The 123,377-nt window shown below is 35.8% G+C and overlaps 12 protein-coding genes, 1 long non-coding RNA gene, 1 other non-coding gene and 1 pseudogene across 16 annotated transcripts; 8 read left to right on the plus strand and 7 right to left on the minus strand.

Moving 5' to 3' along the window:
• The first annotated feature begins 523 nt into the window (after positions 1 to 523).
• Positions 524 to 23,783, plus strand: LOC111198317. The gene is made up of 9 exons (XM_048757958.1): positions 524 to 1,508; positions 1,737 to 1,959; positions 2,048 to 3,041; positions 3,138 to 3,396; positions 12,902 to 13,082; positions 14,339 to 14,506; positions 14,580 to 14,633; positions 15,874 to 16,020; positions 23,200 to 23,783. The coding sequence occupies exons 4-9, from the start codon at positions 3,356 to 3,358 to the stop codon at positions 23,635 to 23,637; spliced, it is 1,029 nt and encodes a 342-aa protein (XP_048613915.1). The 5' UTR covers positions 524 to 1,508; positions 1,737 to 1,959; positions 2,048 to 3,041; positions 3,138 to 3,355; the 3' UTR covers positions 23,638 to 23,783.
• A 3,981-nt stretch (positions 23,784 to 27,764) lies between these two features.
• On the plus strand, positions 27,765 to 29,418 carry LOC106381041. Its single transcript, XR_001276461.3, has 3 exons — positions 27,765 to 27,910; positions 27,984 to 28,037; positions 29,271 to 29,418. It is a non-coding gene; the product is annotated as an uncharacterized LOC106381041 (long non-coding RNA).
• A 6,951-nt stretch (positions 29,419 to 36,369) lies between these two features.
• On the minus strand, positions 36,370 to 37,921 carry LOC106350370 (two-component response regulator ARR4). The gene is made up of 5 exons (XM_013790268.3): positions 37,508 to 37,921; positions 37,360 to 37,436; positions 37,185 to 37,262; positions 37,018 to 37,088; positions 36,370 to 36,936 (listed from the first exon to the last, which is right to left on the minus strand). The coding sequence occupies exons 1-5, from the start codon at positions 37,680 to 37,682 to the stop codon at positions 36,576 to 36,578; spliced, it is 762 nt and encodes a 253-aa protein (XP_013645722.1). The 5' UTR covers positions 37,683 to 37,921; the 3' UTR covers positions 36,370 to 36,575.
• A 30,464-nt stretch (positions 37,922 to 68,385) lies between these two features.
• Positions 68,386 to 70,077, minus strand: LOC125587451 (annotated as a pseudogene).
• LOC106368313 lies at positions 70,021 to 78,237 on the plus strand. The gene is made up of 7 exons (XM_048756842.1): positions 70,021 to 70,083; positions 70,162 to 70,248; positions 70,979 to 71,161; positions 71,237 to 71,404; positions 71,500 to 71,553; positions 77,791 to 78,111; positions 78,232 to 78,237. The coding sequence occupies exons 1-7, from the start codon at positions 70,021 to 70,023 to the stop codon at positions 78,235 to 78,237; spliced, it is 882 nt and encodes a 293-aa protein (XP_048612799.1).
• A 1,331-nt stretch (positions 78,238 to 79,568) lies between these two features.
• LOC106350358 (iron-sulfur assembly protein IscA, chloroplastic) lies at positions 79,569 to 81,048 on the minus strand. Its single transcript, XM_013790255.3, has 3 exons — positions 80,753 to 81,048; positions 80,278 to 80,496; positions 79,569 to 79,818 (listed from the first exon to the last, which is right to left on the minus strand). Exons 1-3 carry the CDS (start codon positions 80,925 to 80,927, stop codon positions 79,676 to 79,678), a joined length of 537 nt encoding a protein of 178 aa, XP_013645709.1. The 5' UTR covers positions 80,928 to 81,048; the 3' UTR covers positions 79,569 to 79,675.
• Positions 81,049 to 81,060: 12 nt separating this feature from the next.
• LOC106357913 (NLR family CARD domain-containing protein 3) lies at positions 81,061 to 84,715 on the plus strand. Of its 2 annotated transcripts, none has more exons than XM_013797633.3 (18): positions 81,061 to 81,320; positions 81,399 to 81,651; positions 81,731 to 81,937; positions 82,019 to 82,077; positions 82,163 to 82,300; positions 82,408 to 82,482; positions 82,580 to 82,663; positions 82,783 to 82,844; positions 82,943 to 83,012; positions 83,103 to 83,178; positions 83,250 to 83,380; positions 83,446 to 83,505; positions 83,591 to 83,665; positions 83,760 to 83,864; positions 83,947 to 84,042; positions 84,138 to 84,218; positions 84,286 to 84,387; positions 84,461 to 84,715. In XM_013797633.3, the coding sequence occupies exons 1-18, from the start codon at positions 81,270 to 81,272 to the stop codon at positions 84,527 to 84,529; spliced, it is 1,794 nt and encodes a 597-aa protein (XP_013653087.2). In that variant the 5' UTR covers positions 81,061 to 81,269; the 3' UTR covers positions 84,530 to 84,715. The 2 variants fall into 2 exon arrangements, with proteins under 2 accessions (XP_013653087.2, XP_048613916.1); XM_048757959.1 differs by having other exon boundaries at positions 81,071 to 81,320; positions 81,724 to 81,937.
• A 191-nt stretch (positions 84,716 to 84,906) lies between these two features.
• Positions 84,907 to 86,699, plus strand: BNACNNG28080D (protein PLASTID REDOX INSENSITIVE 2, chloroplastic). The gene is made up of 3 exons (XM_013790248.3): positions 84,907 to 85,580; positions 85,675 to 85,770; positions 86,255 to 86,699. The coding sequence occupies exons 1-3, from the start codon at positions 85,320 to 85,322 to the stop codon at positions 86,441 to 86,443; spliced, it is 546 nt and encodes a 181-aa protein (XP_013645702.1). The 5' UTR covers positions 84,907 to 85,319; the 3' UTR covers positions 86,444 to 86,699.
• Positions 84,926 to 85,141, plus strand: LOC125588230. Its single transcript, XR_007324619.1, has one exon. It is a non-coding gene; the product is annotated as a small nucleolar RNA U3 (small nucleolar RNA).
• Positions 86,700 to 88,693: 1,994 nt separating the features above from the next.
• LOC106350340 (U-box domain-containing protein 18) lies at positions 88,694 to 91,090 on the plus strand. The gene has a single exon (XM_013790241.3). It carries the CDS (start codon positions 88,760 to 88,762, stop codon positions 90,848 to 90,850), a length of 2,091 nt encoding a protein of 696 aa, XP_013645695.2. The 5' UTR covers positions 88,694 to 88,759; the 3' UTR covers positions 90,851 to 91,090.
• An 8,034-nt stretch (positions 91,091 to 99,124) lies between these two features.
• Positions 99,125 to 102,350, plus strand: LOC106350332 (ubiquitin-like-specific protease 1C). The gene is made up of 14 exons (XM_013790235.3): positions 99,125 to 99,542; positions 99,663 to 99,705; positions 99,782 to 99,867; positions 99,952 to 100,247; positions 100,326 to 100,374; positions 100,461 to 100,546; positions 100,635 to 100,664; positions 100,742 to 100,837; positions 100,948 to 101,050; positions 101,238 to 101,335; positions 101,505 to 101,627; positions 101,719 to 101,833; positions 101,928 to 102,035; positions 102,123 to 102,350. Exons 1-14 carry the CDS (start codon positions 99,210 to 99,212, stop codon positions 102,222 to 102,224), a joined length of 1,668 nt encoding a protein of 555 aa, XP_013645689.2. The 5' UTR covers positions 99,125 to 99,209; the 3' UTR covers positions 102,225 to 102,350.
• Positions 102,351 to 110,507: 8,157 nt separating this feature from the next.
• Positions 110,508 to 113,063, minus strand: LOC106357918 (4-substituted benzoates-glutamate ligase GH3.12). The gene is given in 4 exon segments (XM_013797638.3): positions 110,508 to 111,346; positions 111,457 to 112,220; positions 112,313 to 112,414; positions 112,513 to 113,063. Coding segments are annotated over 4 exon segments (1,737 nt in total). The 5' UTR covers positions 112,797 to 113,063; the 3' UTR covers positions 110,508 to 110,759.
• A 13-nt stretch (positions 113,064 to 113,076) lies between these two features.
• Positions 113,077 to 115,537, minus strand: LOC125575706 (pre-mRNA-processing factor 17-like). Of its 2 annotated transcripts, XM_048757961.1 has the most exons (2): positions 113,782 to 115,533; positions 113,077 to 113,398 (listed from the first exon to the last, which is right to left on the minus strand). In XM_048757961.1, the coding sequence occupies exons 1-2, from the start codon at positions 115,479 to 115,481 to the stop codon at positions 113,392 to 113,394; spliced, it is 1,707 nt and encodes a 568-aa protein (XP_048613918.1). In that variant the 5' UTR covers positions 115,482 to 115,533; the 3' UTR covers positions 113,077 to 113,391. The 2 variants fall into 2 exon arrangements, with proteins under 2 accessions (XP_048613918.1, XP_048613919.1); XM_048757962.1 differs by lacking the exon at positions 113,077 to 113,398 and having other exon boundaries at positions 113,778 to 115,537.
• A 731-nt stretch (positions 115,538 to 116,268) lies between these two features.
• Positions 116,269 to 117,087, minus strand: LOC125586930. Its single transcript, XM_048756843.1, has one exon. It carries the CDS (start codon positions 117,085 to 117,087, stop codon positions 116,269 to 116,271), a length of 819 nt encoding a protein of 272 aa, XP_048612800.1.
• A 2,838-nt stretch (positions 117,088 to 119,925) lies between these two features.
• On the minus strand, positions 119,926 to 120,657 carry LOC125586931 (proline-rich receptor-like protein kinase PERK14). The gene has a single exon (XM_048756844.1). It carries the CDS (start codon positions 120,655 to 120,657, stop codon positions 119,926 to 119,928), a length of 732 nt encoding a protein of 243 aa, XP_048612801.1.
• Between the last annotated feature and the right edge of the window lie 2,720 nt (positions 120,658 to 123,377).

Here is a 123,377-nt window from a genome sequence, read left to right on the forward strand (position 1 = left end):
CACTAATACCCATCGGATAAATTGCCTAGAACCGAAACCGAACCGAACCGGTCCATTTCGGGTCGGTTCCGGTTCGGGTATTCGGTTATGGATAAAAATCCCAGGCCTAGTTTTATCTCTTTGTGTTGATCACCTTATAGTTGATCGAAGTTATGTAATATCTTTTTTATTCGTAAGTAATATAATTGTTTAACATGTACTTTAATTAATGAGATCATTACATAGTTAGAGACTTTAGAGCCTACCCTCTTTTCGATATTTCTTGTATGTGAAGTACGCTTGCAGAGCTTTTTGGATTTTTTTTTGCATTCTCTTCGCAATTCTCATTTTCAGCATAGTGGACTGTGGACCCTGCATGCTTAACTTTATCTCCGCTCGGTTGTCATTGCTCATTTCCGTTCATCCTCTCTGCTCTATTTCGATATAAACTTCGTATTTAGTTGTAGGAAAAGGTTTAATTAACAGTTTACATTTATGTAACTATCTTTACCAAAAAAAAAAAAAAAAAACTATCTTTACCATATTTAATCGAAAACATTAGTTTGAGAAACACACCTTCACAAATATCAAAAGAACGGAAAAGAAGAAATAATTGATATGTGGCCTACTCGAACAAGTGACCACTAAATAACTATCGTCGCTTAATTTTTTTTTTCTTTCCAATAGTTATAATAGTTTTTATTGATTTAACTAGAATGTTTGCGTAAAACAAATAAAAGAACAATTTAGTGGTATAACTAGAAAGGTAAGGACCACATCCACCACGTCTTGTTTCCAAGCTAAAGTTAAATATATATAGTATTACTTAACGATTACAAGTTCATGTATGAGTTGTTAAATATAGTATCCAAATAAAGAAAACTACTATTACGATATGACTATTTTGTTTAGGAAGGAGGATATTCGAAAGCATGCGAAACTAATATCTAATCACTAAATGAATTTAACATTGTATATTTTAAACAATAAAATATATAAAGTCTAATTAAAGTATTGATTAAATCATGAAAATGGGTTTCATAATTATATGATTTGCTAATCAGAATCGAAATGGTGCATCAATAGGTTTTTTTTGTATTTATGTTTTATCTTCAAATTACACTTGTCAAAACCTGTTAAACAAAGATTCAAAAAAAAAAAGACCTGCTAACAAGTAATGAATCCAACAAAAAGACACAAATGTTAAGAGAGAGGGAGAGAGAGAGTGGAGGACCGCAGGGTGGTGGTTGCCACTTTGGTCAAAGGTTTCTATGTTGGGAATTTCCAAAAACGGATAAGAAAATATTATATCATCCGACGACAGTCGCAAGTGATACTCGATGCCAGGTAAAATCTTTGTTCGTATATATGGAGAACTTCTACTTTGCAGTTTCCTTGTGAGCTTTCTTCCTGAGAAAAATTAAAAATATCTTTTTCTTTTCGTTGTGTAATCTTCATCGCATTTTGTCAAGATCGGTGGTGAAGTCTAACACATGTGCATTATGGTGTTACAAGAACAACATTAACAGGTCTATATATATGCTTGTGGTTCAGAAAACAAAATCTTGCAAAGTAAACGTTTTTTTTTTTTAATCGGAACGTGCTTCCTTGTGATTTTATTTTGGTCTTTCCATGACAAGAATGATGGATGCTTACTTTGTGAACTATGTTGTGGAACTCTTTTTTTTTATCAAGAGTATATGGAACAAAGTAACTTGGTCGTGGAAAGTAAATAATGAAATTGGTTTTGTGTGTAGACGTTAGAAGCAGTTGAAGAAGATGAAGAAGATGAAAGAGAGAGGACAATCAGATCCCCAAAAACTTGGCGATTTCAAAGCTCTCACCTCATGGCCATCTAACCCATGGCAGTTCCAAGGCACCAATACTATCATCGTCGCAGCGTTCACAATGGCAACCGCACTTTTACTACTCTCTCTCTGTGGAGGAGTTTCAGCCGCCACTCCAGTCTTGACCGTTCATGTAAGACTTAAAATGACTAACTTTAACTAGAACTTCAAACTTGATCTAGAGTAACTTTACATTTTTATTTGTTTTCTTGAAATAATAGAGTTCGGACGGAGATGTTATTGACTGTGTTAAGAAAATGGATCAACCATCCCTAACGAACCCCCTCCTGAAAAATCACTCCTTCCAGGTTTGTTGTGTGTGTGTTTTTTTTTTAAATGTTTACTTTCAATTTTGTCTACCTCTTGTTCTAGCTCTACGAGCTGCCTCTGAGGCGCTCAGATTCCTGCGTATTAGATTAGACTAGATCTTCCTTGGGTTGTAAGCTTGTGTATATAAGTGAGGAGCAGCCCTAAAAGCCTGAGCAAAACCTTAACTTAAACTGAAGTTTATTGTAAGCCCATTTTCTGGCCCAAATCATGAGTTAACTGAATTCCTTATCTCTCACAGTCACCACCTTCATCAATACTCCCATGTCTCTTCTTGAACTGGAGCACGAGATGCTCACATCTTGTGTCAAGTTCAACTCGTCACTAGTCTATTCTTTCTTTATAGTTTATTTCAGTCAACACCATCAGATTGTTAGTAATTGATTATCACATCAATACTTTATGATTCCAATGCTAGCCTTTTTAATTATACTCATGTGCACTGAGCCTTGAACCAATCAACTGCAGAAAAAAAAAAATAGAAGCACATATGTTTCAAACTTGAACGAATCTCATAGCCAGTCAGCCTATTGTCTAAACAGATAACACAAAATTGTACCGCCGCCTATCTTTATATATAAAGAAGATTATTTCCATTCTTCTGACAAATGGCACAGGAAAATTTTGACACCTGTCCCAAAAAAAAACTTCCACAATTTTCTTCTAACATCCTCAATTGTAATTGTCGTAGTCATTACAAAAAATAACATTCACAATGTAAAGAGAGCACAAACAATTAATCTTTATATTCACATATATCAATCAACAAACCTAGAAAGACGTTAAGGGACACAATTGGTTTATCAAACATCCCGGGTATGGAGAGGTTTATGTGGATCTCAGGCATGCTTTTTCTTTGTCTCTCCGATTACGGTTGTATTCGATCAGGTAGAAGATAGAGATTCTAACTCCTGGGTAATTACTTTGATTGTGATCGCGGATTCTCTCATCTCACTATTTTTCTTCTTTTGCTTCCCCGATTAGGTCAAGATTCGGCCTCCAGAATCACGGCTTGGCTGAGTAACACTTGAAGACACTTGAAATTTAGGGTATCATGGCTTATCAGCCTCCACCATATCTTCCCCTGCCTCCACGCCTTTGAACCCTATCTCCAGACCACATCTGTGTGATGTTGGGCTTTTGTTATTCCTCAAAGCCCAATTTAATTGAGCTTTTGTTATTTCTCCAAGCCCAATTTAATTATGTGTCCCTCTTCTTCCTCTCCAAGTCTCTGTTGCCAACGGTTAGTAACGCTTCTTCATTCACCATTCAAAACCTGCTGTAATGATCGCAATTACCACCATTAAAACACTCTCTTCACTCCTCCGCATTTATGTCATTATACATATTTCTATGGTAACATATTAAACTTAGGCTATATATAATGCATGATGTAGGATATGTTAATCTTCGCTCACAACAATTTCTTCAAAACCTCGATTATAACCAACGACGATTAGTAATAAAGTTACTTTCTTCGGTAGAGTTAGTGGGATTAAATTATAAACATATCTATTGTGATATTATAACCAATAATTTACTACGCTTTAACGAAAACTAATAAAAAATACACCATATTATTATATCATATTACTTTATTAAAATCATTGTTAAGGATGTTTGCATATGATTTAGCATTTAACTTATTTTAAAAGATAATATTAGTTAGATATGATTTTTTTCATTTATTTTAAACTAATTTAGTGAATTCATAATTGTAACAGTTATTGATAGTGTATTATTCCACCTTTAATAAAAATAGAACTAAAATGACAAAATGACACACTTAAAAATAAAATTAAAACATTTAAAACAAAAATAATTATCAACAATTTCGCGCGTAGCGAGGACACCCCCTAGTTACTAATAGAACCCACTAGTGCCGTCCCAAACAACTAGGTGGCTTAAAGCATTTGAAAAAAAAATGTGGCCTTCATAGAAATTTTGTCTTTTTTTTTGTTTGTTTATCAAATAAGTTAAATTTCCTTTAATGTCATTTAAATAGCTATAACATTAGAAAATGGAAACTCGTAAAAAGGAACAAGGATCATGCAGTTTTGGTATTAATATCAACTCAAAGGCTTGTATACAAAATTTAAGACGTGGCCTAAATTTTTTAAAAAAATTATGTGCCGTAAAGGTTGTGCTTTAGCTGCCTCATGGGAGGAACGGGTCTGCCACCACCACTTGTTCAACTTACTGAAACCGTCTTTAACTTATCTGTGATCCTGATTGTCACATCCCGGTTCTCCCAAACCGGAATGGTTTTGTTTTTCTTGATTATTAACTTGATTTAGACCAAAGTCCATTAGCTTTTATCCTTCTTTTCTGGCCCGTGTAGTAAACCCTAAGGTTTCCTCTTCTTTTCCTATAAAAAGGAGCCTCCTCCTTCTCTTCTCTCCCATTAGAAATCAGAGCGAAGCCTTGCAGAGTTCCAGAGAGATCTGAAAACCCTAACCGTCAAGGTTTCTCTTTTCTTCTCTCTCGTTCTCTCTCGCCTGCGTCTCTCTCTCTCTCTCTCTCTCTCTCTCTCTCTCTCTCTCTCTCTCCTTGGTGTTCGCCGTTTGCTGAAGGTTGGAGCCAAGCCGTTGAAGATCCCCGATGAACCGATCCAATTTTATGTCCAGATCTCTCCTTGTCTTCTTTCTAGATCTGGTCGATGGTGAGGTAAGGAACCCTAGTTCTCGTTTCCTCCATCTCTTTGTTCTCTTTTATCTTGGATCTCTCATCACGGATTCTTTGGTGGTAGCACCAATCCTTTTTGTTGTAGATCTGGTTCGTGGAAAACCATAAGCTTCAGATCTGGTTCAACTCTCTTTTCCATTCTCAGATCTAAGGCCAAGGTGAGGGCTTGTTGCAATCTCTATATCCTTTTATCATTATCTCATCAGGGTAGAAGTGTCTAGGTTGATCATTCATCCCTACTTGTTACTTTCTATAGATCTATTAATATAAATAAATATTCATATGATATATATATATATATATATCTTGATGCTTGATGTGTGAAAGACATAGATCTATTGCTAAGGTTGTTAAAATATGGTTGGATGATGTTTGAGGATTGAATGTGATGATTGTATTGATTGGGGTTATTGTATATGAGGTTGATATTTATATATTTGGGAGATGTATTGAGTTAGGGAAAGGCTTAAGGCCTATCACTACAAGAAAACATATTTTTTACTAGGGCAGTATTCGTTGTAAATTCGTCGTAAACGGGGTGTTAGGACGAATTAACGTCGAAAGACGTTTCGTTGTTAAACGTCCGTCGTAACGGAGGTTTCGTCGTAAACGACTCGTTACATTTACGACGAAATATATTCCTCGTAAAGCGCAGGGAAAGGATTCGTCGTAAACGCCACGTAAGACTTCGTCGTAAAGCCCACGTAATTGTTTCGATGTAAAGCACACGTAAATACTTTCGTTGTAAATCACTCGTAAACATTTCGATGTAAAATCCTCGTAAATATTTCGATGTTAATCACTCGTAAACATTCGATGTAAACTCCATGTAATGTTTACGAGGAGTTTACATCGTTTCTTATTATATTATTATTAATTAGTATATAATAGATTTTAATTTATATTTAATATTCAGAATTTAAAATAATTTAAATTTTTTTAAAAAATATGAAATTGGAAAACATATTTTTAAAAAGTCATACAATAATATTTAAATTCATAATGCAAACAGAAAAAAAAAACTACATATTGTCGAAGTAGTTGGTGGGGTTGCTCGGCTGTTGACGGGTTGGATCGGACTCTTGGGGATCTCGTTTTGGCATTCCAAGAGCGGCTCATCTCTCACTCAACATTCTCTGCATAACCGGGTTTTCCACGGCCATCACGTCTAGCAAATCCTCAAGAGAGTCTAAACGAACCTGCTGGCTATCCATTTGAGCCTTCTGGCTATCCATTTGAGCCTTCATCTGAGCAGTCTCTTCATCCCGTCTCGAAGTGTATGACGAAGTTGCCCTTGCAACTTCGTTAACAGAGCCTATACCGACTATCCGTCCCTTCTTTTTAGGAGCCACCTATAAAATCAAAACATATATTAATATAGTTAATTATGTTAAAATATTTAAAATAATGTAAACTAAAATTTTAAGTTACCTCTTCGAAGATTCTGTCGACCTCTTGGGTGGACAATGTGACTGGTAATCCATCGGGAGACTCCTGGGTTAGTTGCGTCTCCCGTTCTTCAATCCGACCAGCCACTGTTCGGAAGAGTTTCTCAGATGCAGGATCCACAAAAACTCTGTCGAATGTGGCGTGAGTCATCTTGAATAGGTCAGACAGAGAAGGTAAGACTTCCGTCTTCTCGAACTACAAAAAAAATTAAATTAAATATTATAAATTATATTAATTGAATATTTTAAAATATATATTTAAAACAAAACTTACAGCTTCTAGACGGACTCCTGCATGAGGTTTTTGTCCGGTTCTGTGAAGCATGGGCAAATGACCATCTTTATCCTTCGTCCTTCGAGAAGCCGAGCACGAATTGGCCTTTCTGATGGAAGAGGGGTGCTCCCAATAGGCGATGAGGCCATCCCACACATCCGTCGTGAGCTCAGTGGGCTTTCCCTCATACCCGTAGATCTCCCACTTGTCCTTCCAATCAGAGACTGTGTTGCAGAGGTGTATCTTTGCCTTTGCAACGAATTCCGCCTTCACCCTCTCGGTGATTCCCAAAGACCAATGCCACTTTTGCTGAAACATAAAAATTTTGAAAAAATTACAATTAATAATAAATATTAAAAAAATATATATATATATATATATATAAAAGTGAAAATTTAATTAAATTTAAAAATCTTACCGCAAAACATTTAAACCACGTGATCTTAACGTGATTTGGTGTCTTGCTCCAGTTCGGGTATGCCCCATCGTAGTAACCTTTAATCGTCGCCGAAACGCTCCGGCTAACACGGTTGTTAGCCCCAAACCTGAAAAAAAAATAATTTAACCGTTACAAAATAAAAATTAATTAAATTTTAAAGTAATAAAAATTAATAACTTACCAATAAGTTCCTCGGGGTCTATCGGGGTCTAGAACATCCAAACCCTCCCGTCCAGGCTGGGCAAGAAAATCCTCCACCGTATATCTCGCGAAGGGAGCATATGAAGGCACACGCAAATCCGGATGAACTGCACCTTCTGGGACAGGCTCAGGTGCAGCCGCTGGAGGAGGAGGTGGAGGCATCTGCGGTGGAAGAGGAGGACTCGAAAAAACTCTCTGAGAAGTCTGAGAGTCTAGAACTGCATCGGATGACGATGGACCGGAAGAAGATGTACCGGAGCCATCGCCAAACAACTGGGCATAAGTAGGTGCTGCTGGTTTCCGTCTAGGAGCCATCTAAAAAAAATTTAAATAAATTTAATCAATTATGACGACATAATTAAAAAATTATTCCGTTACCTAACTAATCACCTAAACTATAGGATTCCGTCATCTAACTAATCACCTAAACTAATTATCTAAATAATCACCTAAACTAATTACCTAACTAATTAATAACCTAAACTAACTTAAAAAAAAAAAAAAAGGAGGCAAGAGAATGTACCTTAGGGAGATGAGAGGAGTTTAAGAGGAATGGACGAGGCAGCCTCGTCTCGGCGTCCCAATATATAAAAAATGTTTCGTCGTAAACGTGACGTAACATTACGACGAAGTTACTAGGCCCGCGTTTTTTCATTTACGACGAAGTTACCAGGCCCGCGTTTTTCGATTTACGACGAAATTACGTCGAAACATCGGTTTACGACGAATTTACAAGGCCCACGTTTACGACGAAGTTACCAGGCCCGCGTTATTCCATTTACGACAAAATTACTTGGAAACATCGGTTTACGACGATTTTACAACGCTTAACCCTAAACACCGAGAATGAAATCCCTAAACCCCAAAGTCACATATCATCTAACATCATATCTCTTCTTCTCTACTACTTTGTGCTCTTTCTCCAACTTAAACTCTAAAACCCTAAAACTCCAAATAATTTTTTTAAAATTAACACAAATACATATTATATAAAACAACATTTGTTACACATACATTAGGATGGTAAAAAAACAATATTTCTTTAAACATACGTTACAATAGAGAAATACAACATCAGAGACATATATTACATCACTCTAAATCGTTTTCGTTCTCATCAATATTACATCACTCTAAATCGTTTTCGTTCTCATCACTATCATTACAATCATCATCGTCGCTTCTCTCGAACTCGTCTTCACGTGCTTCATCTGTCGCATCTTCGGGAATATCTTCATATTGAAAGTTTTGCGGGTCGATCAAAAGGATTTCATCAGTTGGCTGTTCTGGTACCTCAACTTCATTGATAGCGTCTTCTTCTTGCAAGAGCGGTTCTTCTCCAGCGACAATGCGTCCACGAGTTGTAATTTTGATAGCAGCTAATCAGTTTATCCCGGAAGTTCGAAACCGAGGATAAGGAAGGAAGCTTACTTGCTCGGCTTGTGAAGCTAAGATGAAAGGCTCAAATTTGTTGTATCTTCTCCCAAAATTGACATCCACAACACCAAATTTGTTATACCGAATCCCTCGGTTCACAACAGGATCGAACCATTCACATTTGAAGAGGACGCATTTTAGCTTCAATAACCCCGGAAATTCCACTTCAATAATCTCCTGCAAGATCCCGTAAAAGTCCGTTTCACCTTTCACACATATTCCGTTGTTACTCGTTGCCCGATGTCTCCCATACTCGTATGTGTGAAAGGTAAATCCTCGTGTGAAATACATAGGTGATGTGGTGACCTTTGCAACTGGACCTTGAACCAATTCGTGAAACCATACGGGATAATAAGGATCGTCATAATCAACCTGCCAAAAGCAGTTATTCTTAATTAATATTGAAGTATCAAAACACTTACTTAATTAATCAATGTATGAGATATATTACGTACCTGTGATTTTAACCACTTGGCAAAGTGCTTATCTTTACGTGTGTCCACATCAGTTGCAGATATTCCTGGTATTGCTTCTTCAACTTGAGATACAAACATGCTGCAAATTAAACAAATAATCAAGTCATACATAATTAACTGCAATTCATATAATTAACATTCACAAAAATATTTACCTTTCAAAGTAACGGGTCACAGCATCCTCGCAGTTGAGCAGAATATAAGTTTGGGCACTATGTTTATCCTCTTCACATGACCACCATACTTCTTTCGTTTTACCACCAAACCGTGCAATTTCGCAGAAAATGTCAGGAACACCATCAATTGGATATGATGTCGGTACTCCACCATCATCATATCTTCTAGGAACTCTTTTCCTCGTACGAACAGTTGGAGCAAAATAGTATGATGTGAAGTTAGATGTTTCGGCTGTCAAACTTCCCGCAACTATTGAACCTTCCACCTTTGCAAGATTTCTTGCTTTCCCCTTCAAATGTTTCATCTGTCGCTCATACGGATACATTCATCCGTTGTGAACAGGTCCACGAAGCAATGCTTCATACGGTAGGTGGACAACTAGATGCTCCATGACGTCAAAAAATGAAGGAGGAAATATCTTCTCCAGGTTGCACAATATGATCGGAATGTTATGATGAAGTTGTTCGATGACTTCTTCCTTGAACGTACGTGTGCTGAGATCTCTGAAAAAAGCGCCGATGGCTGTATATTGCAAAAGTAATCAAATTAATAACATTTCATAACATATGTATATATATTAACGTTTTATAATAACCTGCAAGTGCTTCATAGACATTTGCTGGAAGGAGCTCGGCAAAAGCAAATGGAAGTAGTCGTTGCATAAACACATGACAATCATGACTCTTCATTCCGGAGAACTTTTGACCTCGTTCAACACATCTTGACCACATCCTTTGGTACGGTACCCTATTCCTCCCACGGCCTTGCGGTTTGAATCGTGGTTTTTTGCAGAATCGACACTCTTCTAACTTGTCATCTTCTTTCCAGTAGATCATGCAGTTGTCGATGCAAACATCAATCATCTCCGAAGGCAACCCAAGACTATAAACCAATTTCTGAATCTCATAATAAGATTCAGCAGACACGTTGTCTTCTGGCAAATACTCTTTAAACAACTCCGCCCATGCATCCATGCAATTCTCAGGTAAATTATGATCCGTTTTAATATTCATCATCCTAGCTGCTAGAGACAATTTAGAGAGACCTTCTCTACAACCAGTGTAGATTGGTTGATTTGCAGCATCTAGCATTTCATAAAACCTTTTTGCATCCAAATTAGGTTCTTCTACATTTCCAGTTCCATCAGCTATTGTTGTAGTTGTTTCTAAAAATGCATCACTAATCATATCTTGAACCCTATCATGATCTACTATCTGCTCATGATCTTGATGATAATTATATTCATTATGCAAATGATTCGGTTCTTCACTATGATGACCATCCTCAAAATTATTATTACTACTACTAGCTTCATTTCCCCCATAACCCTCTCCATGTTGATACCAAATGTAGTACTGTGGTGTAAATCCTCTGTTTACTAAATGCTTCCATACAGTTTCACTACGTGCAAATTTTGAATTCTTGCATTTCCGACAGGGGCAGAACATCTTACCGTTTTCCTGTGTGATCGGTGTACAGCCCGCATGGTGCATGAATGTCTCTAGCCCGCTCAGAAATGCGTTCGTCACCCTCCCGTCGGAATCTTTGTGCAAATACATCCAACTCCGTAACTCGTAAATACTACCTCCACCGGCCATTTTTTTCTTAGATTTTTTTTTGAAATTTTTTTTTTTCTGATTTTTTTTTTCTGATTTTTTTTTCTCCCGTTTGTGTGTTGTGAGGAAGAGAGTTGTGGGAAATGACATATATATAGAGAAATTTTCGAGTTGGGTAGTTGAAATATAACAACGATTTTACAAGGAATATTTTACATGGATTTTACATGGTTTTAACATATTATTTACAACGACTTTACGACGAAATTAGGTAAGTTAAAGCACATTGAATACACGTTTTCACCTAAATATAACGGTAACATGCTTCGTTGTAATGTCGATGTAATGATTACGACGTATTTCTCATTCCACGTACATTCGTCGTAAACTTACATGGAGTTTACGACGAAATCAGTTCATCGTAAATTTACATGGCGTTTACGACGAAAGTTAGATTCTTCGTAATTTCGTTGTAAAGACCATGTAAATTTACGACGAAATATTTTCGTCGTAAATGTTCGTTGTTATGGGCACGTTTTCTTGTAGTGTATGTGTGCCGCTGTAACGTGGTGGAATGACATGTATGTATGTCTCGGGCGTTACATCGTTTCTTGTTGGGTCATGTGGCAATCGTTTGAGTTGGCATGATCCATCGCCGGAGCGGGCATGCGGCGTGCCTGTAAATGAAGTAACGTAGAAGCGTTATGTCGTGGAGACAACGTGGAACGTATGAACATGGTGGCGGATCAAGCGTGAACCGGTGTCGGTAACTTGATTGCGTGAAGGCGTGAGACAGCGTGATGTCGTGGAGACAACGCAACATGAAAGTTCTCGCGCGACAACATGAGGAACGCAGGTACCGATTTAGGTGGCGTTGTCTCATTGTTGGCACCGCCGGGGTTTATCCTCGTTTCTTGTTGATTGCTTTTGCCTTACTGGATGTTTAAGTTACATACTTATGCTATGTTGTGTGATGATTATTGGTGATTATTTTGGGGCTCCTAGAGCTTTCCTCACTGAGCTTTTGTCGAAATGCTCACCCCTCCTTCTTCCCTTTTCATTTCAGGTTCGGCTCATATTGGTGGGTTTTTGTCAAAGACGTCCTGGAATCCTAAAGACACATTGTTTCGGCCTTGTGGCTGGAGACAAGTGTCATGATATCGCCGACCATTTCAGCTATGCTGGGTCGGGGTGTCACACTGATCCATCCCTTTTGTATCAGATATGCTTCTAACTCCTTTTTATACGGCTGTTACGCCAAACAGAAAATGTCATCAACCTGTTAGACAAGGCTTTCAACACAAACCCTGAATCCAAAAAAAATCGAACATTACAAATTTTCCACTAGCAGATTTGAATGAAACCCACTGCTCGTGAACTTTAAACCAGCTCATACCATATGACCCCATGATACGCTTGTGAATCCTTGATATATATATTTTTATTTCTCAGCTGTGAACCTGCACCACCACAAAATGTAGTTCTGTCCTAGAACTTAGCCGATTTTGGCTCTTGCATCACGTTGTTCTCTGATTTAAACAAATCACTGCGCCTGTTCTTAATATAAGCATCCCTGCAGTACACCTCTCATATATTTGTCTCTTCACTTGCCTTGCCTACAAGTGACATTCTCTAAGACTCCTCTTACGAATCTACTTATGATGCACCTTGTCCTGTTAAGTTAACCGTTAATTGTCTCTTTTGTTTTCTTAACACACTGAAACGACAATCTCAACTTATCAGTGAATCATAACACTCTCTTTTAGCTCTCGCTATTAACTGACCAGATTGCTAACCAAATTAACTGAAACAGTCAAGACATCTTCTAAATAAAAAACACACCCACCTGGAACTAAATCATATACTGAGCATCACTTATTATGTAATCTCAGTAGCTCCACCTGAAACAAACAACCAATTAGAAGTTTCATGTCTCTGCAATCTTACTTCCGCGACAATCTTGCACTGTTTCCTTAATCTATATGGTTCCATATACGATCAACATCTTTTCATGTCTAACTCCCTTTTTGTTTTCTGTAAACATGATAACCCCAGCGGCATGATGAAAGCAGAAGAAGAAGGAGGGTTTGGCTGGCAAGTGTGGCACCGCAATGGAACAGCGTGCCCTCATGGGAGCTTTCCTATACGATGCGTTGAAGCTGAGGCTGAACTTTCAGAGGGGAAATACGGTTCCCTGATTTCTGACGCCGCAGACCGAGCCACCAAGGGGCATCAGGCAAGTCTCTTTCATTCGCTTATAGAATAGCGTGATTAGTTTAACATATACTGTAAAACTTCTATAAATTAATAATGTTGAGACTTTGAAATTTTATTAATTTATAGAGATATTAATTTACAAAATTTTCCTTATTTAGATTTCTTGTTTAAAGATATATTTATTATAAGATAAAAATATATATTTGATTTTAGTGTATAGACAATAATTGTTATTTTTTGAAATTTGACATTTATCTTAATTTTATTATATCTATCTATACTATTATTTCAACTAAACTAACTTGGACTCATTAACAAGACCGATGAAAGATGTGTACTAGTTGAATAGGTGCTAGGGTGATAAACTTAATAGTTTATTTGATATTGAATATATTACACACATTTAGAAGAATTCTTATTTTACCCGCACAGTGTGCGGATTTTATAAATTCATAATGATTTTTATAAATTAATTTGTGATAAAAAATCGATAGAAAACTTATGATTGGTTGATAATGCAAGAATAACATTATATTTTATTATCATCTAACACATAACACATTCATTTCATAATTATAACATAGAAGTAAAAATTAAAAAGAGAAATTACAATATATGAGTTGTTAATTTTTTTTTTTTAAATAGTAAGTTTAAAAGATTCTATTATATAGGTTGGATCAAGTAAAATATTTATAATTTTATCATAATCCCTATGTCTACTTATTTTATAAAGTCCAAATAATTGTATAAATTTAAATTGATGATTTATTAATCAAAATCATAAAATATGATAAATAAGAAAAATTCCTAAAATCATGGGGAACATGACAAGTAAGAAAATTCACTTATCAAATAATAGTATAGATTGTATATAATATAAATTGTGGTTTTAGATATAATATTACTAAATCTCATCAAAAATATTTTAAGTGTTAAGAAAATATAAAGATAATTTATTTGTGAATATAAAACATATAATATAATAATAGTTTCTACTTACATAAAATATGTATACCTATAAATTATAAATTTATAATTTTAATGCGACCATATATTTACATAGAATTTTCTAAAAAAATATTATTTTATTATTTTATCGATTTGTGTCAAATTTTGAACCGGTCCAAGTTAGGACTGGTGAAATTTATTAATTTAAAGAAATTATTAATTTAAAGAATATTAATTTATATAGGTTCTACTGTATTTGATTTCGTATATATTTGTGCACTATATGTTCGAACCGTTAATAACTGAGTGTGTACTTGTGAAAAATAGTATGATGTAGGGTACGTGAAAGATCTACCCATCTATGGAGCGAAAGCCACACTAAACGTCTGGAACCCAGTCGTTGAGTCAGGGGACGACTTCAGTTTGGCGCAGATCTGGGTCACGTCTGGAAGTTACGAAAACCAAGACCTCAACACGCTTGAGACGGGTTGGCAGGTACAAGTTATCGAATTATACAATATCGTTATGTATGCCAATGTCTAACCATAAAATTGATTGTGATACTCAGGTTTACCCGAACAAATATGGCGATCACCAACCTAGACTGTTCACATATTGGACCGTAAGTTTTCTTCATTTTTTTTTGCTTTCTAATGTCAACAAATACACTTAGTAAAACTATTTTATTATTATTAGGAACTACACAGTTCTATTAGGTCTCTATCCCTATACATTATTTACCAAGTGATTTTGACACATGTCATTACCACATTAATTTTGAAAACAAAATGATGACATGATATACTAACAAAGATGACATGACTGTCTTAGACTAATTATGACACAGACATTAACATTTAATTTTGTTTTATAATTTTGGTAAGTTTTTAGAAAAAAAGAAACAACTTATAAATCATCATTAATATAACAATAAATAGTAAAGTTAGAAATATAGTAATATATAATAATTTTAGAAAATAGTATTTAATTTTATTTAAATAATTTTTAAATTTTTATTACTAAAATAAATCTTTAAAAATTTAGCATTTTCAAAAAAAAATTAATTTTCTAATCATATTATGATTATTTATTTTTAGTATCTACAAATTTTGGAAATATTATTTAATTTTATGTTTTGTTAATTATACATAACAAAACTTTCTCTTAATTTTATAGAATTTAATTTAATATATATTAACCAAAATAAATAAATATAAATATTTCCAAGATATATATATATATATATATATATATATATATATATATTATAAAATATAAATGTAAATAAAAATATGTATTTTATCTTAGTTACATAGAATTAAAATATTGTACGCAAATAATAAAACCAAAAAATTAACAAAAATTTATTTATGAATATAATTTAAAAACTTTATTTCAGCAGTTGATGTAGGAAAACACCTAGTAATACTATAAATTTCGAGAAGAAACATATATATAACAATCAGCATTGTTAAAAAAAAAAAAACAATCCGCACATAAATCTGAATGATCTGACGTGTAGCGTGCCTTTATCTTTGGTCATACCCCATAAGTATGGTTTAAAATGTTCATTAATTCAGTTTCAAAAGAACGAAAAAGGTTAACAAAGTTATTGGGCTTTTAGCCGAAAGAGAAAAATGTAATTGGGCTTCTAGAACAAACTTTGATAATCATAGGAACCATGTGAAACTTGAGTGTGTCATAGATAAAGAATCAGGGGGTAATAAGAACAAAACACACATGTATAAAACCTGATACTGACAACAAAAACCAATAGTTTGAATACTGAGATGCATAGTCTGTGTAAATTTGAAACGAACAACTAATACAGTTTTATTTGGTTGAATCTTTGTAAATTTCAGAGCGATGACTATCTTAGCAGCGGGTGTTACAACCACTATGGTAGAGGGTTTGTACATGTCAACAGACATGTCGCCCTAGGAGGAGCAATCGCCGGGACTTCGACTATTGGGGGAGACCAATTCGATATAACCTTGCAGATTTGGAAGGTCAGTTACTATTTTTTTTTTTTGAATTAAATGTTAATTTTTATTCAAAAGAAAAATACCTTGCTACATCAAGTGTGGCCTATTTTAGAGTTTCTTCTAACTTCTCCAAACTTTAACTAACTTATAAAAGATGAAAACTCAAAACTCTATCTTGTGCTAAACCATAAGACCATTCCTCCTTCATACTCTTTATCTCCTTTCTGTCTAATAATAGTGAATCTGTTCCTCATCTCTTTGTCAATTCTCTTGATTGGAAGCATGCTTGGTGCTGGATCTTCTCCATGTCTTCTTCTATTTCTTTTTCTCCATACGGCGTGGACTGCTGATTGAAACACATGTCTTGTTATGAAGAGGCTAAGCTTGTTCCAGATTGAAGCATTTGATAAGAGCCTGGAATATTCTCCCACACAAAAAATAAAATTTTCCTTGTCTCCAATGGTTCTTGGTAAAACCCACAAGAAACATCAGCATTTTGATTCGAACTTCTTACCCTCTCTCCAGTAGACAGCCTCCCATGAATTGCAGTCCAAAGTATAAAAGAGTACCTTAGAGTTGCATATTTAAACCACACAGCTTGATGCCAATCACACAATGGATGCTTCTCCCTTATTGTGAGCCATGTTTCTCTAGTAGAGAATACCTTCTTATACTTCCCCTTCTCATTTTTCCACATTGATATATCATCTGTCTTATACTTCTCAATTTCTATCTCCACTCTATTCAGAATCTGAGTTCTATGTTGCCTCTTTCTGTGATTCCAACAAGCCGCGACATTTGAATTAACATGGATACCCAGATCATATTGGCCTCTACCACTGAGAACATCCTGTAGACAACCTAAGGGAGGCCACCGTTCGTACCATCCTTTACCTCCACTCTGTAAAATAACTTTGCTGTGTCTCGACATTTTAAGAGTAACTATTGACCAAAAAGAAAATGAGTTTCTCCCACGTAATCTTTTCTTTAAAGAGGTGGAATTCTTTATACTCGGGGCTAGCATTCAGTGGCATCTTAGCCCATCAAATTCCCTTTCCCTCCTCTGTAACGCCTCTCCTCCATGTCGTTGACCTTCTCTATTGTGAACTTGATGCCCATTTAATTCTCATTTCCCCCCTTCTCCTTTCAACTCCCTCATATTTGATCCGAGGACCATCACTTGGCTCTACTTCACAGCCTACAACAAATGGTCTTACTATCTCTTGCTCTTTTGATTTGAAGAACGTCTGGTGGCGCGCCTCCTTGGAGTTTGGGAGGCACCTAACGTGAAGAAAATGAGGGAAGGTGATATGTGTTGACTTTGCCGTCCCTCCCCTTTCTTTTGCCATCTCTAATGAACTTCAACACCTTAGATTAAAATCCTTAACCCTAGTGTTCAATGGGTATGAGAGAGATCTTTGAGTTTGGCTGCTGGATATGCTTTTGATTTCGATTGGAATCCGAACATCTGGACGATCCTCCGCACCTCTTTTAGAAAAGAGAACATGATGAAGTAATGCTCTCTTTTGTGAGAATGAACTTCATTTGGATGTGGCGAGGTTAGCTCGTGCAAATAAAAGATGTGGAGTTTCAGGAAATATGCGGTCAAATTTTTGCGGAAAACCGAATTTATGGGAGCGGGAAAGAAGCACACACACAAAATTGTTAACGGAGTTCGGCCAATGTTGCCTACGTCTCCGGACCTGCTACAGATCTTTTATTATCAACCCGGGAAATTTTACAAACTCTCAACTCACACCCGATCCCAAATACACTCAAGAAATTATTCGTAATTTCTTAAAGAGAAAGATTTTCTCACAAGAAATATATTTTTTTTTCTCTCTTGCACTCTCTCTTCTTCTCTTCTCTTGTTCTTTCTTACTTTGTTTTTCTTGTTTGGGATGAATTTCCCCTTCTCCTTCATGCATGTATTTATAGGAGGAGGATTTGTGAGTTGGTGGTGAGTTGGTGTAACAACCAAACTTACCAACCAAAAACCAAAAAAACGTGTTCTTTTTTTATCAACAATCTCCCACTTGAAGACTGATTTGAATCTGTCTTCACACTTTGATCGATGTAGCAGGTCTTCTCGGCTTGTTACTCTGACAAGCCAACTGAGGTTACACACAACCTCAGCTTATCATACGGCACGACCTTCGTTAGCATGTCTGCCGGATTCTTGCTTCCTGGGATCTTCTCAAGCACCAACATTTCATCTTCCAACGCTGATCTGATGAAATGATATCGACGATGTATGTGCTTCGTCCGAGCATGGTAAACTGGATTGTTTGCCAAGTCGATGGCACTCTTACTATCACAGTACAACACACTTTTCTCTTGGCCATGGCCTAGCTCCTCTAGAAAAGACTGTAGCCATATCATCTCTTTTGTTGCCTCCGTTACCGCAACATACTCAGCTTCACAGCTTGATAGAGATACAATTTTCTGCAACTTTGAAACCCAACAAATTGCAGTACCGCCAAAGGTGTAGACATACCCGGTTGTGCTCTTCGTGCTGTCAATGTCACCTCCATTGTCAGCATCAACATATCCCTGCAATCCCGTCTTAGACTTCGTGAAACGTAGCGATAAACTTGGATTTCCTTTTAGATATCTGAAAATCCACTTAACGGCTTCCCAATGTTCCTTCCCTGGATTGCTCATAAATCTGCTAACGACTCCCACTGCATGTGCAATGTCTGGCCTTGTACATATCATCGCGTACATCAGGCTTCCTATAGCAGAAGCATGTGGAACTTTATCCATACATGCCATCTCATCTTCCGTCTTTGGAGACTGTTCTCTGGATAACCGAAAGTGACTTGCCAGGGGAGTACTAACTGGCTTCGCGTCATCCATGTTAAACCTCTTGAGGACTTTCTTCACATACTCCTCTTGTGATAGCTTAAGACCTTCCTTGCTCCTACTGATTCTCATCCCTAGAATCTGTCTTGCTTCACCAAGGTCTTTCATCGCAAACTCTTCTGAGAGTTTCGTCTTCAAGCTATTGATCTCGTGCAAGTCTGCTCCTACTATCAGCATGTCATCGACATATAGGAGCAATATCAAGTAGGACTCTTCAAGCGTCTTGAAGTAACAACAGTGGTCAGCTTCACACCTCAAGAAACCAACGCCTTTAATAAAGTTGTCGAACCGTTTATACCACTGTCTTGGAGCTTGTTTTAAGCCGTACAAACTCCTTTTCAGCTTGCAAACAAGGCTTTCCTTCCCTTTGATCTCAAAGCCTTCGGGTTGCTTCATATAAATTTCCTCATCCAAATCACTGTGAATAAATGCCGTCTTCACATCCATCTGTTGAAGATGCAGATCTTCTTGTGCTACCAGCCCAAGAACCGTTCTAATGGTCACCATCTTGACTACAGGAGAGAAGATTTCGGTGTAGTCAACGCCTTCTTTTTGTTGGAATCCCTTCACAACAAGCCTCGCTTTATAGCGCTTATTCCCATCAGGTTCTTCTTTTATTCGGTAGACCCACTTGTTATGCAATGCCTTTTTCTCCTTAGGCAAATCTGCTAACTCCCACGTGTGATTGGATAACAACGAGTCCATCTCGTCGTTCATTGCAAGCTCCCACTTGATCGACTCATCAACTTGCATAGCTTCCTCATAACATTCAGGCTCGCCTCTGTCTGTGAGCAGAATGTAGTTGAGCGATGGAGAGAATCTTACTGGCTTTCTGATGATTCTGCTTGATCGTCGTAACTCCGTGACTGGTGTATATGGGACCACTTCAGAATCATCACTTTCTTCAGCCTCACCACTCTCGTCTTGAGAGATTTCTTCTTCTGCTGTTGCGGTATCCTGTGGCAACTCCGGTGTCAGGATATCTTCTAAGTCAACAGCTCCAGGCTCTTTCTTCTCCGAGCCTTCTCTTAGCTTATCCTTGTACAACGCTTCTTCGTTGAACACAACATTCTTGCTGCGGATGATCTTCCGATTTTCATCATCCCAAAACCGGTAACCAAACTCCGCGTTACCATAACCGATGAAGTAACACTTCTTAGACTTCGAGTCAAGTTTACTTCTTGCAGCATCATCAATATGAACATAAGCTAAGCATCCGAACACCTTTAGATATGAAAGATTTACTTTCTTTCCGCTCCAAACTTCTTCAGGGATCTTAAATCCCAACGGTACAGACGGTCATCTGTTTATTAAGAAGGCTGCGGTATTGATTGCATCTGCCCAAAACGTCTTTGGCAATCCACAGTGCAATCTCATGCTCCTTGCACGCTCATTCAAGGTTCGGTTCATCCTTTCCGCTATTCCATTCTGTTGAGGCGTTCCAGGAATAGTCTTTTCCATCTTGATCCCATTATCAGCGCAATATCTCTTGAACTCGTCGCTGATGTACTCTCCACCATTATCAGACCTTAAACACTTCAACTTGAGATTCGTCTCAATCTCAACCATGGCTTTCCATATTTTGAAAACCGAAAACACTTCATGTTTGTTCTTCATGAAGTAAACCCACACTTTTCTTGTGGAGTCATCGATAAAGGTCACATAGTAGTACGAACCTCCCAGCGATGCAACAGGAGTGGGTCCCCACACGTCAGTGTGCACCAGCTCTAACTTCTCAGATTTTGGCTCTCTTCCTCCTTTAGAGAAACTAACTCGTTTCTGTTTTCCAAGGATGCAGCTTTCACACATCTGATGATCCACCGTCTTCAGATCCGGAAGAGCGCCATTTTCCATCATGAGTTTCATCCCTTTCTCACTCATGTGTCCCAACCTACAATGCCATAACTTGGTCTGTTTGGCATTCTCGACAACAGCAACAGTGTCTTGATAACTCGTCGTCATATAAAGAGTGCCTCTTTTATGACCTCAAGCCACCACCATGGAACCTTTCTTGACTCTCCAGGCTCCACCACCAAAATTAACATCGTGCCCCGTATCATCAAGTTGACCTACTGAGATCAGATTTCGCATCAACTTTGGCACATGTCTGACCTTCGTAATCTTTCACACACGTCCGTCTGACATCTTTAGGTTGATATCTCCAATACCAACTATGTCCAAAGGTAATCCATCAGCAAGATATACCTTTCCGTAATTTCCCGCAACATAATTTTCCATGATGTTATGGTGCGGTGTGGTGTGGAACGACGCTCCTGAGTCAAGCACCCATGAATCGACTGGGCTATCGACATAGGAGATTGACGCTTTGGTGGTATTTGCAGTTGCATCACGAGCTTCAATTTTCCTCGGGGAATCAACAGACACTACCAATGCATCATCGATTTCACGTGTCACTGCATTGGCTCCGCCTCTAGTGTTGTCTTCCTTCTTCGGTGGTGCTCGACAATTCTTCTTAATGTGACCTGTCTTTCCACAATTCCAGCACTCTGCAGGCTGTCTGAATTTGGACTGGCCCCATCCTTTCCTTGACTTTGATCTGCCATTACTCCGGTTATTTCTATCTGGGTTTCTCCCTCTGTTTTCCACGTTGAAAGTAGAGCTCGTTGATGCCTCCCCAGAGTCTATCCTTCGAACTTCCTCACCAAGGATACGATCTCTAACATCATTGAATTTGAGCTTTTGAGTACCCACAGAATTACTAACCGCTGCCCTCATCGGCTCCCAACTATTTGGCAGAGATGCCAACAAAATCAGTGCTCGCACTTCATCATCAAACTCGATTTCAACCGATGACAGTTGGTTGACAATCGTGTTGAACTCGTTCACATGTGCGGCAACCAGGCCACCTTCTTCCATCTTCAAATGAAAGAGTTTCTTCATGAGAAATACCTTATTGTTTGCCGAAGGTTTCTCATACATATCAGAGAGAACTTTCATGAGCCCTTCCGTGGTCTTCTCCTTCGCAACGTTGTGAGCAACGTTTTTAGACAGTGTTAACCTTATAACACTCAGAACTTGTCTGTCAAGGAGCTCCCACTCATCCTGATCCATCTTCTCAGGCTTCTTGCTCAGCGGTTGATGAAGCTTCTTTCCGTACAGATAATCTTCAATTTGCATTCTCCAAAATGCATAATTTGTACCGTCAAATTTCCCGATACTGTGCGCCAAACCGTCTTCGCCTCCCATCGTTTCTGGAACCACCGTGTATTAGAACACCTTCGTCGACAAACCGATGTTACCGACAAAATTCACTATTCACGAAGTACTGTTCACGTGAATAGTAACCCCGCAAAAAATTTGACCGATCACCGTAACTCAGGCTCTGATACCAGTTGTCAGGAAATACGCGGTCAAATTTTTGCGGAAAACCGAATTTATGGGAGCGGGAAAGAAGCACACACACAAAATTGTTAACGGAGTTCGGCCAATGTTGCCTACGTCTCCGGACCTGCTACAGATATTTTATTATCAACCCGGGAAATTTTACAAACTCTCAACTCACACCCGATCCCAAATACACTCAAGAAATTATTTGTAATTTCTTAAAGAGAAAGATTTTCTCGCAAGAAAGATATATATTTTTTTCTCTCTTGCACTCTCTCTTCTTCTCTTCTCTTGTTCTCTCTTACTTTGTTTTTCTTGTTTGGGATGAATTTCCCCTTCTCCTTCATGCATGTATTTATAGGAGGGGGATTTGTGAGTTGGTGGTGAGTTGGTGTAACAACCAAACTTACCAACCAAAAACCAAAAAAACGTGTTCTTTTTGGATCAACATGGAGCTCCTGAAACTGAACTTCATGTGTTGTTATATCAAATGTCCCAGGTATTGGATTCAATACCTGCAACAACAGACAATCCATCTTCACCTTCCGTCACTTCATTTCCTCCAACATGTTATTTTACGTTCTCTCTTTCATCCCTGGATCATATGGACGACGACTATAAACAAAACTTCTGTGGAAGAGGAGGTGATCCTAAAAGCTTCCTCCTTGGAAGCTCTAATTCTTTGCATGATGAACCCCCAATTGTTGATGAAATCTCCGGCCTTAATTATAGAGCTCCTATTCTATACTCGGTTTAGGTTTAATCTTGTTTCGTGGATGCTGCCTCTTGTTGCAAGCTGCACTTAGTGTGGCAGTCACGTCTGGATTTCGAACATTGACAGTGTTCTCCCACTCCAAGACCCTTGTTATGCTGCTTGGCATCTATAATAAAGAATGCTTTAAAGTTTGATTGTTATTATTGCTGCTCTCGTATATTTCATTGCATTTGATTTGGTTTGATGTTTGCTAACAATTAAAGACCCAAAATTTTCAGGATCCACTTTCAGGCCATTGGTGGTTGGGTATGGGCCTGAATGTTGTCCCGATCGGTTACTGGCCCGTCGAGCTATTCACTACACTCTCTGATCATGCCTCCGAAGTACAGTGGGGTGGGGAAGTTGTTTACCTGAACATCTCTGGAATGAGCAATACAACCCAAATGGGTTCCGGGGAATTTCCAGGCAAAGGATTCAGGAAAGCAGCATATTTCTGCAACCTGCAGATTGCTGAGAAGAACCGGTCCTTTCTGCCGCCTCAAGACTTTCACATAGGAGCTACTCAGCCTGACTCATACAGTGTTGCGAAGACACATAGTAGAGACTGCGGAGATCATTTCTACTACGGAGGGCGAGGGCCACTACGATCATCGTCCTATCAGAGTGATCCTTTAGCTTTTGTGTTTTTGTTTTTAGCAGTTTATTTTGTTGTTTAGTTATCGCCTGTAGCGCAAGTCATATAACATATGTGTTTCCTACTTTAATCGTTTGCGTGTGTATTGTAAAAGATTCAGATGAGAAAAACTTATATTTTCGTTGATTAATTTAATATATGCATTATAATAAAGTATTTTGCAGTCAATATTAATCATAGTAACCTAGAGAAGTATAAATGAAGCTCTTAAATCATTGCACAAGAAAAAAACGAAGCTCTTAAATCATTTTGTTATATTAGGTAGATTATATTAGGTAGATGATGGCTACAAGGTACCACAACAACATCTTAAGGGAGTATTAGGAGTAGGAACTATACAAGTTCCGGTTTCGAACCCTTTAGTAGTACAGTCAAAAAAGCACATATGAGGTAAGTAGCTGTCCGAGCATAAAGTCTTAGCGCAGTAAGTATACTTGATTTTATTCTCGTGCTCCACACCCACACAAACCCACACAAAACATATACGATATTTGTTAATTCTTCGATTACTGTCTTTAAACCATCATGTCGAACTAAGCAAAATAACTGCGGTAAAATTTCAACATACCTGAAACCAAAATGTTGGTGTTAAACATTGTAGCTGCTAATATCACAACAATAGAAAAAATCACCAAATTTTGTGTCTTCGCCATAATTTTTCTTCTGTATAAAATATCTAGCAAGAGAAATATCCTTATTTTTTCATGTCTTGTAGAAAAGCTCTATTTATATAAGTTTTAGTCTTGGAAAATCACAAATTTCCATTTCTATTTGATTTGATTTTAATTGATCTTCTATATCGATACATGCAAATTTGGGATATTCATTTATATATTTGACCAATTAAGTTATTTGGTAAATTTGGTCAAAGAAAATATGTTGTTCAGATCTTAATTTAATCACATGCAGTGACCTAAAAAAGTCATATGAGCTGTCAAAGAATATCAGTTTTTGTTTTGTTGAAAAAATGTCAATGTTATTACCATAATATCATGTAAGCCTTACGTCCTTGTGGTCCGGTGGTAAAGGAACCTCGGCTGAGGTGCCCGCCATCACGACTTCGAGCCCCGGCTACAGCGGATTTAACATCCCTTCCGTTGGGGCGCTGGACCCCCTACGGGGGGATAGTTGGGAATGTGGCTGCCCAAATACCAGAGTTATAAAAAAAAAAAAAAATTGTAAGCCTTACCTATTAAAAAAGAAGTCATGATTTTTTTTATATGTGATTTTTTTTATTTGGACTATTTTTTAGAAAGTGTATAAAATTTTAATATCTTTCAATATCTTTACATTTTTATTTGAAATGCAGCTGAATATTCTTTAAAAAAATCTAAAAACAAATCTTTGAAAAATCTTTTTAGAAGATTTTTTAAAAAAATCCGAAAATGAAAATTTTTAATTCTAATTATGCTAAAATATGATTAGATATTAAAATTAATTTAACATTGATGTAAACAAAAAATAAAATTATATAAAAATTAATTATTCAATGATAATAACAATTTAAACTGATTAATTTTTGAAAATACATTTACAAAAAATTTGTTAGAAAAGAATCTTCATTTATCTTTCAAACATAAGATAAAATAGTATAATTAAATAATAAAGAATCATAAATAAAAAACAAAAAAAATTACTAAATGACAAATGAGATACAGTACTAAAATTATGCTTTATTTTATACTTCCAATATAAGCAAATAATACAATAAAAAATTAAAAACAGAGCCATTCTTAAATATATTTGAACAAATAGTTATTCTTAAATTTAACCAATTGAAAAATGAAAAAGAAAACATGCACGTTTGTGCGGGTTAAATTCTAGTGTCAATTATATGATTGATTCTTTGTAATTACTGCAGCTAAGAAACCCTACGCTCATTTGCGGGGGCGCGGATGTTTTATTTAACTTGTGTTCAATGTAAACTTTTAAACTACTGGTTTTATGAAAAAAATCTCATGTATATTTTTTTTGTTTTTGTAATTTATATATAGAGTAGAAAATAATATTTTATAATATAGATGTTTGATAATAATTTTTTTAATTGTACATAATATTATATTACAAATTTTAAAACTTGATCCAATTTGATGTAATATAGGAAAAAAGTATCTCCCTTTAATACAGACTATTTAGTTAATATTTATACAATATTAATAATGGTCAATACATGAATATTAATTTAAACAAATCATTGCGCCTGTTCTTAATATAAGCATCCCTGCAGTACACCTCTCATATATTTGTCTCTTCACTTGCCTTGCCTACGAGTGACATTCTCTAAGGTGAATCTACTTATGATGCACCTTGTCCTGTTAAGTTAATCGTTAATTGTCTCTTTTGTTTTCTTAACACACTGAAACGACAATCTCAGCTTATCAGTGAATCATAACACTCTCTTTTAGATCTCGCTATTAACTGACCAGATTGCTAACCAAATTAACTGAAACAGTCAAGACATCTTCTAAATAAAAAACACACCCACCTGGAACTAAATCATATACTGAGCATCACTTATTATGTAATCTCAGTAGCTCCACCTGAAACAAACAACCAATTAGAAGTTTCATGTCTCTGCAATCTTACTTCCGCGGCAATCTTGCACTGTTTCCTTAATCTATATGGTTCCATATACGATCAACATCTTTTCATGTCTAACTCCCTTTTTGTTTTCTGTAAACAGGATTACCCCAGCGGCATGATGAAAGCAGAAGAAGAAGGAGGGTTTGGCTGGCAAGTGTGGCACCGCAATGGAACAGCGTGCCCTCATGGGAGCTTTCCTATACGACGCGTTGAAGCTGAGGCTGAACTTTCAGAGGGGAAATACGGTCCCCTGATTTCTGACGCCGCAGACCGAGCCACCAAGGGGCATCAGGCAAGTCTCTTTCATTCGCTTATAGAATAGTGTGATTAGTTTAACATATACCGTAAAACTTCTATAAATTAATAATGTTGAGACTTTGAAATTTTATTAATTTATAGAGATATTAATTTACAAAAGTTTATTTATTTAGATTTCTTGTTTAAAGATATATTTATTATAAGATAAAAATATATATTTGATTTTAGTATATAGACAATAATTGTTATTTTTTGAAATTTGACATTTATCTTAATTTTATTATATCTATCTATACTATTATTTCAACTAAACTAACTTGGACTCATTAACAAGACTGATGAAAGATGTGTACTAGTTGAATAGGTGCTAGGGTGATAAACTTAATAGTTTATTTGATATTGAATATATTACACACATTTAAGAATTCTTATTTTAGCCGCACAGTGTGCGGATTTTATAAATTCATAATGATTTTTATAAATTAATTTGTGATAAAAAAATCGATAGAAAACTTATGATTGGTTGATAATGCAAGAATAACATTATATTTTATTATCATCTAACACATAACACATTCATTTCATAATTATAACATAGAAGTAAAAATTAAAAAGAGAAATTACAGTATATGAGTTGTTAATTTTTTTTAAAAAAATAGTAAGTTTAAAAGATTCTATTATATAGATTGGATCAAGTAAAATATTTATAATTTTATCATAATCCCTATGTCTGCTTATTTTATAAAGTCCAAATAATTGTATAAATTTAAATTGATGATTTATTAATCAAAATCATAAAATATGATAAATAAGAAAAATTCCTAAAATCATGGGAACATGACAAGTAAGAAAATTCACTTCTCAAATAATAGTATAGATTGTATAGAATATAAATTGTGGTTTTAGATATAATATTACTAAATCTCATCAAAAATATTTTAAGTGTTAAGAAAATATAAAGATAATTTATTTGTGAATATAAAACATATAATATAATAATAGGTTCTACTTATATAAAATATGTATACCTATAAATTATAAATTTATAATTTTAATGCGACCATATATTTACATAAAATTTTCTAAAAATATATTATTTTATTATTTTATCGATTTGTGTCAAATTTTGAACCAGTCCAAGTTAGGACTGGTGAAAATTATTAATTTAAAGAAATTATTAATTTAAAGAATATTAATTTATATAGGTTCTACTGTATTAGATTTCGTATATATTTGTGCACTATATGTTCGAACCGTTAATAACTGAGTGTGTACTTGTGAAAAATAGTATGATGTAGGGTACGTGAAAGATCTACCCATCTATGGAGCGAAAGCCACACTAAACGTCTGGAACCCAGTTTGAGTCAGGGGACGACTTCAGTTTGGCGCAGATCTGGGTCACGTCTGGAAGTTACGAAAACCAAGACCTCAACACGCTTGAGACGGGTTGGCAGGTACAAGTTATCGAATTATACAATATCGTTATGTATGCCAATGTCTAACCATAAAATTGATTGTGATACTCAGGTTTACCCGAACAAATATGGCGATCACCAACCTAGACTGTTCACATATTGGACCGTAAGTTTTCTTCTTTTTTTTTTTGCTTTCTAATGTCAACAAATACACTTAGCAGAACTATTTTATTATTATTAGGAACTACACAGTTCTATTAGGTCTCTATCCCTATACATTATTTACCAAGTGATTTTGACACATGTCATTACCATATTAATTTTGAAAACAAAATGATGACATGATATACTAACAAAGATGACATGACTGTCTTAGACTAATTATGACACAAACATTAACATTTAATTTTGTTTTATAATTTTGGTAAGTTTTTAGAAAAAAAGAAACAACTTATAAATCATCATTAATATAACAATAAATAGTAAAGTTAGAAATATAGTAATATATAATAATTTTAGAAAATAGTATTTAATTTTATTTAAATAATTTTTAAATTTTTATTACTAAAATAAATCTTTAAAAATTTAGCATTTTCAAAAAAAAATTAATTTTCTAATCATATTATGATTATTTATTTTTAGTATCTACAAATTTTGGAAATATTATTTAATTTTATGTTTTGTTAATTATACATAACAAAACTTTCTCTTAATTTTATAGAATTTAATTTAATATATATTAACCAAAATAAATAAATATAAATATTTCCAAGATATATATATATATATATATATATATATATTATAAAATATAAATGTAAATAAAAATATGTATTTTATCTTAGTTACATAGAATTAAAATATTGTACGCAAATAATAAAACCAAAAAATTAACAAAAATTTATTTATGAATATAATTTAAAAACTTTATTTCAGCAGTTGATGTAGGAAAACACCTAGTAATACTATAAATTTCGAGAAGAAACATATATATAACAATCCGCATTGTTAAAAAAAAAAAAACAATCCGCACATAAATCTGAATGATCTGACGTGTAGCGTGCCTTTATCTTTGGTCATACCCCATAAGTATGGTTTAAAATGTTCATTAATTCAGTTTCAAAAGAACGAAAAAGGTTAACAAAGTTATTGGGCTTTTAGCCGAAAGAGAAAAATGTAATTGGGCTTCTAGAACAAACTTTGATAATCATAGGAACCATGTGAAACTTGAGAGTGTCATAGATAAAGAATCAGGGGGTAATAAGAACAAAACACACATGTATAAAACCTGATACTGACAACAAAAACCAATAGTTTGAATACTGAGATGCATAGTCTGTGTAAATTTGAAACGAACAACTAATACAGTTTTATTTGGTTGAATCTTTGTAAATTTCAGAGCGATGACTATCTTAGCAGCGGGTGTTACAACCACTATGGTAGAGGGTTTGTACATGTCAACAGACATGTCGCCCTAGGAGGAGCAATCGCCGGGACTTCGACTATTGGGGGAGACCAATTCGATATAACCTTGCAGATTTGGAAGGTCAGTTACTATTTTTTTTTTTGAATTAAATGTTAATTTTTATTCAAAAGAAAAATACCTTGCTACATCAAGTGTGGCCTATTTTAGAGTTTCTTCTAACTTCTCCAAACTTTAACTAACTTATAAAAGATGAAAACTCAAAACTCTATCTTGTGCTAAACCATAAGACCATTCCTCCTTCATACTCTTTATCTCCTTTCTGTCTAATAATAGTGAATCTGTTCCTCATCTCTTTGTCAATTCTCTTGATTGGAAGCATGCTTGGTGCTGGATCTTCTCCATGTCTTCTTCTATTTCTTTTTCTCCATACGGCGTGGACTGCTGATTGAAACACATGTCTTGTTATGAAGAGGCTAAGCTTGTTCCAGATTGAAGCATTTGATAAGAGCCTGGAATATTCTCCCACACAAAAAATAAAATTTTCCTTGTCTCCAATGGTTCTTGGTAAAACCCACAAGAAACATCAGCATTTTGATTCGAACTTCTTACCCTCTCTCCAGTAGACAGCCTCCCATGAATTGCAGTCCAAAGTATAAAAGAGTACCTTAGAGTTGCATATTTAAACCACACAGCTTGATGCCAATCACACAATGGATGCTTCTCCCTTATTGTGAGCCATGTTTCTCTAGTAGAGAATACCTTCTTATACTTCCCCTTCTCATTTTTCCACATTGATATATCATCTGTCTTATACTTCTCAATTTCTATCTCCACTCTATTCAGAATCTGAGTTCTATGTTGCCTCTTTCTGTGATTCCAACAAGCCGCGACATTTGAATTAACATGGATACCCAGATCATATTGGCCTCTACCACTGAGAACATCCTGTAGACAACCTAAGGGAGGCCACCGTTCGTACCATCCTTTACCTCCACTCTGTAAAATAACTTTGCTGTGTCTCGACATTTTAAGAGTAACTATTGACCAAAAAGAAAATGAGTTTCTCCCACGTAATCTTTTCTTTAAAGAGGTGGAATTTTTCACATTCGTCCAACTTTATACTCGGGGCTAGCATTCAGTGGCATCTTAGCCCATCAAATGCCCTTTCCCTCCTCTGTAACGCCTCTCCTCCATGTCGTTGACCTTCTCTATTGTGAACTTGATGCCCATTTAATTCTCATTTCCCCCCTTCTCCTTTCAACTCCCTCATATTTGATCCGAGGACCATCACTTGGCTCTACTTCACAGCCTACAACAAATGGTCTTACTATCTCTTGCTCTTTTGATTTGAAGAACGTCTGGTGGCGCGCCTCCTTGGATTTTGGGAGGCACCTAACGTGAAGAAAATGAGGGAAGGTGATATGTGTTGACTTTGCCGTCCCTCCCCTTTCTTTTGCCATCTCTAATGAACGTAAATGTCGTATTGTATGATTCTAACTTTGTATGATTCTACTGCTTCTCCTTTCGTGTTTAGGTTTGTGTGTGTGCAGTATTTTCCAGAAACATATGAAACTCTAGGGGGAGTGTTTTCTTTGTCTATATTGAAGAGGGTTATGTGACTCTATTTAGAATGAGGAGCGGTTTTCACTTTACCAATTAGCACCTCGGATCCAAACCTTTGCAAGACGGTCTGTTCCTGCTGAGAGATATCAAATGTAATAAGTTTGTTCTGTGCGCAGATCTTGGAGACGTTCTTGCGGAGCGAGTATGGAGGACCTGGAACACTCTTGGTTGTACCGTTCATCGACATGGCTGATACTCTCAATGAAAGGGAACTGCCTGGAGGTCCACAAGCCGCACGTGCAGCTATCAAATGGGCTCAGGATCATGTAGACAAGGATTGAAAGGAATGGACCGGCACTGATTAGTAGCACCTGAACCTCAAATCATCAAAATATAGTTCAGTACTCATGTATCAGAAGATATATTGTCTTTGTAACTCTGAATTTTGCAGATTTTGGTATTTTGTTAGCTCTGTTCTTATATAATCCTTGGTCTCATCATTTGTTTCCCAAGGTGATCAGTATATGGTTAAGTAGATTCTTCCGGTGTACCAAATAAGAATTATAGATACCTAAGATCTGTTAGTTATATATAACTTATAATGATTCAAGATTAATATGCTCATGTTGTTAAGCAAAGCTAGTTATATTTGTTCCAAAAGCCAATTTGTGTCATACAAAACGGTGGAGACAGAACGATGGGACAGACAGCCAGGACGAATCGGCACGAAATAATTCTGTTCCCATGATACTTCCAAGTAGCTCAACACTAACGGTTGACTTTTCCTCTGAATAATTAGTTCGTGACTTCGTGTTATTATATAGTTTTCCTCTAGTGTTCAAAAAAAAAATAGTTTTCCTCTAAATGAATAGGAGTGGCAAATAGCATACAAAAACAAAACGAATCAATAGTTGATGAACGGTTGACTTTGACACTGATTTTTTAAAAAATGGGTCCAGAATGCAACCGGCCATTGTTCCCAAGTATGATAACAACTCACAATTGACAACCCATGACTGATAAATTAAAGACTACCTGAACATATCCATATTTAAAGCATCTTCACTCTCAGGTAATAAGATTCCAAAACTAAATACTATCCCCATCAATCATTAAATTAGAAAATGAAGGCGACGAAACTTCCCACATACAGGCAATCATTCGAATCTGTAACGGTTAATGCCATAACTAATGATTAGTGGTTATCTTTGCGTGGGAGGACTACGAACAATGCTGCCTTTTACAATTCAAGAAGGGCAGAAAACATACATCCAACTTGCACATATGCCTTGAGAATAAAGTAAAAAATGGAGATGGAGCAGAAAACTTATATATACTGTATAAAGATTGTCTTCATGTAAACGTTATATTTTTTCATATCAAATCCATACAAGTTATCAGATAAGATGGCATCGGTTACCGTAAACATAAGATTAATTAATCTTTAATACCGAATTATATAAAATAGGTTATGAAAATAATGTAGAATTGAACGAGGAAATATCCTAACTCCTCCTTACCCTTACACATGGGTCGTACCAATTGTCGGCAGCCTCCATGCACGTAACTTCATGATCACGTGGATCCTCATACACTTCACGACCACGTGTCAATCTCTCAGCTCACATAAACCGATCTACGAAGCAACCTGTTCCTCGTTTACGATGGATCTCACGTGGCAGACTGTCAATGGTCAGGGTTTCCAAGAAAAACACCCAATAATGAACGAGTTATTCTTGGGTTTACCCCCTAGGTTGAACCTCTAGGTTCACCAACCAATAGGATTGTGTTATTTCATATTTAATATCTTTTAAAAAAAGAGATAAAATATTGTCTAATTATATTATCTTTTAAAATTAATAGGTAAAAAGAAATAAAAAAATAGTAGTAATTACCAAAAAAACAAAATTTAACGTCGTCAGCAAAACATTAAATCTTAAATCCTAATCTCTAAACCCTAAATCTTAAACCCTAAACCCTTGGGTAAACCCTAAACTCTAGGATAAATCTTAAACTCTAAATCAAAATCACTAAACACTAAAACACTCAAGGGTTTAGGGTTTAGAGTTTTAGGGTTTAGGGTTTAGAGTTTTAGGTTTTAGTGTTTTTATTTAGATTTTACGATTTATCCAAGAGTTTAGGGTTTATCCAAAGGTTTAGAGTTTACCCAAGGGTTTAGGGTTTACCCAAGGGTTTAGGGTTTAGGATTTAGGGTTTAAGGATTAGGATTTAGGGTTTAGTGTTTTGCTGACGAAGTTAAAAAGATTTTTTTTAATTCTCTTTTCTGTAACTAGTTTTTTTTTCTTTTTTTTTAAAGTATAATATAAATCGACAATATTTTGTTTGTTTTTTTAAAAGATATCGAATTTGAAATAATGAAATCCTATTGGTCGGTTAACCTAGAGAACCCAAGAATAACTCATAATGAACAGCCACGCGTCGAAATAGTTGACACAAAAGCAAAAGTGAGTTGGCAAGACATTTGCTTACCAAAGAATGAAGGGGGCTTGGGAATCAGGTCTTTAAAGGAGATAAACAAAGTCCACTGCTTGAAGCTAATCTGGAGAATAGCATCTGCTAGATCCTGCTTGTGGGCCAAGTGGATACATTGTTATTTGATAAAGAAAGGGTGTTTCTGGTCGATCTCAGTTAACACAAATTTGGGGTCTTGGATGTGGAAGAAGATTCTACGAATGAGAGACGTAGCAAGGCAATTTCTGCGTGTAGATGTCAGAAATGGGAACCATACCTCCTTTTGGTATGAAGTCTGGTCGCAGATTGGTTGTCTAAAGGAAGCTGTAGGTGATAAAGGTAAAATAGCGCTTGGTATTGTGGAGAATGCTATGATGGCAGATGTCCTCTCAAATCACAGGAGGCGGAGACATAGAGTAAGCATTCGAAATGATATTGAGGAAGAGATAGATAAATTGCGCATTGGAGGGTTAAGGGACATGGATGATGTCCCGTTATGGAGAAGCGAAGAAGGAAAATTTGGGAACAAATTCTCCACTAAAAAGACATGGCTACAGCTGAGGACGAGGCACTCTATCTGTCCTTGGAGCAGAGGCATATGGTTTCCCGAGTCCACCCCGAAATACTCATTTATGATCTGGATTGCAATAAAGAATAGGTTGCAAACAGGAGATAAAATGCAAGCTTGGAATGCTACCATAAACGCAGAGTGTGTTCTATGTCATGAAGTGCAAGAGACTTGCCATCACCTCTTTTTCCAATGTACCTACTCATCTAAGGTTTGGAAATCATTGGTACAAGGGCTTCTCAAGGATGGCTTTACCAGAGACTGGAACACCATTATCACCATAATCTCTGGCTCGAGCTATCCTGCCACAGAATTGTTCCTTATCAGATACTCCCTGCAGGCTGCAGTTCACAGTATCTGAAGGGAAAGAAACTCGAGGAGACATGGTGAAGAACCAAAGGATGCCATTACGCTGAGCAAACTCGTTGATAAAACGATCCGGTTACATCTGCTTGCAGTCAAAGCAAGAGGCCACGCCTACTTGGAGAGAAGTCTGCGTACTTGGTTTGGCACGAGAGATGATCTAACACCCTCGTAATGGCTGTATAGAATTATTTTTATAGCCTTATGAGTACATAAATAAAAACAGAAGCACAAGATGTAACACAGTTTTTGCTTGAATATAATTTTACATTCATTCAAAAAAAAAAAAAAATAGTTGACACACTTGCCAACTGATTATATATTTTTCGCCTACTTTCTCGATCTAAAGTCGAAACAAACACAAACATACAAAAACAACAAAATTTGATCACAAGTCATCGAAACATGATCCACACTAAAACCGGGTCAAATCGCCGGATCCTGACCTTTCCGGCTGTGTAACCATGCAAATCAATCTCCGTAACCACGCTACTCGACTCACTGATTCAACTCGCCGGCGACATCCTCATGTTCAAGCAGAAACACTTCTCCACCAATAAACGAAGCTTCCAAAAAACCATCAGGCAGATCCAAAACCTAGCTTTCGTCTTGGAAGAGATCCGGATCCGAGTCGGGTCTCCAAGTCGCTACTTCCCCGGCGTCTCGAGCCTCTCGGAAATCCACGTCATCTTCCAGAAGCTCAAGTTCCTTCTAGAAGACTGCACGAGAGACGGAGCTAGACTATGTATGCTGATGAGCTCAGATCAAGTCTCGGATCATCTTCGGATCCTGACTCTATCTATCTCCACTAGCCTCAGCGCGTTTCCTGTCTCGTTCGTTGACTTACCGATCGAAGTCAACGAGGTGGTTGGCCTAGTGAAAGTATTTGTTATTATTGCATTTTTTTTTTTTTAAATTACACCAAACGTGAGGAGTATCCTTTAGGGATGATTTTGTTGTCGACAATAATTAAAGGGGTTTTGTTGGTATATATACATTGTATCTAGATTTTTCAATATTGAATTTCTCCTTCCGATGTTGTTGGTTGTCATTAACAGCACATGATGAGGTTATACTAATATAATCCTTTAATGTTAAGTAACTTTTGTATGTCGCATCCATGTGAAGATCATACTCGAATCAAATGGAGTTGTAAACGTACATTCTACAGTTTTAAAGAAACACTAAAAATGAGCGCCACAGACAACGGATCTGTAAAGAGTACTATATATGGGAGATGTATGCCCTCAAGAAAGGGAACAAGAGTTGCCCATTTCCAGCTTTACAAACTTTTTTCTTTTTTTTCTTGCTTTCTTTATACACATGTACACATGCATAATATCAATGATGCATCCAGTTCTTTGTATATTAGTAATATTTTTGTTTTTGAGTTTACATCGTGTGCTAAAATTTTCATCAAAAACTTGCTTATGCAAGTCTCACCTATATCTTTATCTTGTATCGGGTTCAGACGTTATCAGTTGTTTTGTAAAAAGCATTAGACCATCATTAACGCAGGGTTCTTAGTACAAGGTTCTTAGCAGAATATAAGAACCCGACTCTTAACTTTTAACTGAAAAAGTTAAGAGTCGGCTCTTAAATCTCTTATTTAAGAACCGACTCTTAGCATTTTCAGTTAAAAATTAAGAGTCGGGTTCTTATATTCCGCTAAGAGCCCCGTCCTAAGAACCCCCGTTAATGATGCTCTTAGCTCTTGGATTCTTGAATTTTTCAGATCTAGTTAAGTTATACGTCCGGCGTTTTACAAATGCTATAAGCGTTTTAACTTAATCAAAGATGTCAAACCAAAACAATCTTCAACAAATGTAGGCAAGTACTAAATATTTGACCAAATGATTCTAAAGGTCTCTCTCTATATTTTCTCTAAATCGTCTTTCTATGCAGAAATGATAAAGTAAGATCACACACCAATTAAAAACAAAGTGGTAGGCTCTAATGATTCATTTGTGCTACTAGTTGATGCTACTACTACGCTCCATTTGTAAATAACTTAAACCATTCGAATTCAAATCCACACAATGCATTAGTATATGAACTAATAAGTTTTCCATTATCCTTTAATTATAAAGCTCAAGTCAAAACTCAAAACCATAACTTATGTGCATAATAATAATTAAAATAATTATAGGAAATTCGGAAAGCTTTTAGAAACAGAAATACGTCCACGTGGAGCGAGATTAAAGGACATCTATAAAATTGACGGCGTCAAGTCAACGTGCAATTAAAAACACCGTCAAAGGGTAAAAAAAGTTAACGGAGATAGATATTACACGGACCCCCAGAAAAGGTCACTAATCTAATCCGGGACTCCTCATCTTCTGCCGTCGAACCGGCGACGGAGAAGACTCCGGCGACGATGTCAGCACATCGTCATCTTCGTCGTCTATCGGGGATGAGAGCTGCGAGGAAATGATCTCCACGGGAGATAACGGCGGGGAAGAAGAGTCCGAAGAATCAGGCGAGAGAGTCGACGGCGGCGGAGAAGAGTCCGGCGAATCAGGGGAGAGGGTCAACGGCGGCGAATCTTCTGGAAGCTTCCGTTTGTTTCCGTTGGAAAGTTTGACGTCTCTGGTTAAATAGTTTCTCAGGCGTTTCACGTCGGCGAGTTTCACCGGTTTCAGTAAGAAGTCCTCCGCACCTTCCTCAAGGCATCTGCCGGAATCAGTTTAATCAGTTAGCAGTTTACTCTAACTCGAAATCAACAAAGCCTGAGGATTGATAACGAAAACTCACCTGTCGATTCTGGTTATTACATTCTCCGACGACATTATTACAACCGGGACTTGCCCGAAACTGGACGATTTCTGTTTCAGATTTCCGGAAAATTCCACATTGTTCAGACAGGATTCAAAAAAATAAAAATAAATAATAATTATGTAAAACGGCGGTGAAATTCAGACCTTAATCTTCTTGAGGAGCTCGTAACCAGTCATTCCAGGCATGCAGTAATCGGTGATGATCAGATCAACTTTCAATCTCTGAGAATCGGTAAAGAAAATTAAAATCAATTATTTTTTGGTAAATCAAAACTCTTTAATCCTAAAAAAATACTACTCTTTTAATTCGAAGACTTACATCGAGTTCAGCAGAGGCGTTCTCGTTGTCTATCCCTAGAAACTCCAGAGCACGCCATCCGCTATCTACCGCCGTGACTGAAACAGAACCGCCGAATATATATGTTTTAGAATGCATTTTTAGTTATTATTTAATTAGGAAGACGAACCTTTGCAGGAGGTAATACGAAGCAATCTCTCGATGACAATCCGATCAACGAGGCTGTCGTCGACGGCTAGGACATGAACTTCATCTACATCCAAAGGTGGAGAATCCATTCCTCCGATGCCGACACTCATCATCTCCGACCTCCGTAGACATGAAACGCCACCGTCGCTGGCCATGGCCGAGAGTAGTAGTAGTAACTGAGAGGAGAGGATATTAAAGTTTAAGACGAGAGAGAGCTCACATCTGTTTTCGTTTCCTCTTCCCCTCTTCTTATGACAGTTTTTTATATTTCCGAGTTTTTTTCCTCTTTCCTCAAAAAATTAAAACCAATCTTTTTAGTGTCCTTTTGTTTAAAATTATAGTTTTTCTTCTACAGTGAGGAAAATCCAACAAAATAGAGTATTTGTTTATTTATTGTGTGCCGTGCTTGTAGGGTTGAAAAATTGAACTTTATTTTGAAGAAATAAATAATATTTAAAAAATGAGACTTCTGAAAATCCGGGTGGGGCCCCTATGCGAATATAAATCCGTACAAAGGACTTGGAAAATAATACCATAGGTTAGGTCTGAGACTTATTATCCGAAATCCGAATTCGATCCGAGATCCGCTCCGGATCCGTTCCAAAAATAGGATATCCGGGGTGCCAGGATCCGAATCCGGATAGTAAAATCTTGGATCCGTGCAAACCGAATCCGGATCCGGATATCTTAATTTTTAGATCCGGATATCCGGATCCGGATCCGTATTTTTAAAATACATTAAATTTTTAAATTTTATTAATATTTATATTTGATATATTAATATTTATACATGAATTAATCTTATAATATTATATTTCAGTTTTACAATATTATAAACATATATAAATATATTTATAAATATTTAATTTATGTATTATATTAAAAAATTAGTATTTTTTTGTTAAAAAAATTATTTTTAATTATTTTGACGGATCCAGATCCGGATCCGGATATCCGCGGATAATAGAATATCGAGACGGATATCCGAAACCCGGATATCCGGAAACCACGAATCCGGATCCGGATATTAAATCCACGGATCCGGATCCGGTTACCCTAAATTTCCCGGATATCCGGATCCGTCCCACCCCTACCATAGGTAGTGTGACCAATATAGTGGGAGTGAAAACCTCAAAGTGGACTTTTTACTGATCATTAACAGAAAAAAAAGCTAAAGATGTGAAGCTAGTTTGGTCGCCATTGCAGTTCTCAGTAGCGATTAAAGTAAACCGTTTCAGTAAGTGCGTATAATCTGGCTCGTTTAGGATCGGTCTTACTAGATATCTATATATATATAAATATTTTTGATTCTCTCCTATGCTGCCACCTAGGATGTCACGTCAGAAAGTCATGCGTTCTGGAGCTGACACGTGTTCAGATAAGTAAAACTATGCGTTTCATTTAATCGAGTTATGTTTCGTTTGTTCACATGTTAATGGGCTTCTAAACATTTAATGGGCCCAACAGAGAGAGCTTGTCTTTCCCGATGACGTGACCAAAAATTAAGGCTCGTGTCATCTTCGATCTACACCAGCTATGGAGGAGATATGATGAATTGAGTGAATCGAATCGACGGGTGTTCAAAAAAAAAGTGAATCAAATCGACGTGAAAAACCTCTGTGTCAAGCTTTAATTGCGTCTTTTCGTCTTCTGTTTTAATCTTCCAAAGCGTTACGTAACAACATTCATAAATGCTTCCATGATTTCTCATTCATTGTATCTCGCTTTATCCTTTTTTCCTAGCAATGAATCTCCACCTATAAAAAGGTAAAGCTTGATCTCTTGAAAATTATCTTCACAAATCGAATAGCATTCGATATTTTCTCATTATAATAGGTAACCCCTCTGTTCGACTTGTTGATCTGAATTATGGGTTGTTCTTCCACCTTAGAGGTGAAGTTGCTCAGTTTCTGGAAAATTGACATGCTTTTTATTGATTCTAAGATATTTTGTTTTTAAAGCATATCTTAGTATTGAAATAATTTGTCTTCACGAAGAAGGTTGTATAATCTCAAAAGAAAATTGAAAAATTGTATCCTAATGAGGGACTCTTTGATAACAACAAAGTGTCTTTACGAAGTCAAAAATAGAAGGACATACATATCCCTCAGTTATGTCATCGATATGGTAAATGTGCTGAAGGAACCATGACAGAGGAAGATGTTGTCTTGAGAGAAAGTTCAAACGAAAAATATGGCATGAAAAGGTATAAAAGTTTCCCGTTTCCTAAATCTGAGGAACATGTCCTCATGAACCAAAGTGGTCATCAGAAGAGTTAAAAGTTTTTTTTGGTTTCTTAATCTAAAATGTGTTATTTGTTTTGGTTTTTGGAACTGTAGAATGATATATCTTATGTGGAAGGGGAAAAATAAATACTATGGAACTAAAGTAACTATAAATGTGTGGGAGCCAAAGATACAGCAGCAGTACGAGTTCACCTTCTCGCAGATATGGCTTCTAAGTGACTTATTCAGAAAGTATCTTAACAGCATAGAAACTGGTTGGCAGGTACGCTCAGTTAACTTCTAGGGAGCGTGAATTTGATTTTCATTATCTTTTCTGTATAATGATTTGTGTGTTTTATTACAGATTAGCCGGATTTATATGGTGACAAACTGACAACAATACAAAAGTTCTTTACTTACTGGACTGTAAGTTTTTTAGAAAAAAAAATTATGTTAATGATTTTAAAAATTTGAAGCTTCTTAAAATAAATATAGTATTATTTGTATAAACTTTATATTTTTACTATGTCAAATTAAAACAGAAATAATAAGAATATTTCTATTATTACATTTTCTTAATTATTTTTGTTAATATTGTATTATTTAACGATAGAGAATAATGAAAGTTGTTGTTATTTTAATTCAAATCAAAAATATTTATTAACAATAACAATATGATCTCAGAATTATTTCCATTATTTTTTGTTTATAATATTATTTTCAATACATAATAATTTTAAATGAATTATGATTCAGCATCTGTTCTTCATGCATGTTTACTATGACTTCCGAGTATGTATATGAATTATGATTCAGCATCTGTTCTTCATGCATGTTTCAATGTAACTAAGACATCAGTTAACGAAATGTAGAATTTTACCCAAGATAATCTTTTATTGCAAGTTTGCAAGCGTTCTTCCTAGCAAGTTATGTTCTAGATATATGTATTTTTTTTAAAATGTAGATGAATAACACACACAAAATATTGTTGATCGGTCAGTTTCTACTTTACTATCACGAAAGTATAAAATGCAATCCATAGAATACTTGACAAACAAAAAGAGAATAAATATTCTAAATTCAGATTAAGATATACGTACAATGTCTTTTTCCAAACCGCCGATGGGTGCCATAGATCATAACGTAGCCGCAATAACATTATCCAAACCAGACGTTTAGTTGTTACTCTACAAAAAATTGATGATTTATTTTAACAAATACTATCAGTTTTTCCTAGTTTATTTGAATGAAAGAAGTGGTTTGACCAAAAAAAAACTCTCAATTTTTCGAACAATTGGAAGGTGGACAAATAATAATGCATTGACGTCCACATTAAAATTAGGATTCGTAGGTCCCAAGGAAATCTAAAGGGAGGGACCCATTAATATTTGTTCGAACATTTTTTTCAAAGTCATTTGACTTTTCCTCTTTTTTCTTCCAAACATAATTTGCTGTTTAACTCTTTGGACACCACAGCGTATCAAATCTTGGAGATTGCTTTTGCTTTGTCTTTCCCACTCAAAAACAATTAAATTATTCATAAATGTATTTCTTTTTGTTAGCTTCGCCTTCGCTTATTAAAAGGTTAGTTTAAATATTTTTTCTTTGTTAATAAACAACCACTCTTTTGTGGTAAACGAAGGGTTTGATACTCAATATTTCGTGTGTATTATTAATCATCAAAAAGGGGTTCCTTATATAAGGATTACAAGATAAAGATAAATAGAAAGAGTATTTATCCTAATCTTACATGAATTAGGAAATCTACTAAATACATAAAAAGAAAGATAACATCTAATAGAAAAAGGAAAAATGGTTTCCTTTTCTCTCTAAGCCGCATCTCTCTCTCCTGTAGTCGGCTCTTTCTCTCTCCTCTTGGACACGGCTGTGGTTGGGCCTAGTCGTGGCCTGATAGGCCATCTCTTCTTGTCTTGGTTAATGGCAATCCACATTGTTTATAACACTCCCCCTTGGATGCCATAACCATACAGGATTTGTAGTACGCTTAATGTTGCCTCATTAAAACCTTATCAGGAAAACCCAGTGGGACAAAACCATGATGAAGGAAAAAGAGTACAACACGAACTACTCCCCCTGATGTGAACCTCGGTGTAGGTTCTACATACTACGCATCTTGATGCGTGATCTATCCTGTCTGTGTAGGAAAGGAGTAATCGGCCAGTTTCATTACTGCACCGTAATTAAGACCACTTAGACCTCTTAGGTCGTTTCTCATGTCCTTTGACATTGAGTGTCCCGTTTAAAGCATGTGTGCTAAGCAATGTAAACCACATTGTCCTTGGGAATCACATGTTGGTCTTTGCAAAACGTGTTTGCATGTATTCATGATTCATACATGATCATCTACTTCTATACTCTTTACTTTTGGTTAACTATGATAACCATTCTGCCATGTTTCAATCTGGTCGATCAATGTCCAGTCCATAGACCACGTCCATACATGTCCACTTATTAATCTTATGAGTGTTCAATGATTATTGCTTTTGAGGTTTTATAATCTCTTATCATGGCTCTTCGGTCGAACACACTCTCATGTATCTCACATGTGGACATCAATTTCTTTGCTTTAAGTAATGTCTTATTCCTTGCGTTCATATCTTAATGACGCCTAATGACCTTACGTCATAGATCTCATAAGCTTTATGGGCTACAATACTTCTTTGGTATCCGACAGATTAGATGTCTCCTTTTAATCTTATGACAAAGCTTTATGGAGTTCATACAGCAGCAGACCATTCTGCTATGCTGGATCCTTAAGGGATCTAATGTCGGATTGCAACCTGATGGTTGATCTTTAGTTTCTATTAGCCCGTGACCAAGAAGAAGGTTCAGACGCCTTTTAGGTCTAAAAGCCGGACGTGTCTAGAAAATCTGGACGCTCTTTGCTGAAGGGCTGGACGCCCTTGGACGGACAGAGTCGGACGTCTCTAGTTTGAAGGACCGAACGCTCTCAGCCAATGTACTGGACGCCTACAAATATGTTTTGTATCATTCTTCTAACCTCTTTTAGGTTTAGTATAAGCACAAGGAATTTCTTTATAAATTCTCATATGTATATGGACTGTTATTGGATTGTCTTTTACACAACTCCAAGATCAATGATCATGTGTGATCAATTTTTTTTATATACTTTATGCAGCTGCTTTTGCTTCAGTCCATGAATCAGCTTAGGAACAAAGCTGTTCTCTTATCTTATCTTATCCAGTGATCCATATGCTGCTTACTACATTTAGTGTATCTATTTTCTTTCTTATGACCAGACTTGGTTTAATATCAAAAATCTGTAGCAGCAATCACCACATAGGAGTTCATCTCCTTATAATATGTTCCTTTGATCTCTGTGAGTACCTTGTGTAAACAAACTATGATCTAATGCTGTTAATATGAAGACATAGACACTCTAGGCCACGTGATCATGTGTCCTCTCTCACGGTTTCTTTATCTCACAAGATCTATCTATTTCACTGGTTTATCAGATGGCGTTTCTGTATATGTACATGGCCAATACGCTCATCTCTCTTTAGATACTTTGAACCTCCACGTTTATCTTTCTATTCTTTATAATCTTTATGATTCTATGATTGTATGATGAGTACTCATTCGTGGGTACATGATCCTCGCTTATGTTCAAGTGCTATTCTCTTATGTATCTTTATACAAATGTGTGTGTCGACACTTTCATGTGATTCCACTATGTTCCAGACATGATCTGATCACTTTGAGATTTCATTATCCAGGACCTTTGTTACCTAGCAGCTTGGCGTCCCAAGACTACTTGGTTTGGTACCTTAGATGTGTAGCTGGCCAGCCTTTATCTCTATGTCTGGTATGGTTTCTCTTATCATGACTTCGGATCTGTCTATGCACCTTTTCTTTCTATCCGAGTTTCTTTACTCTTATGGAACACTTGGTCTATCTTGCATAGACTCTATAGCAACTTGATTATGTCTCTTCTAGGACTTTAAATTTCGTTTGGTGCTAAGCTGGTTAGTCATTCTTTTTCGGGTCAGTGTCTGGCATTTCGATTAGCTTCTCAATTGGCTATCTTTATATTATCTTTCTTTGGACGTCTTATATCATAATGTATAGTCCGAGGATCTTGCCAAGACAATGATGGTTAAAACCATTCTTATCATTCCTTTACTCTTTCTTTATCCAGCTTATAATCTTTCTCCTTTAATGTTTGGATAGTCGGATCCATTTGATCATGCAATCCGTACTTGGCCACTATTTTAATCACCCATGTTTTGGCTCAAGCTTTCTTTGAATTCGGGGAGAAAGTAATACTCCTATCCAACATATATTCCCAATCCTCTTCTGAGGTTCCATCTTAGACGGCACATATATGTATGTGGTGGTTTTATCTCAGAATCTCTTAAGATGGTTTGTCTGGTTTTAATGACCCGTATTCATTCTTTAGATGAGAATATCTATGCTCACTTATATGGCTTGATGCTTATTATCATTCTGTACATGTATATTCATAATGTCCCCAACCATATAGGTAATGGCCGAACCTTTTATAGGTAATGGCCTTTCCGGCCGGTTATGGCCTTTGCGGCCAGACCGTTGTCTTTCATGGTCTCTTCGGCTTCTTTGTCCGAGTCATGGACTGTGTGCGGACAAGCCTGCACTATTCAGACAAGTCACGGCCAAGTCATGGCCAAGTCGTGGCTGGCTAAGCTGTTTATAGGTGATGGCCTTTTTGGTTTGGCCGTTTGTATCATGGCCTCTCTTTGGCTGGGTAATGGCCCTTTATGGTCTAGTAATGGCGGAGCCATATATCATGGTGTTTAGACCAAAGTACACGAACTTGTAGTATTGATCATGGGTTTATCCTCTCTCCCCCTCATGACCATACTATAAGGTTGTGGTGCTTTGGGATAATTAAGCCTAATGAGTTTCCCTATGTGTACATGTTTCACAACGTGAGATCTTTACGGGATAACTCTGTGCCTTTTCAATACTGATCTTTTGCATCAAGTTCTATACTAGGATGGCTAATCCTATCATGCCATGTAAAATTTCGTGTTGTTTCTCAATATGGTCACCACATCTCTTGCCTCTTATCATACTGATCCTTAGCATAGTATAAATCAGTAGAGATCATCGGTATAGTCTCGACCACTTTCTTTCAAAGGTCTTAGGCGTTTTTATTCTTAAAGATCTGAAGGAACTTTGTTACCTTTCTTGCCCATTGTTTCTTATTTGGAAACCATTCATTATAACTTCAATGGACCACATTTCTTTGGGTGTATATAATGCTTTATAGGCAAATGCCTTAGCCATAGTTTCCTACTAGGCTTTCTATACCATTCATGATTTCTTACTTGGTTTTATGCCCTTTAGGCAACTCTTTAAAACATTCATATGTTTAAGTAAGATCAGGCAAGATTTAATAAACTTAAAACCAATTCCATATAAATCGTGAATGATCCTTAGGTTAAAGTAAACACGAATGCAATCATAAAGCAATAAGACTAGTCGTATCGAAATTTGGTCCTTTTGAAAATCATATCAGAATAAGTGGCGAAGCCTTTTATTCTATATTGTTGTTACAGTATGACTTTCGACACATGGAATGTGGAATAGGATTTCTCTAGTAACTCTTCCTTGGTTACTACTTCACCACAAAGTCTCAGCATCGAGACTGTCTTAAACAAGACTGAGTTGTACTCATCCATGACTTTGTAATCCAAGAATCTTAGATTCTTCTAGTCATTTCTAGCCTTTGGAAGCAACACCGTTTTCTGGTGGTAATTTCTATGCTGTAAAGCATCCCAAAAGTCTAGTGGATTTTCTATAGTGATGTACTGATCTTTTAGACCTTCAATGAGATGATGGAATATAATGCTTATAGCCCTGTACCGATTCATTCTCATTGTTTTCCTTGGTGATTGTATCACCAAGTCCCTTTTCGATATCTGAGTCACATTGTCATTTAAAATTTAGGTTCACAATGTGATCATGTGGCCGCATGGTATTTATCAAGCTCGGCCACAAACAAGTCTTACGCATCTATGAAAACAATCGATCATGGTGCCAATTAGGTCACACGGCCATGTTAGTGTGATACAACAATCCTAGAGATTGGTTCATGATACAATCCGGTTTATATATCAATCCGGATATATGGCCATACGGTTTTGCCTTAGACTTTCACGATTATTATGTGATACAACGATCTTAAGGATCGGATCATGATGCAGTCTGGTTCATATGACTATCCGGATGCTAGGCAACACGGCCTCTTAGATGTACACTAAGCCACACGGCTTTTAATCAATCAAGGGCACAAGGCCGCAAGTGTGTACAATGTATTAGGCCATACTGCTATATACAATAGGGGATTATTAATCTAAATGTATTTAATCCTATTGCATAGTTGCATCTCTATTAGGTTTACTAATTTCAAGGTTTGGTAATATTTAACTAGATTTTAGTATCAAGTAATCTAGCAACCTAACTCTCATTTATGCAAGCAACCTTAATCAATTGGATTCTACTTTATAAAATATAGGGTTTTAATTTAAACTTTAGTAGAAATCGATTTAGCAAAATAAGATTAAGGTTTCAAGGCCTTTAGAATTTTAAAATCGAGATTAGGGTTTTAAAACATTCAAATGACCGATTAAGGGTTTCAAGGCCTTAGGATCTTTATCTTCGAAATTAGGGTTTCAGTTTAAACAAGATTCAGATTCAAGTTTTGAAACAATCCTAATCACAGCTCTAGGTGATCAATCAAAAACACTCAAGTTTCAAATCAAATTTAAAACCGATTTTCTAATTAGGGTTTTAGGGGATTTCGAAAAACTTTGATCTTTGATCAAGGGGATTTGATTTGAGATTCAAAATCATTAAGACTTTGATTTTAATTGATCAATGGATTAATCTCGAATTATGGTTTAGGGGATCGGACTTATTCGAGCTCCAATTTACTCTTTAGGGTTTGATCTATTTTCACTATGGCTTTCATCTTTAGAGTTCTGATTTTAGGGTTTCAATCTTTACAAAACAACCATGTTCAATTCATGTTCTCAGAATTAGGATTACCTTTGTTTTGCAGATTGTAGAAACCGGACCACCAAGATGAACCTCGAACGGACGCGAGCTGGCTGCTTCGGGATCGCGAGCTGAGAGGATGCGATCGGGTTAGGTTTGTTAGGTCGCGATCGCCTTGGTTGTCTCTCGCGAACGGGTTGAGGCTGATCGTCAGATCGAGCTGAGGCAGATACGGGAACGCGAGACGGGATTGAGTTCAAGGGTTCGTCTGAGCTGAGATCGGGATGAAGCTGAGACGGTAATGCTTGCTTGAACGGAATCAAGAACGAATTAGGGTTCTTCGGGATTAGGGTTCCAAAAGACCAAGGCGGCGCCGTCTATTGTTTCTGCGAGTGTGGGCGCATCTGAGATCGGATTGACGAACGGTTTTCGCTGATAGATTCATCTCGTCCAGAGCTGCAATTTGATATGTGGCTCGTCGTCTGGTTCCTCAGGGTTTGAGAGATAGATCGATTTTAAGTTGCGCCTGGATTAAGGTTTATGTGTGACGGATTTTAGGTTAGGTTTTGTCTCAAGGTTTTGGAGTCTATCGTGCTGATAACGTGTTGTAAACGAAGGGTTTGAGACTGAATATTTCGTGTGTATTATTAATCATCAAAAAGGAGTTCCTTATATAAGGATTACAAGATAGAGATAAATGGAAAGAGTACTTATCCTAATCCTACATGAAATAGGAAATCTACTAAATACATAAAAGGAAAGATAACATCTAATAGGAAAAAGGAAATATGGTTTCCTTTTCTCTCTAAGCCGCCTCTCTCTCTCCTGTAGTCGGCTCTTTCTTTCTCTTCTTGGACACGGCTGTGGTTGGGCCTGGTCGTGGCCTGATAGGCCATCTCTTCTTGTCTTGGTTAATGGCAATCCACATTGTTTATAACATCTTTAAGATAATGTAAAACCTTAATTGTTCAAAATTGAACCAAACTCAATAGCGTGACATCCTCCTAGTAGAGCCACCGCAACAACTGATACAACCAAGCAGAAAGAAAATGTCCAATAACGCGTGAAATCAGATTTTACAATCGATATGCCCATTATTTAATAAATAAAAACAATTGCGAAATCTAAAGATTGATTTGTGAATTGATTTTTCAAACGATATGGGCCAACGAATGATGGATCAAATCTTCATGATGTCAACTTAAAATCGAGGGTTGAACAAAAAATCCATAAGTTTGATCAACGTGTCGCATATAAAATCAAAGTTTTATCTTTGTTTCTAGGAACTTTGAAGATCAATAGAAAAAATGAAGATGGTGACATAAAATCACATCGTTTAGACCCGCAAGTCTATGCAGATATTTTTTTTTTAACTTTTATATTTTTCAAAATTTATTTTATAAATTGAATATAATATGTATTAAAAATTTACCAATATTAAATCATTGTTTAATATATACTTTTTAAACACACAATTTGATAAGAGAGATCGACAATAATTTTATTGTGTTTTCAACAGCAATAATATTAACCAATTATATATATATATATATATATATATATATTTGTCTTCTTATATTTTCTTTCCAATAGAATCAATAATGTAAATATGCGTAAAAATACATATTTATAAACATTTTTACATAATAATGTTTCAGTTGGTATGTTAATTAATTATTTACATGTGTTTTAAACATTTTTAGTTCTTAGGAATAAATAGTTAGGTATTTGATGTTTTTAAGACAAAATATTTCACATTAATTTAAAGCATATTTAATTTATAAAATATTCCACATTAATTTAAAATATTTTAGATTATATCATATTTGGTTAGTTAAGATTTTATATTATGATTTTGTAACAGAACATTTAATTTTCTACTATGAAGTAGTTTGTAAAAGGAACATTCATGTTTCAAATATTCTATTAACAATTTTAATTAAAAAAATTGACATTATTTTATATATGTGATAGTATATATATGAAAAGAAACTCGTTGTTATCAAGAATATAGATTGTATACCAAAGATTGATTTCTTTTTAGTTAATTAACTTAATTTGATAGCAATAAATTAGGGATACCGTAAATTTGGAATGTCTTTGATATTAAGAATATTTTGTGGAGTTGATTTTAAGCTTTAGACATTTTTTCAGTTCAAAATAGATTTATAAGATATATTTATTAATCCGTAAAATACAAATGAAACTTAAAAATATGATTATTAAATATATCAGTGGTATTGAAGTGTAAATAACTTACAAAACTATGGAGTATTTTTATTTTGTACTTTTTTAATAGATTAGATTATTAGTGTAATTTAACATTTCTGACTTTTTGGAACCCTAAAGAATGCTAAAATATATTCATTGCAGTATAACTAGCAATAAAAGTCACTAATCAGGTCAGCTATACAATATAGTAATATACAAACTAGTATTCAAATTTCAAAACAATGTAAATAAAAGCATGCTAAAAACACTTTACAAATTATATACAACCCAACATCTTGTGTTCCAGAAAACCTAGCATTTAAATTCCAAAACAAAGTAAATTAAATATTTTGGTTTAAACAAGTATATATGTTTCTTACAAAGAAGAATATATATTTTCTCAAGTTGATGGGATGGGCTAGGTCGATTTCGATTTGAATGATGTCGATATTTGTATTCAGACTATGATATGATATTGAGTTTAGTATATTTCCAAATAGTAAATAGTAAGTTGACGGATGTCTTTACAGTTTTTTTATCTCATAGGTGGAAATGAGATTTTCAAACACGACTCCTCAGAAGTTTATACTTATGTATGTTATATATATATATTGGTGACAACTCTTCTCTGTTTTGTTCTGGCCTCAATAACCTACCGGTGGATATGAAAGCATTTCCTCCCACGGTGAAGGGTTAAGATCGGTGCCCTGCAAAGCTATGAACCTGGATCCGCAGGATGAGTTGTCACACTTATAGTAGTAGTTTTACGGATACTTACTACAACTCAATTACTTGGACTCTAGACTTAACAACTCACGTGTCCATACCTCTACTTTAGGCACTAGCTTAAGTTTACAAGCAAAGATAAACAACTCTTTTAAACACTAGCAGTCTTACCCAATATTACCAACTCTTAACTATTGTCTCAAGATAAGTTCACACACACTCGATATCAAGTCGAGATCACACACACAATGTTAATAAGAACTCAACTCTTATTGCTTTAGAAAATAATCTCAAAACTAAAGTTCACAAGTTCCACACATTGGTATCTCTTTATATAACACTTTATTTATCCTAAACTCATTAGGAATCACACACTTAGATATTTCCTAATCCTTATAGATAATCATAACATAATAGGATTAGGTAACTTGCATCACAAGCTATTTCAGGCTTATCCAACATTCTTTTTTTTAAGCTTGAAATATCTTTTCTCCAAATCCTCCATTCCAATGAAGTCTCGTTGTTCCTTGTTCCAACATTCTCACACTTAGATATTCCAACGAATACAAAGCTATTTAATCATTAAACATGATCAACACTTATTGTATTCATCTTCACAGCTCAATACTCCGCAATCCCTCTTGATACTTCCAAACCTTAGTTTAACTAATGACTTCACCAAAACCACACCGTTTAATGATTTGATGAGTGTTTGAAGTTGGTAACACGATTCGGATACATAGAATTTTTGTCTCTAACCCAGAACTAAAACATATATCATCTCAATAACCCCAAACTGGTTTGGGCTAGGAACAAATGTCTTGTTTATCATTCTTTCATCAATCTCTATATCGTTCCATATACGATCAACATCTTTTCATTTTTAACTCCCTTTTTGTTGTCTTTACATGATTACCCTAGCGACATGATGAAAGCAGGAGAAGGAGGGTTTGGCTGGCAAGTCTGGCATGGCAATGGAACAGCGTGCCCTCATGGGAGCTGAAGCTGAACTTTCACAGGGGAAATAAGGTCCCCTGATTTCTGACGCCGCAGACAGAGCTACCAGAGGGCATCAGGCAAGTTTCTTTCATTCGGTTAGAATAGAGTGATTAGTTTAACATATATTAGGTTTGGTCTATCTGTGCACTATGTACATTCGAACAATTTATTATTCCCAACATGAATAACTGAGTGTACTTTGGTGAAAAACAGTATGCTATAGGGTACGTGGAAGATCTACCCATCTATGGAACAAAAGCCACGCTAAACGTCTGGAACCCAGTCGTGGAGTCAGGGGATGACTTCAGTTTGGCACAAGTATGGGTCACGCACTACAAGAAAACATCAAGGATTCTGAGGGAAAAAATCGTCGGAATTTCGTCGGAATATCGTTATTCCGACGCAATTCCGACGAAATACGTCGTCGGAAATAATTCCTCGGAATTTCTTTTTTCCTCTGAAATCCCTCGGAATTTTCCGACGGAATTCCGAGGAAATAAATTTCCGAGGAAATTCCGAGGATCCTTGTTTGTCGGAAAAGTCCTCGGAATATACCGAGGTAGAACTTCGTCGGGATAATTCCTCGGAAGTTCATCGATCGATGCGTGTTTGGACATATATACATCGATCGATAGGAGTATACCGACGGACTTTTTCCTCGGTTTATTCCGAGGAACTGTTCCCTCGGTATATTCCGAGGGATCCGTTCCTCGGAATTTTCCGAGGGAGTTGTCCCTCGGAAAATTCCGAGGGAAATGTCCCTCGCTATGTTTTTAAAAAAAAACGGATCGATCGATGCGTTTTTGTTCAAAAACGCATCGATCGATGTAGTGAAAAATATAATTAATTTCCTCGAAATGTAAAAAATATTAATTTTTTTGAAAAAATAAAATTTCTGAAATTTAAATTCGAAAATATGAAATTAAAAGTAAAATTGAAATCATACTAATTAATATTCAAAGTTTCACAAATAAAAATAAAACATTCCGAGATTGGGGAAAAAAAAACTACGGGTCTGGCACGTCCGGGAACACCTCGTTCGGGTACATCCTCTGCATCATCTCCATCATTTGCTGGTTCAGCCTCCTCTGTGCCTCATAGCCCGCCTGTTGAGCCGCCATCTGGGTCTCCAACAAAGATATTCGATCATCTTTGTCCTTCAACTGAGCCGTAAGTACTTCTGGATCAACAAAGGGCGGTGGTGCAGAAGAAGGAGGAACCGACCGGGTGCGACGACCCAAACCGAACAAACGTCCCTTCTTCTTTGGAACCGACTGAATAGAAAAAAGCCAAATTTAGAAATTTAAACCAAGAAATAAATGAATTGAACTTAAAAAAAAAAAACTTACGGATTCAACGATTTCGTTGATTCGAAACCGGGACAAGTTGGTCGAAGCCGTCGAAGCGTCATCCTCGGTTTGAAGCTGAGACACTTCGTCTACCACCTGAGTTTGGACCAGGTCGACCACGTCCCTCACAAGACCGTCATCAATCTGGCCGGTCTTCTTGTTGGTATACGCCCTCCTCATTAGGGCGAGATCATCGACCGGCTCGCCATCATTTTCTTCCGCCTTGAAAAAAAACATAAAATTAAAGAAACATTAGAAATTAGAAGAAATGCACAATAAATTTAAATTCTGAAACTCAAATAATTGAAGAAAAAGCGGTTGAACTTACCATGCGATCTCCGAGAGTGGCAATAGATTGAGCACCCAAGTTATGCTTGTAGATGCCCTTCCCTTTACGGTCGCTCCTGCGGTTGGTGGAGTTGGTGGAAGAAGTTTCTTTCGTCTCCTCCTTATCCCAATGCGCACACAACTCCTTCCAGACCGTATCGTTCATCGACTTTGGGACCTTTTAATTAAAAAAAAAAGAAAAAGTTTAATAAATTAAAAAATAGTTTAATAAATTAAAAAATTGTTTAATAAATTAAATCGAACCTTATTGATTTCCCACTTCTTCTTCCACTCGTGGATCTGCTTCCCATAGTTGTCCATTACTTTATGGACGAAGTGGTGATAGATAAAGAGCGTCTCATCGGAATTCCAGTTGAACTCTTGCTGAAAAAAAAACACAATTAGTAGAAAATTTATATTAAAGATTAAAAATATAAGTAAAAAATTAGAATACTTACCGCAAACTGACGAAACCACAGAACCTGCTTGTCGGTTGGGAAGTGAGTGAAAGTCGGATGTCCACTGTCGAGGGCCGAGTACATCATACGGTTGATCCATGCGCTGATCCCGTTCCCGGATCGGTTGAACCTTATTAAAAGAACAAACGGTTAATAATGAATCCAAATTTAAAGAAAAAAAAATGTTTAATTACCATGTTTGACCCCGTCCATGTGGATACGGAGTGAGATACGGAAGATGGTCACGACCGGGCTGTTGAACCAACTCCGCAACCCTCATCACTCCCGGAGGACCCGGAGGAACAGGAGCGGATGCAGCAGCGGGAGCGAGAGGAGCATGAGCGGGTGCAGCAGAGGGAGATGTATGGTTGGAGCTGTGGGGCGAAGGGGAATCCTGAAAATGGCTGGAATCCCGAGACTGGCTCCCCGTACCACCACGACCACGACGCTGTCGAGGCCGGGTCTGATCATCATGAGACCTGTAAATTAAAAAATATATATTTAATAAATACAGAAATATATAAATTAATTTTTTTTTAATAAAAAAAAATCCCAAATAATTTAATCACAGAAAAAGATTTATATATATTAAATTTTTTTAATAAATATATAAAAATAGTTCTAATAAACAAAAATAGTTTTAATAAATAAAAATTGTTTAATAATTAAAATGTTTTGTAAAATCCAAAAAATCGAATTTATATAGAAATTTTTTTTTGTAAAATCCAAAAAATCGAATTTATATAGAAAAATCGTTTTGTAAAATACAAAAATCGATTTTATATACAAAAATTGATTTTATAAATACAAAAAATAAAAAAATTATAAAAAAATTCTAAATCAATTCAACAAAACAAATTATTCAACCAAATCACAATTCTAAACCTATTATACAACCAAATCACAATCCTAACCAATCACCCTAACAAAAATCTATCAAAACTACACAAAAACCTAACAAATAGAACCTAAGAGAGTGGGATAGGGTCCTTACATGATTTGTGTAAGAGAAGAGGGAGATCGCCGGAGATATCGTCGGATTTCAGGGGGAAATCGCCGGAGAGAAAGAGAGGAGTCGCGCAGAGGAAGAAGAGAGAAATGGGGAAGAAGAAGGGGCTCGTGGTTATAAAACCTAGGGTCCGACGGACATTATCCGTCGGAATTCCGTCGGAATTCTAATTTCAATTTTCGCGAAATATTTGCCCGGTAAAATGAAAATATTCCGAGGAAATTCCGACAGATAGTAAAATATCCGTCGGAATTTCCTCGGAATATTCCGAGGAAATACCGAGGAACTAGTGTTTGGGGTTTCAAAACATCAATTTTTTTTGCCGTATTTCATTTCTTATACAATTGTAATGCATACCATTGAGGATTCTTTGTATACATGAGCATAAACCATGAAATAACAAATTTCAAAACTAATTGAAAGTATTCCCTTTACCGTTCGTTAAAAGGTATAAGTGTTTCTCTTATGTTGCGAGATTTCGTTCATACAATCGGAAAAGTGTTAATTATACGGTAAGGAACAAATTTTTGACTTCATAATGAACGTAAGACACTTAATAAGGGTTATATAGGTGTTATTCAAACGGCAAAACGTTGTTTTCGGTTTAAAAACCCTATTTCCTCGGAATTTCCTCGGATTATTCCGAGGGAACTCCGACGAAACCCTCTTCTTCCTCGAAATTTCCTCGGAATATTCCGAGGAAATTCCGACGAACTAGTGTTTGGGGTTTCAAAACGTAATTTTTTTTTAAAAAACGCATCGATCGATGCGTTTTTGAACAAAAACAAATCGATCGATTACTAAGATGGCCCGGGCCGTAAGATTGTGATCGATCGATGAGAGTATCCCATCGATCTATCGACAATCTGAATTGTTCCTCGGAATTTCCTCGGAAAATCTTGTATGTTTTTTTAAAAATGCATCGATCGATGCGTTATAGAACAAAAACGCATCGATCGATTACTAGGATGGACCGGGCCGTAAGATTGTGATCGATCGATGAGATTAACCCATCGATCTATCGACAATCTGAATTGTTCCTCGGAATTTCATCGGAAAATCTTGTATGTTTTTTTAAAAATGCATCGATCGATGCGTTATAGAACAAAAACGCATCGATCGATTACTAGGATTTACGGGGCCGTAAGATTGTGATCGATCGATGAGAGTAACCCATCGATCTATCGACAATCTGAATTGTTCCTCGGAATTTCGTCGGAAAATCTTGTATGTTTTTTTAAAAATGCATCGATCGATGCGTTATAGAACACAAACGCATCGATCGATTACTAGGATGGACCGGGCCGTAAGATTGTGATCGATCGATGAGAGTATCCCATCGATCGATCGACAATCTGAATTGTTCCTCGGAATTTCCTCGGAAAATCTTGTATGTTTTTTAAAAACGCATCGATCGATGCGTTATAGAACAAAAACGCATCGATCGATTACCAAGATGGCCCGGGCCGTAAGAATGTGATCGATCGATGCGTTATAGAAACAAAACGCATCGATCGATGCGTGTTCGGAAAACAGAATTATAAGGCAAAACCCGACCTTTTTTGGATCTAAACCTTAGAACTCTCATCCCCTCCGATTTCCCCTATAATTCGCCCCCCCTTTCTCTCTCTATAATCATCCGATTTGAACAATTTTGGGCTCTATTCCACTTGATTTTTCGAGCTCTACCTGATTCCTACACTCGTCTTCACCCTAAGACAGGTATACTCCGCGAATCTCCACATTCTGAAATCGTGTTCTTGAGCAATTTTTTGGGTTTTGTGAATTTCTTATTTCCGTGTTGATTCCTTGATCAAATATGCATGAAACAGATGTTTAAACATGGAATAGAACACAATTGTCTGTGATCAACGAGTTTGGAACATGATTTGAGATGATTTAGGGATAGAGAATTTTTTTCAATTTCGTTTTTTTTTATCACAACTCGATTTTGCTTTTCATTTTCATGTTCAGCTTTGCCTTCTTAATTGATTATAACCATGTTGAGAGCAATGATTCTATTTTGTAGAGAATGAAGCGCACGAAAACATCAGCAAAGAAAAACACACAAGAAGCGGGTTCGTCACAGCTGGAGAAGCAAAGGCCAAAGAAGTGGGATAAGTCTGATACCACCCACTACAACAACATGAAGAAGGTAGCCGTTCCGGCTACACAACTAGCATGTCCTGAGACGATGACAATATTGGGAATCAAAGCAGACATTGAAGGACTGTTCCAGAACATGGGTCTAGGCCAACTATGCAACCTCAAGGAACCCACTTATCCGGAGTTGGTACGCCAGTTCATAGCATCCGCATACGTCACCCGTCCCGATGATAGCCATCAGGAAGGTTTTCTGGCATTCGTAGTGCAGAAAGTATACTATGAGGTATCTTTCACAGACCTCTGCGGACTATTTGGATTGAGTGCGGGGGAGAGGACATATGGTCTTTATTGGACTTCAGAGCTGTTGAACTTCTGGGAAACGATTGGCACAGGGGTTTATAGATCTTCTCAGGCAAAGGAGTCACTTATCCGGAGCCCAGTACTGAGATATGCGACACGCCTCATTGGCTCATTGCTATACGGGACAACCACAGCCGCATCAGTCACGCAATGGGAGTTGTGCCTCCTGTACCAAGGTGTGAGGCATTTGCTACCGGCATTTGGAAACTCTACATTCCCACCTGCTACTGCCTTCAACATGGGAGCGGTGCTGGCCGCAAACTTAGCAGGATACAAGGGGAAAGTAACCAAATCCAAGAGCAATGCATGTGGATTTGGTGCAGTGATTACTCGGATCCTTAGACATGTGGGTGTAGACTGTGAGAACCACCAGGTAGCACTGGACAGATCGAACAACATTGCTTGGAACTACCTGGATGTCATTTCTCTAGTAAGTAAGGAGTTCATAGCTGGTCCCCACTCGAGGATCGATCGGGATGGTCCTTACGTCTACGTATTCCAGGACCGAGCGAAGAAAACACTCTACTGCCACCTGCCTCAGATCGGCCTGACTGCTCTACTTTCAGAGGCTGCAGTTGAGTTTCTACCCCCTGCTACCGCACTAGTAGACAAGCCATCCTTCTTCACGCCAAAATATCAGACCAAAGGCAAGGGCGTGGTTGATGAAGAAGGACAAGATGAGGCTGCACAAGCCATTCCAGATGATTCACAACCCCATCAGCTACTCCCATCAGACTCCAGCCAGTACAAGCTGCAAGAGCTTCCACCGAACGCCACTTCGCGCCAGCAACAACATTGGAGAGATCAGAGCATAAAGACAAACAACGACATGCTACACAAGATCTGGGCTGCCATTTCACGTATCAGGCCGTGTCGTTGCCAAAAGGATGATGTAGTTCATCGGGACAACTCTCCATCCAGCTCTGGTTCGGGTTCGAGTGGTACACACATGGTAAGAAAGAGGTCCAAGAGACCCAACGATGCAGGAACATCTGGAGCAGGAGACGAGGAGTAGGAGCTATCACCGGCTATTTTATTTTCTTTTCTATTCTAACGTTTTATGGTCTTATTTTCTGTTAATTTTGAACTGAGTTTTTTTTTAGGTTTCTTAATTATGAGTTCGTATTTCTTTTACATGGTTTCTTTGTTTTATTTGGTTGTGTTTTGTGTAGCTTTTAATTCGTATTCAGCTTTGCCTTGCTAGATAAACCAAATAACTATTATCCAAGGAAAGAGGTTATATCAAGTGTTCCTCGGAATTTCCTCGGTATTTCTTAAAAAAAAAAAAAAATAAGTTCAATGGTAGTCTGTTTCCGAGTCATCATCACCAGATGAATCTGAATCTGGATCTTGGTGAAACTCTCCAATTACTGGTTCATCCTCTACGTGAACGACGGCTTCCTCTCCAAAGTCGGTTAAATCGACTACAAGGCCAACTCCAGCTAAATCTTCTGCTGCACTACAGTTGCCGGATGTGCTTGGTTGTAGTGGGTCTTCCAGCTCAGAACTTCCCTGAACTCGGCCTCTCGGGTTGAGTCTTGTAACAGTAACCCATGGATCATCTCTGTTCCTTACCCGGGGGTACTTGATATAACAAACCTGTAACATTTAGAAAAATTATAAATTAATACACATGATGATGAATCATTCTGAATAATTAACATTTAATTACCTGATCGGCCTGGGAAGCAAGAATGAAAGGATCATAATATTGCAGCTTTCGCCTCGAATTTACTGATATAACACCAAATGCATCTGTTCTCACACCTCGATCTGGGGTGTTGTCGTGCCAATCACAATAGAAAACAGTACAGCGCAATCCAACCATGCCCAAATACTTGATTTCCAAAATCTCATGTATGTGTCCGTAGTATACATCATCTCCTGATGCAGAACAAACGCCAGCATCATAAGTCGTACTCGAACGTCTCCTCTTCTGAGTTGTGAATGCATATCCTCGAGTACAAAATCTCGGATATGACTTCACAACAAAGTTTGGTCCAACGACCATCTCACGTATCCAATCGTCAAATGTTTCACCTCTGGCCAAACCAGCAGACACCTATTAATAGCACATATATATATATATTATATCAATAAATGTGAATTAGTATAAATATGTGATAAAATATATTTTAATTTGTTTAAAGCACTCACATAAGTAAACATCCATCCAGTAAATTCTCTCTGCTTCATTTCTTCTAGTTCGTCCTCTGTGGCGTATCTATACTCGAACCGCTTTTCTGCCATGAAAATCCTGTATATGATGACAATAATGTAATTAATTAAGATTTAAATTTCAACTTGTTAAAATAAAAATTTGTAAGCTCATTTATTTACCTCTCATATTGAAGAACGTCTTCGCAGTTGGTGAGCAAATATGTTTGCAAATGACTGCGCTCCTGCTCAGTAAGTCGACGGTCCTTTGGTTTTCCGCTAAGTCGTCCAACGTCTGTGAAAATGTCTGGAACCGTAACATGATATGTTGCCCGTTCGCCTCTATCATCATGCCGAGCAGGTCTTCTGTTTTTGGTCTGAACTTCTGCTGGAAAGTAGTACTCGGCAAAGTTTGAAGTTTCTTCATTGATCATCTGTGCGACTATAGAACCTTCCACCCTACTTAAATTTTTCACCATCTTCTTCAAATGGAACATATACCGCTCATACAGATACATCCATCTATACTGCACAGGACCACCAAGTTCCAATTCTCTTGCCAGGTGAATAACAAGATGCTCCATAACATCAAAAAATGAGGGAGGAAATATCTTCTCAAGGTTGCACTGAATCACGGCTATGTTAGTCTTCAAATTTTCAATACCTTCAAGAGTCACTGATCTCGTGCATAAATCGCGGAAGAAACCACTTATCCCTGCAATTGCTTCATGAACATTTCGTGGTAATATTTCCTTGAAGGCGAACGGAAGGAGGCGCTGCATCATTACATGGCAATCGTGGCTTTTCAAGCCAGTAAACTTTCCTTCCTTTCTGTCGATACAGTTACGCAAATTTGATGCGTAACCGTCTGGAAATTCCACATCGTTTGAAATCCAATCAAAGAACGCATCTTTTCCCGCTGCATCAAGTCGGTATATGGGAAAAGGAGCCCTACCATTCTCATCAACATGAAGTTCTGAACGAGCACATATATCGACTAAATCCAGTCTTGACTTCAAATTATCCTTTGTTTTACCTTGAACATTAAGGATCGTGTTCATGAGATTGTCAAAAAAGTTCTTCTCAATATGCATGACATCTAAATTATGCCTTAGCAGATGATCCTCCCAGTATGGCAGATCCCAGAAAATACTTTTTTTGTGCCAGTTATGTAGTTCTCCAACAGCATCTACCGGAAAACGCTCATGTCCACCGACTTCTGGCGTCCTTTCTGCACCAAAATCTCTTAGTTGTATCTTCAAATCTTTCCCACAAATTTCCGGAGGTGGACTGTCAAACACCCTCTTGTTCTTCGTAAACAAATTCCTACTCCTACGATATGGATGATCAGGTGGTAGGAATCTCCTGTGACAGTCAAACCAACACGTTTTCCTTCCGTGCTTTAGTTGGAAAGCATCAGTGTTATCTTGACAATATGGACATGATAGCCTTCCATGCGTTGTCCATCCAGACAACATACCATATGCTGGAAAATCACTTATTGTCCACATTAGTACTGCCCGCATTTGAAAGTTTTCTTTACACGAAACATCGTATGTTTCAGCACCTTGAGCCCATAGTTGTTGCAACTCATATATTAGTGGCTGAAGAAACACATCAAGTGATCTCTTAGGATGCTCTGGTCCGGGAACGAGAATCGAGAGAAACAAAAACTCTCGTCGCAAGCACAAGTTTGGGGGGAGGTTGTATGGTGTAAGAATGACGGGCCATAGAGAATACTGTCTTCCACTCTTGCCAAACGGACTGAAACCATCAGTACATAATCCAAGGTAGACATTTCTTCTCTCATACGCAAAGTCGGGATACTTTGATTGGAAATGCTTCCACGCTTTTGCATCTGAAGGATGTCTGATCTCACCATCTGTTGAGTGCTCCGCATGCCATCTCATTGGTTGCGCTGTGCGTTCAGACAGATACAACCTCTGCAACCTTTCCGTCAAAGGTAAATACCACATCCTTTTATATGGCACTGGAACTCTTCCAATTGTATCTTTATAACGAGGCTTTCCACAAAATTTGCATGTAACCCGCTGTTCATCCACCCTCCAATAAATCATGCAGTTGTCGCTGCATACATCTATTACCTGATACGATAAACCAAGACCAGCTACGAGTTTCTGAACCTCGTAGTATGAACCAGGAGCTACATTATCCTCGGGTAGAATACCTTTTACAAAATCAGCAATCGCATCCACACAGTCTTCAGCCAAATTATAATCTGTTTTAATGCCCATCAATCTTGTAGCAGATGATAAAGCTGAATGACCATCTCTGCAACCTTCGTACAATGGTTGCTTTCCAGCATCCAACATATCATAAAATCTCCTAGCTTCTGCATTGGGTAAATCTTCCCCTCTAAAATGATCATTTACCATCTGCTCAGTACCTACACCATAATCTACATCCGTTCTAATTGGTTCTTCTAATCTAACCGCTGGCTGAGGTTCACTAGTACTACCATGTTCATAATCAGTTTCCCCATGATGATACCAAATTTTGTAACTTCGTGTAAACCCACTCAAATATAGATGAGTCCAAACATCCCACTCTTTAATAACCTTTCTATTTTTACAATTAGAGCAAGGACATCTTAACATACCTGTTTTTGCTTCCGGTTGTCGGTGAACTAACCCCATGAATTCAGTTATACCTCGTTGGTATTCTTCCGTAAGCAATCTCGTGTTCGGATCCAAATGAGGTCGATCGATCCAAGAACGAAAATAATTTGAAGAAGACATATTTTTTATGAATCAAATTCGTGTGTAAATAGAGTAAGAGGGAGGATGAAGATATGAAGTGAATGAAGAGGAAGAGGAGTGCTTGTATTTATAGTTTAAATCCTGCCGACATACCGAGGAAATTCTGACGGAATTCCGACGGACAAAACTAGTTCGTCGGAATTTTCTCGGAATTTTGTAAAATCCCCCAACGGCTCTCCAACGGCTATAATATTTCCTCGGAATTCATCGGTTTTTTCCGAGGAACAGAGTTTTCCTCGGAATTTCCTCGGAATATTCCGACGGACTGTAGTTTCCTCGGAATTCCGTCGGTATATTCCGAGGAAATTCCGAGGAAACCCAATTTTGTGTTTCCTCGGAATTTCCTCGGAAATTCCTCGGTATATTCCGAGGATTTCATTTTCCGTCGGAATGTCCGTCAGAATATCGCTGTTTTCTTGTAGTGACGTCCGGAACTTACGAAAACAAGGACCGCAACACGCTTGAGACGGGTTGGCAGGTAAGTTATCGAATTATACAATATCATGTTACTTAGAATATATCAGAAATTTATGTATGCCAATGTCTAACCATAAAATTGATTATGATACTTAGGTATACCGAACAAATATGGCGATCGACAACCTAGACTGTTCACATATTGGACGGAAAAAGACAGAAAAAGAGACAAAAGCAGATAGGTTATAATGAGAAACTGTAAACCATAATTGAAAAAAGTTTTTATCTTTCTCGTGACTCAAATGTCTTAAAATAATTTTAATAACATAAACCAAAATATATTTACTATACTATTTTCTAAAATAAGTTTTTATTACTAAGATGCAATATTTATTTTTGTCATAATTTATTAAATTTTAAATTTATTTACACTATTTTTTTATAAAATTACATTAAAAATATCTCTGAATTTTAACTTAATATTTTACATATATTTCCTCAATTTTTCCATTATTTTTTTAAAAAATTGCTTATATTTTTCTTTACATTCTTTCTAGATAAAAATATATAATGAAATAAATAATTATTAAAGTAAACAGTCAAAAAAAAATTTAATATTAAAAATAATTTTCCTGTTAAAATAATCTTAAATAACATAATATATATATTAAAAGTAATAGAAATATTTTCTTTATATCAAACTATTTTCTCAAATGATTTAAAATAATTTAAATAACTTAAATCAAAATATCTTCAATGAGCTAAAATATGTTAGAACTACTATTACTAAGATGTATTATTTATGTTTTGGTCCAATAGATCTAAATATCATAATCAAATTATGGTTAGAAATTTGTAAACATATATTTCTGATAAATTGTTATACTCTGAGTAAATAACATGAAATAGTATATATGTTAATGGTTGAAACTCACCATATTAATTACATGTAAAATTTTTTTAAGCTTATTATAATAATGCATTTAAGAAATATAATTTTTGAACATACTAATATAATTCAACTATATATATATCCAAATATTAACATACAAAGCAGTTAGTATTCTTAATCATCAAAAATATAAATTAATGTCTAAAATTATTTTCAGATTAAATTTGTGCTTTTAAAATGGTTAAAATTAAAATTTTATGAAGATTGAAAGGAAAAATGTATTTGTAAAATAATTTGTAGTTAAATTATTTTTATCGGTAATAAAACAGTTGGACTGCGGTAAAATAAACATGAACAGTTAAGATAAATGAATAAAAATAAATATTAGATGCTGTTTAGTTAGATAATGGACTTTGACCCAGCTAAAAACCGTATGGATTTTAAATAATCATGGGGTCAAGTAACATTTGAGAAAATACTAGAAGGGTCAGAATACAAATTTTAGAACACTTAATCTACCAGATCTTTTTTTTTTCAAAATACAAGTAAATTTATTTTCAACAAAAATATATAGGGGTCAAGTGACCCCCTCTCACACAGCTGCCTCCGCCCCTGGGCACGTTGTTCCATTGGCGTGCCACACTTGCCAACCAAAGCCTTCTTCTTCTGTTTTCATACATAGAAGGCTTTAGAAACTAAAGAAAGAACGATCAACAAGAGACTTATTCTTGGCCCAAACCAGTTTGGGGTTATTGAGATGATAGAGGTTTTAGTTTAGAGACTAAAGTTCTCTGTCTCAGAACCGTGTTTCCAACATCAAACACTCATCAAATATATTCGCAGTCACAGAGGTACTTTAGTGATAGTTGCATGGTTTTGTTTCTGGTCGTTCATGTTATGCATTGTTCAAAGATTGGGATCTGGTTAGATCACATGGATTGCAGACTATGTTTCCAAAACAATGCCCAAGGTTCAGATCTTGTATCATTTTCTCTAATGGTCAAATATGCTTGTTTGAGTTAGATGCAGTGTGGCTCTAGAATGGTTGAGAGAATGATTTTTGGTGGCTCATGTGAATCTCAGGTCTAGGGGAAGGCCGAAGGGGACGCCTTAGAAGTTTGATTGGTATGTCAGTATGTGTTTGAATATCGGTTATGGTTTCAAGGTTCATAAATCTGTTGGTAATAAGACAGGTTAAAGATATTTGGGCAGCAAGATTACTACTAAGCCTCACGCAAGAAAGAAAAATCTGAGGGAATGAACTTAGAAAATAGTGAAATTCTAAATGATTCCTTGTTCAAGGTGGAGCTACTGAGATTATATAATGAATGATGCATCCTCAGTATATGATTTAGTTCCACATGAAGGGGCTTTTTTATTTAGAAGATGCCATGATTATTTCAGTTAATTTGGTTAGCAATCTGGTCACTTAAGAGCAATAACTAAAAGGGAGTCTTATAATTCACTGTTCAGTGTGCTCAGAAAACAAAAAGACAGAACGTTTAACAGGACAAAGGTGCATCATAATGAGATTTATAAAAAGAGCCATACAGAAAGTCACTTGTGGGAAAGACAAGTGAAGAGACATATGTGTCAGCGTGTGTACTGCAGTGATGATGATACATAAGAAGTGAGTTTTTAAAATCAGAGAACAACATGATGCAAGAGCTTAACTTGGTGAAGTCATTAGTTACACTAAGCTTGAAAGTATCAAGTGGGATTATGGAGTATTGAGCTGTTGTTGAGAATCTCAACTTGATATTGAACCTTAATTAAATTATGCAAAAGAAGAAGAACAAAGAAGAAAGAAGAAAAAGAAGCTTAAAGCACAAGAAACAGAGGAAGAAGAAGAAACGTAATGCACAAGGAGAAAGGAAGTCAAAGAAGACTTGAGGTGTGTAACTAGAAGTTACAACAAGAAGAATAAGAGAATGTAGTTAGTTTTAGTTAAAAGCTACCTAAGTTAAGTTAAGAGTGGTTAAGAGTTGGTAATAGGGGTTAAGAGTGTTAGTGGTTAAAAGAAGTTGTCTATCTTTGCTTGTAAACTTAATCTAGTGCCTAGAGTAGAGGTATGGACAGGCGAGAGTTCTTTAGTCTAGAGTCCAAGTAATTGAGTTGTACTAAGTAGCTGTAAAACTACTACAAGTATGTGTGTATGGCGTTGTAAGAATGTATCCAGTTCTAATAGAAAAGAGTTGACGAAAGAGTACATCCAACGAGTTCTCTCTTCTATCTTCAAGAGTGTAATTTTATATGTCTTTGAATCACATCAAAGGAAACAGAGTAAAGAGAGAATAAACCAAAGCTTGTGTTAAGACAAACAGCACAAGTAAAGACAAAAACAGAACAAAACAGAGAAGAGCTGGCCGTGAGTGAGGCCAAGCCAAAAAGTTCAACACCTGGGAAGATGAAGATGATTGAAATGATGAAATGGAGTTTACAAAAGAAAACAAAAACTGTTAAAAGCCATTTCGAGTGTTACAGGTACTGGTTTCACAATTGTCACCTCAGCAATGTTCAAAACTTATTTTGCATTCAGCATGACAAGCAGGCTCATCTCAAGATAACGTATAGGAGCTTAAAGAAGTTCTATGAAAGTGGATAAGCAACTATATGTATCGCAAGGGGATAATGGGGAAGCACACTCAAGAAAAAAAGCAGTATAGCTAACGGAAAAGTGAGTACTCATCAATGTCAAAGACACGTTCAAAGGTTTCTGATGAGGTTTAGGGCAGAACAAGGGTTTTGTGGTTATGCAGGTTCCAGGTACGAAGGCATGTCAATACAAGGAAAGGTATTAAAAAAGTATACACCAAGGATTCTAGATAAGATATCAGAATAAGCTAGAGAAGAGGAGCCACATGCCTATCATTGGTCAATATGGTATGAAGCTAGTTTAAAGTTAACAAGCAGTGGATTTCAAATCTACTGGTGGAGTTTGTTCCTTGTAGATTGTTTTGTTACCTACTTTTCAAGTTATTCATTGGATCAGTTGGTATATGCCCCCGTTGGTTCTCTGCCACCATATGGTTCGATGTACGCACGTTCCCTTCCTTTTAATTTTAATTTTCATTAATTTAACAAATTATTGATTCCTTCTGTTCTGATATTTACTGGCTCCACTCCACATACACCTATATCTTTTTTTATCAACATACGTACTACACCTGTAGGCTGTAGACTGTGATAGGAAATTTATTGCACTATTTTCTTTCTATATCAGCTAAAAGTTGGCTCAACAACTTTTGATAGTTTTTATTTGGTTTCTCTTAATGTATGTGAGAGTATAATTAGTTTTTTATTTATTTATTTATTATTTTATTGCATTTGTGTATGGTTATATATTTTTGAATATTTTTACCACACACATATATAAATGATTATGTTTTAAAATACTAATAATTTATTTAATTATGTAGTAACAAATAAATTATTTATGGATTAAAATATGATGTATTTTATAAATATTATTTATTATAATAAATAAAATTTATAAATTTATGTAGGCCTGGGCAAAATAACCGGAACCGAAGAACCGAACCGGAACCGAACCGAAATACCCGAAACCGGAACCGGACCAATACCCTCAAATACCCGAATGGTTCCTATATTTTTATATCCGAAATAACCGAACCGAACCGGAACCGAACCGAGAACCGAACGGGTACCCGAATATATAAAAATATTAATTATATATACATATAACATCACTAAATATATATTTTTAATTTAAAATTCTATTAAAAGTATTTGAAAATAGTTGAGGATAACTAAATTATTATAAAGTATCCAAACTACCCGAAAGTATCCGAAACTATCCGGATAGTTTTATCCAAAATATCCAAAGTAATCCGAAATATCCAATTTTTTTATCTAAATCATTCTAATTATTTGACATTTTACCTTACATAACCAATATTTTATCCAAATTATCCGAACTACCCGAACTATCCGAACCCGAACCGGATCCAAATGAGAACCGAACTTTTTCCGGATATTTTCCGGTTCCTACATTTACTATCCGAACCGAACCGAACCCGGAACTATCCGAACCGAACCGAACCGAAAATAGGTCAAGTACTAAATGGATCCTCTAGCCACTATCCGAACTACCCGAAACCCGAAATACCCGAACCGAATCGAACCGATACCCGAAACGCCCAGGCCTAAATTTATGCCTCTGGTACCAAATATTTCTGGGTCCGCTAATTTACCAGCTCCACTCCACGTTCACTTAACTTACGTACACCTGTAGACTACAAGGAAAATTATCGCATTATTTTCTTTCTATATCAGCTAAAAGTCGGCTCATCAACTTTTCATAGTTTTTAATTGGTTAGTTATTTATGGGGTAATATTAGTTTTCTTATTTATTATTTCATTGCATTTGTGTCTGTTTTTGTGATTTTAACAAAATATATATATGTGGTAAAAACATTGAAAATATGTAACCATATAAATAATCGAAATGTATTTATTTAAAAAGGCTAATAATTTATTTACTTATGTAATAAAAAATAAATATAAAATATGATATGTTTTAAAAAAATATTATCTATTATAATAAATAAATTTTGTTGAATTTTAATTTTTGTCTTCGGTATCAAATATTTGAGGGAATTCTCGATCCATCACTATTTCTTTGCGTCTTCTTCGATTATACAAAACTATTTTAGTTATCTATTTCCTTGTGGCTTCTCCGATTAGGTTTTGGAATAAGAATTATTTTCTTCTCTTTTCTTTGATCGCACTTTATCAGTTTATTAATAAGAGCAATCTCATTTCCTTTTCAAAAAAATAAAATAATAAATAAGAGCAATCTCATTTGTTCTTTTTTGTTTTGTTTTTTAAATGTTAGAATACTGGAATAAAAATCCCACGTTGGGAATTTAGAAAGGGGATTTAGAAAGGATCATCTTTTCGATATTTCTTGTACGTGAAGTATGTTTGAAAGTTCTTCGTTTCTGTTTTTGTTTTCCATTCTCTCCACAATTCATCTTTTCACTATAGTGGAGCCTCCATGTTTAACTTTCTATCCTCTCTGTCGTCATTTCCATTCATCATTTCTAATATATTTCGAAAATAATAGTTTTATCTTTAGTGGTAGGTGAACAATTTTGGCTGAATTATCGCGTGGAAAAATTTATACTAAACATTTTAAAATTATGTGATTATTTTACCATATTAATCAGAAAATTGGTTTGAAAATTATATATATACCTTATTATACATTATTACATTTTTCGAATGGTTGCTTTTGATAACACATATATATTCACAAATATCAAAAGAAAGGGAAACAAAAAACCTTTGGAAAAAAAAGAAATAATTGATATGTGGGCTACATGGACAAGTGACCACTAAATGACTAACGTCGCTTAGTTTTTTTCTTTCCCTAAGTTTTACTAAGTTTACTTGATTTAATTGGAATGTTTAGCATAAAACAAACTAAAGAACAATTAAGTGATAGTAAGGCAACCCCACCAGGACCACCACGTCTTTTGCTAAAAGTTTAACATATATAGTACTATTACAATATGATTATTTTGTTTCGGAATATGTTTACTAATAAAAGCATGTGAAACTAATATCAAATCATTCAATGAATTTCACATTATATATTCTAAACAATAAAATATATTTTTTTGATAAAATCACAAAATGATTTTCATAATTATATGATTTTGATAAACAGTAATCAAATGTTACATCAATATTTTGTTGTATATATGTTTTGTCTGCAAATTAACTTGTCATAATCTGTTAAACAAATAATGAATCCAATTAAACAGACACAAAAGTAAAAGAAAGAGATAGAGAATGGGTGGGGGGACCGGAGGCTGGTGGTTGCCATTATGGTCAGAGGTTTCTATTCTGGGATTTTTCCAAAAATGGACAAAGGAATATTATAATCATCTATAGACATTACGTGTCAATACTCGATACCTGATACTCTGCTTCGTTGCTTTTCCTACAAAGCTACCAACTTTGTTTATAATTGTGATGTTTAACCAGACAACAAAGAATATTTGCAAACGTGGTCATGGCTTCAAACTGAAGAACCCTTGACTCCTATTACAAAAAGCTTAAAACTCATGTGTTTAATAGAGTTTCCTTTCGGGCTTAAAGTTTAAGAAACAAAACTTGGTGTGAGAATGATGAAGAAAGTGGATGAACGTATTAAGACTCTATGACTGAACACGGTGTTAAACTCCGACACCATCCCATGTTTGCCATCATCGGTTAAAACTCTCAAGACCAGGTTAATGTTACCACGATGGATCTGTGAACCAGGTATTTGTTTTTGATGTCATTGCACCCGTGCATGTTTGTTTATACAATAAGTTCGTTTTGGATGACTTATTCGCATTCACATGTCTTTTTGTCAACCGCGCACAATTTTTTTTGAGCAACCAAATAAAGTCTGCATGTAAAAAAATCCCTACAATATATTTTGAGTATATGATATTTTCAAAATGAAAGATCTCTATCTAAACGGGTATCTTAGATACCAGTTGTTATTTTATTTGAGCATAAATTTTTTTGGACTGTATGAAATAGTATTTGGAAGATTATACGTCTTAAAAGATAAATAATTCTTTTTCTTAAAACATAAACTAATATCTAACAATTAGAAGATTAATATAATAAATGAAGTTAATTGATTAAAATCTATTATTATCTAAGATATTTAATAAAGATATTATTAAGATTTATTTACTACTAATATTCTTAAATAAATTATATATTAATGAATAGTCCAACTATAACTATTGTATAATAGATTTTGTAGAATGACTATATTTTAATAAAATAGATAAGTGTGTACACGCATGCAACTTTAATAAGAACAAGTTATATATTTTTTCTCTTTTTTCTCTTTTAGTGAAAAGTAGCAAGTTTGAAAAGCTTAATGATAAACCGGAACATAATGAAATAACATTTCTATATTCCTAGCAAAACACAAACACAAAGGTTTTTAGAGCATAAAGCTAATTTGCAAGAGCGAACCGAAGTTGAAGAGTTCCAAATATAACAAAGCTTTCATAACACAGAAGACTAAGCTGTTTACCTTTTCTTCTCAGTAGTAGCACCTTCACCAGATCTCATCTTGAGCAGAACACTAGACATCTCCTCTCTCTCCCTCTCTTCCTCTTGGCAACCTTAAGAGCCCTCTTGTCTTTACCAACCTCCAGAAGCTCCGCGTCTTGTGATGACGTATCAGTGATCTGATGAACATGCGGGAGTTAGGACGAGGAGCCAACTCGCGTCTTGTGATGACGTGTCATTTGTTCCGAGCAACGAACATACCAGTCTTCTTCAGTTGTGGTGTTGCCATTGTTACTCTTCTCCTCGGATCAAACCTCCTACAATGGCCCATTTACTTCTTTTGGAGAATCTGTTCATATGGAAGAAGGCGTGATCGAGGTAGCACCAAGATAGCCATGATCACAATGGCGGTGTTACTACTCAGTTCTTGCGGAATCTCAGTCGGTGAACCAATATTGACGATTCAGGTAATTAATACTTTTAAATATTAACTTAAAAATTGATTTAACTTACATGTACTGATCATCCTTTTTATTTTTTGATAGAGCCCTGACGGCGATGTAATAGACTGCCTCAACACGATGGACCAACCCTCGTTGAAGAATCCTCTGCTGAAAAATCACATATTCCAGGTATGTTTTTATTTTAAGATGTAATCAAAGCTAGGAACAATTTTTGAGATTTTATACGCTTAGTTCAACATTGCTAGGAACAGTTTTGACACAATCCCGTCTTCAACTCACTGAGACCGTCTTTGACAAACTCTTCTGTATCAGAAATGCTTCAAAAATCCTTAGTATATATATTTTTTCAGTAGCCTTCCTTGTATTGAGATGTCTTCGTACAACCTGCATAACCACAAAACTTTTGTCCTGTCCTAAACCTCATCAGAAACCTTTGAACGTTTCTTCTTCTTACTCCTCTGTTTCTTGTGCTTCACGCTTCTTCTTCTTTGTAGCTTATTCTCTGCTACTCTTTTGGAGAATTTAATGAAGGTTCAATCTCAACAACATCTCAATGCTCCATAATCCCTCTTGGCCTCTTGATACTTACAACCTTAGTTTAACTAATTTACTTCACCAAGTTAGGCTCTTGCTTCATCATGTTGTTCTCTGATTTTAAAAACTCACTTCTTATGTATCAGCATCACCGCTGACACATATGTCTCTTCATTTGTCTTTTTCCCACAAGTGACCTTCTGTATGACTCTTTATAAATCTCATTACGATGCACCTTTGTCCTGTTAAACGTTCTTAGTCGTTTTGTTTTCTTGCGTGAGGCTCTGTGTTAATCTTTGCTTCAAGTTGAATTATTCAAATCCAATACTAATATCTCACTCCATTTTTGTTTGTTTTGAATCAGGAAACCCCTAGCGATCATGTGAAAAGAGAAGACGATGGATTTGGTTTGCAAGTTTGGCACTCGGAGGGAATAACTTGCCCGCGTGGGACCATTCCAATAAGGAGATTTGACAAAAACATTTCCCATACGAAATATGATCCCTTGGTTCCTAATGCAGCCGATCGAGCTACAAAAGGACATAAGGCAAGTTTAATTTTTTCTTTTTGTTTAAACAAGACTAGTAATAATGTTACTAATTTATGTATGTGTACAAAATAGTATGCAATCGCAGAGATAAAATGGCAACCAGTTTACGGCACCAAAGCTTCATTGAGTGTCTGGAGTCCGATTGTAGAGTTTCCAGCTGATTTCAGCTTGGCGCAAATCTGGCTCGTGTCTGGCCAGTACGAAGAAAACAATCTTAACACGATAGAGGCGGGGTGGCAAGTCAGTAATACACCATTCTTTTGGTATTTAACTACTAAATATTTCATAAAACGGAATTTAAATACTAACTATAAAGTTTTGTTTTTTCAACTTAGGTCTACCCGAACAGATATGGGGACCACCAACCACGACTGTTTACGTATTGGACGGTACGTCTTCTAATCTTCAGCATGATTACCCAAATACCCAGATGGGTTTCTAATTTTTTTTTTTCTTTTGTCCGATTTAAAAAAAAAAAAATTAAAAAAAAAATCAATCGCGGATCACTACGTGTCAGCGGAGTCTATGCACAGTAAAAAAACATAACTACAAACGTTTCTTATTTGGCTACCTTTGGCTCTTTTCTTCCTGGGTTCCCCTTTTTTGGGGTTTCTCCCCTTCTAAAAACCCTCTTAAATACCCGGTTCACGCTGCTCTTGATTCTGATTTTGACTTTGTAATACCTATTCATGTACCTTTTGTGTACACTGTTATAACTTATAAGATATACTAGAGTAACATAAACGCTGCCTTGGACTAGTGGTACTTGAGGGGAAAACCCTCAATACGGTACCCGCAGTTCGAGTCCCGCTGGTTACCCGGGCTAGGGTTAAATTCCAAGAATACGTGGAGTGCCGTGGGCCTCGCGAGAATAGTCGGTTGACCACGGTCGCCGGAAACCCGCGGTTACCTAAAAAAAAAAAAACATAAACGCGGGTTTTGTTTTCAATGGTCTTCATAATTAAAATTATAAAAAAAATTAGTAAATGATGTTGGACTTTATTTCAATATCTAGGTATTATTAGTTTTTGATGTAATTGCACCCATGCATGTTTGTTTATACAATAAGTTTTTTTTTTTTTGAAAACGTACAATAAGTTCGTTTTGCATGACTTATTCACGTACACATGTCTATCTAAATGGGTATCTTAGATATCGGTTGTTATTTTATTTGAGCATAAATTTGTTTGGACTGTATGAAATATTATTTGGAAGACTATACGTCTTACAAGATAAATAATTTTCTCGTAAAACATAAACAAATATCTAAAAGTTAGAATATTAATATAATAAATGACATTAACTGATTAAAAGCTACTATTATCTAAGATATTTAATAAAGATCTTGTCAAGACTTATTTACTACTAACATTCTTAAATACATTATATATTAATCAATAGTCCAACTATGACAATTGTATAGTAGATTTTGTAGAATGACTCTATTTTAATAAAATGGATAAGTGTGTATACGCATGCAATTTTAGTAAGAGGAATAGGACAAACACCCGCGCAACCGCGCGGGTTAAGATTTCAATTTTATAAACGTAAAAATTCTTTTTTACATCATCCATACAAATATTCAAACATAATAATGTTATATTTTACATGTTTGTCATCTAATTGATTGCTTCACCATCACATTTATTTGTAAATTCTTATTATATATTTGTCTCATTGGATTTGCGTTTAATTATAAGACGACTTAATATTTTTTTAAATATGCAAAGTTTAATTGATTGATTTACTTTTGTATTGAAATCATATATTATTTAAATATCATATCTAAAAGTATAATTAACAAAAAGTAATAAAAATAATTTATGAATTTAATAATTTATTGCATTTTATGACAATTTTACAATATTCAACTACATCATTTGATGAATAAATATTTTACTATTTTAGATTTTCTGAAGGTTGTAAAGGTAAATCTATATTCAATTAGTATGGATAATTAAAGGTTTGGACCTTTTATTTAATGGAAAATCTAACTTGATTTCGTGTATCAAGATTCTTTTAATTAAATATATGGAAACAAAATTAAGATTTTATGGTATTTTAAGATAGCTATTTCTTTTATATGTTAATCAATATTTTCTATGGTATATCATATTTTTCACTTAGGGGTGGACGTTTGGATATCCATTCGGGTTTGGTTCGGGTATATTCTAATTTCGGGTTTTTCGGGGTTAAAACTTTCAGTCTCATTCGAGTATTTATAAATTTTCATTTGGTTTGGTTCAGGTTTAGATAAAACCATTTAAATTATTTTTAAAAAATTGAAATTAAAATTAAAATAATATATTACATATAAATTTTAAGAAACTATACTAAAATACCTAAATTTAACTTAAAATTGGTTTACCTTGAATATTTGGATAGAAAATCAATTTATATTTCAAGTGTTTTTAGTGTTTTAAGTATTGTTCGACTATCTTAGAAATTTATTTTTGACTATTTATATATACTTTCAAATATTTTGAACAACTTTAAAATATGTTATATATTTTAGATATTTCTTTATATACTAAATCTAAAAATAATTAATATATTTAAGTAAATAAAATTATTTTGGATACCTAAAATATTTATGTTCGGGTCGGGTTTGATTTCAGTTTTCTAAATACCAAAATTTTGAACCGTTTGGATATTTTGCGGTTGGATTTGGTACTATTTTTTCAGATCAGAATCGGTTCGGTTTTTTGGATTCGGGTATTTAGCCCAGCCTTAGCTTCACTGGTATTTTTTATGTAAATAGATAAAAGATGTTTGAAGTTGTTATGGTAGATCTAAATTGATTTCTTGTATCTCATTTTACCTTGGTAAGATTTGGTTGAAATTTTTTTAAATAGGAGATATGAAAGACTGATATTGCTTGATACATATGCCAAATTTTTCTTGACTTGTTAACTGAATGTGGGTGACTGTTTTGATATTTTAATATTCTAAAGGAAATTTATATTATATAGTCTTTATTTTGTTTATTCATCTAATCTGTTTGGTTTGATTTTACATTTTTCTCATTTTGGACATGATATGTATACAATATAGTACAAATATGTATAGCATGTAAGTTTTCCGAGTACTTAAAATAGTCAAGATATGATACTGGGTATATAATATAAATAATTTTGTACAAAAATATGAGTATGTTAAATCGTTCCCAAAGTTACCTTGAACCGATTTGTTCAGTTAATGAACAAAGGGTTAATAACTGGCATGTTTTTTTACACTGAATGACTTGCATTTTATAGTTGTTTATAAACATATCTAATTCCTTATACTTGGTTTATATGTTTATAATTGTTTAGTTATTTAAGAATAAATAGTTCCCACTTTAGAGCAGTTTTTAATTAATGGTTAGTGACTTATTTAAATACAGTTCAGTGTTAAGGGGAAAAGAATATTATTTAGTATAATGGATAAGATCATTGGATGTTTTTCAGTTAATGATGATAATTATATGATATTTTTAAATTAATGACTTTTTAGTGAATGCCTAATTTTAAATATCACACATGAAAAGAAGTTGTGACTTCTATTTTACTAGTTAAAACTAGATATTGACCCACCCTCTCGAGGGCGGGTATATTTTTTGTTTTTAAATTTTTTGTCTAATATAATTTATATGTTTGTGTGTTTGTATAATCATATTTTGTATGATATAAATTTAATAGAATAGATAATTTTTGTAAGTTTATTAAATAAATCAAGTTTCATAAGTATGTACTTGTGTCTTTCCTTGTATCATATATGTATTTTTTGTAATCATATTTGTGTTTTTATCTGTGATAATATTTGCGTAATTTTTTTAAAAGTATTTTGATAATTGTATTGGATTTATTATATTGTTAAACTATACATTTGTGCCATAGCCTTTTAACACATTAATATGGTACTTTATTTTCAATTCAAACAGTAATTTTTTTAAAAAAATAACAAAGTATTGTTACAATTTTGTTTAGTAATAAAACAGTAATGAATAAATAGATTAAATAAAAAAAATGTTTTTCATAAAATTAGAATTATTTAAATTCGTATATAATTATAATTACTTTATTATTACACATAATATTACACATAATAATTTTATAGCAATTAAAAATGGGTTATGCAAATCAAAGTCCATGGCCCAATTTTAATGGGTTTCGTAAAAATTTAATTTTGCATTTTTTTTTACATTTTTTGTTTTACATTTTTTGTACGGGTATATTTTTGTTTTACATTTTTTTAGAAATTTAATTTTCATTTTTGTGTTTCTATTTGTAATTATATTTGTGTTTTTCTTTGTAATATTTGTGTACAAACCTTAATTATAATCTGTTTCATAAAAAAATAGCAATTTAAAGTGCCCATAGAAATACACACCGCAAGCGTTGAACAATATGTGTGGTCAGTGTTTTGAAATTCGATCTGGATCCACGGTTTAACTGGTAAACCCAGTGACCTAAAATAAATTCTGTTTGAATTTTGTGAAAAGAAACAATATTTAAAAAACTAACAAAACCCGCAAAAAACCCAGAATCCGGTTATCAGTTGAACCACTAGTTAAACCAATTGATAATTTTTACTTCTTTTTTTTTTAATTTTAATTATGTTTTTAAATCTGTTTTGTATACTTTTTAATTAAGAAATTAGGTTTTTTTAGTTTTGTTATCGACAATTTTACTAATGATGTTTTATTTTTGGTTTATTTTGATTTGAAGTTTAGTTTTGTTATTCACAATAGACATACAAATATTTATGAAAATTTAAGTTTTGATATTTTTTTGTTAGATGTCATAAATCTTAACTTGTTGTAATTTTTTTTAAAATAATCTAAACTATTTTTGATATTTTATATGTCAAATGAAATTAAATATATAAAAACTAATATTAATTATTTACTAAATATTTTTAAACATACAATATATAGATATCCAGATTATTATTTTATGTTTTATAAAAAAAATAGAATCTCACTTTTTAAAAACAACAACATGACCTATTGATATAGGTATGGTCCAACTATTTTAATACAATTATTAAAATTTCTTATTAATTATTCAAGAGAAATATTCTATAAAGAAAAACATAAATATGACTAAAAAACATAAATATAAAAATTAAATTTCTAAAAAAATATAAAACAAAAAAATATATCAGCCATTTAAGGACAGGTCAGAATCTAGTATATATTTATTTTCATAACTAATATTAAATATATAATAAAATTTATTTATTTATTAATCTGTAGTTCATCTATGGTTGATCGGATGATCCGGTGACTTGGAAAGTGATCCAGTTCAGTTTCTGACGAAGTGGATCCCGAGTATTTTGTGATTAACCGGTTGCTCGATCTAGTTAAAATAAAAAATGGGCAAAGATCTATAAAGTGCATTTGTTTCTAAAGCCCACATCTCTACATCAAACAAAATAAGTCCAATAACCCAACTTCCAATTGCAAACGCAAAAGATAAAGATGAGTTAATAAAACAACAGGTGTAGGACACGTGGAATGCCAAGAAGAAAGGTCGATGAGCATCCTTCGCCGGCTTTGTTCATCCACCGTTTTAGCATCACTGGTGACGATTTCCACTGTAATAGAAACATGCTTATCAATTTCTAATCCACGAATACCGTTAAGATCCTCAACGAACCACCGTAAAAGACCTTAAACAGATAAATTCAGTCATCTTCACCTAGATTTGCTTCTCTTCTTCCGCGTCTAACTACATCTCAAATCGCCTTCACCATTGAACACTTCACCCCACTATCTATCTAAAATGGCCATGACCATCCATGGAGGAGCTAATGCTATCACTATAGCCGGATTGAAAAACTCTGCAAAAGAGCTTTTATTTGCATGTTCAATTGAGATTCCAAGAATAGAATTGGGTTTCTGCAACTGGGTTCAATCCCGAAAAATTGTGTGTTCATCAAAAATCAATAATCTAACTTATTTTTATAGGAAGAAACGTAACTGTTTTGGTTATAGGCAAAGAAAAAGTGGAAACTGTTTTTGGCATTGACAATATAACGTCGGTAGTATTTTATTATAAGGTTTTTTTAAATAAAGTAAATAGACGGTTGAATCCTACTTTTATTAATTGGTCACACTGCTGTTTTAATAGAATAGATGTGGACACAATAAAAAACTGTTTGAAATTGACATAGATTATTAACAACAATAGATCTTGACCCCCAAATAAATGGGGGCAGCAGTTTTTCAGCAAGTTATGGATCTTTGTTATATAAAATGTATTTACTACAGTCAAAATACATAATTTCACTGAAAATATATAATTTTGCTTTTACAAAATAATGTTTTTACTGAGATTTACATTTCAAATGAAATGTGAAATGTAACTGTAGTTAATTTTTAATAATGACGTTTAAATGCAGAGAGATGCATATTTAAATACTGGGTGCTATAGTACCTAGTGTGTTGGCTTTGTCCATGTAAGCAACAGTATTGCTCTCGAAGCTGCGATCACTCGTACGTCCACGTATGGGGGAGATCAATTTGCTATCACACTACAGCTCTGGAAGGTATAATTTATCAATATAAAAATTCTACATAACTAGTAAATAGAAAATTAAAAGGTACTATCTGTTTTAACTATAATGAATAAAAATTGTAGGATGTGTTTACGGGTAACTGGTGGATGGGTATGGGTGAAAACATCGTGCCGATTGGATATTGGCCTGCAGAGATTTTCACCAGCCTATCCGATCACGCCACCACGGTACAATGGGGCGGCGAAGTGTACCGCAATACTTCTGGCAGGAACACTACGCTCCAGATGGGTTCGGGTAAATATCCGAATAAAGGCTTCAGACAAGCCGCATATTTCTGCAACATCCGGATTGCAAAAGAGAACCGTACCCTTTTACCGATTGAAGACTTTGTAATAGGTGGCACTCAGCTGGATTCCTATACGATTAGGAAGAGTCACAGTAAAGTCTGTGGAACGCACTTTTACTACGGAGGACCGGGACCACTCCGTTCCGCGGCGTCTGTTCGGGGAGATTACTTGTCTATTGTCTATTTGTTGTTATTGTCATTTTATTTTCTTGTCTAGTTTTAAGAATGAATATGTGTAATAAAAGCCGATACAATATATTTATCAAAACCATGGCATTAGTTATCGATTGCAATGATTTGTCAAAGATGTGTGTTTGATATTTACTGCTATCTTACTTGTTCAATAAATGTATGGATCTCTCCATTGTGAGGAAAGACCTTAGTTCTCTGTTTTTTTCGTTCTAATGTAAAAAATTCAAATAAAGTTATTATGCATCAAAACTACGTTATAGTTTTTATTTTGTTGCATTCGTTATTACATCATAAAATATAAATTCAACACTTAAATCATTATTAGGAAGATGATGGCTTTACCTATCTAGGGAGTACAACAACATCTTAACGGAGCATTAGGGGAAGGAACTATACAAGCTCCCATTGAATATCCTTTCTCAGCACAATCAGTCATGCACATGTACAATGTGTAACTGTCCGTACATAAACTTTTAGCGCAAAAAGTATATTTTGTCTTTTCGACATCTGCACATACACAAACCCACATAAAAAGTTTCATATATATATATATAATATACAAGATTTGTTATTCTACAGCTATTGTCTTTCAGATCATCATAGCTGAATAAGAAAATAACTAAAATAGCTATTCTTATTTGCTTATAAGAAAATAAGAAAATAAGCAAATTTCAATTTTCAACATACCAGAAGCCAAAATATTGCTGTTAAACAACGAAGCTGTTAATGCTACAACGAGGAAGAGAGTCACCAAAGTCTTTGTGATAGTCATAGTTTTTTTTTGTTTAAATTATATAACAAGAAAATTGTTTGTACTTTCTCCAGTCCTAAAGAAAAGCTCTATTTATATCGTTTTTTGGTCCATGGAAATCTAAACCTATCTATACTATTTAAACTACAAAAGGAAACAAATATTGTGTTTTCAAAAGCTCCAGTCAAAATCTAGATTTATTATTATTTAATTGATTTTCTACATAGTGTACAAGTTTCTTGTGAATTTGGTCAAAGAGATTCTGATCAAACTATAAAAATTTGACCACTTGTCAAACTATGAGATCAGGAACTCATAAAATCAATTGATTACTTGTTGCAAATTATGATAGTTTATTTCATGGCTTGTGAATTAATCTTCCAAATTTACAAGTTCTTTTCCATGAACTTAGTCAAAGAGAATCTATTGGTCAAACTACGTAAAATTGACCAGATGTCAAACTATAAGATTGGAAAGTCAAAAAACAATTGATTACCTGCCGATGTGCAAATTCAAGTTCTTTCTCTTTGTTTTTAAATATTAGCACGTGTCCTCTTTTAACATAATCCACCGATTGTAATTTGTATAGTTGTTTTTTGTTTGCTCTCCAATTAAACACAACGTAGAAAACCACATAAAACACAAAACGGAAATTGTGAACTATGTCTATAGTTATAAATGTTTCATTAGCTATATGTTTGACTGCAATATAACGATTTTACAACTCGGCAGCAAAAGACTTTCCACATCCGCAGGTTTGTGTAGCGTTAGGGTTCGAGAAAGAGAAACCTCCACCGATTAAAGCATCACTGTAATCAAGCTGCATTCCGAAAAGGAAGAGCATGCTCTTCGGATCACAAACTGCAAAAAAAAAAAAGTGTTGCAAGAAAAAAAAAATCTGAGATTTCATTTTACAGATGGATAAACACTAGACTGCAAACAACAAATAGACTCAAGAACTCGAAGTCTCACACCAATCTAAGTGACAAGAGCTAGGACGATAACAAGGCAGATAATACTAGTCTGATACAGTATAGTATAACAATGATCCAAGCTGCACATCAGAAGAATCTACTGACCATCACCACATTACTTGACAACATCCAGTCTAAAACTATAAGGTCATAAATTATAGCCAATAGCTTCATCTTATGAATGTTACAAAATAACCCCTTGGCATTTTTATCTGGATGCAGACATTCATATGCAACATAACGTGTCTACACCATCAAACCACTAACTGATCTAAACTATTGGACCTTACTGTATCAGAATGAAAGGATTATTCAAATTCAAAACAAACCAAGGAAAGAAACTAACCTATAGCGAAACCTTGGTACTCAATGGTGGAATCATCTGGTCTAGCGTTGGCTCTGTTCTCAAAGTCCATGGTGTAAGACATCCCCGAGCAACCTCCTTGTTTAACACCAATCCTCAAACACAGATCTTCCCCGCGTTCTGATCTCATCTTATTCAGATGCTTGAGAGCACTATCCGTCAGAGATATCGCCGGCTTCAGTCCCTCCATTGCAGGTGCCACTGATAATATTCAAAAGGATTCTCGTCAAACTTAGTACATCACAGAGATCATCTCCACCGGAATTAGAATTCACAGACATCATCAAAGTTATAAATTTTTAAAACCAAAGATTCTATTTTTATAATTAGGATCGTAAAAGCATAACAGAGAAACATTACAGGAAGAATAAAAATCGAAACTTTCGACTCGAATCAAAAACAATCACAAACCCATAAATTAAATAAAAATCGATACTTTCGTGAATCAAAATCGAACCTGGAGCTGAACTGGATCGAACATAGAGACGGCTTCTCCTATTGAGATTCACGAACGACGAAGAACGAGGAAATGAAACCGAATTACACGGAGCCGCAGAACGTAAGCTCGTGGTGGAGATCCTTAGCTGAAGAAACGTAGGATTCGAAGTCGTGATTCCAGCGAACGACGCCATTCCAGATTGAAATCGCCGACCTGAGGAGACGTGTATCAAGAAAAAAACGACCAATAAAAATATTAACAGATAGTTATTTTAAGTCCACATGTTTTTTTATTTTAAATTTCATGTTAACAACCCCAAAAGCACATATACTTGAACTTGATCATATCAATTGTCTCAATCTCGGGACTATCGGGTCATTAATTTAAACCCGAGTTCGAGTTGGGTTAAACCCGAACCTAAAGGCCCGCGCATTAGCGCGAATTAACAAACTTCATCATCTTCTCCTCTTCTTCTCCGATTCGCCGCTCCTTCTACTTCAGAGTTAGGTTCCCACAGTGTAAATTTCGCGCCTTTATGGCGTCATCTTCTTCCTACAGCTCTCTCTATCTCCACTCTCTACCGAAGGTAACTCTACTAGTAAACCCACTTTCTCAATCTTGTTTCGGCCTCTGATTCAATCTTGTTTCCTTTGGAATTTGAAAGACTTCTTCCGGGTCGGGCCAATGGAAGAATGGGTTTCTGGGTGGGTCCGTTTCTAGCCGCCGGTTGTTTGCTTCTCCGGTGGTGTTTCTTCAGAAAAGTCCGAGACTTTCAGCGATCAGAGCTTCATCAGAGGGAGGCTCGAGGCGTAGGGTTTACAAGGAGTCACAGGCAGCTACTGGGTTTCCTAAAGCTAAAGTGCAGCAGATTGCTTCCTCCGTCTTGCCCGTTGGCTCATTCGTTGTCGTCACTTTCGGTAACGCATATAAAGTTTTGATTTTTTTCTTTTTTTTAATGGCTGAGGCATCTACTAATTTGTTTTATTCAGCTGACAGTTTTGTGGAAAGTTGTTGAGAAGTTCATGTCCCCCAAGTCTTCTTCTCCTGGAGAAGGGAAAGCTTCTACACAGGGAGTGAAATGGTCTATCGGTGCTGGTACGAATCTGTTACAAGGGTTTGCTGCAAAGGTTGATAGGGAGGCTAAGCAGAGGCTTAATGAGTTCGCTAAAGAACTCAGAGCTTTTAGAAGTGTTGACATGTCAGGTCTGAATTGACTTGTTTTTTTTTTAAGAGATAGATATGGTTGATACTAGATGTAGCTCACCTTTGAGTGTTATGTTGCAGGATGCAACTTTGGAGATGAAGGACTATTCTTTTTAGCGGAAAGCCTTGGGTATAATCAGGTTAAATCTCTCCATCTCTTTCACATCTGTTATCTGCCAACTTTATTATGTTGATTGAGTAACGGTTACTCATATGGTGTTTCAGACTTTAGAGGAAGTGAGTTTTTCTGCAAATGGAATCACAGCTGCAGGAGTTAAAGCCTTTGATGGTGTTCTTCAATCAAATATTATGTTGAAGGTTCTCAACCTCTCTGGAAACTCCATTGGTGATGAAGGAGTTAAGGTTAGTGTAAATACTAGCATTAAGCTTCAAAAATCACACAGGAGCTTAGTCTCCAGGTTTTACATTTCTTTCTGTGATATGGTTTCCCTTTTATCTTGTAATGACAGACTTTATGTGCTACATTGATGGAAAATTCTAGCATCGAGAAACTTCAGCTAAACAGTACTGATTTAGGAGACGAGGTTTGTCTAAGCAGTACATGATCTTCAAACTCCTTGGTTAGCCGCAACACTTTTAATTAGTTTCATGCTCCTAACGACTTCCAGTATTCTTGTGCAGGGTGCGAAAGAAATTGCAGAGTTGTTGAAGAGAAACTCTACCTTGAGGGTTATTGAGCTAAACAATAACATGATTGACTATTCTGTAAGTTTTTTTTTCTTTTTCTATTCATGTGCTTTCTATATCGCTAAATTAAGCATCTTGGTTTATGAATTGAATCTGGTGTGTGTTCTTCTCCCCTATCCTTTTGAAATGGAGGGTAGGGATTCACAAGTCTTGCTGGTGCTCTTCTTGAGAATAATACAATACGACATTTACATCTCAAGTGAGTTTAAGAACGTAGATGGATTTTTTCTTTTAGTTTCTTTTCTTCTATATTTTATACCACCCCTGACCTGCTGATTTATGGATGATTTGTCTCAGTGGAAACTATGGTGGTGCTTTGGGTGCCAATGCTTTAGCTAAAGGACTTGAGGGTAACAAGTCTTTACGGGTACACACACTTCTCCTCTCTCTTTATGTATGCCATTTGTATGTTAGCAAAGAGTAATTCGGTTAAGCCCTTGGCCGTTCTACTCTGCAGGAACTTCATTTGCATGGAAACTCCATCGGAGATGAAGGGATTCGTGCTTTGATGGCTGGTCTATCTTCCCACAAAGGTGTTTGTTTCAGCTGTTTGAATAGAACAGTATGTCAAGATTAACTCTTTCTTACCTCTACTTGTGTGCAGGGAAACTAGCTCTGCTTGACCTCGGTAACAACTCCATCACCGCAAAGGGTGCCTTCTATGTAGCAGAGTACATCAAGAGAAGCAAGAGCTTGGTTTGGTTGAACCTGTACATGAATGATATAGGCGATGAGGTATACTATTACACATCCAATCTATATACCTGCTTGTCTATATTAATGATTTTCAATGGGTTCAGGGAGCTGAAAAGGTTGCAGATGCTCTCAAGCAAAACCGTTCAATAGCAACCATTGACATTGTGAGAAGTCTCCCTAAGTATTATGTTGCGTCCAAATCTAGCTATTTGTGAACGTTAACGCAATTTTTTTTTGTTTGTAAAATAGGGTGGAAATAACATTCACGCAACTGGAGTTACTGCTATAGCTCAAGCTCTGAAAGATAATGCAATTGTTACGACGGTCAGTGCCATCAAAATTTTCTCATCTTTACTTCTTTGTTTACTTATAACATGGACGATAATGACAGTGCCAGTCTCATTCATAATTTCCTCAGTTAGAGGTTGGATATAATCCCATAGGACCCGACGGAGCTAAAGCATTATCCGAGATTCTCAAGTTCCATGGAAATATAAAGACGCTCAAGCTTGGTTGGTGCCAGGTAAAGCCTCTGCCCTTGGTCATTTCTTTACAATTGCTTATTTTGTTTTATCATTGATGGTGTTCATTCACATGTCGTGCAGATAGCCGCTAAGGGTGCTGAATACGTTGCAGACATGCTGAGATATAACAACACGATATCGGTTTTGGACTTGCGGGCAAATGGACTTAGAGATGAGGTAAGTGCAGACATATTATATTCAGCTTGTTTTGCATATTTGTATCTACGAAGGGTATTCTTTTCATAAATTGATGCGTTATTATTATTTGTTAGGGCGCTTCCTGCTTAGCTCGGAGCTTAAAAGTAGTTAATGAAGCTCTGACATCCGTTGATCTAGGATTCAATGAAATACGGGTAAAAAATCAACTACTATGTTCTTCAGCACTGTCTTGGGATCTTTATTATTTTGTTTTGTGTGAAGGATGATGGAGCATTCGCCATTGCTCAAGCTCTGAAAGCCAATGAAGATGTCACGGTTACATCTATAAACTTGGGGAACAACTTCATCACCAAGTTTGGACAGGTAAAAGAACATATATATCTCCTTGTTAAAAGATTCTGGTTGCTGAGCCTTTTTGTTTTTTTATTTAATCCAGAGTGCTCTCACGGACGCTAGAGACCATGTTCTTGAGATGACTGAAAAGGAAGTAGAGATTTTCTTCTAGAGGGACATTGAAGTGAAGACTTGTCACTCTTGTAGTTTTGCACCATTAGTCGTTGTTACATTCTTTATGATGTGTTGAATGCCTTCCTTCAAGCCAGAGATTAAAAAGAAAAAGAAAATTGTTCTTTTGTTGGTTTAGGGATTCAATTTTTATTCCAAAGAAGAGTTTCCATGGAAGTCCGACCAATTACTGGGTGGTTAAGAAAACTAATTGATCTAGAGTTATAATCTGGTTTTCTCCGGTTTTGAGTTGGTTTCTGGTTATAAGCTCGGTTTTGCTATAGATGATTACACGTGTCACGGGAAGAGCTAGTAAGAGGGGGAACTAAAAAGTCCCACATCGGAAAGACGGAGAGAATTCAACTTGTTTATATATGTCTAGAGAGCATGATTGGTCACGACCTTACTTGAACAGGATCTGTTCTATAGGAAGTACCTCTGTATCCTTGATTTCTAAGGAGACAGGCCCAGTAACCTGGTTGATGATTCATGTCCGTGCGATCTGAGTGTGATTAACGGCTACGATTCTCCTCGGAGAGGCTGTGCTGTAGAGGATCGCTACCTAGCCTGGTCTCGAACTTGCAAGGGTGGTCGCACGGTTGTCTGACAGGCTCCCTTTTTCTGCACTTCTCACCCCATATTTTTAATATCTTTCATTTTCAACCCAAACTTTTGCTTATAATTGTTTTTTTGCTTTCTACTTTTTCCACTACTCAAATGATACCTCCGCTTAAACCCTCAGCTTGCAGAGATAAAAGATAAGGTTCAGAGAGTGAAGCGAAAGTGTGCAAATGTCTTCTTCAGACGTAGCTCTTTTCTCTTCTATGATTCAATTTCGTTCGTCTTCGTCCATCCGTAATGCTCTTCCAACAATCTTCAATCTCTCTTCACCAGCCGCGAGTTCGTGCGCAATCAAATCGACCCAGATTCTTAACCGGCGTTTGAGAGCCAAATCGACGAACTTATCTCTTTCTTCCATGCCTCGGAGAGGGTTCGTATGCAGAGCTGCGGAGTACAAGTTCCCGGATCCCATACCCGAATTCGCCGAAGCTGTGAGCTACAACTTAATTCCTTCTTCTGCTTATACTCAGTTATGATGGATTCTCTTATAGACGACTGAATTCAATTAATGGGTGGTGATTGCAGGAGACTAAGAAATTTAGGGACCATATGACAAAGAAACTATCAAAGAGGGATCTTTTTGAAGACTCTGTTGATGAGATTGTCGGAGTCTGCACTGAGGTATCTCACAACGTTCTCGCTTTCACACACACGTCTATTGAGAATATCTTGACTTGTGGTGTCTCTTTTTAGTCTCAGCTTATGATTTTTCTTGACATGTTTACTTACTGGGTATATATACACACAGAGATTAGGAGAATGGAAATGCTTCAAAATCGCCTTTTGTTTGTTTCTGAACTTGAATCTAATCGTTTTTAGAGTCAACTGAATATGCATGGTTAGGAAATGGTCTTTTGCAATGACGTTGTATGATTCTACTGCATCTCCTTTCGTGTTTAGGTTTGTGTGTGTGCAGTATTTTCCAGAAACATATGAAACTCTAGGGGGAGTGTTTTCTTTGTCTATATTGAAGAGGGTTATGTGACTCTATTTAGAATGAGGAGCGGTTTTCACTTTACCAATTAGCACCTCGGATCCAAACCTTTGCAAGACGGTCTGTTCCTGCTGAGAGATATCAAATGTAATAAGTTTGTTCTGTGCGCAGATCTTCGAGACGTTCTTGCGGAGCGAGTATGGAGGACCTGGAACACTCTTGGTTGTACCCTTCATCGACATGGCTGATACTCTCAATGAAAGGGAACTGCCTGGAGGTCCACAAGCCGCACGTGCAGCTATCAAATGGGCTCAGGATCATGTAGACAAAGATTGGAAAGAATGGACCGGCACTGATTAGTAGCACCTGAACCTCAAATCATCAAAATATAGTTCAGTACTCATGTATTAGAAGATATATTATTGTCTTTGTAAAACTCTGAATTTTGCAGATTTCAGTATTTTATTAGTTCTCTTCTTATATAAAATCCTTGGTCTCATCATTTGTTTCCCAAGGTGATCAGTGTATGGTTGAGTAGATTCTTCCGATGTACCAAATATGAATTGAAGATACCTAAGATCTGTTAGTTATAACTTATAATGATTCAAGATTAATATGTTCATGTTGTTAAGCAAAGCTAGTTATATCTGTTCCAAAAGCCAATTTGTGTCATACAAAACGGTGGAGACAGAACGATGGGACAGCCAGGACGAATTGGCACGAAATAATTCTGTTCCCATGATACTTCCAAGTAGCTCAACACTAACGGTTGACTTTTCCTCTAAAATAATTAGTTCGTGACTTCGTGTTATTTATACTCCCTCCGTTATCAAAAGTAATTTTTTTAGATTTTATTCTTGTTCTACAAAAATAGATTTTTTATATTGTTAAAATATTTTCTTATACTTTTGAGGAACATTAGTTGAGAATATTTGAATTGATTAAATTTTATTGGTGGAAAGTTATTGAAACGTGTATAAAAAGTAAAAAATAAATTAAATTATAAATTAAATTATAAATTCTTAATAAACGTACATGCTCTAGAAAATCTTACTTTCAGAAATAGTTATTTTCGTCTAAATGAATAGGAGCGCTGCAAATAGCATACAAAAACAAAACGAATCAATAGCTGATGAACGGTTGACTTTGACACTCATTTTTCTTTAAAGAATGGGTCCAGAATGCAACCGGCCATTGTTCCCAAGTATGATAACAACTCACAATTGACAACCCATGACTGATAAATTAAAGACTACCTGAACATATCCATATTTAAAGCATCTTCACTCTCAGGTAATAAGATTCCAAAACTAAATACTATCCCCATCAATCATTAAATTAGAAAATGAAGGCGACGAAACTTCCCACATATAGGCAATCATTCGAATCTGTAACGGTTAATGCCAAAACTAATGATTAGTGGTTATCTTTGCGTGGGAGGACTACGAACAATGCTGCCTTTTACAATTCAAGAAGGGCAGAAAAGATACATCTAACTTGCAAATTTACCTTGGGAAAAGAGTAAACAATGGTTAATGGAGATGGAGATGGAGATGGAGCAGAAAACTTATATATACTGTATAAAGATTGTATTCATGTAAACGTTATATTTTTGGGTTTTCTGCAAAAAAACCCTCAATGTGGTTTTTTTTTGCAAATTAATCCGCGAACTCAAAAACCCACGGGTCAACCCTCCAAGTGCCAGTCAAACCGCAATATAACCCTCGGCCGTATTTATGTGTATTTGACTGTGTATAATTTTAACATTTTTTCAATACTAGGTCGTTTTGGCGCTAATTTTTTAATGAAAAAAATTTGTTGAACCCGTGGTTTGAAATTTGAACCTTAAATACCATGTGCATGCTATATAACCATCTCGGCCAACAAATATATTTGTTTACTTAACAAGTGTAATTATATTGATTTCTAAAACGAAATGACCTTGTTTTTCTCGGACATGGGAGCTTGCGTAAATGTACAATGAAGGTGGGGTTCAACAAATTTTTTTCATTAAAAAATTAGCGCCAAAACGACCTAGTATTGAAAAAATGTTAAAATTATACACAGTCAAATACACATAAATATGGCCGAGGGTTATATTGCGGTTTGACTGGCACTTGGAGGGTTGACCCGTGGGTTTTTGAGTTCGCGGATTAATTTGCAAAAAAAAACCACATTGAGGGTTTTTACCAAAAATAAAGATGGCATCGGGTTTTTACCAAAAATAAAGATGGCATCGGTTACCGTAAACATAAGATTAATTAATCTTTAATACCGAATTATATAAAATAGGTTATGAAAATAATGTAGAATTGAACGAGGAAATATCCTAACTCTCCTCCTTACCCTTACACATGGGTCGTACCAATTGTCGGCAGCCTCCATGCACGTAACTTCATGATCACGTGGATCCTCATACACTCCACGACCACGTGTCAATCTCTCAGCTCACATAAACCGATCTACGAAGCAACCTGTTCCTCGTTTACGATGGATCTCACGTGGCAGACTGTCAATGGTCAGGGTTTCCAAGAAAAACACCCAATAATGAACAGCCACGCGTCTAAATAGTTGACACACTTGCCAACTGATTATATATTTTCGCCTACTTTCTCGATCCAAAGTCGAAACCAACACAAACATCCAAAGAAAATTTGAATCACAAGTCATCGAAACATGATCCACACTAAAACCGGGTCAAATCGCCGGATCCTGACATTTCCGGCTGTGCAACCATGCAAATCAATCTCCGTAACCACGCTACTCGACTCACTGATTCAACTCGCCGGCGACATCCTCACGTTCAAGCAGAAACACTTCTCCACCAATAAACGAAGCTTCCAAAAAACCATCAGGCAGATCCAAAACCTAGCTATCGTCTTGGAAGAGATCCGGATCCGAGTCGGGTCTCCAAGACGCTACTTTCCCGGCGTCTCGAGCCTCTCGGAAATCCACGTCATCTTCCAGAAACTCAAGTTCCTTCTAGAAGACTGCACAAGAGACGGAGCTAGACTATGTATGTTGATGAGCTCAGATCAAGTCTCGGATCACCTACGGGTCCTGACTCTATCCATCTCCACTAGCCTCAGCGCGTTTCCTGTCTCGTTCGTCGACTTACCGAGCGAAGTCAACGAGGTGATTGGCCTAGTGGTGCAACAAGCCCGTGAACACGTAGTCAGACCCGACTCGGACGATAAAAAGGTCATAGCTTCCGTTAATGGAGTCCTTGCTCTGTTCGAGAACAGAGTCATCCCCGATCCGGATGAGATTAACCGGATCTTGGATCGCGTAGGGGTCCGAACGTGGGGAGATTGCCTTAAAGAGATCAACTTTCTCGGAGAAGAGATAGATGCGGAGCGGTTAGAGAATAAAAAGAAGAATAATAATAGTAACGCACGAGTAGAGCTTCTAAGCAGCTTAATGGGGTTCATATGCTACTGCAGATGCGTGATACTGAACAAGAGAGATCATCATCATCATCATCATCATGATGAAAGCGAGTTGCGTGTTCATGAAGATTTAATTCGAGGAATAAAAGTTGAGGATCTTCTTTGCCCGATTTCTCTAGAGATCATGACGGATCCTGTGGTCATAGAAACAGGGCACACGTACGATCGGAGCTCCATCACAAAATGGTTCGGATCCGGGAACATCACGTGCCCCAAAACCGGAAAGATCCTGACCAGCACCGAGTTGGTTGACAACGTTTCCGTGAGTCACGTGATCCAAAAGCACTGCAGAGCAAACGGCGTCGTTTTGGAAATCAACGGTCGGAAAAGAAAAAGTCACGGTGACGTGGCGCCGGATAGTTTAGCAGCGAAAGGAGCAGGAAGACTCATCGCGAGGTTCCTCACTTCAGAGCTGCTAACAAACGGCGACGAAGAGATGGTTTACAGAGCTCTTAGAGAGATTCGCGTTCTGACCAAGACAGGTAGTTTTAATAGATCTTGTCTGGTCGAAGCCGGCTGCGTGAGTCCGCTTTTAAACCTTCTGACGTCAGAAGACTCGAGGATTCAAGAGAACGCAATGGCTGGACTTCTGAATCTCTCTAAACACGTCGCCGGAAAAGGTGAGATCGCAGGAGAAGGGTTGGGGATCATCGTGGAGATTCTCAACGAAGGAGCTAAAACAGAGACGAGGCTATACGCTGCTTCTGCTCTGTTCTATCTCTCTTCCGTCGAAGACTACAGCTTACTAATCGGTGAGCATCCAGACGCGATTCCTGGACTGATGAGGATCGTTACAGGCGATGAGTACGGCGACTCGGCGAAACGCAACGCGTTGCTTGCGGTTATGGGTTTGCTGATGCAATCCGAAAACCACTGGCGCGTCCTCGCCGCCGGCGCTGTTCCGGCTCTTCTCGATCTGCTGAGAGACGAGGAAACGGGAGGAGAGCTCACGGCGGATTGTTTAGCGACGCTGGCGAAGCTGGCGGAGTATCCCGACGGGACGATTAGTGTGATCCGTCGCGGGGGTTTGAAGCTCGCGGTGAAGATTTTGTCTTCTTCTGAAGTCTCGCCGGGGGTGAAACAGCACTGCGTTGGTTTGGTTTTGAACCTGTGTCTTAACGCGGGGAACGACGTCGTTGGGGTTCTTGTGAAGGACTCGGTGGTGATGGGATCGCTTTACACGGTGATAAGTAACGGCGAGTATGGAGGGAGCAAAAAGGCTAGCGCGCTTATCAGAATGATTCATGAGTACCAGGAGAGGAAAACCGGTTCAGTTGAACCGAGTTTTCAGAGAGGACGGTTCATCCACGCATGGTGATTTTGGTATATAACTCTTGAATATTTGAAAGGGTTATTTACCAAAAGAAATAATCAATTACTTAGATTAAGGGGGCTGAAATTATTTATTTTTTTCTTGCATAAAGGGGTTAAGTATATATAAGCTCAGGCGTGTTTAAAAAATCCAAAGAGCTATGAGCTTCTGGTTTTTCAAGGAGAAGCTTTGTCCATAATGTAATTATTATATTTTACTGGAAATAAAATGAATTTTCAAACAAAAGCTATTTCAGTGAAGTGAACACAAATTGGAGGAGAATTACTCGAATTATCACCAAATTTATTCAATTTAAATTTATCAATGAACATATTAAAACTGAAATCAAATAAAAAGATTGTAGAGGATATTAAAAATATAACTAGCTGGTTGCCCGCAAATTCACAGATATATATATTATATTATGTATAGAATGTCATAAATTTGAATAATAATTAGCAACACTAAAAATATACTTTTTAATATCACATAGTTTGAAAATTAGTCGTAAAGTTTCTATAAATCAGATGTAAAAATAACTGAACAATATATTTAGTATAAGCAAATGCTTGTGCAATTATATATGTAATTATCACATTAACTTCACCAACATATGCATCTATTATGTCTCTTCTTATTTTTCTCATTATCATTTCGTTATTTTTATTATATTTTTTCTAATTTTTTACATATTTTTTGCCAAATATTTATTTCTCTCTATAAATAGTAACCCAAAACATACAATCAATAAACCAAAAATCCATCTTAGAATTCTTTCAATCATATCATTACTTTATTCACTATATTATTTGACTTAAATTCAAAATATTTTCTTAAATCAAAGTTTTCTAATCTGTCCTATTTTCAAAGCTTAATGATTTATAAAGCATAAACAGACATTGTAATAGATTAATAATTATTGTAGATATGAATATATTTTTATATGAATATGAAATTATTATATCTATTTCTATTCATTATTTTATGTAGTATATAAACATAAAAATAATTGATTAGACATTATTACCATTAATTATTATTTGTCATTTAGGTTATTTGGCAAGTGACAATAATTAGTTTTAGACTTATCTTTTATTTTGGAACTAGTTAAAATAATTAAAAATTATAGAAGTTTTGTTCATTATATTATTTAGTTTATAAATATAAAGAAGAATTGATCAAAGGTTATTATTATTTATATAATTTCAACAATTATTTTTATAAATCATTATTTGTAATATATTGTAGATTACTTGACAAGTGATATTAATTGGTTCTAGATTTTTTTTTTAAATCTAAACTAAAATAAATAAAATTAAAATTTATAGACCAAACAAATCATAATAATTTTCTTAAGACTTCACAAATGATCGTCATCTACATTAAAATCACTTAAGTGACTTCTCATTTAATAGGAGAATTTTATCTTTAATAAATGTTTTATAAACAGATAAGTAATTTAAAATTAAGATAACATAATTTTGTAAGCCATGATAGATAATTTTATAAATTTTTTAATTTTTTTTATAAATGACTTATCAGACATATATGGACATTATAAGACACTAATAATTATTATAATTATTTATATACGAATATAATATTTTAATAAGAATATGAAATCATTTTATCGATTTCTATAAATTGTGTTCTACTAATAATTTTATGTAGTCTATAAATATAAAAAGAATTAATCAAACATTATTACACTTCTTATAATTTTGATAATTAGTTACCATCTAATCTATTAAAACAGAAGTACAATCTAATATCCTCCTATATATTAATTGAGAACTCACTTAAGTGAATTTTGCTTATGTGTCATTCATAGGTGTAGTTTAGATTTAATTCTTTTAATATGATTGGTTGTTGATATTTGAATTTTCATTTATTTAATTAAAATTTTAAAAAGGAAACTAATTCTAGAATTACCTAATCTAATTATTCATCTTAAATATATATGAATTAACATAATTCGTTTATAGAAACAATTAAATGTCATAGATTTCATTATATAAAGTTAGAATATGCATATAAATACATAAGATATATTATAGAAATAATTATATAAACAATTTTAAACACATTTCATTATTTGTTTGGCTAACCAATTATGAATTTTATGTAATTATGTTAAACACTAAATAAAAAATGTGTGAGAAAGACTGATTTGTGATTTGACAAATTATGGAAATTTTGTAACTATTTTGCTACTAAGTAAAATAAAAAACAAAATAAAGTGAAAAATAGAAAGTATTACAAAATATTGTTTTGTTCATTAATCTTCAGTTTTTTTATCAATCACATAATATGTCATAAAAAGATTTTTGAAAAGTTAGATTAAAATTTATAGAATTACCACTATATTTCAAAACTCTTCTTAGATTATATAATACCAAAATTTTTGATTTTCAAAATATTTATAGTTAAAAGGTTATATTTAATAGTTATGAATATTTTTTTAATTTACAAAATTATAAATAAAATATATAATTTTCATACAATGTTTATACCCGCGAAATCGCGGACAAACTAAACGAAATACTTGATTAGTAAGTACTTGTATAAATAGATATGATACATGTCCTATCTAATAGTCTCTATTTTTATTTTAAAGATTTTGGTGAGATATTTGAACCTGCATACACCACGAAATACTTGATTAGTAAGTACTTTATCATTCTTAATTAATCTTTTACTTCAATAATTTTTTTACTCCTTTGACAATAATCATTGTAGGTGATTGGTTGGGCTTTATCTTCTTACTTTAATTTTATTTATTTTTAAATTATTAAAATTTACCAATCATATTTTAACTTTATTTTTAATAGTTAAAACCTAAATCAAGTTTCTGTTAACTTTTACCAATCATGCTTTAGCTTTATTTTTAAAGGTACAACAAAAAAACTAAAGCAAACTTTTTTTAATGTATTTTAGGTAAAAAACCTAAAGCTTTCTCTTATATGCTGTAGAATCTGTGAAATAAAAAAAATATCTATAATGTCAAATAGATTAGATAATCATAATTAAAAACATCTATAAATATTTAATTTAATTTTGGGTGTTGTAAAAATAATTGAAATATTTTAAATATATATTATTTACATATCACATTTTAAATAACAATAAACTTTGAGAATTTATAAAAATATTAATATAAATTATTTAATTGATAAAAAAATAATTATTTTATATATACATCACAGATTTCACATATTTATTTTAAAATATCTACAACCTATAACCTACAGCTACAACAAATTTAACTACAACAAAAATCTCTGCAAAAAAATCTAGAGTAACAACTTTACAGGTATAACCAATTTACCTACAGCTAAACTTTTACAGCTAAATTTTTAGAGCCACAGTTGAACCAATCATCACCATTGTATTGTTTTCAGATTTTAATAGGTTAAGTGATCAATGTCGGTGAGCTTAAATCACTTAGTCAATATTTATATGGAATGTATGTAAAGACGATAATTTTTAAACTTTGTGACACGAGTTAAGGTTTTTTATTGGTCATGTAAATATATGATTTGATTGGTCAAGTTGTAAATCAAAATATCATGTGGTTTACCCTTTAAATTGCAATGATTTTATCTTAAATTGTTGTATTTGGAGGTGATAACGTTCACTGTTTTTTATGCATGAAAAAAACATTGATTTTGTGAATTTTTTTTTGTAAATATTGATTTTTAATGCATCACACAAAATATTATTATATATATTTTACACTTTTTTCATATTTTTATGCTTCACCTACTAATATCTGGATGTAAACAATTTTCCTATATATATTAAACATAAATCATCTAAGTAACTTTTGTTTAGATATCACTCATAGTCGAAACCTTAAAAAAATTTTATAGTGTGATTGATTGATAATTTTAAATTATTTTAACTAAATTATAAAAGGTAATTTTAGAACTAATTAAAATAATTTTCCAAATGATTCAAATAACATCGAACATAATGATTTATAAGAAAAAGTAATTATCATTCAAAATCCATAAGATTATAAAATTTTTTCATATGTATATACAGAATAAAAACAATGTTAATCTGGATAACTAAATAAAATAAAATTTTGTTACATTTCATATGTTTACACTTAACATTATAGTTACAAATAAAATTAACATTTAATTTTGAATGATAAAAAATATATTTAGTTTCATGAAAATATAATATTTCTGGTTTTATAAAATATTTGTACCTAGGCCTGAGACTTATTATCCGAGATCCGGATACGATCTGAGATCTGATCCGGATCCGCTCCGAAAATCTGAATATCCAAAGGGGCCGAATCCAGATCTGGATACTAAAATGTTGGATCCGTCAAAATCAGATATTGATCCGGATATCTTGATTGTCCGGATATCTGGATCCGTAAATTTTTATTGATAATTATTTCAAAATAGTAATATCTATATATAAAAATTAATTTTATTTATTATATTTTCATTTTTATAATGGTATATAAATTTAATATAAACTTTATAATATTATACATAGAATAATTAAAACATCATGTACATTTTTATTTCTAAATTATTGTTAATGTTTTATATATATTAATATTATTTTTTATTTATTTTAATGATCCAAATTTAGATATTCACCTGATATTATAATTTTTAGAAGGATATCCGACACCCGGATATCCGAGAACCCCGAATCCGGATAAGGATAGTAATCATGGTTCCGCCCGATAAGAATCCAGATCCTTAAAATTCTTCGGAAACCCGATCCGTCCTAGGCCTATTCGTACCCGCAAAATTACGGGCCACCACCTAGTCCCCTATATATTATTTGAGAAGCATTACAACTTTTTTTTGTAGCCACATGTCATCACTAAAATGATTCTTAGAATCATTAGAGAAATATGTTGGTCCATCTAATTATATAATAAGCATTTTATTAAACTAACAATAAATTCATCATTAATGTACTTTATTATTTCCTTAAATAAAAATTACGAAATTGCCTAATGTGGCTAAAGTATATATATGGCAATTATTGATTTTGAATAATAAAGATTTGATAAAAATAGTGTATCTTCTATTATATTTGTTTAATTTTAAACTATTAAATAAATTAAACAACCACAATAACCATATAATAAAAATTTCGATTTTTATGTATATGCTATATTTTTGAATTTTTACAAACGGCTATAAATTACTAAAACTGTTAAAAGTCTCACATTCAAATTTTATGATCCATGGTTTAAAATTTTTGTTATGACAAAATACAAATGATTACAAAAATTATATAAGTAAAAAGTCTAATTTAATTAATTATTAAGATTAATATATATATATCGTTTTAAATTAAACTATAAACCATATAAAATACAATATTTTAGTTTCAAAATTTACTTTGAACAGTTTTTTTGATAAAAGTTTTGAACGATCATTGACAACTTTTTTTTTAAAATTATAAATTACTAAAACTATTAATCCCACAATGAAAATTTTTTTATCAGTAATTTAAATATTTTTCTATAAAAGATACAAATGATCAAAAAATCTATATGAGTAAAATCATTATTTAATAGACATTAATATTTAAAATATACTAAAATATATTATCTATGTTAGTATCATTTAAATTTAATAACATATCCTATCAAATATAAAAAAAATATTTTTTGGATTAATAAAATTGATTTATATGTTCGCACCAATTTAATTATATATTTAACAGTTACTGGCTTTTAATTATTTAATATATATTTATTATTTTATAATATGTAAAAATATTTAATACATAAAATAATTTATATATATAATGTTGATTCCGCGCAAGGCGCGGATCTTAACCTAGTAATTTATTAAAAGAGAAGTACAATTTGGAATTAATCTTAAGAGTTGCAACTTATTTACATATCTATGCCACTGAAGTAATAACTATACCTAACTTAATCAATTATTGTTTTTTCCTAATTTGACAAATAATGTCCTAAATCTAATGCACAATCAGTTTGGTTTAATTATTTTACCAACATATAGTAATATTGAAATTTTATGCCGACAAATAAAACATTATTGTAAGTTGTTTTCAAAGCTAGATAGCCATCATCTCAATGATTTTATATATCTCGACCATTACAACTTCACAATACACAAATTCATAAACAACAAATGTAAATACAAATTAAAATAGCAATTACTCGACACTGCTATCGGTTCAAATCATGCACTCCAACAAAACCGAAGAATGTTTAAAGTTTCTGCCTTATTAGTATATGTTTTCTCATTTTGTATTTACATTTTTTATATAAAATTTCTATTTACATTTTAAGATTTGCTAACCTCCTCCAAACTATTCTTCCTAATAAAACTGAATTTCTTTACAAATGTCCACCCACATAACTCTTCTTCTTCACACATATATGTTTTGCATTTAAAAAATGTTTTATCAAATTTATTATTCTATATCAATACTATTAAAAGGGAAAAAGTCCTAAAAAATCTACTTAAAAAAAGTTGTTGCACCATTTCATTTAACTAATACATTTGGTCTTACCTAACTATAACTATACATGATGATTTTATTTATTAGTCGACATAGTGGACCAAAGTTTTTGTTTAACTAAATCCCAGTCGTGATGTTCATTTTCTTGGGCTAATCTATTGTTTAAGCAATTTATTTTATTGGTCCATGTCTAAAATATATAATAATATCATTATAACATACAAATTCTCAAATATAAATTTATAAAACTTTAATTTTAAACAAAAAAAATTCTTCTTCGATATAAAATGATTTTATAACATGATAATGTACAACAAAACTAAAATACAAATTCATATTAAACACTGTTTAAATATCATCATATTTATATATGGTCTTATAGAGTCAAACAATATCAGATCCCAGATTAATGATTGGTTTTGAATTTTGAACGAGATTTATCAGGTTTTATGTATCAGGTTTTAACTAAATCTGGACCGTAATATATACAAGTCACTGGATTTATTGGTTTGACTACGGGTCTAGGTCGGGTACGGAAACACTTCTAAAACTCTTAAAAACCCTACAAATGTATATTATTTGATCAGCCCAAAATCTAACAAGCAAATCTTATATTTTACCAGCTGAACAAATGTAACTTTTATAAAATGCACACAATACAAAAATGATGTTATGACATAAAAGTGTACATACAAAATCTCAAATAAACTAACTGATAAGTTAATATAATTTACACAAAAAGAAACGTCTTCTTCTCTGATATAAAACAACTTTATAACTTGATAATGTACTTCAAAACCAAAACACTAATTCATTTCAAACATTTATATTAACCGGAGAAACCCGCGCTTTTGAAGCGCGGATCAAAATCTAGTATGTGTTTTAAAGCATTGAGTACTATATACTACTCTATATTTAGGTTACCTTATTATAATTAACAAGGAAAAATATTCCTCCACACATTCTTCAAAATCATAACTAACGATTTTATTGTTACATAAAATTTTGCTATTTATTTAAAATCGTAAATAACAAACATAATCAATTTTTATCACCAAAAATATTTAAGAATATTCCTTATTTATTACAAACTCAATCATTTAGTTAAATCGTAATCTTTCTATATATTTGAGACTAAACTACTTTTTATAATCCATCTTATCAATAAATTATATTTTAAATGAAACTATGTACGATAGATTTAGCCTTTAGGTAATACTTTCTATGTTGTTAAAAAAAAAGGTAATATTTTCTATAATCTAGCTAAGCAAAAAATTATATTCATAGCAGTATTATCAATACTATTGATTTAGGCAGACGACTAAATATATGGAACATATACCTCAACTATTTCGATTGATTCATTACGTATGTTATACCATTTATACAAAAATTTACTTATAAAAAACGTAAAAGCAAATACATGTACGATTTCATGGTCAACCACCAACACATACGTTTAGATTATAAATATATGTATATCATTTAGACAAAACAAAAATTTACTTATTAAAAAAGTAAAAACGAACACCCGCTCGGATGAGCGGGTCAAACTCTAGTTAACTATTATTTGTAATATCATTCAAACTATTCCGTAAGTGATATTAACTAGTTATATACTTATCTTTTATTTTAGATTTAATTAAAATAATTAAAAATTAAATATCGTTCAATATATAGTAGGAGTTGGGCTTTTTTGTGCCAATTATTTCTTTGTGTGTTGAGTTAAAAGCCCATACTTTTAGTTTCTGTTTATGTCAATATTTTCTTTAGCACACGGAACGTTTGAGAATCGAACAATCCAAGTATATAGAGTGATCTAAAACGTAACCGGTAGATTCCATTCCGACCGAAAACAAGGGTTTTTTTTTTTGTTAATCAGATGAAGAGGCAAAAAGTAATCGAGTTAGATCGTGTGGAGACGCCGACGAAGAGCTTCAACATAGATTGGGACAATGTTTTGGTCGACGAGGAAGTCCCCGACTTGGAGATCGTCGACAAAACCCCGCCGCACGAGCCTGCTTTCTCCGGCGACGATTCCGCCGTCTGCGTGAAATCCCTCAAGGACAGCGAGCTCGACGATCATCTTAAGCGTCAGAGGTCGCTTCTCGCTTCTTTCGCCGACAAGTTGCCGGACAAGGGCGCGAGAATCCGCTCCAGAATCGGAAGCCTCGAGTACGAGAAGCAGCGACGGTTGCTCCGCCGCGCCAAATCGGTTCGTCCTTTGGTTCCCGACTCAAAAAAACGAAACCTTTTTTGAATGTCTGTGTTTGTGTAATCATTAGTGTTCTGTCTTTTATATCTAAAGTTTGTCACTTTCACTGGTTTTTGTCAGGATACTGACGAATGTCAGATCCTCGCGCAGCCAAAAAGCTCAGGTATGTTGTTTTTGTCTTTACTAATGTTTGTTGAAGAGTGCTTAAAGTTGAATTCTAACGTTTGAAGTTCTTAAAGATGTGTGTAAGCAAGCGAATACAGCTACAGGATCGAAAGAGGCGTCTCGGTCAACATTCGTTTCTCATTTTAGTGTTAATCTCAAAGTATGATGCTTTTTTTTTCATTCCCTCTTGTTTTTTTTTCAAGTTGCTGCTTCTCGACTTGATGATAATCCTTTTGTTTAACAGGTGGAGGCTCGACCAGTGAAACTCTTTAGTGAAGATTTGGGACGCGAAAGCTGGAAAGGAAAGGCTAGTGGAGAGACTACAACAAAGCAAAGCAATGGGTGGCGGTCGTTGCCGAGACTAGGCAAGTCTCAGATCGGTGAAACAAACTTTTATTCTGGATTTAAGGACCCAAAAGGGAAGCGAGAACACGATGAAGCTTCTGTAAGTAGAAAAAGAAAGACAAAGGAATCTTCCCCTTATTTACTCGTTGATGATGATGATGATGAAGACGACGTCGTTGGATATGATACTCCTAGGTCCTTATCTTTTCTCTATGCTACTGCTTCATCGAGAGTTAAGTGTATTGACGTATATTTACTTTTTTTCTCTCACAGGGAGTTGAGCTGTAAAGCATCTCTATCACAGAGGTCAAGCTGCAGGAAGGTATCTCATCTTATTCCATATATTTTGTACACAATTAATATAAACTAAGCTCAGCACCTTTTCTGACACTTTTTTTTTTGCTATAGAAATCAGATGATAAAGTTATTAATTTGGACGAAGAGGAACCTGAGTCTCCAGTGGTAGTAGAGGAAGCTCTTGAACTTCCTGAAGGGTAAAAAAAAGAGTTGTTTCTGTTTTGCCTTTCATCAAGTGACTGTGATTCTTGTTGGAAGTAACTTAGTTTTAGTGAAAATCTGCAGGTTACCGGGAGATATTTGCTACCCATCAAGGTTAGTGAAAAAGCTTTCATGTAGTAGTTGGTGTAGGTTTACTCACTGACATTGTTATTTCTTCTTCACTTATCAAGGGATGACCCAGACCTTGTTCAAGTGTCTCTTGATGATCTTAAATGCCTTTCACCTAGAGAATGTCTTACATCTCCAGTTATAAATTTCTACATCAGGTGACTTTTGAGTGACGGACTTCACATATTACAATTATATATCTTGTGTTACTGCTTTTTTTTTTTCTTTTCTTTCTTTTGTGTGATTATTCTCCCTTTTGTTTGGCTAGGTTCCTGCAGCACCAGGTGTTTGCAGCGAATCAGACAGCTGCTGATTGCCATTTCTTTAACACATTTTTTTACAAGAAGCTCATAGAAGCTGTTTCATACAAGGTGGGTTTCTTTTGTCCTGAGGTTTCATTGCTTGAAAATAGATGGTTGAATCTAAATTTAATGTTCAACTGTAGCAAGAAGTAAGAGAATCTGATGATAGCATCTCTTCTTTGAATCTTGTGATTCACATATATTTCTTTTTGGCTACTTATGCGGTCTCTGCGTATTGTCTTTTCAATGTAAGTAGGGTAACGACAAGGAAGCATCTTTTGTGAGGTTGAGACGGTGGTGGAAAGGTTTTGATCTATTCCGCAAATCATATATATTTATACCAATTCATGAGGAGTAAGTATTTTCCTGACTGTTGTCTATTAATACTTCCATGATTACATCTTTTTGGCATGATATTCAATCATTTAATCTTGTGGGTATTATGCATAAAGTGCTATTTTAGATTATGGTATCTCAGTATGTTCTTTGATTGCATAATAGTTTGTTCTCTTACATGTTTCAGTCTCCACTGGAGCTTGGTGATCATTTGCATCCCAGACAAGGAGGATGAATCAGGTTTGACTATATTTCACTTGGATTCATTGGGACTTCATCCAACAAGATCAATTTTTAATAACGTCAAAAGGTGAGACTAGAGGAATCATTGCATACAGTTTCTCAGTGTTAAAGACCATCTTCACTAGATTCCGTTTGTTTTCATATGTGGTTTTGATTAGGTTTCTGATTGAGGAGTGGAGTTACCTGAATCAAGATGCTTCTCTACCGGATTTACCAATCTCAGAAAAGATATGGAGAGACCTTCCAGATAGGATCAACGAAGCTGAAGTGAAGGCTAGTCTCTTTTACCATCTTTAAGTAGTATTTCTTAGAAGACAAATTGTAGTCTTCATCTAAACTATATGGCATTTCACTTTTCATTCAACAGGTTCCGCAGCAAAAGAATGATTTCGACTGTGGTCTGTTTGTGCTCTTGTTTATACAACGGTTCATCGAAGATGCTCCTAAGAGGTTGAAACTGCAGGATCTGGGAATGGTGCGTTTCTTTTTTCTATTATCTCTATTCTTCATCTCTTATAAACACTGTTGTTAACACTAGTTGGTGTCTTGTTTCCAACTCCAGATTCACAAGAAGTGGTTTGAACCCAAAGAAGCCTCCGCTTTGAGGATCAAAATCTGGAACAAACTCATTGAGCTATTCCTTGAGAGTAATCAAACAGTTTAAAGCTGTACATAGAACAGAGTCCCTGATTTATGCCAAAACATTCTCATTTATCAGTGATTTCTTAAGTATGGCTTTTCATCACACAGTTGTAAAAAAATAAATAAGAATGCATCAATCTTAACTGAATCACCCACAATAAAAACGATGACAAAAGAGAAAAGCACACAGACAAAACCAAAAGCAATTTATAAACAACACGCAAGCCACTCTCACAAGTCACAAGTAACGTTATTGCTTCATTTTTCGTTAAGTAGGTGAATGGGGATGGTGCGCCTCTCTCTCTCTCTTATTATATATATATATATATATATATATATATATATATTCCTCCTCTCTTCATAAACACTTTTGTTGTTAACACAAATTCTTGTCTTGTTTCCACCTCCAGATTCATAAGAACTGGTTTAAACCAAATGAAGCCTCCGCTTTGAGGATCAATAATATGGAACAAACTCGTTGAGCTATTCGGTGAGATTAATCAAATAGATTAAAGCTGTACAGAACAGAGTTCCTGATTTATGCCAAGACATTCACATTGATCAATGCTCTTTAATTAGTGCTTTCTCATCACAGATCATTGCCTTTGGAAAGTCTTTTCTTCAAAAGCTTGAAAAGAATGCATGCCATAATCAGAATATATTAAGAAACTAGGACAAGACCCGCGCAGAAGTTTATAAAATTAAAAATTTAAAACATATAGTATTGAAAAATTAAATATTTATATGTGCTCAAATTTTTAATATATATTTATACTATTATGTTTTCGATTGTATAAGTTAGGCCGTGACCATTTTTAGTTGTAATTAAAACCTATTTTTAATTTAACATAAGGCGATTGATTTGGGCTTAAATTTTTTCACTAATTTCAAGAATTTCACTATGCAATTATGGATGTTATTTATATCATAGAGGACATTATATTCTTTCTTGAAATAGAGATGATTGTGTTTGTGAATTGGAACTCAAACTATCATACTATAAATATAGTCATAGTACTCCAGGGTTTACCAACAGGAAATTTCATGTTTACCACTTTCATAATACTACTTTTCATCTTTACCACCACTAAAGAGACATTTTCAAAAATACATTCTTCATTAAGATGCAAAAGATTCTTATACACTTGTTCTCTATATATATAATAAATCATTATTTAAATAAATAAAAATAAAAAATAAAAACATAAAAAAAAATTACGAAATTAAAAAATAACTTTTTTTATGTTTTCGAATTATACTTTTTCAGATTCGAACTTTTTTATAATTTTTTTTTGAATTTTCTTTTATCGAAATTTTTTTATTTATTTTCAAAATTTCTTTTTTAAAATCGAAAATTATATTTGAAACTATTTTTAAATTTCTTTTTATATTTTTTAAGTATTTATTATATATTTATTAGAATCCTAAATTTCACATTCCAAAAATCCTACACCACCCCTCAACTGTAAACCCTAAGTCTATATTAGTTAACTCTAGGGGTATAAGTGTCTTTTACCCTTCATAAAAAGTGAGAATAAAAATGATTAGTGTAGACATGAAAAGTGGTACTATGAATGTGGTATTTGTGGCAATTTCCCTTCCAATAAACTATTAAAAGCCAAAGTGTCTTTTATGTGGGAATTTTATGTTTACCACCACTAAAAAGATATTTTCAAAAATACATTTTTTATTAAGTGACAAAAGACTCTTATATTCATGTTCTTTATATATATAATAAATAATTATTTAAATAAGTAAAAAGAAATTATGTTTTCGAATTATACTTTTTTTTCAAAATTTCTTTTTAAAAATAAAAAATTATGTTTTAAACATTTTTTAATTTTTTTTAAATTTTCTAAGTATTTATTTAAATATTTATTAGAATCTTAAATTTCATATTTCAAAAACTCTACCCCACCCCTCAACTCTAAATCCAAGTCTAGATTAGTTAGCCATAGGGTTATAAATGTCTTTTACCCTTCATTAAAAACTGAAGGCAAAAATGTTTAGTGTAAACATGAAAAATGATACTATGAATGTGATATTTTTGACAATTTACCGTCTTTTATTGACAACAAAATATAAACAAATTAAATACATGAAATATTTAAGGGTAAATTTCATAAAAATACCCCAAGTAAATTTTTTAAGCTTTTTAATACTTAAACTTTTTTACTACCCAATTTAATACCCCGATAAACTATTTTGCTCATTTTAATACACCAACATTTAAAATTGTGCATTTTAATACCCAAACTTTATTTATTTTAATAGAAATACTAATAAGTTTCAAATGAAATTTAAAAATCTCTAAAATTTATAAAAAAATCTCAGAAAATTCTATTTTATTTTATGCTTGAGAAATAAAAGTATCTAAATTTTATTTAATCTTAAATTCTATAATAAAAGTTTTAAGTAGTAAATTTTTTTTTTCTGAAATAAAAAAAACAAATTTATTTATTTTCTTAAAAATTAAATTTTATATTTTTTAAAATTTTCTCCATAGTTTATTTACATACTTTCTTAAATCTTAAAATAAAATTAGATTTTGTTTTACATTTTTCTTAGATTTGAAGATCTTTTAAATTTCGTTTGAAACTTATTAGTATTTTAATTAAAATAAACAAAGTTTAAGTATTAAAAGAGGTACAATTTTAAAATTTTATGTATTAAAGTGAGAAAAATAATTAGTTGGGATATTAAATTGGACGGAAAAAAAGTTTGGGTATTAAAAAACTTAACAAAATTTAGTTGGGTATTTTTTAGAATTTTCCCAATATTTAATGTATTGTTTCTAATGAATTTGTTCCCATATTAAGTTTTGCTTCCTGAAGAAAAATACAAATTACCGGATTTACCAATCTCAGAAAACATATGAAGAAACCTTCTGTTAAGGATACTAGATCCCTCTCTATCAAGTCTGTAATATTCTCATAATACACTTATGGTAACATATGTAAATACAGAGCTCCTAGGGTATTAGTCGTATCTGTATATAATCATGCTGTAGCCACTCTTCTATGAGAGATATATGAATATTACCGTTCATATGGTATCAGAGCCTTCTTAAAGTTTTTCTTCTTAAAATCTCTCCGCTTCTCTTCTTTTGCTCGATCTATTCGATCCCCCTCTTCTTTGCTTCTTCTTCTTCTTCCTCAATTCAACCATGTCCACCACAACTGCTGAAACCGTTGAGATCACACCCAAAGCGCTCCTTCACATTAACATGTCCAATGTTACCAAACTTTCCTCAAACAACTTTCTCATGTGGAGTATCCAGATTCAGGCTCTTCTGGATGGCTATGGAATTTCTGGTCACCTTGATGGCTCCAACCCACCGCCAGCGCCCACTGTTGTCAACGACGGAGTCACCACACCGAATCCCGAGTTCACTACTTGGACCCGTCAAGATCGTCTTATTTTCAGTGGTCTAATAGGTGCCATTACGCCCACTATCCAACCTATTGTATCCACTGCGAAGACAGCTGTTGAGATCTGGTCCACTCTCTCCTCCACATATGCCAAACCTACAAGGGGTCATATCCAGCAGATCAAACTCCAAATCAAGGGCTGGACAAAAGGTACAAAGACTATTCATGAGTACCTGCAAGGGTTTGTTACGAGATTTGATCAACTTGCACTCGTTGGGAAACCTATTGAGCATGAAGATCAAGTTGAATACATCCTTGGTGGTCTTCCTGAAGAATACAAGTCAATTGTGGATCAGTTAGAAGGACGTGACATCACACCTACTGTGACGGAAATTCATGAGAAGCTTCTCAACAAAGAAGCTAAGCTCCTCACCTCCTTGAAGGAACCTGCAGCTATTCCTGTCACTGCTAATGTTGCTTCCACACAGCCGCCAAACTCTCGTTACAATCACCCGCGCATGCCTCAGAACAATCAACAGTGGAACCGCAATCAACAACACAAGCATGGCAACAACAACAACAAGTATCAAAAAGGTTCACAAGGAGGATACCAGGGGCGTTGTCAAATCTGTGGAGTTCAGGGCCATAGCGCACGCAGGTGTCCTCAGCTTCATGGTCATGGTTCTTCTACTGGTAGCGTCTCCGTCAACAACGCCTATCCACCATGGCAACCACGTGCGAACCTTGCTCTTGGTGCAACCACTCTGAACAACTCCTGGCTTCTCGACAGTGGGGCCACTCACCATATGACGAACGATCTTGACAACCTTGCTCTGCACTCACCGTACAATGGCAACGATGCTGTGCTCATAGGCGATGGCTCTCCTCTGCCAATAACGCACACTGGTTCACTATCTTTTCCCTCTTCCTCTAAACCCTTGTCTTTAACTAATGTTCTCTGTGTTCCTAACATTCACAAGAACCTTATCTCAGTATATCGGTTGTGTAACGCTAACAAAGTCTCCGTTGAATTTTTCCCTGCTCACTTTCAGGTGAAGGATCTATCCTCGGGTGCCCCATTGCTCCACGGCAGAACCAAGAATGAGTTATACGAGTGGCCAGCTTCCCCTTCCACCCTTCAATCCTTTTTCGTCTCCACCAAACCTACACCAACTCTTAAAGACTGGCATGATCGCTTGGGCCACCCCTCTTTGTCTACTTTAAAAACTATTGTTTCAAAGTTTTCTATTCCAGTGTTGCATTCTTCTTCACAGCCTTCGTTGTGCCCAGATTGTTCTATTAATAAATCCCATAAACTACCTTTTTCTCAAACCTCAATCTCCTCAAACAAACCTCTTGAATATATTTTCACTGATGTCTGGATGTCTCCTGTGATCTCTGTCGATAACTACAAATATTATGTAGTCTTTGTTGATCATTTTACACGGTACTCGTGGCTCTTCCCCTTGAAAACCAAGTCCCAAGTCCGTGAGGTTTTCACTTCTTTTAAAGCTCTTGTGGAGAATAAGTTCAACCTCAAAATCGGTACTTTATACTCAGACAATGGTGGAGAGTACCTGGCGCTCAAGTCCTTCCTCTCTGCAGCAGGCATATCTCATCTCACTTCTCCCCCCCCATACCCCAGAACACAATGGAGTGTCTGAACGCAAGCACCGCCACATCGTTGAGACCGAACTCTCTCTCTTATCTCATGCAGGAATGCCTCGCAGCTACTGGACGTATGCGTTCTCCACCGCCGTTTATCTCATAAATCGTCTCCCAACTCCGGTTTTGAACATGACATCTCCATTTGCAAAGCTGTTTGGAACCACTCCTAACTATGACAAGCTGAAGATCTTTGGTTGTTTATGCTTTCCCTGGCTTCGCCCTTATAGCACTCATAAACTTGACAACCGTTCTACTCCGTGTGTCTTCTTGGGATACTCCACATCTCAGAGTGCCTATTTATGTCTTCAGCTGACAACAAGGAGAATCTATGTCTCCAGACACGTTCAGTTCGATGAACAAGTCTTCCCCTTTCCACGATCTTCAAAACCCCGAGCTTCCTCCGAACCCAACTCACCTCAGCAAAATGAACCTTTACACTCTCTTATTCCCCTCAGACCGCCACTCGCTGACTCTACTATGCCATCTCTGGGGACCCCGAGGATAGCTTCTCCACCGCCGGTGACATCGGAGAACTCAGACGGTGGCGTTGTTCGTGAAACACAATCAGGTATGATCCCTAACTCTAATCTTTCAAATCAAACCGGCCCTCTTCCTTTAAACCAAACCAACCCAAGCCCATACACCCAAAATAATTCTTCTCCAAATCTAAACCAACGAAGCCCACAACCATCTCAGGCCCAACCTGAAAACCTAACCACAAACCCCTTAGGCCCAACCACAAATCCATCTTCTCAACCCTCGTCGTCTTCCTCCCTTCCTCCAGAACCAGCCCCGATAATAGCAAATAAACATCCCATGACCACCCGTCAAAAGAATAACATCTCCAAACCAAAAACCAAACTCAACCTCTCAGCTAGATACACCAACAACTACCCTCCTGAACCAAGGACGGTGAACCAAGCGTTACTTGATAAGAGGTGGAGAGGCTCTATGTCAACTGAACTGGATGCGTTTGCTCGCAACCAGACCTATGAGCTCGTTCCTCGTCAAGCTCATCAAAATATCATTGGTTGTCGCTGGATTTATACTAATAAGTTCTTTGCAGATGGGAGTCATAAGTGCTGTAAATCCCGCCTCATTGCCAAAGGCTACACACAGCAGTTTGGGCGTGATTATACTTCTACATTCAGTCCGGTCATAAAGGCGACCACAATCCGTCTTATCCTGGATATTGCAGTCTCTCGATCATGGCCTATCCAACAACTAGATGTCAATAATGCCTTCCTTCAAGGAACTCTGAAAGAGGAAGTTTACATGGAGCAACCACCCGGCTTCATTGATCCAGACAAACCATCCCATGTTTGTCGTCTTCGGAAAGCTGTCTATGGACTCAAACAAGCACCCCGTGCTTGGTACGAAGAACTTCAAACCTTTCTCCTCAGTCTTGGCTTCAAAAACTCACTGGCGGACACGTCTCTCTTCATCTATAACAATGGGAAAGAACTAGTGTATTTGCTAGTTTATGTTGATGATATTCTCATAACTGGGAATAACAAGGCGGCCATCACGCGGATTCTGACCCTTCTTGCGTCACGTTTTTCAGTTAAAGACCCGGAGGAACTCAATTATTTTCTTGGCATTGAAGCTCGTCGAACCAGCAGTGGCCTTCACCTATCTCAACGGAAGTACATCCTTGATCTCCTACATCAGTACAAGATGGAAGATGCCAACCCTGTCTGTACGCCCATGGCTTCTGCTCCCAAGCTAACATTGAGGTCTGGCACTGCCATTGATGATCCAAAGGAGTATAGGAAACTCATTGGAAGTCTTCAGTATCTACAGTTTACACGCCTTGACATCGCTTATGCTGTTAACCGACTTTCTCAGTTCATGCATCGACCCACTGATCTTCACTGGCAGGCAGCAAAAAGAATTCTGAGATATCTTGCAGCTACTCCCTCTCATGGCATTTACTTCTCAGCTCGGAATTTTCTCAGTCTCCATGCCTTTTCTGATGCTGGCTGGGCAGGCGATGCCGATGATTTCATCTCTACAAATGCTCACATTGTCTATCTCGGAAAGTCACCTGTTTCGTGGACTGCAAAGAAGCAATCTGGAGTTGCCCGTTCAAGTACAGAAGCGGAATACAGATCGGTGGCAAACACATCAGCAGAGATCAGATGGATTTGCAACTTGCTCACTGAACTGGGTATCGTCTTAATCTCTCCTCCAGTCATATACTGTGACAATCTCGGTGCTACTTTTCTTTGTGCCAATCCGGTGTTTCATTCCCGTATGAAACATGTTGCTCTTGATTACCACTTCATCCGCGGCCAGATACAACATGGAATGCTCAGAGTGTCTCACGTCAATACAAAAGACCAGTTGGCTGTTGCACTAACAAAGCCGCTTCCTCGTCAAAGATATACTGAACTACGAAACAAGATTGGAGTGGCTGAACCCTCTCCATCTTGAGGGGGCGTGTTAAGGATACTAGATCCCTCTCTATCAAGTCTGTAATATTCTCATAATACACTTATGGTAACATATGTAAATACAGAGCTCCTAGGGTATTAGTCGTATCTGTATATAATCATGCTGTAGCCACTCTTCTATGAGAGATATATGAATATTACCGTTCATACCTTCCACATAGAATCAACGAAGCTGAAGTGAAGGCTAGTCTCTTTTACCATCTTAAGTTTTATATATGAGTGTTTCTTAAAAGACAAATTGTAGTCTTCATCTAAACTATATGTCATTTCACCCTTTCAACAGGTTCCGCAGCAAAAGAATGATTTCGACTGTGGTCTGTTTGTGCTCTTCTTCATACAACGGTTCATCGAGGATGCTCCTAAGAGGTTGAAATTGCAGGAATTAGGAATGGTGCGTTTCTCTTTTATAATATATATTCTCCTCTCTTATAAACACTTTGTTGTTTTTTTTTAATTATACAAGGGTATCATGGCCCCACATAAGTGGTCCAAATTAGTCACGTGTTGCCACGTGTCGATCCCCTGTCCCTATCGATGCCGAAATGTTAATTCCCAATGGCCAGGACTCGAAACCTGGTGGCTTCACTCTATTGGGCTTTTTCCCTCGAGTTAATCACAACCAGGCCACAAGCCCAGTTAACAATTTGTTGTTAACAGCAATTGTGTTGTCTTGTTTCCACTTTCAGATTCACAAGAAGTGGTTTAAACCGAATGAAGCCTCCGCTTTGAGGACTAAAACCTGGAACAAACTCGTTGAGCTATTCCGTGAGAGTAATCAAACCGATTAAAGCTGTACATAACAGTCTCTTATTTATCCCAAGACATTTTCATTGATCAATGCTATCTAGTTATGGTTTTCATCACAGTTTTTTTCAAAAAACATAAGAATGCATCAATCACATTTAACTGAAACACCCACAACAGTAAACATGACGACAAAAGAGAAAAAGCACACAAGACATAATTAAACAACAAGGAATTATAAAACACTCATACCACTCACCAGACAAATTTATTGCTTCATTATTAGGGTGATGTAGTTTTTTTTGGTGGTGGTCATCATCACGCCAGGATCAGATAAGGAGGGGATTTGTCACTGAAGAACCGAGCAAGAACCTTGTCTTCAAGAACCTTTAAAGCCTCAGCAGAGTTTATGCATATAGGTGTCTTGTATTGAGTTATAGAAGCACCTCGGGAGACAAAAAACTCCATGAGAGAACCAAACGTTCCCTCTTGCACCACTCTTATCTCTGGAGCTCCAATCGAACCATTTTTGCTCCTGAAGAGCCTATAAAAACTATTCAATGATTCCTCCATGACACAACAACATTCCACCAATACCTTGTTATCAAGTGATAGAACATTAGTGCTATTATTATTGTTGACTTTTGATTTGAGTTCCAAGTAAAAAACATAGTGACCCGGAACAGTGGAGATATCGGCATAGCATGTGAAACCCATGATCACTAAATCCGAAGATTCAAGAACTAGTGTCGCACGAGCCAACGCTTTTAAAAGATCTTCTTCAGTCGTTGACTCTAGGTGAACGCTTAAAGCCGCATTTTTTCTACGTACAAATCTGAACTGAGGTGCCATATTGTAAAAACCAGTGACCTTTAAAACATCCCCCACTCTACATCTGTGTAAACCTAGCAACATAATCATATTATAACAACATTAGCTAAAATAAAACAAAACAAAACAAAACAAAAATAGTTTTGATTTAGTTGATAATAGAAACAGTTGAATTAGACTCTACCTGAAAAGTTTGTGACCAAGGGCTCATAGTGGTGACCCAACTTCACATTCACAAGATCAACAATCTCGCCCTCGGTTCCTCCATCGACATCTATGAACTCGAAGTATGACATGTTGGGTAGAAATGTGTAGGACACATGTTTGCTTAGAGGTTCCAAATTTAACCCGAAAAATGCTTCAGAAGATGCATAAGATTTAGAGACTAGAGGCAGTTTATTAGTGTAGAACTCCAATGCTGGGATGTATTGAGCCATGCTTCCTGTAAAAATAGCATCAATGCATTAGGCTTTAGGCCAAAGTCGTGAAACTATACCTTGCCAAGATTCTTGTCGGCACTCGTTTTCGATTAGATCTGCCAATTCTGGATTTGGCTCAACAAGGATGGTAGTGACGGTCTCTCTACAGCTAAGGTCGGTGATCCACTCGCTGACATGACCACATCTGATATTACTAGCCAACTCTTTCCAGTAATTTTCAAGAAAATGGATAACTTGAACCAAAACAGAAGCGAACACAGCACCAACACTTACAACCTCATCTCTCTGGACAAGACCACAGAGAAGTTGACAGTACATACTCTGTTTGGCGTCCGGACACAGTATGATCTGGTAGGGGCTTGGACTATTTTTTGGCAGGCTCCTAAAAAATTCACTCTTTGTGAAGCTAGTTACCGTAGGAGCAAGAGGCAAACCACAAGGAGTTGTGGATGTCGGATGAATGAACGTAAACCTAATCACCTTTCCTTGCTTATAACCATTGAAATGCCTTTATTATTAATCAGAAAAAAAAGATATATCAATCCATCGTTGTCATGAAAGCGTCAAATATACAAAAGAAGGATGACTGTGGAAATTTACTTGGACATAACGAGATAGCCTAGCGTATAGAAGATTTGAATATTCTTAAAGAAGATGTTGTTCGCAGGAAATATCTTTTGATTCCCACTTGAAGTTCCAGAGCTAAACAACCATTAATTACAACTCTTTAGATTTATCACAATCTTTTATATGTAAAATAAGCAACTCTTGTTATTTAAATGATAAGATGATGTATATACCTCACTAAAAACGCAGTGATGGGTTCCCCCGAAATGACATCCGAGGGTTCTCCGTTTGCGACACGGTCGAGATAAGGCTTAAGATCTTCATAGCTCACCACGGGTACGTTCTTCTTGAACAGCTCTTTATCCGCACTCCCCTGGAGAAAACGTCCGAGGTACACTGTGTTCGCGTTAGCTTTGAGTATCTTGGTCAATACATCGTCTTGTATTTGCTTCGCATTTGATGTTAGCTCTTCTAGAACAGTGAGATCACAGTCTAGACTCATATTTGTTCTACTCATTCACCACCCCATATCAACGGTTTCTTTATACAGATAGACAACCATTATTGGTGAGACCCATCAAAAAACTGGACCACACTGAATGACAGGCAATAGCAAATTATTATTTCAGAGTTTTGTTTGATTGCCTCCTCTGCTGTTTTACCTTTTACTTTTTTATATCTTTTTTATTTCTGAGGGGACCAGGAGGTAAATGGACCAAGGCATTTGTCCGAACCGGACTAGTGTAGTGTATAAACAAGATTTGGTTATCTGCTAATAAGTAAACACAAGCCATTGATAACGAAACAAAATAGAAGCGCCTACATTGCTGCAACAGTTCATATAACACAGATTCTGCGAAATATTCAAGTCTGAGATGCTATCTTGATAACGATATAGTCAAGCATTTGAAATTGTTTTGGTCATCCCACTACACAATCCATTAAACGGAAAGCGTTACAACATTGAAGAATCTAAAAACGGATGAAAGCGAAACTCAAAAAGGGACTTTGTATCCCAAAGATGCAGAGCATTCTGTATATCCCAGGCTAGGTAGACCGTCATTACTACTTCTTTCTCCGCGATGCCTCTGTCTTGTGACAAGACGCTTGTCTTAGTCCCTGCAAATGCGCAGCAAAACATCAGTATCAAACTGTATGAAGGTTACATGGCTGGTAATCATGGAAATAGAGATGTCTCTTTGTGAATATACAACATTAGAATCAAAGCAGAGAGACTTGTTTATTTCTCTGCCCAAGCCCAAAATCATGACCCCCTAATGATGAAACATACAGTGGAAATCTTACATATGTACTAATAGATCCATGAGAAGTTTATTCTCTACTATTTATCCCAAGTTGAAACTATTACCAGAAAATGATATAGTAAATGCAAGGCTACTTACCAACGAAAACTCTAATCATTGCTACAATTAGCCACAAGCGTTTGTTGAACGCACGTATCAAGATAACATAACAAAGTAGATTGGAAGAAGATTACTTACCAGTACTTAATCAAGCCGTCCCATCCACAAGTTGCGACTTTGCTCTGTTCCAGAGGATGCCACTCGGCTCCAATACATACTCCGTTGTGACATCTAAGAGTCTTGAATACTCTGCAGCTCTTCCAGTCCCAAAACCAGCACCTACCCTCTCCATCTCCCGACATTACAAACCGCCCATCCGGGGAGAAATTAACTTGGCAAGCATAACCGGCGACAATGTGCCCTGCAAACCTCTTCTTCTTATTCAGCTGAAACCTTTCCCTGGTGCCGTAGATCAGAATCTGGTTGTCCAAGCTCTGCGCCGCAAGCCACTTCCCATTCGGGTGAACAGAAATGGCGGGCATGGAGTGCATATGAGGCTCGCTGATATACTTGATAACCACCGGTATCCCAAACTCCCACACACGGAGGGACTTATCATCACTTGAAGTGACAAACCTTCTGTTGTTGTCCACAAACGTGATTGTGTTAACCGCACCCAAGTGCTGATCATACTCTTGCGTAATCTCCCCGGAGTTAATATCCCACTGCACTATCTTCTTATCGCTCATCCCCGCCAACAAAATATTCTGCTTGTCATCATCAGGATTCAGCTTAACCACATAGGGAATCTTCCCAGTAGAGAAAGTGGATATAACTTGACCAGTCTCTGTGTCCCAATACTTAATGTTCTTATCATACCCAGCAGTCAAGAACTTAGTCCCATCGTTAGAGAAGCAAATATCCCTCACAGCTTTACCGTGACCCATGTAAGTCCTCATACACTTACCAGAGTTATACACATCCCAAATCTTGACCTTGCAATCCATACCTGCAGAGAGAAGCAAATGCCCATGCTTTGGGAAGAACCGAATAGCGGAAACACCTTTCGTGTGACCACTCCACGTATGAACCAAACGCTTTGGGATGTAGCAATGGTCGTTGTTAGCCTTTGCGTCTTTAGGAGCTTCGATCCACGACCTCCCTTGATAATCTTTATCCTCCTTGCCGTGGAAAGTGCTCTTATCCGTGTAAGGCTCTCCTTTAGCTTCTCCCTGTTGGCTCTTCTCTTCCTTCTTCTTGGCGTGGTCCTCCGCATACTTCTTCTGCTCCTCAGTCAACTCTCCCTGAACAACCTCCTTCTTCCTCGACCAAGGACTCTTCCTATTCTTCAACAGCCACGCCTCCGTCGCCGGATTCTCAGCCTCCGCCTCAACCTCCTCCTCCCGTTTCCCCTCCCCTTTGCTCTCCTCAAGCTTCCTCCTCTTCTGGTCGCTCTGCTTGATGTTATAAACCGAAACGCCGTCATTCTGCTTCAGCGCCTCCGCGTCGCCGACGTAGTTCATCCCGGAGGGATCCGCCGCGTAGCCGTACTTCTGGAACGTGCTGTACTGCTCGTCGAAGACGAAGGACCCGATCGAGGCGTCCTCCACGAACCCTAGCTTGTGGTTCCGCATCCCCTGCGCGATCCCGTCCTTCGCGTAGGGATGGGCCGGGCCGTAGATCGGGGCCCAGAGCTGATCGTAGGTGGGGTTGAACACGACGGCGTGCTGCGTCGGGTTGATCGGGTTCGATTTCGACTGGCTCGCGTTGGATACCGTGAGAGCGAGCGCCGTGTCGTCTACCTCCGGGGCCGATGATTTCGCCTTCAGCATACGAGGAGGTGAAGATTCCGGCGAAGAAGAAGCGTCTTCTCCGTCGTAGGATTGAATCAGATCCATTCTCGCGATTTTGCTAGATTTGCGCCACTGTTCTGAGAGGCTCTTTTAAGGGTTTCAGAATTGCCTTTTTTTGCAATTTTGTGAAACTTGAAAAGATAAACCCTAACGTTTGTTTGGTTTCCACATTTACCCCGCTAGTATACTTGTTTAACATTTAAGTCCCCTAATCGAGTCGTCATATACATTTTTTTTTTTTTTTGACTAAAGTCGTCATATAGTACTTTTTACACTATTAAACAACAACCAAAATATCTGGACCAATTTGAAATCACTGCAAGTCAAACCGAATAAAACCGAAAGCAGCATTTAATTTTAAGGTTTCTTCTGTTGACGGTGGTGAGATCGATCACACATGGCGAAATGTGTGTTTCCTTTTGCTTCTCGCTGAGTGAGTGAAGTCACACATTAAAAGTCATAGATAGATATACAAATTAAACTATTCCTATTTCAACTCTGCTGGTTTTTCGTGTGTGTAAAGGTCGGACCCGACCCAACCATATATGTTTTATTATGTTTTTCCTTTACATTATTCTTTTTTTTTTGTCATCTCCTTCACATTTTCTAGTTCTTTTTTTTTTTTTTTTGAACTTAGCTTTCATATTAAAAATGCAAAAAAAAAAAAAGATACAAGCCATTAGCTAGTGTTTTTAGCCCATTGGCCTTTAGTTTAGGATGACACATATTTAGGATCCCGAGCATAGAAGCCCAATTACAAAATAAAATTGAAAAGATGATCGCAAAGCGAAGAGGTCGAAGTTATGGAAGAAGAGAACGGTGACTTTGATCTTTACGCCAGCCATTGCTGCATAAGCCGAGAAGTAGCCCCTGGATTTGAGTCCCTGAGCGAAGAGATTCTGTCTTTCACCTGCCTTTCCAGAAGGCGAGAGATTGCGTCTGTGGATCGAAACAATTGGCGGTGCAATCGACCGTTCCTCTCAGTCCAAGCCCAGTAAATGCAAGCCTGCCAGCAGATACGAAGAAGAATACCTGTTGTTGATCGTCTGTTTGTTGATTGAAGCTGAGCCATGACTCGATCCCAAGTTCTCTCTGGCTGAATACCACACCGCCTTGCAGCCGATCTCCACAGGTTCCACGAGAAGTTACAGTCAAAGAAGAGATGTCTGCGACTCTCAGCCACTTGGTTACAAAGGAGACATGTAGGAGAAGTTTGAAGGCCCCATCCGAGTATCCTGTCCTTTGTTGGGCATCTGTTCAACACAAATAGCCAAGCTAAAAAACTGTGCCTAGGAATCCCTCCTTTATTCCACACAGAGTAGAACCAAGGTACTGAGATTCCCTCATCACAAAGCTTCCCGTAGACTACTCCTGTACTATATTTTCTGCTTTTCCTCCCGTCTACTTCCCACTCATAGAAGTCTTCTGAATCGTTGAGAGTAGTTGTTATTAGTAAAGCATGGATGTTTACTAATGCCTCTGATCTTGCAGGTGGTAGCCTCCAATAATTATCTCTGTATAGTGATGCAAGAGTCGCCTCTGAGGAGATCCCCAGTGCCGAGTCACCGCTTATATTCAAGTATGAACGCATAGAACCATATGGCGACCAATTGTCACTCCAGAAACGAGTAGAGTGGCCATTTTGATCCATTCATATATAGAGTGGCTAAGTTTTAATATCTTGTTTACCTGCCAAGAGAACCGTCTGCTTGGAGCCGTGATCCAAAGGTTACTCAAGCATCCTTCTAACACCTCCTCCTTGAACCAAGCAACCCATACCGAACCCGCTTGGAAGAACAACAGCCATACCAACTTCAGACAGCAAGCCTTGTTCCAGATTCTGAGATTCTTGATCCCAAGCCCTCCCTCTCTCTTTGGCTTTGTCACCACCTCCCAAGAAACTCTTGCAGCGTGGTGTTCCTCTATATCTCCTTTCCAAAGGAAAACACCACAAAGGGAGTTGATCCGCTTCACACAGGCTTGGGGAAGTATGAATGTTGAGCACCAGAAGGTTGTTATTCCCGTAATGACAGTCTTGATGAGTAGGAGCCGACCAGCAAATGAGAGAGACTTTGCACTCCAAGAAGACAGCCTGCTCTTAACTTGCTGGAGTAAACCCTCACAGTGGAGTAAGGAGAGCTTTTTAGTACAGAGAGGAACACCTAGGTAACGGACTGGAAGAGCCCCTAAGGGCATGCCTGTTGATACCATTATCAGGTCTGTTTCCTGCGTGGAGAGAGCAGATGCAAAGAAAGAGGATTTCTGTACACTTACTGCCAGACCCGACCGAAGCTCAAACTCACGCAGTACTTGGAGGACAGCTTGAACCGAGCTGAGAGAACCATCTATAAAGATAAGTAAGTCATCAGCAAAGCATAAGTGAGTTAGTTTGGATCCTTCACATTTTTATGGTAGTTGAACTTCATATCTCTTGCAGCTTGGTTCAGCATAAGGGAGAGAGTATTCATGGCAATTACAAAAAGGTATGGCGAGAGGGGGTCACCTTGCCTGAGCCCCTGTGTACCTTTGAAGTATCCATTCACGAAGCCATTATAACCCACCGTAAAATTTGAATGACAGATACACGCCCTTAGCCAAGCTAGGAATAAGGGAGGAATATTGATGGCTTGTAGACAGGAGAACAAAAATGACCAGGATAAGGTATCAAAGGCCTTTGCTATATCCACTTGATAGTAATTCTCTTTGATTGATTGCTCTTGTGATATCCTTGAACCAGCTCAGCAGCTAGGGAAGTGTTCTCCACCAGCAACCTTCCTTTACAAAGGCCGTTTGATTTGGGACGATCAGGTCAGGGAGAATTGGCTTCAATCTCTTCACTAGAAGTCTGGAGATCACCTTGTAGATAGTGTTGAGGCAGGAGATGGGCCTGTAGTCTGTGATCAAAGAAGCACCAGAGTGCTTCGGTATCAGTGAGAGAATGGTAGCGTTAGTAGAGGCAGGCATGAAACAGGAGAAGAAGAAGTGACGTATAGACGCAGTAACTTCAGGCCCTATGATGCTCCAAGAAGCTTTGTAGAACCCAGATGTTAGGCCATCAGGCCCTGGCGCTTTGTCCTGGTTGATCTGAAACATGACCATCTTTACCTCTTCGTCTGTGGGGGCAACAAGCATTTGAGCAGAGAGATCAGGAGAGCAGGTGAACTCCGTGAGAGACTGAAACCATTGAGTAGTGGAGATAATTCCCAGGGGAGGCACAGGTGAAGGTCCCAGTATCCTCTGGAAATGAGTTACTGCGTGCACGGTCATCTGGATCGGATCCGATATTATCCCACCTGAGGGCAACAAAAAGGATCTTATGAAATTAAAGTTCATGCGATTTTGGACCATTCTGAAGAAGAAGACAGTATTCTGATCTCCTTCCTTCAACCAGTTAACTCTCGATCTCTGTTTAAAGTAACTCTCCTCGATTCCCTTAAGAATTTCCATGTCTGAAGCGCCTCCTTCTCCATTTCAAAAGTTTGAGTGGTTGGGTGATTGAGCACTTGTACCTGCACATCTAAAATCACACGGTTAGCTTCACTCACTCTCACCTGAATTTGTGAATAATTCTCTCTATTTAAGTGTTTCAGATCGCTCTTAATCTGCTTTTGTTTCCAGTATAAGGCGGTGAGGTTCCAGACGGTATCTCCGGCCTGTGTCCACGCATCAAGCACTACTTGGTGAAAGCTCGGGTGCTTTGTGAGGAAATTATAGAATTTAAAGGGGCGGTTTCCAGAGGCTGGGATCTTTGTGGCTAGGTCAAAGGTACACGGGCTGTGGTCAGAGACTAGGGTTGGGTGGAAGAAGGCCGAACAGTTAGGAAAGAGGTTGATAACATGATTATTGATCAATAGACGGTCTAGTTTTTTTGCAATAGGATCCTCTGGTTGTCGATTGGTCCACGTGAACAGAGGTCCCTGATACCTTAAGTCGAAGAGGCCCATTTGTGTGAAGCAGTCCCTGAGCTCTATCATATCAGGAGTAAGGGAGTTAACAGCAGGGATGGAGTGCTCTGCTGGATGAATGATTTGGTTAAAGTCTCCCCTAGAACCCACGGAACAGTATCAAGTGAGTGGGTTTGATAGATATCAAGAAGCTCCACCCATAAATCAGTACGTTCGACTCTCTCGTTGAATGCGTAGATAGTAGTGAACACAAACAGAGGGGAGCCAGGCAGCTTAACTTCACATGTGACAGATTGGCTTGATTGCTTCAGGACCCGTACAGAGACCGAGTCCTTCCAGATGATAATGATCCGACCATCTTCATCTTCCGAGTGATTAGAGGTATAATTCCATCCTCTACAGACCTTGCTCATCACATAGTTTAGGTTGTGGTCCTTAATGTGTGACTCCAAAATAGCACCAAAAGTGGGTGATAAGTAGATAACCAGTTAGAGAATGGCTTATGCTTATCCGGGTCATTTAGGCTTCGGATATTCCAAAAAAAAGCTTACTATACATAGATATTAGTTTACTATACGAAGATATTAGTCAATGGTCTCTTCAGGGTGAAGAGAACCATCAGGATCCAAAACAGAGAAGGTATTAGAGAAGGGTTTAACAAAAGAGGAAGAGTGGATGGCTAAGGGTTTGGTAGAGTAGTAAGAGAGTTGGGCCATGAAGGACGGGAAGGGTTTTTGGTCAGGATCAGAACGTGGTCTTTTTAAAGAGGGGGTGATAAAAGTATCTGGTGGGCTTTTTGAGGGAGAAGGGATGACAGCTAGGGGGTGAGAAGAGGCCAAGGGGGTAGCGGTTATTAGAGGAGGAGCTTTAGGAGGTTGAGATTGAATTGGTGGGGGTGGAGGGTCGGGATTAAGTGGGGTGGTGGAGGTAGAAGCTTGAGAGTATACAGTTGATGAAGGGGAAGGAATGATTTTTTCTAGAGTAGGCTGGAGAGGGTCAGGTTTTTTAGTAGTTGGTGTTGCAGTAGCCACATTTTTTCCTTTTTGAGAAGCTGATGCTGCTTGTTGCGGCTTCTTTGCAGGAACATCCGAAGATTTCGGAGGTAGAGGGGCCTGGAGGCAGTTACGAGATACATGACCAAGCTCTTTGCAAACCGAGCATGTTGGTGGTACCCAAGGGTATGACACTTGGACCTCAACTACTTCACCACTCTGTCGCACAAACTCGACTACGCTTGGTAGTGGTTTAGTGAGGTTTACAGCAACTTTTACGTGTGATAGGGTCAGACTAACCAGATTCTTTGTGAAGTCATCCATTTCTTTAGGTTCTCCCACCAGGCCCGCAACCAGACTCAATCCTTGTTGGTGGCGAAGGTCTAATGGAATACCTGTTAAGTGAGCCCAAATCTGGATAGATTCTAGTGATGGCGATGAAGCTGAGACTGAGGAGGACCACTGGACGGCATGGAACATGGACTCACCGACATACCATACAGATTTGTCAAGTATTTTCTGCCTTAGGTAATCTGAAGGTATTCTCACCAGCATGGATCTAGACAAGGGGTTAGTATGAATCTCCACTCGCTTTCCTTCCCCCACATGTGGTTGAGGACGCTCTGAACTTGATTGAAGGGGGGAGGCCTTCCATTAAAGTAGCAGATTATGAAATCTTTGTGTAATTCAGCTCCTTTCTGAAAGACATTGTCCGGGATGAAAACTCTAGGGATTCCTTTATCTGACAAGGAGACTGGAGCCAGGCGCTTCAAAGACTTATCCTCTAGTTTTCTTAATTTCTCGAGTAGAGGAGTGTTGGTGGAAAGCGGAGGAGGGGCAGATTGAGCTGGGTCAGTTGTAGAGGTAGCCGGGGGTTGGTTTTTTATGATGGGAGGAGGGGGATTTGATTGTGGAGCGGTTTTCGAGTGGCTAATGGGGAAGGGGATGAAGGTTTCAGTGGCTGCAGGCAAGGTAGAAGAAGGTTGAACAGTGGTGGCAGGGTTTACTGTAGCAAACGATTTAGGGTTTGGTTCAGAGATGGGTTGGTTGGAAAGGTGGGGGAGCCGCTAGAAGCTTTATTGGTTTGAATAGGAGAAGAGTGTTTGGGTTGAAGGATTTTGTAGTTCAGAGGTGCTGAATTTCCAGAATTGAGAACAGTGGACTTGGAGAAGCCAGTTGATGAATGAGCTGGGGTAGAGAACGTGGAACCAGCCGCAGTTTTAGGGGTGGAGGATTTCGTCGCTGGCCTTGTGGATTTGGCAGTTTGCGATGAAAAACGAGAGGATTTGGGAGGAACAGAGCCGAGGGGAGGGTAATCGGGATCGGGAGGGTCAGGGGGGTTTGGGGGGACGAGGCTGGAGCTATCACCAGTAGTGAGACGCGGCGGAGACAGGGCGGAGACATCGTTGGGTGGGAACCAGGGGTTCTCCATCGGGATTTAATTCTCCTTTTCCTTTTATATATCAGACTCTTGAACGTATCATTTTCTAGTTCTTCTAGTATAAATTTTGAATTAAAACCAATAACTTGTTTTGTGATTTTTCAGTAAACTTATTTTTGTTCGACTGAAAAGAGTTATAAAACTTAACAAACATGTAGTTTGTATATTTATGAAATAAAAATATAAGTACGCCCATAGAGGAAGATTTTATAACAATTTCTTTGTAACATTTTCATGCATTTTTAAGATATGTATGATGTATGCTTAAACATCAGAGTTTACTAGAGAGGCAGCAGTCGTTGTCTAATAGCTTCTTAATTTTTTGGAGAAATTGTCTTATTTAATAATTTTTATCGATATATACAAATTACTCTCAAATGAAAATATGCATTGACTTTAAGAAAATACTAATGGCGGGTATATTTTTCGTTTTACATTTTTTTAGAAATTTAATTTTTATAATTGTATTTTTAGTCATATTTGTGTTTTTCTTTGTATAATATTTCTTTTAAATGATTAATAATTTTTTTAATAATTGTATTAAAATAGTTGGACCACACATATATCAATAGATCATGTTGCTGTTTTAATAGAATAGAACTAGATTCTGACCCGCCCTTTAAAGTATATTTTTGTTTTAAATTTTTTTGAGAAATTTAATTTTTATATTTGTGTTATTTTGTAATCATATTTGTGTTTAGTATTAATTTAATTTAATATAATTTTTTGGTAACTATATTAAATATGTCAAATTGCATAATTATATGTCATATGTATTTCAGAAATTATTTTAAACTTTATTCCTAAAATTTGCAACATATTATATTTTCTTAGTAGTTACCTAACATAATTAGTCAAGAAATATTTGTATCCAAAAAATCTGACTCAGAATCGACCCAAAAATCAAAGTCTCATAATCTATTAGATTTGGCATATATACTCGAATAGTTCTTAAGTGTTATATCCGAAAACCATATCAAATCCAACACGCACAGAAAACCGAACAAAAGTTTTGAAAAATATTTGAAAAATATTTTGAAATTAAAATTTTATATATTTTGTTAAATATATATGTAAATGGGTTAATAAGGTCTTCACTAAATATTTAATAAATATTTTTAATCGAATAACCTATGTAAAACCGTTAAGCTAAAACCCGTAGAATATATTTTTATAAATATACTTCCATAATAATATCAACTGATCATGTTTCTAATTTAATAGAATAGATAGATTAAATAATTTAATTTTCTTATAAAAAAAACTATTTATATTTCTTGTTTATCTGAATTGATTCATGAATTTTTATTGTATTGGTCTAAATTTTAATCGGTTTTGAAAACTATATATTATTAAGTTATATATATTTGCTATGATTTTTACTCATGGGCTGTTGGTAGTTGTATATCATGATAATAACAAATATTTATAATTATATATTATAAAGCTAACGCTGACAAAAAAATATTTTAAGCCAATAAATATTATTTATTTTGTCTAAAACTAACGCAAATTATTAAAAGTGGGTTTGTATTTGGGTTGTATAGGTATTTCTATTAATGATTTGTATGTGGAATAGTTGATCATCATCAAAGGAATATTA

This window comes from Brassica napus, chromosome C5 (genome assembly GCF_020379485.1).
Source record: "Brassica napus cultivar Da-Ae chromosome C5, Da-Ae, whole genome shotgun sequence".
Taxonomy (NCBI): domain Eukaryota; kingdom Viridiplantae; phylum Streptophyta; class Magnoliopsida; order Brassicales; family Brassicaceae; genus Brassica; species Brassica napus.

Bases quoted from the DNA above. Each gene is read 5' to 3' on its own strand.
- LOC111198317 (XM_048757958.1), top strand. From the start codon at position 3,356: ATGTGTCCCTCTTCTTCCTCTCCAAGTCTCTGTTGCCAACG. The intron at 3,397-12,901 runs GTTAGTAACGCT...TGATAACCCCAG, and splicing joins CCAAGTCTCTGTTGCCAACG to CGGCATGATGAAAGCAGAAG. The intron at 13,083-14,338 runs GCAAGTCTCTTT...TGTGAAAAATAG, and splicing joins GAGCCACCAAGGGGCATCAG to TATGATGTAGGGTACGTGAA.
- LOC106350370 (XM_013790268.3), bottom strand. From the start codon at position 37,682: ATGGCCAGCGACGGTGGCGTTTCATGTCTACGGAGGTCGGAGATGATG. The intron at 37,437-37,507 runs GTTCGTCTTCCT...GTTCTGTTTCAG, and splicing joins TCGTATTACCTCCTGCAAAG to TCACGGCGGTAGATAGCGGA. The intron at 37,263-37,359 runs GTAAGTCTTCGA...ACCGATTCTCAG, and splicing joins ACGCCTCTGCTGAACTCGAT to AGATTGAAAGTTGATCTGAT.
- LOC106368313 (XM_048756842.1), top strand. From the start codon at position 70,021: ATGGCGGTGTTACTACTCAGTTCTTGCGGAATCTCAGTCGGTGAACCA. The intron at 71,405-71,499 runs GTCAGTAATACA...TTTTCAACTTAG, and splicing joins CGATAGAGGCGGGGTGGCAA to GTCTACCCGAACAGATATGG. The intron at 71,554-77,790 runs GTACGTCTTCTA...TAAAAATTGTAG, and splicing joins GACTGTTTACGTATTGGACG to GATGTGTTTACGGGTAACTG.
- LOC106350358 (XM_013790255.3), bottom strand. From the start codon at position 80,927: ATGGCGTCGTTCGCTGGAATCACGACTTCGAATCCTACGTTTCTTCAG. The intron at 80,497-80,752 runs GTTCGATTTTGA...GAATATTATCAG, and splicing joins TCGATCCAGTTCAGCTCCAG to TGGCACCTGCAATGGAGGGA. The intron at 79,819-80,277 runs GTTAGTTTCTTT...TTTTTTTTGCAG, and splicing joins GTACCAAGGTTTCGCTATAG to TTTGTGATCCGAAGAGCATG.
- LOC106357913 (XM_013797633.3), top strand. From the start codon at position 81,270: ATGGCGTCATCTTCTTCCTACAGCTCTCTCTATCTCCACTCTCTACCG. The intron at 82,664-82,782 runs GTAAGTTTTTTT...AATGGAGGGTAG, and splicing joins ATAACATGATTGACTATTCT to GGATTCACAAGTCTTGCTGG. The intron at 83,506-83,590 runs GTGAGAAGTCTC...TTTGTAAAATAG, and splicing joins CAATAGCAACCATTGACATT to GGTGGAAATAACATTCACGC.
- BNACNNG28080D (XM_013790248.3), top strand. From the start codon at position 85,320: ATGTCTTCTTCAGACGTAGCTCTTTTCTCTTCTATGATTCAATTTCGT. The intron at 85,581-85,674 runs GTGAGCTACAAC...TGGTGATTGCAG, and splicing joins TACCCGAATTCGCCGAAGCT to GAGACTAAGAAATTTAGGGA. The intron at 85,771-86,254 runs GTATCTCACAAC...TTCTGTGCGCAG, and splicing joins TTGTCGGAGTCTGCACTGAG to ATCTTCGAGACGTTCTTGCG.
- LOC106350340 (XM_013790241.3), top strand. From the start codon at position 88,760: ATGATCCACACTAAAACCGGGTCAAATCGCCGGATCCTGACATTTCCG.
- LOC106350332 (XM_013790235.3), top strand. From the start codon at position 99,210: ATGAAGAGGCAAAAAGTAATCGAGTTAGATCGTGTGGAGACGCCGACG. The intron at 100,838-100,947 runs GTGACTTTTGAG...TTGTTTGGCTAG, and splicing joins GTTATAAATTTCTACATCAG to GTTCCTGCAGCACCAGGTGT. The intron at 101,834-101,927 runs GCTAGTCTCTTT...TTCATTCAACAG, and splicing joins TCAACGAAGCTGAAGTGAAG to GTTCCGCAGCAAAAGAATGA.
- LOC125575706 (XM_048757961.1), bottom strand. From the start codon at position 115,481: ATGGATCTGATTCAATCCTACGACGGAGAAGACGCTTCTTCTTCGCCG.
- LOC125586930 (XM_048756843.1), bottom strand. From the start codon at position 117,087: ATGGATCAAAATGGCCACTCTACTCGTTTCTGGAGTGACAATTGGTCG.
- LOC125586931 (XM_048756844.1), bottom strand. From the start codon at position 120,657: ATGGATGACTTCACAAAGAATCTGGTTAGTCTGACCCTATCACACGTA.